The sequence below is a fragment of the Symphalangus syndactylus genome, chromosome 16 (assembly GCF_028878055.3).
Source record: "Symphalangus syndactylus isolate Jambi chromosome 16, NHGRI_mSymSyn1-v2.1_pri, whole genome shotgun sequence".
In the NCBI taxonomy this organism is placed as follows: domain Eukaryota; kingdom Metazoa; phylum Chordata; class Mammalia; order Primates; family Hylobatidae; genus Symphalangus; species Symphalangus syndactylus.
Genome location: NC_072438.2, coordinates 78,771,081 through 78,915,259, shown reverse-complemented (window position 1 = coordinate 78,915,259; position 144,179 = coordinate 78,771,081). Strand labels below are relative to the sequence as shown.

The 144,179-nt window shown below is 35.1% G+C and overlaps 2 long non-coding RNA genes across 2 annotated transcripts; one reads left to right on the top strand and one right to left on the bottom strand.

The window, feature by feature from the left end:
• Positions 1–28,368: 28,368 nt before the first annotated feature.
• LOC134732760 (uncharacterized) lies at positions 28,369–89,408 on the bottom strand. Its single transcript, XR_010116245.1, has 4 exons — positions 89,234–89,408; positions 49,371–49,454; positions 48,077–48,175; positions 28,369–28,496 (listed from the first exon to the last, which is right to left on the bottom strand). It is a non-coding gene; the product is annotated as an uncharacterized lncRNA (long non-coding RNA).
• LOC129464840 (uncharacterized) lies at positions 79,128–104,543 on the top strand. Its single transcript, XR_008651773.1, has 3 exons — positions 79,128–79,267; positions 80,805–80,925; positions 104,504–104,543. It is a non-coding gene; the product is annotated as an uncharacterized lncRNA (long non-coding RNA).
• The last annotated feature ends 39,636 nt before the right edge of the window (positions 104,544–144,179 follow it).

The window sequence follows — 144,179 nt, the reverse complement described above, 5'->3', positions numbered from 1 at the left end:
ACCGTGCCTGGCCTAGACATTCTTAATATAATATGCTGGATGAATTTCTTTTTGCAATGTATTTACCTGGGAAACATTGGACCTCCTGTATCTAGATGTGTGACTCTCTTGCTAGACTGGAAAGTTTTCAACAATTAATTCCCTAAGTAGGCTTTTTAAACATTTTTATCTCTGTTCCCCCTCAGGAACACCAATAATTCACAAATTTCGTCACTTTATGTAGTCCCAGATGTCTGAAATTCTTTGTTCATTCCTTTTCCCTTATTTTTGTCTGACTGGATTATTTCAAAAGACCTGTCTTCAAGTTCTGAGATTCTTTCTTCTGCTTGGTCTAGTCTGTTACTGAAACTTTCAAAAGTATTTTGCATTTCCTTCAAGGATTTTTTTCCTTCTAGAATTTATGCTTGGTTCTTATTTTAAGATATCTATCTTCTTGGTAAATTTCTTAGTATAGCCTGAATTGATATTTTTTTTCTTTGTATACATTTTCAGATTTCCCTTGCATCTCACTGAACTTCTTTAAAAATCAATATTTTCAATTTATGATCTGGCATTTTTAGAAATTTTATTTGATTTGGATTTCTAGCTGCACAATTGTGGTCCTTTGTTATATTTTTTTGCTTTTTCATGATTTGTGTGTCTTTACATTGAAATATATGCACCTGGTGTAGCAGTCACTTGTTTTGATTTTTTGAAATTGCCTTTGTAGGGGAGAATTTCTTCCTGAAGATGTATGTATGCTGTTGATTGAGTAGGGTACTTTGGCTTTGATTTCGGGTGCCTGCATTAGTGTGATCTCAGTATGACTTTTTCAGCAATACACAGGGTCAATAGCATCTGTGATTTCCTTGATGGCTTGGGGTAATTAGTTGAGGTGTGGTGAAGTTTTTGGAGGACTTGAATAACAACTGAGTGAGTCTTCATGCCCCAGTGGTGGTAGCAGTGGGGTGAACGTGCTTTAAGGGTCCAGAGCAGCTTACACTGGCTCTGGTATTCTTGGGTCCTAGAGGGCTGATTCTTGGACCTTCAGGTGGCTGCTTAGAAGCTAGTAGTGAAAGCAGTGGGCCAGATCTGTGGGCAGCATGGATTGTGTGGGTGATTGCAATAACAGTGGTGGAGCAACCCACTGGGACCCAAGCCATCCCAGATAGTGGTCCACGTAGCTTCAATGGATTGGACAGACTGCTCCAAGGTTTCACAGCCACCTATAGAAGCATGATGGTGGGTATTGTCCAAAATGTGCTTAGGGGAGCTTGATTTCCCTTATTCCTCTCCCAGCTGGGTGGTGGTTGCAGCTGTATCATCTTGAACTTGGTTTGAGAGTGGGGCACAGCCCAGTGTTAAACTATCAAAATGATGCCAGCTGTGGGCCTGTGACGAGAGAAATCAGCATGGGCTGCTTATGCATGCCCCTTAGGCAAACAGCATGGGCAGAAGCTGTAAGGATTGTGATCCACTCAATTTTCAGTCTCACAGAAGCCCATAGCAGGGCAGTGGGTATTGTCCAAGGTATGTATAGAAGAGCTTGGTTTCCTTGTCCCACATCAGCCAGATGGTGGCTGCAGCCATGTCAACTAAAACTCAGCCCAAGTGTAGGGCCCAGCCCAGCATTAAACTCCCCAAGTGGTGCCTTGGGCCTATGACCAGAGAGGGTGGAGTCCCTCCATGGCAAGGAGCATGGGCAAGAAGCTATGGGGAGTATGGTCCCCTCAAGCTTCAGTCTCAGAGCAACCCATTGCAAGGCAATGGGTATTGTCCTAAAAATACATAGGAGAGTCTGGTTCCCCGTCCTTTTTTGGCAGGGCAACAGTTGCTGCTGTTCTAAATTGAACTCAGCCTGAGGATGGGGCACAGCCCAACATTAAATTCTTAAAATGACACCTTGGGCCTGGGACCAGAGAAGACAGGGCCCCTCTTAGGGAAGACTTGTGGGAAAGAAGCTGGGTAGAGTATGATCCCCTTGTCTCGATCTCAGAAAAGCCCATAGCAGAACAGTAGTTACTGTCTTAGTGAGTGTAGAGAACTTGGTTTCCTTGTTCCCCTCACAGGGATGGCAGCTGCAGCCATGTCAACTCAAATTCAGCCTGTGAGGCACAACCCAGCATTAAACTCCCAAAAGTGGTACCTTGGGCCTATGACCAGGGATGGTGGGTTCCCTCCAAGGCAAGCAGCATGAGCAAGATGCTGCAGGGAGTGTGGTCCACTCATGTCTCAGTCTCAACAACAGCTCACAGCAAGGCAGTCAGGACTCTCCCAGGGGTGCATGGGAGCACCTCGTCTTTCCTTTTCCTCCTTGGAACAGTGCAGTGGCAGTGGCTATGTTTGTAGATCCTCGGTATCTAGGCTTTCAAAATGATGTCAAATTGCTCTAGGCTCAGATGCCTGTTAGATTCTGTATGGGTTCCCTTTCTGGAGCAACCTCTCTGCAATTTTTAGGCAGCTTCAAGACCCTAGTTGATCAAGGGTTTCTCTTGTAGTTAAGATGGTAAAAACCAAGCTCATGGGTTTCTTTCTGTTTTCTCATGTCCTGGAGCCTTTCCTGGCTCTCAGTCAGTTCCTCGCTAGGCAAGCTGCCTCAAACCCTCTCCTCTCCTCTTTTGTTTTTTGTCTTTTAAATGGGGTTCATTGTGATGGTATATAAAGACGCAAAACTAGAAATGCTTCTGAAGGCGAGGTTTGTTGTTGGAGAAGAGCTGAGCCACCAGTGCTCATTCCTGAGTACTCTGATCTTTAGGAGTAAGACAGCAATCATTTCCTCCTTGATGACTTTCTTTGCTTCAGACAGATAAAATGTGGTGCCTTAATCATACCTTTAGGAAAGGCATCCCATGGACATTCTTTATAGCGTTCTTAATAGAGAAAGATTGAAAACTGCAAAAGATCAAGGAACAAAGTCAGAGACGTGAGATTACATCAGGTTAAGTACATGGTAATGGGGTAAGTCCATCCCTCAACACTCACACTGGAAACATGAGGCTACTACTTGAGAGTTGCCTGCAGTAATAAAAATTCACACACACTGAGGACTACATGACAGCTACTGTTTTAAATGGTCTATTTATGCCCAAACTCTTTAATCCTTATAAAAATGCCTTGAAGTGGGAATTATTATTATTTTTGCATTACGGATGAGGAAATTGCAGTGCAGAGAGATTGAGTAATTGATCAATACCACAGAGCTATGTAAGTTTTGGAAATAAGAAATAAACCCATGTAGGAAGAGACCAACCCAGGCCATGAAGAATCTACTCAGATGGTCTGGCATCTTTGATTTTATTTTACTCTATTTTTTTTTAGTATGGGTTGGATTGTGTTCCTTAAAAAAGATATGTTGAAGTCCTAACCTCCAGGACCTCAAAATGTGATCCTGTTTGGAAATAGGGTTGTTGCAGATATGATTAACAAAGTTAAGATGGAATCATGGTAGAGTACAGTAGGCCCTTAATCTAATATGACCAGTGTCCTTATAAAAAAGAGAAAAGAGAGACCAAGGAGACTGTCACAGGATACAGAGACTCACAGGGAAAAGATTGACACGTGACAACAATGGGTGCAGAGATTGGAGTCATGCATCTACAAGCTAAGGAAAGCCAATGAGGACTGAAAACCATCAGAAGCTAGGATAGAAGGATGGCGCGGCCACTTCCCAGAGTCCTCTAGAAGGGACTGAACTCTACTAGCAGCTTGATTTTGGACGTACAGCATCAAGAATAAATTTGCTTTGAGCCCCCAGTTTGCAGTGTATGTTACAGCAGCCTGAGGACACGAGTGCTCTTTTTAAATATTCTCTTTTTCAGAATTTTGTTGTACTTGACATCCTGTTCTTATTTTAAATTATATCTTAATCCTTACCTTCATTCAATATAAATAGCTAACTGTATACTATACTCGAGGGAAACTATTGGAAAATTGAAGCCAATGGCATAACGTAAAAGACAAGAGTATTGCTAGGAAATAGCAAGTATTTCATCAGGATGTTAATTTTATGAACCATATGTTTGTGTCTCCCCCACACCAACATCCATATGTTAAGCTGGGATATTTAGGAGGTAATGAGTTTTAAGGAAGTCATGACAGTTCAGGCCCCACAATGAGAAGAGGGAAAGACTAGAGCTTGCTCTGTCTGCTGTATGAAAATACGGGGAAAAGATGACTTGCAAATCAGAAAGAATGCCCTCACCAGAGATTGATCTGCCAGTACTTCGATCTTAGACTTCCTAACCTTCAGAACTATGAGAAATGAACGCTTGTTGTTTAAATCACCCTGTCCAGGGTATTCTGATATAGCAGCCTGAACTGTGAGGGTGAGAAGACAGACATGAACGCTACTAGTATTTGAAGTAGGTTGGTATTGAGTAATAGAATAGAAAATTTGGGCTTTATTTTACCTTGGAGTGCCATTGAAAGTTTTTGGCTAAAGGTGTAATGTGGCAAGAAGTGTGTTTCAGGAGGATCAATCTAACTGCAAAGACTTACATCTTACAGAGTAGAAATAACCAGAAGCAGGATGAATAGTTTGAAGACTATAGTCTAGGAAAGACATCTGAAGACTTCGTCTAATGTTTGAGAAGAAGCTTTGAAAGGGATCCTGGGCCAGGGGAGGGAGGAAAATTAGAGGATATAATTCATAATGACATATTATAAAAATATAAAAAAACAGAGACAACTTCATGTTTCAAATGTGGGTGACTGGAACTGTAGTTGTGACATTATAGAGACCTTTGGTGATGAGAGGTGCATTTTATTTTATTTTGTAATTAATTTTGGCCTTATTAAGTGTTCATTATTGGTGATACAGCTAGATAAAGCTGCCTTAAAGGTGGCTAGAAAGGCACAGCATAGTTTTGAAAAGAAACAGAAATAAGAACAGCTAATATCAATAGACTTACTGTGCAGTGTTGGCCAGGTAATGCTAACAGACACTTTTTTATTAATCCTTGAATAATTTTCTGATCTGCATCTGCTATCATACACGTTTAACAGATGAGGATAAGTGAGGCAGAAGAGGCTAAAACAATTTATGAATGCTGCACTATTCGTAGGTGGGAAGCACAGATTGGAATCCAGCTTTCCACACTTCAGACTTTAGAGTCATTCACATTTAAAAAATGACGGTTAAATGAGATATTTAGATGAAATTTACAGAAGTTAAATTAGAGAGTCAGAAGGTCCAGAATCATAGTGTTCAGAATATATGAAGTGATATATTCCAAAGGGATTACTTTCCAGCTCTTAAAAGAGAATAAAATCTTCCCTACCTAGACCTGGGTGTTTTTCTTTTTAAACTAGAGATTATTATAGTTGAAATGACACTCAAATGGCTCTAGCATTCATTTTATGAACACTGGCTTTATATATACATATCTTGAACTATTATTTATATTAAGCCACTGCATAACAAATGTTTACATAATATTTAAAATTTTTTATATTACAGGACTAGTTATAAAAACTGAACTTCTCTGTAGCTCTATCCTAAATTTAATAAATGTACATATAAGGCACAAGTCATTTAAAAGTGGATTATTTTTTCCAGGATAGTTTATATAACAGCTTCAGTAAAAAATAAATGAAACAGTAAAAGTACTGTGCCCAAAGGGACATACTGTTACATGCATGTTATATTTCCCCAGAGGTTTGGGCTGGATAGATTACCTTTTCTATTTCCCCCCTTAACCAGCTTTGACATGAGTGTGGTAGACTCTTACATTTCTATATTTAGCCTAAAGCTGAGTGAATTTCACTGAAGTGTGAAGTAATTTTAAATATGTTTTGTATAAAAATGTGCTGAATTTTAAAGCTCTTTGACATCATGGGGAATGAAAATTGCTCAAAACACGAATCAGTATGGTTAAATGTACTGACCATGTGTGCTTTTTGAAATATGAAATTATGCTATTATTCTCGGCCCATGTTGGAAGCAACATTCTTTTTTATTATAATCACTGCTAAATAATTTGTATAAAAAAAGGAATGCGCATAGTAATGCATAATAGTTTTAAAAGGTTTCACCACTATAACATTAATACGTTATACAGAAGTGTAACCATATAATTGTTAAATAAATGCTTTTTGAGTTTCCAGGTTTTGCAGAAAGCTCTGGTGTTCTTTAGGGTTTACTCACAGTAAACTGACCTGATTGCTCTGCAAGCCTTAGTTTACCATAAATATTTGTAGCCAAGCCTATTCCTGTAAGAAATATATGATCATAATGTACTTTAGAATATTATTTGGTCATGATTATAACAGAAACATATATAGAGAAGAAAAAAATGTTACTGCTACAACTCCATAGCTATGGTAGTTATTTACCTTACTTTTTAGCTATCCACTGCACCAAAGAAATTAACCAGGCAGAGACCATCCTGCCTAACACGGTGTAACCACGTCTCTACTAAAAAATACAAAAAATTAGCCGGGCGTGATGGCGGGCGCCTGTAGTCCCAGGTAATCCGGAGGCTGAGGCAGGAGAATGGCATGAACCTAGGAGGTGGAGCTTGCAGTGAGCCGAGATCGCACCACTGCACTCCAGCCTGGGTGACAGAGTGAGACTCTGTCTCAAAAAAAAAAAAAAAAAAGAAAAAAATTAACCAGGCAGTACAAGTAAGACACATCCAAATAAATTAACCAGGCAATACAAGTAAGACACATCCAAAGAAATTAACCAGGCAATACAAGTAAGACATGTATGTTAGATAAAGGAAATTATATCTTGAAAAATAAAGATTTAATGAATAGAAATAATCTACTTCACTTGTGATTTGATTCTTCAGTAACAACCAATACACTGCAGGACAATATGGTAAAATCTTATTAAATATGTTCCTCTTGACAGTATTCATTATGTTCCTATTGACAGCAGCCATTTAGCCATTTAGTTGTTTTTATATTCCATAGAAATATTTTAATGTAGCATGTCTTTTTTTTTTTTTTTTTTTTGAGACTGAGTCTCGCTCTGTCACCCAGACTGGAGTGCAGTGGCGCGATTTCTGCTCACTGCAAACTCCGCCTCCCAGGTTCACACCATTCTCCTGCCTCAGCCTCCGAAGTAGCTGGGACTACAGGCTCCCGCCACCACGCCCGGCTAATTTTTTGTATATTTAGTAGAGACGGGGTTTCACCGTGTTAGCCAGGATGGTCTAGATTTCCTGACCTCGTGATCCACCCGCCTCCACCTCCCAAAGTGCTGGGATTACAGGCGTGAGCCACTGCGCCCAACTGCATATCTTCTTTTAATTCACTGTTAAATATATTACCAGACAATATGTTGAATGAATGAAAGTATGAGTGTGAAGTATTTCTTAAAGCATGCTTTCTATTTGTATTAACTCTAATATGGCCTTTATTTACTTTAAAATACAAAATTACTGAAAGAGTAAAATAATTCAAATAATTATTTGTATAATCTCTATGGTTCTTAAACCATGTCCTCTTTGTAGAACTAAACTCTTAGATTGAATATAACTTTCTTGATGTGTATATAAATGTTTGAATTTTACATATGTATCCCTTTTTACTCTTCTGCTTCTGTTTCTGTATCATTTAGAAAGGTGGATATGTGTTATGACCAATGACAGATGAGATTCTTCTTTCTAGTGTATATGTCATTTCTAAAAGATAAGTCATCAAGCTTCAAAAGTAGTGTGCTCAATATTTGCTTTTAAATTGAAGATAGGCCACACCTGTAATTCTAGCACTTTGGGAGGCTGAAGCAGGAGGATTGCTTGAGGCCATGAGTTGGAAACCAATGTGAGAAACACAGACAGACACTTTCTCTACAAAACAAAAATTATTTAAATAAATAAATAAATTAGTTAATTAATTTAATATTAACAAATACTACTCAGTGGTGTGGAAATGAAGCAGTTCCCAGCAGAGACCTCGAACTATGAAATTAAATGTAAAGGAAAATCACTGGATATTCTATCTAAAATATGGTTTAAAATTAGAAGTGGAATTTCATTTCTATACCTTTCTTTTATTAAAAGAGAAAATAAGGAGCAGAATGAAGAACACCGTTTGCATCTTAGAGGTCAAATCTGTAGCCAAACGAAGTTGCTTTTTTTTTTTTTTTTTTTTGAGATGGAGTTTTGCTCTGTCCCCCAGACTGGAGTGCAGTGGCATGATCTCTGCTCACTGCAACCTCCGCCTGCTGGGTTCTAGCAATTCTCCTGCCTCAGCCTCTCGAGTAGGTGGGACTACAGGCACGTGCCACCATGCCTGGCTAATTTTTTGTATTTTTAGTAGAGACGGGGTTTCATCATGCTAGCCAGGCTGGTCATGAACTCCTGACTTCATGATCTGCCCGCCTCAGCCTCCCAAAGTGCTGGGATTACAGGTATGAGCCACCACGCCTGGCCACGAAGTTGCTTTTTAATAAAGTAACATGAGCCTAATAAAATTTTTAAATGCTGGACCGTTGCTATATATTTGTCTGAGATAGCTATAGCTTCATATGGTATTGTGATAAAAGAATGTGCTTTAATAATCTGAAACTGATAAAACTAATTGCAACATTAATTCTCTGTTTTGAGAAATATATAAATATGAAAAATGTAATTATCTTGGATAGAACAAGTGGTGCATATAATCCTAGTTCTGACTTTTTGGATTCTTAACATATTTGAGAATTATGTGTTATACAATTGAAGAGAAAACAATCATATAACTGTATGTGAATATCAGTCCCTTTATAAAATTTTATAAAAATGGACTGATATTTATAAACATATAGTTACATGATGTGTGTGTATATATATATATATGCTTATATGTAAATTTCTTATTTATAAAAATGGACTGATACTTATAGTTATAAAACAATATGGCTATATGTATATAAATATTTTTGTAAAGGGACTGATATTCATATACATACAGTTATACTGAGTATCTTCACTTCAATAATCAGTTTATTGTTATCAGTGGAAGAGATCTGAGTTACCTTGAGTTGCTGGCAGCAAATACGTATGCATCTGCAGCAACTTCAGCCCTTGCCTCCTGCTTTCTCAGAAGAAAGAATTTGAATGAGGGGCATAAAGCAGAAAAAGAGACCTAGACAAGTTTCAGAGCGGAAGTGGAAGATTATTTAAAAGTCTTTAGAACAGGGGGAAAAAAAAAGGTGAGAACCCTTGGAAGAGATCCATGTGGGCACCTGAACGTGAACGAGAAAAAACAAGCACCTTTAACCTTGATCCTGGGACTTCCTAGGCTTGCCTCTTTCCCATGATTCTTCCCTTAGTGGGGGCTTTCCACATGTGTGGTGCCCTCCTTACCTTTGGGAATTGAGCACACTCAATGTGTTTAGGGAGTTATATGCATGTCCATCTGAGGCTGTCTTCGTTTTTCTGATGGAGTGTACCCAGAAGATCATTCTTTGCCATTTTTTGTCTCTTGATGTGCATGCCCAGGTAGTTGCTTCTCCCTGGGGTTTGCCTTTAATTAACACTTTAATGTTAACAGGTGCAAACTATCATGAAATGGCCTCTCCATGGCACTGGTTGCCAGTTTATCACTTTTAGAGAGAAAATGCTATAATTGCTGGACATCACTGGACATTTCTAGCGGGAGGGGGGAAGAGCCCTCTCCTGCCCCACTCATGTCTAACTACCTGTAACAGTTATGACCATAACTGCGTTGCACATAGATCCCTCAGGTTGCATTTTGGTATTCTTAAGATTTCTCTCCCCACAAGGTCTTCATTTTGCTTGCTACAGGTAAACACTTTTAAAATCTGAAATTAGAAAATTTGAGTTAATAGGAGTCTTTTGGATCATTTAATCCAAATAATAAAATTTCATAGGTGAGTAAAATAACAAAAAGAGAAAAGAGAAAATTTTTCTACGATTACTGAAAGAGTTAGAATTCAGGTTTCCTAGTTTCTTAACAAAAACACACCTACTCTTCTGCATTTTTTTTGCTCTATGTTGGTGTTTGATTGGCAAGTATTAAAAATATATCTGCTATTCTACTGTGTTAGGTAGGATACACTTATTAATAATATCAAGCAAGTAATTTCACAGTGTAGAAATGATAAATCATGTTGCACGTATCATTCCAACTCACTTTCATAAACAAAAGTAATTCAAGAAACTTTAACTAGGCAAAGCTACTAAGCAGCCAGCACAACTACTCAATATTGGAAATCTGGTATATACCAAGGTGTGGTTTATAGTGTTTGAGGTCCAGATCAAGATGAATATTAAACATTAAAAGATTAGAAATTTAAAATTCAACTTATTTTTTAAAATAAATTCCTTAGGTTGAGGTTGCAGGCTATTATTTATCTATTGAAGTATAAGCAAACTTGTATGCAAGATGAAAAGCACATTTTACAGGTATCTAAGTAGCAACAGAAGAACAGAACAGTGTGAGCATAGATGAAAGGCAAACATTTCCATTTCACTCATTAAATTCATTAGTAAATTTACAGTTAGCCCAGAATATTTCTGTTGTCTAAGAAAATTAAACCTCTTGTTCAATTTAAGTTGTCAGGCATTTAGAGGTTGACCCATTATTTAAATCACGAGATAGTAGAGTCACTTAGTTGAAACACAAATTTCATAGTGCCAAATAAAAACCAAGTCCAGACTTAGGTAAGAATATTTTATTTGAAAATATTATTGCAAGAGGAGAGAAGGGACAATTACAACAGGGGGAATGCTCTGAACCTAAGATCTATATGCATCTCAAAGTTTAAGCGGAAAGGGGCTTTTTATTTATGAGGAAGAGCAAATAAGCCTAGAAAGAACCAGATAAGAGGAAGTTCCAGAGGGAGAGCAGTGTGATTGTACAGTATAATCAGAAAATGTTTTACCCTGAGGCCAGCTTATTCTAGAGAGGGGCCATTAAGGAAGGGCTATATGCTGGCTCTGACTAAACATTTCAGAATCAAATTTCAGGAGCCAAGGGAAAGGAGAGAATTTTAACTATAGTTGGATCATGTCCAGAGAGCAGGTATTTTGTACAAATTGACTAGTGGATACCAGGAGTTCATCTAATCAGTTACCATCTACGGGACAAAGAACAGGGATTTGAAATGTCTTAATCTGGTCCTAACAAAGGTAAGTAAGAACGACATGGTTGAGTATTTTTTTAAGTCATATGGGAAGCATGGTTAGTTGCGGTAAGCTGTTTCCTGGAACACAGAATAATTAAGGGTTTCTTTTAAAAATTTGTGTTATTTTAATTTCTTAAATGAATTAATTTTTAATTAAAACATTGTTTATATTTATCATGTATAACATGTATATATGTATACATAGTGAAAAGTCTCAATTGAGCTAATTAACATATGCATCACCTCACATATGTATAATTTTTTGTGGTGAGAACACAAAGTTTACTCTCTAAGGGATTTTCAAAAATTCAATACATTGTTATTAACTATAGTCACCATGTTGTACAATAGATCACTTAACAGATTCCTCTTATTTAATCAAAATTTTATTTTCTCTGAACAACATCTCCACAATACTCCAGCCACTGGTAACTAGAGGATCTCTTAATCATCTCTATTTTCTAGGAGAACATTGTCAATCAAATTTACTTGTAAAAATTAATATCTCATACATTCATTTTAATTCAATGTATATATTGATTAATTCCTCTGTTCTAGCATCCAAAGGCATAATAAGTACTGGGAGAGAAGAAGTCATTTACTCACAAGTTTAGTGTGAAGGAGACAAAAAGTAATTTATAAATTTGATGACATTTAAAAAGTTAGAAAAAAATTATGGCAGAACATAACAAAGGAAACTTCGGAATGAGCACAGCTGAAGTTTGAGTTACATGGAGAAAACTGTAGGGAACAGGAGTGTATAGAGAATTTCAGACAGATAAAACAACATCCTTAAAGCTTGAGAGTTCAGAGGAAGTGTGAGCTAATCAAACATTGGAATGTGCAATGTCAGAGCAGGGTGGAAAAAAGAAAATAAATAATAGAAAATAGTGACCAGTGAAGTAAGAGAGATAGAAAAGTCAGATAATCAAAGGCTTTGAATCCTTCAACATGTAATTATTGAACAGATAAAACAGGGGCACATTAAGTTTCTGACCACATTAAGGCTACAGAGAAAAGAGTATATTAAAAAAATGATTGAGGGTAAAAAAAAAAAAAGAGTAAGATATTTCAGCAGTGCAGCTGTAGTGGTCAGGGTTCTCCAAAGAAACAAAACTAATACGATGTGTATACAGTTAAACATTTATTCCTTGGTGCCAATGAGGCAATGGTTCCAGGACCCCATGGATACTGAAATTTGAAGATGCTCAAGTCCCTGACGTAAAGTGTATTAGTATTTGCATATCATCTATGCACATCCTCTCGTATACTTTAAATTATCTTTAGATTACTTATAATACCTAATATAATTTAAATGCTATGTAATGCAATTTAAATGGTTTGTAAATAGTTGTTATAATGTATTGTTTAGGGAATTATGGCAAGGAAAAAAAGTCTGTACATGTTCAATTACAGATGCTTTTTTTTTAAATTAAAAATATTTTTGATACACAGTTGGTTGAATCCACAGATGTGGAACCCACTTTGAATATGGAGGCTGAGGAGTCTCAGGATGTGCAGTCAGTGCTGAAGCAGTGGCCAAAGAGAGCCAATGTGTAGTTCCAATCTGAGTCAGGAGGCCTGAGAACCAGGAGAGCTGGTGGTGTAAGTTTCACTCTAAAAGTCAGCAGTCTCAAGACTCAAGGAAAGCCAATGTTTTGGTCTGAGTCTGAAAATCATAAAAGACCAATATGTCAGCTCAAGCAGTCAGGCAGGAGGAGTTCCCTCTTATTCGGCCTTTTTGTTCCATTCAAGTTTTTAATTGATTGGATGAGGCTCACCCAAATTAAAGAGAACAATCTACGTTTCTTAGTCTATTGATTCAAATGTTAGTCTCATTCAGAAATACCTTCAAAGACACACACGAAATAAAATTTAACCAAATGTCTAGACACCTTGTGGCCCAGTCAAGTTTACATATAAAATTAACCATCGTACCAAGCAAACGATTACGGTGGTTTGAACTAGGTTGTCATTGGCTGTACAATTGGTGAAAGTGGACAAATGATATTGAAGTCATGGAGGTGGGGTAGAGGAAAGCATTTAAAAACAGTACAGAGTCAGCTACAAATAAATTCATGACAGAGATCTAAGAACTTTGAATACTAAACTGTTGAAAAGAGAAGGAGAAACCATAACAATGGTTGACATAGAAGAGAAAATCAAGGCAAGGGTCAGTTGTATAATCTCAAGTGAGATTGTTTAAAGGGTACAATGGTTAATGGTATCCAATGACGGTGATGGTCAGCAAAATAAGGACTAAAATGTATTCTATGAGTTAACAAGAAGGAATCATTGGAGATCTTTTTTTTTTTTTTTTAAGAAAATGACAGCATATTTTATTTATTTTAATTTTTAAAAAATTTCCCAAAAGTTATTGGAGTACAGGTGGTATTTGGTTACATGAGTAAGTTCTTTAGTGGTCATTTGTGGGATCCTGGTGCACCCATTAATTGAGTAGTATACACTGCACCATATATGTTGTCTTTTTTTTTTTTTTATTCTGTTTAAGTTTTATTTGGAAATTTAAACATGTTGCTTTAAATAATTTGATCTATTTACTATATCTTTGTATCTGCTTCATATTTATTTTATTTTTATTTTTTTTTATTATTATACTTTAGGTTTTAGGGTACATGTGCACAATGTGCAGGTTTGTTACATATGTATCCATGTGCCATGTTGTTTTGCTGCACCCATTAACTCATCATTTAACATTAGGTATATCTCCTAATGCTGTCTCTCCCCCGCTCCCCCCACCCCATAACAGTCCCCGGAGTGTGATGTTCCCCTTCCTGTGTCCATGAGTTCTCATTGTTCAGTTCCCACCTATGAGTGAGAACATGTGGTGTTTGGTTTTTTGTCCTTGCAATAGTTTACTGAGAATGATGGTTTCCAGCTTCATCCATGTCCCTACAAAGGACATGAACTCATCATTTTTTATGGCTGCATAGTATTCCATGGTGTATATGTGCCACATTTTCTTAATCCAGTCTATCATTGTTGGACATTTGGGTTGGTTCCAAGTCTTTGCTATTGTGAATAGTGCCGCAATAAACATACGTGTGCATGTGTCTTTATAGCAGCATGATTTATAGTCCTTTGGGTATATACCCAGTAATGGGATGGCTGGGTCAAATGGTATTTCTAGTTGTAGATCCCTGAGGAATTGCCACACTGACTTCCACAATGGTTGAACTAGTTTACAGTCCCACCAACAGTGTAAAAGTGTTCCTATTTCTCCACATCCTCTCCAGCACCTGTTGTTTCCTGACTTTTTAATGATGGCCATTCTAACTGGTGTGAGATGGTATCTCACTGTGGTTTTGATTTGCATTTCTCTGATGGCCAGTGATGATGAGCTTATTAAGAAGAATATTGGTGGAGTGATGCAGCCAGAAGCCAGATCGAAATATGTTGAACTGTGAATAAAATTTGATAAACAAACGAAAAACAAGCACCACCACCAACAAAACAGAGAGAGTATGAACTAAGTGTACATAAAGTTGAGCAGTGAAGTAACAATGGAAAAATGGGCTTTAACTTTGCAGGGCCATGGGACAAAAGGGACAGTGAAATGCAACGTTTAAGGAAAGGGATGCTGGTTTTGACTACCCTGAACTTTTCAAAGATATTCAGCTATCATTTACCGGCATTGAAAATGAAACCAGTAGAGTTGAAGTATATAAAAATATAAATGTTTCAAGAAAGTTAGTGTGCATAAATTGCTTATACAATTTTATATATTGGAATATTTCATTGCTAGGTTTTAAACACAATGTAAAGTTTACTCTGTAAGTAGAAAAAAATGTCATCATTCTGTCACGTCTCATCTTCTGTCATGTCATTGCTGGTTTTCTGTACTGCAGCCACATGACCTTCATTTAGTTTCTATAGCTTAGCAAACTCCTTCATGCTCTAGGTAATTTTATCAAGATGTTTCTTCTTTCTGAAATAGTTTCAAGAACTCCATCATGCCTCTATCATTCTCTCCCTTTCATCTACTCATTGCCTACTACTTTTCAGATCTCAGATCAATCATTTACTTCGAGAAGATTTTTCTGACCTCCTTACACAACTTCCTCTAATAAATGCTATTTCATCACTACCTTCCTTTTCTCTTGAAGATTTATTTGTATTTTAAAAAAATATTTACTTAGTGGTTCTTTAATTAAAGTCTGCCCAGCCCACTGAACATAACATTTATTAGAATATAGCCAAGGTTTTTTTTTTCTCCTTTCATTGTTTCATCACAACACCCACAGGCCCCTCACAAAAACACAAACAAATAAACAAACAGATGCTCAGTCAGTACCTATGAAATGAAGAAATATATAAAACCAAGCTGAATATGTTAAGCTGAAAATTTGAAATATATGTGGTAAGCAAACTAACATAATCCGTAACAGACTTGACATTTAGTAACAATCAATATTGCATTTGAAAAAGGAAGATTGTTTTTCTAGAATGAGACATAAACTGTTATATCTTTGTCGTTATATCAAATTAAATTTATAATTAATTTTTATTTGGAGAATAAAACCATACGAAACTTTCTTATGAGTTTTTCTAAAACATTTTAGAGCTATTGAAGCTTTGTTTTTGAGAAAAGTTGAAACAATCACAGAAGTTATATGACATATCACCTACAACACTTAATAATTTGTTTTTAAGAGCTTTTGAGTCATCTAACATAAATTGTAGCACTGAGAATTATATATTAAAAATATTTTACTCAATATGGTGGCTGTATGTTTTATAAAGAGCTAGCGAATAACATATTTGTATATTTTCCTGATCGCAAAGAGCAAATGTATAATTATAGAACCATAGACTAATACATTTTCATGAAACCTTATGCCATCGGTGAAATTAGAAAGCCAGAAACCCACCTACAGCATCTTAAGCAGACATTCATGTGTTGTCTTCTGCAATAATCTTTAATGCTTTGGACAGAAGCCAATTCTTTGGTAAAATCTCTAATTGTCTAAAATGTCTTCCTTACATTGATCCAGCATTTCTCTCTTTGTAATTCATAGAATTTTATTCCAAATCACCTTCCAGAGCAGCATAAAAAATTTATAACCTTTCTTTCATCATCTTTCAAATGTTTAAAGACCTCTGATTCCTCCTTTGGGGGTAAATATCCTTGTTCCATTGAAATCACTGTTTTCAAGTTGCTTATACCAAAAGCAGTCTTGTCATGCCTGTTTTACCTTGCACTTGATAATTTTAAGTATGGTAATTTTCTTTTTCCCATTTTTATCATTTTACTGTTTATTGTTTTTGTTTTTACCACGTTAGCTATCTCTCACAGCTTTATTTATTCTACAAATATTCTAGGTAAATCCTCTTCATTTATAGCAAAACATTAAGAAAGAATAAACCAACTAAGATAAAGAAAAGCGTTCTATGAATTGTTGATAGATACCTCTGCCATATTCATGAATTTGTCATGTAATATTATCTGAAACTATTCCTTTATAAAAAACTTAAACATGCTGAATAACATTTGACAAACATATGCACAGTTGAGATTTTCAGAAAAATATACAAAAGGAAGAGACAGCTGAAAAGTAGAATAAAAAGCAGAAGCTAACAACCATTTTGCTACTTTGAGAGGTGGCCAAATGTTCAGTTATCTCATCAGTCAAGTAGTATGTGTTTTAAAGGTAATGTACCAACGGAAGTCAAAGATAGAGTCTTGTATAAGGCAAGGAGTTTGTATCTTAAAAGGATCCCTAGCGGCCTGGCGGGGTGGCTCGCGCCTGTAATCCCAGAACTTTGGGAGGCCGAGGCTGGTGGATCACCTGATGTCGGGAGTTTGAGGCCAGGCTGACCAACATGGAGAAACCCTGTCTCTACTAAAAACACAAAATTAGCCAGGCATTTTGGCGCATGCCTGGAATCCCAGCTATTTGGGAGGCTGAAGCAGGAGAATTACTTGAACCTGGGAGGCGGAGGTTGCTGTGAGCAGACATCACACCATTGCACTCCAGCCTGGGCAACAAGAGCGAAACTCCGTCTCAATAAAAAAAAAAAAAAAATAAAAATAAAAAAATAAATAAATATAAAGGGAGCCCTAGAAAAATGCGGGCCACTTTAAGGAGCCAATACTAAGTGAAAATGTGTGCATTAGGGAAAATATACGCAGAGACAAAAGATGACAATCAAGAGTAAGTGTTTCCTTCTCGGTTGCAGGAGAAGAAAAAAAATGGTTTTACCTGATATTTGACAACCACAGGTTTTCTTTGATGCCCACTTGGGTTTGAATTCATATTATTTGCATGGTTTTGTAAACCAAGACAGATAAATCACCATTAAATAGCTCTAGACTGTTAACCAAACTTGTGTGCCTGATAAAATAAAATTCAAAATGTCTCTTTCTTGAGAAAAATAAATATGCTTAAAAAAGTTGGTTCTATCCTAATAACATTCCACCAAACAGGAGCTTACATTTCAGAATGACAAAAATACACTTTAAGAAAAATACATGCATCAATAGAAGTAAGAAACAGTTGAATTAGACCCGGCAAAATTGCCAGACAGTAGACAGAATCTAAAACGACAGCATTTCAAGAACATGAGAAAATTACAAGTTACTATATTAAAATGAGAATGTTTAAACCTGTAGATTTTAGAAATTAAGAAAAGTATTTATTAGAATAAAAAACTCAAGGGATGGGTGAAATAAAAGTGTATATGCACCTGAAAAGAGCACTTGTAACCTGATTATCGGCATTACTTAAATCATCTCAAATGAAGAACAAAAAGATAAAGAGATGGAAACTGTGAGAACAATCAGTAAATATGAATATTCTGAGAATATCTGACATGTATCTCACTGGACTTCTAATGAAAGAGGATATCAGAGAATGCTGAACAAAGGCAAAAAGAAGTTTTGGAAAAAAACCCAAAAATTAAGGAGAAAATTTACAAAGTTATGAAACAATTTTACAGACACAGATGCTCTGCAGCAATAATAGAAGCCAGCAGAAAACTAAATAATTTTTTCAAAGTGCTGAAAGAAATTCTGTCAACCTAGAATTCAAAAATCCACCAAACTATAATTTATAATGAAAGAAAACAAAGTTTTTAGACTTTTTTTAAAAAAAGAATATGTACTTCCAACCCACAACTCTAAGAGAAATGAATTTCTAATACTGAATTTTAGGAAGAATAAAATTAAACCGTGAGGGAGGAAATTGTTCCAAGAAGAAGTGAAGGTATAATGAAAATAAGTAAACATGTTTGGAAATAAAAGTTGTTGTCATATAAAAGAATAGTCGTGAGCCATTCAGGGAAGAGGTAAAATAAAAGAAAATGGTTCTAAAATACTAAACAATATTTACATGTAGAATGGGAGGGAGGGATCTGAGGAAAATTATTCCAAGGTGTATATCTTGTCTGGAAGGTGAGTAGAGATATTGGTGATTGGTTAACTCAGGTGAGCATACTTAAAACATCAAATACGAGAATAAAAACAGGTATTTAACTTCCAAACACCAGATTTTAGGGAAAAGTAATTTTTTAAAAGGATAGAGAAAAAAAAAAAGAAATTGCAGTAGTAAAACAGTATATTCCATGTGATGCTCTAGAAAAATGGAAGGTAATATGTGTGTGGCGTTATTGGTAGATTATGAACAACAATGTTTTTCTTGATTGTACTACAGTTTACAAAGCAACCTCATAGGTATTTTTCTCAATTAATTATGAAACTTTGATTTATGAAATAAGTAATTTGCTTTTTTTTTTAAAGCAAAGTCACTGAGTTATTTTTTTCCATTTTTAATTCATTTGTGTAATTGATTTCTAAAATCAAAGGAGCTAGAGAAAAACATTCAGATCCATGTCTTCTGCTTCCAGGTTAAGCATGTTTTCCACCGCAACTGAGTCTACTCTCAGTCACTCAAACAATTGTGACATGTGGAACATGATACAAACTACTTTATAAAATTAATATAAGATATGCTGTCAGATTTTATGCTGACATCAAGTTCCATTATGTTCTTGTCATTCTCCAGATAGTCTTTTAGAAGATGCAAATTTAAATGTAGACTTTAGCTGTTTCTGCAAGCGATGAGTCTTACTGTGATTAATGTCTCTTTATTAGGTAGTAGTGAAATTAATTTAATATTCTCTTCCAGAATTTGGACGAAAGTCTGCATCAAATTTACCATTCTATATTTTTAGAATCTGTACTCCTCTTCCATTTGAACAAGAAAACATTTCATTTCTCATATCTTCTTTTTTTTTCTTTTTTTTATTATACTTTAAGTTTTAGGGTACATGTGCACAATGCGCAGGTTTGTTACATATGTATACATGTGCCATGTTGGTGTGCTGCACTCATTAACTCATCATTTAACATTAGGTATATCTCCTAATGCTATCCCTCCCTGCTCCCCTGACCCCACAACAGGCCCCCGTGTGTGATGTTCCCCTTCCTGTGTCCATGTGTTCTCATTGTTCAATTCCCACGTATGAGTGAGAACATGTGGTGTTTGGTTTTTTGTCCTTGCAATAGATTGCTGAGAATGATGGTTTCCAGCTTCATCCATGTCCCTACAAAGGACATGAACTCATCATTTTTTATGGCTGCATAGTATTCCATGGTGTACATGTGCCACATTTTCTTAATCCAGTCTACCATTCAGGACGTAGGCATCGGCAAGGACTTCATTTCTCACATCTTCTACAATTCCTAAATTTTTTAAAAAATTCATAATTAATGGTGACTAAGAGTGTATAGTAAGATCTAGTGAAATTATGTAGAGACTTACAAAGTTACTGACAGTCATTAGGTGTTTTCTTGTATTTTATTCTTCAGTTTTCAATTTGCTGCTGATTCTCCTCTGAAGTTCAGAAGAAAAAAAAGGAAAATGTTATTTATCTTATCGTTTTTCGTCCTTGTGCCTTTGGCCCCAAACATTGGTATTATTCTTTTGGTCATATTTTTATTTGACTACATATTAAAACCAACAAACATTCCTAAGACAAAACAAAGCACAGTTATTGATTGCTCTTGGATTTTTTTCACTCTTCTTCTTTCAATTCTGGCTCTCTCTTCCTTTCCTCACTCTCTTAACTTTATTTCACACTTTAGTTTCTGCCTTGATTCTGTATACAATGGTCTGGCTTTTGTACATTTTATTTTAAGAAATCAATTTATTGTGAAGATTCCTTTCATCTACTAATAGAAAATATTTTGAAATTTGTTTGCAAATCATAGTTATAATAAAAGAAATGGTTATTTAATGCATTGTATGTAAAACAGAAAAATTTAATTTTTAAAATGTTCTAAGAGTTGGGCATATATCCAAAGACATGGTATAACATTCTCTGGTGTGATTCAGCTTAGGATTAACTTCAGCTTCTATTTATCTAGCTTTATGATTTTAAAATTCACTTAAATATTTTGCACATCTATTTTTACTGGTAAAATGGAAATAATAACTATCGTAAAATTGTGGTAAAATTTGAATCACTAAATGCTTTTTGAAATTGTGATAACTCTTTATATATATATGATAATTAAACATATGACTTAAAGATGCCCCATTAACATTTTTCTAACTTCTAAAATGATATAAATAATTAACAATGTATTAAGTAATTATCATATTCCAAGCAGGCAATGTAATTTGTGTTTTATGTGCATTAGGTAATTTTATCTTCACAAGGACCCTGTGATCTGGTATTTGTATTATTATTATATTTTATAGAGGAGGAAACTAGAAAAATACTAATGACATATAGTATAATAGGCTAAGTTTTGCTGTGTTAACAGATAACTCCTTGATTATATGTATCCTAATACTCAAAAATATTCTTTACCCCTCAAACCACCTGTCCCACATTGCCTACATGTGGTCACTAAGGGACCCTGGCTGATAGAAGCTCCACCATATGGAAGCTTCAGGTTCTGGAACATATGGCCACCTCAGACTCCATAGCACTAGAGAACATGCTGACATTTATATCATAGATCATCTTCTTACCGCCATTGGCCAGAACAAGACCATCTGTAACCTCATGGAGTCTGCAAAATACGGAGAAATTGCTGAAAGGTTAGATGAGCACCACTCTCTCTGCCCCAAGTAAGAAGAAGTAGAATTTGGACTCTAGATTACTGACTCAAGTCCCCTTAGCTAAGCTGTTGTATTCATTCCTAAGAAAATTTTGCCAATGTAATATGTGTGTGTGTGTACATGTGTACGTGTGTGTGTGTCTCAGAGGCAGCAAACTTTGCGAAAAAGTATATTCACCCTTCTTCCTGAGCACACAATTGGAATCTAAAATTTCAGCAATAAAATTAAAGAACTGACATGTGCCACTTCTGGGTCAAAGCATGTATTAGGCAGAGAGGCTCCTTCATGCTTTCTTTTCCCTTCTGGACCCCGGATGCACAACATGATGAAGTACTTGAGGAGGACAGAGGTACAGAAGCAACACATGGAGGACAGACACCTGGCCATTAGGAACATCCAATTTGGACTCTTGGTTTGAGGACTTCTATTAAACACTCATTTTTTTACTTGAGCCATTTTAAATTTGGATATATTTGACACAGATTATTTTGCATACTATTGTTGAACCATTTTAAATTATTGATATTTGAATACTTGTGACATAAAAAATAAAAATTATATATGGTTTAACATATGACTGTCAAAACTTTTAAATAAATGTATTTTTATGTTTTAATTAAGATGTGATTAAATATTCTGCATTTAGAGAACATATGCTCTGCTGAAGTCATGCTTATATTGACTATATAGGGTGCTTCCTCCTTTGTTAAACTCCAACAGTATGGTTCCTCATTCTTTAAAGATTTTCTGTATTTTTAAATCAATAGCTATTTCTTCCTTTCTCATGAGACTTTAGTTCAGAACAGCAGCTCCTCTCAGTGCTTTGCTCATCTATGAATTCTAACCAAGGCAGTATTAAACCATGGTTCCCTCCACACTTACCATCTAGCTTGTAGAGCTACAATCTTTTACCAGTTTGCTTCATTTCCTTTCCCAACATTTTTTTTTTACCCTCTGTCTATCTATCTTCAGGTCATGAATTATATTTCCATCCAAATAGATGTTTTCTTGATATACATAATTATGTGTTTTCTTATTATTGTTATCAGATATAGTTCTTTTGAGTAAGATTCATTTTAATACACTGTGTGGTCATGATTTCCACCCTATACAATTTTGATATTATCCATGTGATATTTATATCTTGTGTTAAAAATCTCATGCTAACTTTATTATTCCTGATCTTTCAGTCATTATTAACATCTAAAGGCACCTACTCAGCTATTATTTTCCTTGTGAATTATTAGTGAGTCTTTATTTTAACAAAATATCTTACAATGCCACATCTGTTGTCTTCGGTTAGAGCTAGTGTTAGAATTTTTCTGCGTATGTTCTTTCTCTCTCTCATCTTTCTTTTGAAGGTTGCATGATTAGAATATAGATTGCCATTTCATAAAAGTAAGATTATCTTTATTTCACAGAATCAGAATAATTGATGTAGGTCCACGTTTGTGAACTCGCTGTAGGACCAAGTTTGAAAAACTGTTATTTGGCATAATATGTACAGTGAGCTATTCATCTCCTTACTTCCCTCAAGTTTTCCAAATCAGACCATTAACTGAAAGAAAAGACGAAAACTCAAATTCAGCCTTTTGGTTTTTCAGTCTCATTTCTACATTAAATAAAGTAATTGTCTTTCCAAGTAAAAAATACAACCTCTTAGATAAAATTGTATTTGGTTCCTCTTAAACAAATACTTCTAAAAAATTTTGTTCAAAATACCATTGGCTATGACCTCTTCTATTACTTTTCATCATTGTTCTTCATAGGAATATGGTATAGGCATTAGCCAGTAGAAGGCATCTCTAATTCAATTCATTATGTGAAATTTTTTCCTTATTACGCTTCCATTAAATTACATAAAATGAAAATTCCCAGAATCTTGTTCCACAAACCCAGCTGGCCAGTGAGGGGATCTTACCAAAGAGAGGCATCTAGATGTTGTTTACACATTGCACACATAGCCATGATTACTCTTAATCAACCGTATCAGTGGGAGAACGTTCTCAATATAGCTGAAAAAAAATAGCTCCTGAAGTATATTTTCTGAAATTAACTTGCCAAACTAAACCATTTTTCCCTCTATGAAGCCAATTTTCTTGTCCATCCACAGCATCTGTTCCTTGTGAAAATGGAAAATTAGTTTCATGTTGACCTGGCACCAGTTAGCTCCATTATCTCCAACCGGTTCATTTAAAAAGTCTGGGGTTTTCTCTACCAGAATATATCATCAGTGTCTTATTTTTTAATCCAAAATAAATATAATCACTAAGTTATCCCTGTGCTTCGCCATGTCATTTATCTCTTGAACATTTTAGGAGATCAACTTACTCAATTTTAACTTCTTATTTAATACATGTTCTACTGGCGACATTACTTACCCTGTTCCCTACTGTCTAGGGACTATGGACTCAAGTTCTACCAAGGCAAATTGTGCAAATTGCACAATGCGTTTGGTTCCTATGTTGTGAAAACCCAACACCTGCTTTTTAGGTTGGAATTAAGTTACGATGTAGGTGTACAGCTTCATTTTAAAAACAATTTGTATTTGAAATAGCTTTTACTTTTTCTCATGAAGTTAATTTAGCAAAGCTAACCAAGGAATATAACAGATTGTAATAAAATACCTAATATTTGTGAATGAATTACATTAATTTAATTCTTTTTCAACTGCATCTGATCTCTTAGAGCTGAGTTTTTGAATAACCAGTCATACTCGAATGGGAATATTTGTAACTCAAATATGATATAAACGTGTATATTTCTATTAATATATAGAAAACACCTTGAGTGTACAGAATGAGTATTAGTACTTTAATAAGAATTCCCACTGGCTTTTAATGGTCTCTCATTAAAATGATTTATTTTAGAAGAAATATGCTTGCACTACTCATTAAATTCCCAGGAATGTTAAACACATAGGAATTTAAAAATAATTTCTAAATGGCATCAGAACAATGGTGAAACATATATGATCTATGTTAATATTGTAATATCTTGAAAGGTGAAATAATTATCACTTGCTTGTGCATCTGAGATTACATTCCAATCCAAGTTAAAAGTTTACCATCATAGAAACCAAAAATACTGTAACATGGCAGACTGAAGTTAATCCCTATAATTAAAAATAAGGTATATTTGTTTCCTATCGCTGCTATGATAAATTGCTACAACTGTGGCTTAAAACAAAAATGATCTATTCTCTTATCATTGTGAAAGTCAGAAGTCTAAAATCAAGGTGTTAGCAGGGCTCTGCTCCTTTTGAAAATTTCAGGGGAAAATCCATTTCCCTGTGTGTTCCATTTGCATTTCTGTGCAAATGTGCAAAGACCATTTGCATTTCTGGGCTCATGGTCCCTTTCTCCACCTGCAAAGTGTATTACTTCAGCTTCTGCATCATCATCACATCTCTTTGTAATCTCTGAATCTAACTCTACTACCTCTCTATAACAAGGACCTTGTAATTGCATTAGCCTCAAATGGATAATGCAGAATAATTTCCTTACCTGAAAATACTTAATCCTTAATCACATCTACAAAATCCCTTTTGGACATAAGGTCACATACTCACAGGTTTCACTGGTGGAGATGTGGAACTCTTGAAGGTATTTGTTTATCTTACCACAATGTGGAATATGCAAGTTTTATCACTAGGCCTTTTAAAAATACAAGTTAAATCTGTAAAATGGAATAAAACTAGAACAGAAAAATGCACAACCTTAACCTAAAGTAACATAAACAAAAGTCTTTACATTTCCAGCGTCCTGAATTATTCTATGCCTTTGATTGATCAACAAATATTTATAGGACAAATCAGAATATCTGAAGCAGTCTATATTACAAGCTAATTAAGTTCTGTTTTTGAAGATAAAATAATTTTTTAAAATTAAATCTTTGGAAGAAATAAGAATATAATAACATTAAAATTGTTCACCAAATGCAAAAAATGTTGAAAAAAATATTTTGGTTCGGGTCACTTGAATCAGAAAAATTTTATTATCTTTTCAATCATGGACAAAAGTAGTAATCATAGACAAAAGTAGTAATCATAAATTAGCTGAAAATCTGCCCTGATGACATTTCATAAAAAGGCATAAAAAGTGACTCAGAAGATATTTAAATGTTAGAATCAATAAAACTGATTGACCTACAGGAATGTTAGGGTATTTTAAATGTTAGAATAAATAAAATATGTTTATCTATAAGAATTTATAATACGGGAAAATAGGAATAAAGGAAAATTCCTGGATAGTGTGATTAACCAGGATGAAGCATTTAAGACGAGAAGCAGTTTAACAGACAAAAATTTCTGTATTCTGAGTTGACGTTGGTTGAATTACCTATTGACCCTCCAGGCTGGTATGTTCCCGTAGTAATTCTGAATGATTCCCATTCAGCATCCTGCCTTTCCTCCTTACAGCTATCAACCTTCAGAGGATGGAAAAACTAAAACAGCTTTTTAAAAATCTTAATTTCTACCATTTTGATGCAAAGTTGACACCTCTAACTAGATGCAGTTGTACAACATTTGAAATTTGGAAGTGGGTTGGAAGGGCAGACTGTCTCCTAATTGATTGGGTTCCCCTCCCCCTCCACCCACATCAAGCATAGTTGTAAGGACAAAGGGTTTTTCTTCAGCAACCCAGTCCCTGGCTTTCTCCTGTCATGACCTTGGGGTGTGTGAGGGAGCAGCAGCCACATATGTGGATCACAGCTGCAGCTGAGTGTTCTTAACAATTCCCGTTGTGGCTTCTAAGATCTCAGCCTTGAGCTGCCCCTCCAGTCCTTCTGAAAATTTTAAATAATCTGACCACTGTATTGAATCCCTTTCTGCTAAAAGTAGCTATAACGGTTTGCATTTCGTATAACTGAACCCTAACTGATAAAATTTGGATGGCAGTTAGCTCGTTAAGTCTGGATTTCAGATCAATATCTTCATTCTATTACCTTACTGGGTATATTCACTAATATTGCATACAACTTCATATAAAATTAAATAATTAAAAGTACAGCTATGAACAGAGTCATGATATGAATGAGAAGAATCACCATTATGCACCCTGGACTAATGTGGTATTTGTTTTTTTTTGTTCCGTGGGTCTCTCAACCCTACATTTTCATTGTAGACAGAATAAAGCTTTTCCTCTGAGTTCTCTCCCATCGCATGCCCAGTTACTGTGTCATCGGTTTGTGTTGACCCAGTGGTACTTCTCCACCTGGTGCATAGCAGGCCTGTAATACTGAGAGTGCTTCTTTGAGACGTGGTGTTTCCCAGTGGGCTGACACGGCCATCTGCCACATTCTTTATTCAGGGAATTTGGAACCAAGATTGAAAGGGCTGTTTCAAGTATTCAACCTGATAAATACCATTCGAATTGCTGACTTTAGAACTGAATATAGATATTTGGAAATCATTAACATATAGGATAGACATGACATTGAAGGTGGTCATCCAGGAAGTGTTGCATGAATAAAAACATTGAAGAGCATCAATCCCATAAGAAGGTACAGGAAGAGAAGCCAGGGAGAGAAGCTGGGAGTAAATGACAATGTAAAGTATCAAGTCTTAAAGAAGATTTTAAATCTTTGAAACATTTCCCTTTCCACTGTAATAAATTTCCTATTCATTGTCCTTGTGTGTTTTCCAAATTTTCATGATCTCTGACATTGTCAGCCCATTTCCAGCTTTTTTTCCTGTGGTGGGGTCAATGGTAAACCACTTCAAATAAACATATTCTAAAATCGTGCAATTATTCCTTTATTTATTGCTTGCAATCTTTTCTCGTTAAATACTAAAGATATTTCTCTTTTCTTGATTTTAGGCAGCAGAGCAATCATGGGGAAACATAAAATCAAACTTATCCAGTTCTCCACCAATTCATATTACTAACATCATCTGTCCACTGAGTAGTTCTTGATAACCCTTGTGCTAGGGTTATAATACAGACTATTTTCGATTATACAAACAGATGTACACACACACACACACACACACACACACGTCTTTATTCTTTCTTTACTGCTAAGGATAATCTATTCACTCTTTTCAAGGAAATATTTCTGTTATTTATCATGTCTCTTTACATTTTATTCTAGATTCATTTATTCTAAATTTTTATAAACACTATAAGCCAGGCAATGAGTCATGGACTAGAATATAATAATGAAATGAATATAAAGTCTCTGGTAGTTGGTTCCCTAGAACTTACAGACAGTAAATGATAATGAAAAGCCTGATTAGAGAGATTGTCAAAATGCTGGGATTCTTTTGGTGAGGTTGTCAGAGAAGACCTTTTTGATAAGAAATCATTTATGCAGATACCGGAAGGAAAACTCTCTTGTCTTTCTGCAGCTGTTCTTTTATGTTGGTTTGTATCAACTTTTAATATATTTAAGACTCGCATCTATTTCTCATCTGTGTTACAAATATTCTGCCCAGGTTCGCATCTCTTCCTTTTAACTTGACTTATAATATGCTGCCCATGTATTAATCCTCCAACTATATAGCCTAATTGTCAAATTTTCTCTTTTACTTTTAAGCTTTGGGTAATGGTTAAAATGTAACTTTCCAATCAATAATGAAAAAAATTAGTATTTTATTTAGAGCTTTTACTGTTTATTTTTATGCTTAGAGCTTGTATCCACTTGGGATTTATTTTGTCATAATGGGTGAAATCCTGACACAAATGTATATGATAGATAGATAGATGATAGATAGATAGATAGATGATGGATAGATAGATAGATAGATAGATGATAGATAGATCGATAGGTAGATGATGGATAGATAGATCTTCAATTGTTTCTATAGAATTCTTTGCATAATCAAACCTTCCCATACTAACTTGAGATATCATCTTACGTAAACCAAATCCTTGTATATGAGTCCATTCTGGCTTTCCTGATTTGTTCCATCATATCATAGGTTTATTATTACAAATTATCAATTTACATAACATTTTAATATGATATACTATTTTAGTATATTATCAATACAATGAAAATATAAAACAATGTAAGTATAAAAAATATATCTATGCAAGCCTTAAATTAGAGCAAGGTACTAAAAAGTTGCATTAATCTATAGGTATCAAAAGCTATGACTGATTATTGTTTTTGTAATTTCTAGTTCCTTGTCTTAGCAGAGTTCTCATGACCTTTAAAGGTATAATAAGGTCCAGTGAACACAGTGTGAACAATTTGCTGCGTATTTTTTGAAGTAACATTTATGCATAAAACTTTTGTTCTGTTTCAGGAAGACACTTTAGCATTTGCTGGTTAAGTTCCGTCTTCTTATTACAGCCCAAATCTGTTTTCATTCAGGTTGGTTGCTTTATGCCTGCAAGCTAAAAAAAGGATATTTAAAATCTTGAGAGAAATGATTCACACTCTCTTTGGCAGCCAAAGTTACAATCTTTGCCTTTTGCTCACTCCTTGGAATTTGATGAACTAAAAGATTAAGACAGCCATACCACATGTATAAACCAAATGCTTTCAGTTCTTATACTGACAACACAATTGCTTGTGACTTCTCAGAGAAAAGTCACCCATTATTGTTGTTAAAACTGTTTTCCTAGACTACAGCGATGGAAGCCAGTCTTAAGAATCCTTTATTTCTTTCTTTTAAGAGATGCAGAAGAGATTTTTTTCTATTGATGCAAATGAAAAAGGTCAATTCTAAGTAACTGATGTAAAACTCAAAGCATGCAAAACTTAACAACCTAAACATGTTAAAGTTTGGTCAAGGAAAGTCACTGTGAGTCAGGGAGACATTGTGACATATTTCTATAGCTCTAAGGTAAATCTTTCCAAAAAGGAGGTAAAATAGAGGTGCTTTGGTTTTCATTATATACAAATTACTTTTAAAATTTACTGAATACTCTCTTTGAAAATAATATTGTAAAAATCTCTGTGGAGAACACAGAAATTAGAAAGAAGGATGGGGCTACAATTTAGTACATTGATACTCTAACCTACAAAATGTAAGTGTGTTAGCTTATTGAATAATTATGGAATCTCTATCATGTGTTACCATGTTATCAAGTATAACAAGGAAATCCCTGGAAATTTACATCTGTTTCCAAAATTTGCTCCATGGAATGAGAGAAAAAGCTAGGGATATAAATCAGCATTTGTTGAATTCTGGACCTCTGCTTTGTCAAAATTGTGTTGTAAAATAATACAATTATCATCTCTGGCAACAGGGTTAGAATCGTAATGAAGTAACTGGCAGCCTGATTGAGCTTGGACAAGGTATTTAGCCACTTTGGGCCAATAGGATCTGCTTTATAGCGCTTTTATTTTATTGGGCAATATATACAAGAATAAATAAAATAACTTGGGGCATAAATATAAAGTTAAATTTAGCTGTTTTTACTATCGTTATGACATTCTCGTTCTCCATAGTGTTACTGTTCTTTCAAAGAAGACACCATTCATATCTTTAGAAATCTCACAATTTAGGATCTAAATAAATTCTCTAATAACCACATACAAGGAAAGATAAAACGCAGTGATAAAATCAAAGATGAGTCATAAAGATAGGAGAAGAAGAGATTCTACAGAGACCAGGAAAGACCAGTTCTAATCTGACAATGGGTCAGAAAACCCTTTAAGAAAGGAAAGACTTTGGGTTGAACATTCTAAGATGGAATAAAAAAGAAAAAATCAGCAGCTCATGTTGAGGATGTGATGGAGGAAAACTCTAGGTGCAGAGGAGAACCACGATATTTAAATAACATTTCTAAAAATGTTAAAGAAATGTGTTTTGAGTAGAATGTATAAAAATTTCCCTGGTATTTGTAAAATAATTAGCAAAACAAAAGCTTGGAAATATTAACTGGGGAAGTCTAAGAAAAACCTATCTGCCCATCTAGGCTGTGGTAGACTGGAGGTATTATCATTACTATTACATGCTAGATGAAGTACAATTTGGCATGAAGAATTGTTTCCAAAGTTGATTGCTTTGAGACTTATATTTTGTGATTTTAATGCTTGTTTGTTGCCAAATATATGACAGTAGCTAATATTAACATGCAAAACAGTACCCCTTAATTTAACAATATTGTCCTAGACATATGCCACATATTATGTGTCTATTAGCACAAATTATCTTCTTTCTGTGCCTATGAATGCTGTTGACAAGCATTTTGTAAAAAGCATTTTTGTCAAATTAATTCACATTTTTGGTAAAATTATGCAGCCAAAAAACCTGTACTATGGAACACTTTTAAAAATTCACTATATTACCTTCAGTAATTCAATGGTTCTTTATTCTAGCCCAACTATCCCTCTTACTAGCTACACAACCTTGCATCTGTTATGCAGGCTCCAGAAGCTTTTGTTTCAATATTTTTAAACCAATTCTTGACTAACTGACAATCTACGGTTGTTCGTGGCTAATTCCTTATATATTTGCAGTTACACAAAATAAACTGACCAGAAAGAGTCTCAGAAATTAGTTGATACAAATAAGGGAAATTGAGGGAGGGAAAATACACAGGAATTAAAAATTTTTTTTTTAATTGATGAATCCACATCTTAACTTTTTGGAATATGTCTGTCAGATTGTAGTCTTAATTTTTCTGCATAGAACGGCTAATCACAATTTTCAATAACTTTCTTCCAGTTTAAAGACAATCTACAACTCACAAATGCTTCCACTATTTATGAGTTAATTTTTTAAAAAAGATTAGATATTTTTGCCAACTACATGCTTACTTCTTGTTCTCTCGTCTAATGTATTATCACAGCAGATTTCCCCAAAGAAATTATCTGGATTTCCCCTAGAAATTATCTAGGGCCCTTGCGAGTATGGAGATTCTGATTTAGTAGGTAGGGCAGGGGACTGAGATTTTATCTTTCTAACAAGCTTTTAGGGGATGCTATTGTGGCTGTCTGAGGACCACATGCCAGGTGAGAAGGTGCTGAAAGCCTTCTCAAGATTTCCCTCTTTAAATCCTTTTCCTTCAGCCGGCTTTGTAGCCTTCTTAATGTGTTTTTTTTTTTTTTTTTGCCAGTCAACTCTTCTGAAACCATAATCAAGATCCATGTGGTCCCATTGCTTGGGGCCAAAAGCCTGGAGCCATGCCATCTCTTACATCCCATGTCCTATCCTGTTACAACCACCTTGAAAAATTTTCAGAATGTGACCATTTCTACCTTTCTGCAAACAGTACGTCCACCACCATATGGTACCATACTGGTGTAAGTCTTATTAATTTCCTCCTAGGTTATTATAATAGCTTCCTTATTACTTCAGTGAACATATCCTTGCCCCCCGCAAAGTCTTTCTATTGTTAATATGAGATTTTAGGTGATACTTTTAAAACTTAAGTCAGATCATGCCACTCTCTTGTTCAAAATCATCACAGAACCCATTACACTTAGAATGAAGGTCATTTGCTTTACAATATTCTACAAGGTCGTACATAATCTTGGTTTCCATACCTCTGTCAAATTATCTTCAGCTGTGCTCTCCCTTTCTCTAGCCACTCTGACCTATTTGGGGGCTTCTTGAACATGCCTGACCTGCATGCCTTCTTATTCACATAGCTATATTCTTCATTTTTCTTAAATCTTTGTTCAGATAGCACTTTATAAATGAGGTCAGTTATGACCATTCACTTTAAAATTGTAACTCGTCTTCTGGGCCAAGTTCTGATTCCCTCTTCTGCTCGTCTTCTTTTTACATATTATTAAGTATGTCACTTGCCAACTTCTAAAACATTAATTTACCTATTGAGCATGTTTGTTCATTTTTTAAAAATTCTATCTAGTCCCAGTAAAATGTAAACTTCTTGAGGGAAGAGATTTTGTCTGTTTTCTTTATTGTTACCCTCGCTGATTTAATCCAAACAATTCAATGGTGCCTGCTATATTGCAGATACTCCCAAAATATATGATAAATAAAATGATCAAAATATGAACTGGGAACCTGGGCAGGAGAAATTTCCTTGACATCATTGAGGAAGATGTTAGATAATGGTAAGTTCTAAAAGAAATGGGTGGTAAGAAATTGAGATAGTTTATAATTAGAAACAGTATGCATGGAAGAGAAATAATATATAGAAATCAAAGTAAAATATTTATCTTTATTATTTTTTAAAAAGAAATGAGATCTATGAGCATATTTATGGATTGAGGGAAACAACCATGAGATATGAAATGGCAGTTGTTGAAGCCAATGTTTCAGAGGATATTTGAGAAAACCACAAGCTCTAGTCAAAAGACCACTCTCAAAGAGGAGCAAAATGTGGGTTTTTCTTCGGGAATAAAATGGGTAGGAATAAATGAATTATTTATAAATTAAAATCAGCACTTGGAAAAAATCTACTTCATCAACATTATTAATTAATGAAGATTTTATGATAGGGATTATGAGAAGACAAGTGAAAGAGAAAAACAATTGAGTATGTCAAAGGGTTGCTGATTAGCATGGAGATACAAGTTTAGGAATGGTGAGTGTTTAAACTATGACTGCTGTACAGCTAGGTGACCACTTAGCAGTATGTGGAGATTTGCATCACTGGAATGATGCTGAGTTGGAGCTTTGCTGAACAAGTGTAACTGAACAACAAAAAAGGTGCAGAAAAATATTAGTCTCTATTAGGTTAGGAGTTTCTAAAACCAATGTTAAATTTATCAACTATCTCCAGTATTGAAATTAAAAACTGAAAAACTAGTGTATTGCATTTGGACCCAGGGATATTATAGTTTAAAATAGCTAGTGTGTATTAGTTAAGAAAAATGGTATTGTCTGGGTTATGGCCATCCATGTAAGAGGCTAAAGTCGTTTTGGAAATGAAGAGGATTAAAAAGTTAAGGAGATTAAGAAAGCAATAACAGGATGGTGTTGGTTTACTATTTACAAGAAGGTAGGGTGACGGTACATCCTGACCTTCCAGAGAAGTTCTGCTCTGTGACTGTTTCTCCAGCTTAAAGAGAAATGAAGCTTCCATTTTACTCAAATGTGTTCCAGTTTGAAGGATAATTTGTTAAACCTATATATAGGATGTGTCGTTTTGTGAGATAGATGTCACATTTCTTAACAATTTTAAAGTGTATCAGTGAGTCAATAAACAATGGTAAGGAGGAGTAAGAAGATAATTAAATAGTGCAAGGAATAGGGACTCAAACATTTCAAGTTAGCATGATTCTTCTGTAGATCAATCTTCCTAGTTGTGCAGTGAATAATGTCTCCCTATATTTGATATACATGCTTTTTACCATGGATCAAACGGCTGAACTCGGTAATAATAGTAATGGAAACTAGTGGCTGCTGGAGAGTAATTATATTTAACATACATATTTATATTCTCTTATTTGTATGATCATTCTCAAATGTTTAACTTTGCCAAACTCATTTAATTACATCTTTTTCTTTTATATTTTACCTATGAAATTAGATTCATCTTATTTATTTCATGACACAAATAACAACTTGTAGAGGGATATTTTTGCTAGTGCCATTTTCTATGTAAACTCTGTAATATTGGATAATGACTTTTATTTCTACCACTGGGTATCTTGAAATATTTTTTAAGTCTTTAATCTCTTTTGCTTGCTCCCTTTATTCTCTTTGTGTGTGTTCTCTTCTTTTGTTAGAAATTAGAAAAATAACTTCTCACTTTGATGACAATTTTTTTTAATTTATTTTTTTATTTTATTTTATTATTTATTTATTTATTTATTTTAGACAGAGTCTCGCTGGTGCGATCTTGGCTCACTGCGGCCTCTGCCTCCCGGGTTCAAATGATTCTTCTGCCTCAGCCTCCAGGTTAGCTGGATTATGAAGCCCACCACCTCTCCTGGCTAGTTTTTGTATTTTTATTAGAGACAGGGTTTTGTCATGTTGACCAGGGTGGTCTGGAACTCCTGACCTCAGGTTATCTGCTCACCTCAACCTCCCAAAGTGCTGGGATTACAGGCATGAGCCACCCCACCCAGCCCCATTAATTTATTTACATTTAATCTGGCATCTTTGCTCCCTCGTATCATCTTTCCTAAAATTAATTAGTTATTGTAGGAAACTCAGTATATAGATTTGAAAGTTTAAAACTTTTCCTTCCTTCCTTCCTTCCTTCCTTCCTTCCTTCCTTCCTTCCTTCCTTCCTTCCTTCCTTCTTTCCTTCCTTCCCTCCTTCCCTCCTTCCCTCCTGCCTTCCTTCCTTTATAGTCTATCTATCCTGTCTATACCATTAATATAAACTGCCACTATGCCAGGTTTCCTAAACTATAGTTAAGGCCAAAATTTTTTTAAATGACTGAAATTATAGTTTCTCACCAGAAATATTTCAGAGGAGACACTAAACATATGTAGGGAGTTTTGACCAATATCAATTTTACTAAGGAATTTGTACAGACCTAATGGATGAAAAAATATATATCGGGTTCAATTTGACTTTTCTTATTTTGAAACGGGGTCTTGCTCTGTTGCCCAGGGTGGAGTACAGTGGTCTCATGTAGGCTCATTGCAACCTCTGCCCACCTAGGTTCAAGAGATTCTCATGTCTCAGCCTTCCAAGTAGCTGGGATTACAGGTGTATACCACCACACACGGTTAATTTTTGTACTTCAGTAGAGAGGGGATTTTTCCATGTTGACCAGGCTAGTTTGGAACTCCTGACCTCAAGTGATCTGCCCGCCTCAGCCTCCCAAAATGCTGGGATTACAGGCGTGAGCCACTGCACCCAGCCAAATTGGACTTGTTCTTTTAGTGTGCTTTGTATTATATCTTTGGTATTCAATGGAGTTTGCTTACTCTGCATTTTGGGGCCATTATTCCTAAATTCCGTTTTTTGATTCTATACAAATTCAGGAAAGCATATAGCACAGTGGCTTAGAAGATACACTTTAATATCAACCAAGACATGATTTGACTCTTGAATCTGGTATTCACAAAGTACCGAAACGTTATTAATGTCTCTAAATGTCTCCTATGAATGCGTATAATAATAATTCTCTAAAGTTCTCCTATGAACGCGTATAATAATTCTCTTTATCACTGAGAATTCTTGCAAGATTTAAATGAGATAATATGTGATAAATCTTAGGCTACCCCATAATAGTCTCCATGCATGGTGGTTACCATCATTATTATTCCGATTACAGGTTTTCCTTTCTGAGTAATTACTTTTCTCCCTGTTGTTCCCCCAAATTTTATTATAAAATATTTCAAACATCAAAAATTTGAAAGATGTTCCCAATGAACATTTAAGTACTGGCAGCCTCATTTCTTTTTTCTTTTTTTTTTTTTTGAGACGGGGTCTTGCTCTTTCGCCCAGCCCAGAGTGCAGTGGCGCAATCTCGGCTCACTGCAAGCTCCACCTCCCGGGTTCACGCCATTCTCCTGCCTCAGCCCCCCGAGTAGCTGGGACTACAGGCGCCCGCCACCGCTCCCGGCTAATTTTTTTGTATTTTTAGTAGAGATGGGATTTCACCGTGTTAACCAGGATGGTCTCGATCTCCTGACCTCGTGATCCACCTACCTCGGCCTCCCAAAGTGCTGGGATTACAGGTGTGAGCCACCGCGCCCGACCAAACATCCGGGACCTCATTTCTACTATTAACAATTTACTATCCATCTAAGCACATCTATATTCATTCATTGATTTATCTCATATTTTGATTTATTCCAAAGTAAATTACAGATATTAGTACACTTCCCAGAAACACTTCCGTGTACATTTCATTAACTAGGTCTCACTATTTCTTTTTACATTTTTTGTTGTGGTATAATTTATGTACAACAAATTACACAGATCTTAAGTGTACCACTCGACGACTTTTTGCAAATGCACACACCTGTGTAACTCAAACCCTTCTCAAGATGTAAAATGCCACCATCATTCCAAAAGGTGTCGTCATGTCCATTCTCAGTCTGTTCTGGCCACTAATCTTGCCCCTAGAGAAAAACACTATTTTGATTTTTTTTTACTATAATAGAGAATTTCATAATAATGAAAGCATATAGAATACATATTTTTGTACGTGCTGTGTCAAGAAGATATTAGCCATTGTGTCCTAAAACATATGTAGTTTTTTATGTTTAAGTCTATTACCTCAATTTAGTTTCTGGGTGTGATAAATTTTTTTCCTATATGAATTTCCAGTTGTTACAATGTCACTTGTTGAAAAGACTTTTCTTTCTTAATTGGGATTTCTCTTACACCTTTGTTGAAAATCAAAAGACAAAATCAGTTTGGTCTATTTCTGGGTTTTGTATTACACTGAATTGGTATATTTGTAAATTCTTAGGCTGGTACCATGTTGTATTGCTTTTGTGTCTTTATAATATTTCTTGAAGTATAGAAAGTGTAAGTCCTTAAATATGGTTCTTTTTATAACAATTGTTTTAGACAGTCTAGATTATTTTTATGTCCACATGCATTTTAGAAACAGCTTTTCAATTTCTACCACAAAACATGTGGGAAATCTTTCAATAGGTTGCATGGAATTTATGGAGTCTCTTAGGAAAAAGCAGTCTTCTGAATAACACTGAGTCTTTCAATGCATGGGTATTTTTCAGATCTCCATTCAATTTTTTCTCAATATTAAAAAAATATAGAACAGGTTTGCAGTACGTCTGTTGCTAAGTTTATTCTTTGGTATTTTTTTGTTATTTTTAAATTTCATATTTTAATTACATATGCCAAAGTATAAAAATAAAATTTATTTGTGTATATTGACTTTATATCCAGGATTACTAAATTTACTCAATAGTTCTAGTGGAGGATTTATCTTATCCTTAGGATTTCTGTTAAAATTTCTGTAATCTGCAAATAGAGACATCTTCCTTTCTTCCTCCATCCTTCCCTCCCTTCCTTCTTTAGCCTTTACCCCCACTTCTCCCTCTCTTTCTTTTCTCCTCCTTTCTTCCTCTCTCTCTCTAATATTAATGATTTTACTCATATTGCTTGTTTTATTACAATGGATGGAATCTACAATGCATTGTGGAATAAAAAGATTCCAGATCTTAAGGGGATAGTGTTCAATGTCTCAAATTAAGTGCAATGTTGATTGTAAATATATTGTACCATATCAGACTGAGAAAGTTCCTTTTTTTTTCTATTTGCTAAGAGACCTAATCAAGATTGAGTGTTGAGAATTCTCAAAGACTTTTACTGTACATATCGAAATTTTCAGACGGTTTTTCTCCTTTATTCTTGACTGATACTTAATCTTGATTTGTTGACAAGTGGTAAACCAAACTTAGAAATCTTATTAGGTTATAATGTATTATTTATTTTATGTATTGCTTGAGTTCATTTGATAATTATTAAAGATTTAAAAATCTATGAGGTAAATTTGTATTTTAAAAATTTTCTAATATCTTTATGAGATTTGTGGTTATGATGACTTCTTATGAAACCCTTTTTCTCTCTTCAGTAGTAGTTTTTGTAAGTTTGATGTTGTTTCTCTCTTAAATAATTGACCAAATTCACCATTAAAACCTCTGGGCTAAAGTTTTCTTTATTTATGTTGATAATAAGTTCAACTCTTAAATACATATTGAACTACTGAAATTTTCTATTTTATCATGTGTCAGATTTGCTAAAAACATTTTTAAAAGAAATGTGTTCATTTTATATATAAGATTTTGAATTTTTATTGTAAAATATTGATACTATTATTTTATAATCCTTTTTATTTCTATTAGGAATTTTAATGATTTACCTCTTTCATTCCTGATAGAGTTTAGTTCATATTATTTCCCACCCCTCTCTTCTCTTCTTTCTCTCTCTCTTTTCTTAACCAGTAGAGTTAGGGCTTGTTTATTTTGTCAATTTTTTAAGTAGCTAGTTTTCTTAATTTTCTCTATATTTGTTGTTGTGTTTAGTTAGTGATTTTTACATTATTATTATTTCCTTCTTATATTTAACAATAACCTTTTTTGGTTCTTTTTTTGTCTTCTTAAAGAGAAAGATCATCTTCCTTCTTTTGTAATGTGATAAAATAGGGCTATAAATTTCTAAGTGCTCATTCAACTACAAGCCACGCATTTTATGTTGTATTTCATTTTCATTAAACACAAAATACATTTTAATTTTATCTTAATTTCTTCTTCGGCCTAGAAATTATTTAAAATTGTGTTGCTTAATTTTCAAGTGGTTTGTCTTTTTAAATATATTATTATTGCTTTCTAAATTACTCTTATCATCAACAGATAATATACTCTATATAATTTCAATCTTTCTAAATTTATTTACACTTTATTTCCTAGTGTATGTTCTATCTTGATAAGTGTACAATGAACACTTGAAAATAACACTTATCCTACTGTCACCATTGTAGAGTTCCATAAATATCAATTCATGGTATTTGTGTTATTCTGCTTTGCAACATCTTTTCTGATTTGCTTCTAGATTTCTTTTCCACAATTTATGTGAGGGTGATGTTAAATTATCCAGCAATAAATGAGGAATTATGTACCTCTTTCTTACTGTCAATTTTTGCTTTGTGAATTGAAGCTCTTGTAATAGGTAAATACATTTACAATATATTATCTTCCTGATGCATGAAACATTTTATCATTATACAATGTTCCTTTTTGCCACTGGACATTCTCTTTCATAATCTTGTGCCTAGTATTAATATAGTCATAGATATTTGTGACTATCATTTATATGATAAATACTTTTTTACCCGTTTTTTTCACTCAAACTGTTTCTTTATATTTAAGGTGCATCATTCTAAAAGCACATAGTTGAGATTTATTTTTCACTTACCTGGGCAATCTAGGCTTTTTATTGGTCTTTTTATTCATTAATGTTTAAAGTAAATGTTTATGTTTTTAATTTGTTTATTTTGTTTCATATTTTCCATTTTTCGTACATTTTTCTTCTGCTTTTGTTTAGAGTATTTGAAATATATGATTCTATTTAACACTTCATTTTTTTTAGTAGTTACTTTAGAGATTACTATATGCAGTTTATAATTTTCTTGATCTATTGAGAATTAAAATTTTAGCATTATACATATAATATGAAAGCTTGGTAATATTGTAAGTCCTATGCTTTTTATTTTATAGTGTTATGGTTTTTATCCTCATATGATATATAGCTGACTTCAATAGCTTTGTTCCTTCCTGAACACATTAATTTCCACCTGCTCTCATGTCATTTCAATCTAAAGAACTTCCTTTAAGATGTCTTGTAATGTAAGTCTGCTGCCAACAAATTTTATTGTTTTTTATCTATGAGTATCTTGATTTCATTTTTATTTTTGAAAACTATTGGCCGGGCGCGGTGGCTCACGCTTGTAATCCCAGCACTTTGGGAGGCCGAGGCGGGTGGATCACGAGATCAGGAGATCGAGACCACGGTGAAACCCCGTCTCCACTAAAAATACAAAAAAATTAGCCGGGCGTGGTGGCGGGCGCCTGTAGTCCCAGCTACTCGGAGAGGCTGAGGCAGGAGAATGGCATGAACCCGGGAGGCAGAGCTTGCAGTGAGCCGAGATTGCGCCACTGCACTCCAGCCTGGGCGACAGAGCGAGACTCCGTCTCAGAAAAAAAAAAAAAAAAAAGAAAACTATTTTCCCTTGGTATAGAATTCTGCCTTGATTGTGTGTGTGTGTGTGTGTGTTTGTGTGTGTTTGTATTCTGCACTTCAGTGGTGGTGTTTCGCTGTCTACTGGTCTCAATTGTTATTGATGAGAAGTTGATTGTCGTTTAAAACATTGTTTCTCTGCATGCTATGGGATTTCACAAGCAAATGTCTTGGCATTTTTTGTTTTCTCTGGTATTTGTTATTGTTGTTGTTAGTAGCGGCAGTGCTGATGCTGCTACTACTGCTTCTTTTTCTTCTCTTTCTCCTTCTTTTTCTTCTTGTCCTTCTCCTATTTCCCTGCTACTCCTTCTTTCTTCCTCCTTAGCCTTCACTCTTCCTCATCTTCATGTTTGAGCTCTCTTTTTCAACCCATGTGATTGTTTTATCATCAAGCTCACTATTTCATCTTTAATATTTCATCTTTACTAAGCTGGCCAGCCCATTGCATTAGTTTTACATTGATTATCTTACAGTATGTAGTTTAGAAGCCTATCAGGGATCTTTCTGTGCTAATATCAAGGTGTCTTCAGGGTTATATTTCTTTCTGGAGCTTCTGGGGAGAAATCTGTTTAATTCTGTCTTCCAGCTTCTAGAAATCACTTACATTCTTTGGTTTATGATGTCCTTCTTTCATCTTCAAAGTCAGCAATAGTGGGTAGAGTCATCTGTCTGACCTCCTCCTTAGCAACATTTTCCTCTCTAATCTTATCATTTATTTCCTTCTTCCACTTTGAAATACTCTTCTGATTACAATAGGGCCACCCAGATGATCCAGAACAATCTCCACATTTCAGAATCTGTCCTCTTAATCATATTTGCAATCTTCCTTTTGCCATGTAAAATAGCATATTCTCTGGTCCTGGAGACTGGGATGTGGGGATCTTTGGGGGATATCTGACACCTCCAATCAGTGAAACTTTTTACATCATATACTTAATCTCTGTTTTAAAATTTCCATTTGGATTTTTAACATAGTTCATTATTTTCTACTGGAATTTCTATATTTTCACTCATTAGCATATGCCCTTTTCTTCAAAAGCCATAGTTACAACAACTGCCTTTAAATTCTTATCTACTAATTCCAATGCCTGTGGTTTATTGCTACATATTGCCATTTCCTTTGTGATTGAGTCATATTTTCTTATTTCCTTATATGGTAAGTAATTTTAGGAAGTGTGAATGTTTGTTTTTTAGGTGTCAAGATGACTGGATTAAAGGACACTCAGATACCCAGTAAAGCATTGTTTCTGGGTATTTCTGTGAGGATATTTCCAGAAGAGATTGGCACTTGAATCGGTGGATTGAGTAAGGAAGATCTGCCCGAAACCCAATGTGAGTGGCACCATCCAACTGGCTGAGGGCCTGGATAGAACAAGAAGACAGAAAAATACAAATTCTTGCTCTTGTTTTTTGAAATAACATTCCTTTTTTGACCCTTGACCATCATAACTCCAGGTTCCCCAGCCTTGGGACTCCGGGACTTATGTCGGTGGTCTTAAAGTTACCTATGATCAGTTGATCGAGAAAAAGAAGATTTGAAGCTGGTTTGCTGATGATTCTGCATGATATGTAGGTGCCATCTGAAAGTGCACAGCTGTAACCCCCATTTATAAGACACCTCTGAAGGGCAGTGGTGAAGGAAAATATTTTCAGTGGGCAGAACTTCCAGAAGTGCACCTAGTTGTGTACTTTGCTTGAATGAAGAATTGGGCATTTGTGCAATTATACACCAATTCATGCACTGCAGTCAACAGCTTGGCTTGAGGTTAAAGACTTGGAAGGACCGTGATTAGAAAATTGGTGACAAAGAAATTTGGGAAAGAAATATATGTATAAACTTCTATGAATATTCAAAGCATACAGATATTTGTTTCCCATGTAAGTGTTCACCAAATGGAGGCCTCAGGAGAATATTTTAATAATCAAGTGGACAGGCTGACTCATTCTGTGGAGACCACTCAGCCACTTATTCCTGACTCCCTTGTCATTGCCTAAAAATCTTATGGAAAAAGTTGTCATAGTGGCAGAAATGGAGGTTATACATGGGCTCAGAAACATGAACTTTTCACCAAGGCTGACCTGGCTATGACAATTTTGGGTGCCCAAACTGCCAGCAGCAGAATCCAACATTGAGCCTCTGATAATCATTCCTTGGAGTGATCAGCCAGCTAATTGATGGCAGATCAATACATTGAACCCCTTCCCTCATGGAATGGGCATTATTTTGTCATTACTGAAATAGACACTTACTGTGGATATGGATTTGGCTTCCATACATGCAATGCTTATGCCAAAATTACCATTCATAGACTCACAGGATCCCTTATCCACTGTCCTAGTATTACACACACAATTGCTTCTAACCAAGGAACTCATCTCACAAACAAGGAAGTAAAACAATGGCTTCATACTCATGGAATTCACTGGTCTTACTGTGTTCTTGTTCATCCTAGAGCAGCCGACTTGAGAGAGCCATGGAACGGCCTCTTGAAGATGCAGTTACAGGGCCAGCTAGGTGTCAAGCCCTTTCAGGGGTGGGGCAAGGTTCTCAGAAGGCCATATATGCTCTGAATCAGTGTCCAATTTATCGTATTGTTTCTTCCATAGCCAGAATTCACAGGTTAGAAATCAAGGGGTGAAAATAACAGTGGCACTATTCACCATTACACTTAGTGACTCACCAGCAAAATTCTTCTTGCTGTTCCTGGAACTTATGCTCTGCTAGCCTAGAGGTCTTAGTTCCGGAAGGAGAAATGCTTCTAGCAGGAGACACAAAAATATGCCAAAACACTCAATCATAAGAACGCCACTCAGCTACGTTGGGCTCCTCATGCTTCTGAGTAAAAGGGCTAAGAACGGAGTTACAGTATTGGAGGGGCTGATTAATTCAGACTATCAAGGGAAATTGGTCTATTACTGCACAATGGAGGTAAGGAGGAGAATATCTGAAATACAGGAGACCATTTAAGGTGTCTCTCAATATTATCATGCCCTATGATTAAGTTCAGTTGGAAAATACAACAAACCAATTTGGTCCAGACCTTTCAGAAATGAAAATTTGGGTCCCCCTGTCACATAAAGAACCACAACCAGCTGAGGTGCTTATTAAAGGCAAGGGGAATACAGAAGGGATATTAGAAGAAGGCAGTTAGAAATACAAACTACAACCATGTGGCCAGTTATAGACACAAGGACTGTAATTGCCATGAGTGTTTTCTCCCTTTTTTGTCAGTAATACATTTATGTGTGTGTGTATATATATATGTGTGTGTGTCTATATAGACATTTATTAAATGGATATCTTTTTTTCTTTTCTCTCTTGTTCCTTTATTATGTAACATAAAATATATGGAGTTTATATCAATATTTAAGTAATGTTAATTTTACATCATAGTATTTAAGTTATGGAATATCAGGAAAAGCATAAATATCACACAAGGACTTTACCTCCTTTTATAGGGAGGGGATTGGTGCATTTATGGGTGTACACAGAATAGTTACATCATTATAGGCAGAACTATGACTTTGTTACTCTATTTGGAGATTAAGTATGATCTAAGCAGACGGATATGGGAGCCAAGTTGACAAAAGTTGGACTTGTTATCATTAATTTTAGATGTCAACTTGACTGAATTAAGTAATACCCAGATAGCTGGTACGGCATTATTTCTGGATAATATAAGGGTATTTTTTAGAGAAGATTGGCATTTGAATCAGCACACTGGCTAAGAAATATACCTTCACCCAATGTGGGCAGGCACCATCCAACCAACTAAACAAAAAGGCAGAAGGTGAATTGTGCACTTTCTTCTAGACCTAAGAAATCCTTTTTATTCTTCCTTTGGACATTAGAATTCCAGTTGTCCAGCTTTTGGGCTCAAAGACTTTCACCAGCAGGCCCTGCTCCCATGTTCTCAAGCCTTTAGCCTAAGACTGAGAGTTATACCACTGGGCTCCCTGGTTTAGAGGCTTTTGGACTTTAAATGATCCATGCTTCCAGCTCCCTGTGTCTTCATCTTATAGTTGGTCTATTGTGGGACTCTTCAGCCTCCATAATTGCATTTGCCAATTTCCCTAATAAATCCTCTCTCATCTATTTATCTGTCTAATCTCCTATTGGTTCTATTTCTCTGGAGAACCCTGATTCATATAGGGTGTTTCTTGGACATTTTAAATGCTGTGTTTTGAAGAATCTGAATTCTGTCATATTTCTCCAGTGTTGATTTTTGTGTGTTGGTTTGCTTCATCAGACAACTAATTTGGTTGAAATTAAAGTTCAATCTTTGTCTCTTAGAGAGAAGTTTAAAACTTAATACAGTGATACTAGCTTTTGTTCTGCTGCTTATAGTATGCCTGTGCATGTGGGTCATGGGCCAGGCTGCGATTTGAAAATATATTACACACATAATTTTTAATTACTTTCCTTTTATTTGTCTTTTTAGGGATTCATCCATCACTTTAAAGCCGAGGTTGTTTTGTCTCAAATCCTGTTATCTGGTTCTCCAAGGTAAAAATGCTGCAGAATTTTATCAGAATTTTATTTGCCTTTCAGTCATGAAGCCATAATATATAGGTAACTCATCCAGAGTCACCCCCTTCTTCAAAGGGCTGCTCCCTTCTACCAAGTGTTAACTCCCAATCAAAAATTTTATTTTTTTGACTATCTTTTTTTGCCTTTTTTCATTATATCTTGCACAGAATAAATAGTTCTTATCTGCACAAAGGTTGGTACAATAGGAACATACTTTTCAGAATAAGAATGTGAGAGGAATGCTGAGACTATAAATTTTATGCTCAAAGTTTTCATTTTTCTTACAAATTTATTCTCATTGAATCACAAAAGTTTAGATAGAAAGCATCATTGTCTGCTCAAAGCCTAACTGAAAATAAATTTTTATTTTTACAAAACCCTGAAATAATTTTAAAGACATTATTAAACAGAAACATTGATGTGGCTCAACTCAAGTCTGATTTTTTTTGTTAGACTTTGAAGCCAGGCGTGAATAAAATGTACTCCATTCATTAACTTATTCATTTAACTAATATTTATTTAGTTCTACCTATGTGCAATATCTTTAAGTGATAATAATACAAAGACTACTAAAAATGGCATGGCCTCTAGAGTTTAACAGAGTAGAAAATGTTCTATAACACAAACAGAAAACTACAAATGTCATAAAAAATATAAAGGAGAGGGGCATGCTGATAAGTGCATATATTAGATAAAAATTATTTAGGAATGAAGGCTAGTGTAGGCTTTCCTGAAGAAATAACTATTGAACTAAGATCCAACAGAAAGTAAGATTCAACTAGACGAGGATTAGGTACAATGGATGAACAATAGGAGAAAATTTCAGACAAGATAAATAGCCTGGGATGTTCAAGATGGATCTGAAAAGAGGGCAGAATAGCTGGAGCACAGAGCAGGAGGTGCAAGCATAATGCGAAATGAGGCTTGCAAGGTAGATAGAGACCAGATAATTCAGGGCCTTGCGGGTCAGGCTAGGAATTTCAGTCTTTGTCCTTTGATAAATGGATAACAACAAAGTCCTTGTTTCATATTCTCACAAGTGGCTTTCATGACATTCACAGGTGACAGTATGAGTTTTCTGTGCTTTTATATAATTAAGAATACACATTTTCCTTATATAAGTCATGTCTGTATTCTAACTAACAGGAATTTTAGTATCATGCATAACAAAATGGAAAAATGAACATAAAATTCTGCATGGAACACAAAACAAAAGGAAATAGCCGGGCGTTTGTTTCATTTAACAAAGTGTATAGATTGAATGCTGTTGGAAGTGTGGCTAATTGTTTGATGCAAGACGTTAAAAAATGAGGCCTTATTTCATTTGGATAATATTTAAAACAAAATTGATAAAGTACATGTCTGAACACAAGTGTGGTATATCTAGAAGTTCTTAGTGACTGCAACGTTTCTCAAAATCACAGTTCATGAATTCCCTGAGACAGGGTCATGTCTTTACCTTATAAGAAATATTATAAATTATGCTTGTCCTTTTGGTGGGGTCTCAGAGGAGCAGTCATCAAATAGTTATACATTGGCAAGCTTGAATTTATTGCAAAGAGTATTTAGCAATATAGCTCTTATTTTGAAATGCCAGCATAAATACATGAAAATTGCCAATACCTGTATTTAAGGACAAACAACAGAATTTATGATTGATAAATAGCTTAGCACTTTAAGCTCATCCAGAGATTTAAGTCTGAGGGAAATGTGTACTGTTGAGATGTACCAGATGAAATCCAGCTGTATTCTAATCCCATTTCAATCTATCATCATGAAAAATATTGACTATTTTTTTCCTTAGACATGCAGCTGTCAACTATTCAACTATGGGTCTAGATTTACATTATAGTTTTATTTCCTACCTATTCATTTTAATCTAAAACACTTGTTCCATGAAACAGCTTTTGCTGTCTGAAAAAGGAAAACAGGATGTGCGGTCTCATCAAACCTGTCAATGGATGTGGATGGGCACAGCAAATAATATTTGCTAAATTCAGGGGGATATATTTCTACTTTGAAGAAATGGTAGAATCACTATACATCTACATGCATTATTAATATCATATTTATCACTTCAGTAAAAAGATTGCCACTACGTGCCAACAGTTACAAAAATTCACCACCCTGCCTCCACTCCAAGAGCCTATTACACATTCAAGTATTTGCAAAGTGTGTATGTGTCACTCAGAAAGCAAGCAAAGTAACAAAATCCCCTGGGTGGCTCTATAGACTTCAAGATCTTTGAAAAATTTAAAGAGGTTTTATAAACAGTAGCAGATAATATTAGTAAAGATAGGCAAGACTGAAGTGATAATTAAATCCAAAATGTAATGGCTCAGGAGAATAGACGTTTATTTCTTTTTCCTAAAACAGTCCTTAGTGAATGATCAGAGTACTGGAAGCACTCTCTTCTGTGTGGTTTTGCAAGCATCCAGGCTCCTTCTATCACATAGCTAAATTATCCCTTAGGATATCATTTTCAATTAGATCCAGTCAGTATTTGGGGAAAAAGAAAACACGGAAAAGACTTCTTAAAAGCTGTGGTCCAGAAGCAGCATACGCCACTTCCATTTATCCCTTATTGAGAAGAACTAATGATATGATCACCCATAACTGAAAGGAAACTGAGGAATTTAGCCCTTGCCTAACTATTCAACTTCAAGCTACAATTCTATATTATGCAGAGGGAGAAAGGATTTTGGTAGATAGCTTTTTGTCTGAAACAGAAAAGTGTTTCTATTCAATTGCTATGGATGTAAGAGCGTATTCTGTTTGTTGTATCCTGTTTTGGTTTTTTGCTTGTTGATTTTTCTGGCCAACTAGTTACGTATGATGATCACTAAGGCTAAGCAACTTATACTAACAGCAGTTACTAGGATTAAATCTACAAAATACAAATTGAGCAAGCAGAGCTTAGAGAGCTAAACTGAAGAAGCCATTGTAACTCAATATTTCATCTAAAGCTACAACAAAATAAAGGAGGAATTTCCATGAGTAAGAAGAAGGGGTCTTGGAGTTTGAGGATAATCTGGCATTCTTAGTGATGATATAATAAAGCAACTTTTAATCATTTGATTGCATGTTTATAAAGCCCATTAATATTAGCACGTACTATAAGTGCTATTCCGCTTTCTGAATATTCCAGGAATTTCCAGGAAAAAGGAATATACCTTAGGAAGTCATGCATGTAATGAATTATCTTTACAAAGTCTGTGAAAAATTTCATTTCACCTGGCTGCAACAGTGTATGTCTAACTAAAGTGGTTTTAAAATTAGAAATGTTTGCTGATGCCCGCCTGCCCTACTCTTCTAATCTTTGCCTGCCAGCAGAAATACTCAGTAAATTTGCAGTAGATTATTTTTAAACAATAAACATCTTTATTGCATGAGCTAAAATGAGAGGAGAGAGGGTTCATTTTGTCTCTGGACCTTGATTTTCCTCAGACAGAACTCTAAGCCATCTGCTCAGCCACACAAGCCAGTCTTTGACACGAGAAGATTTTTCTGCTGGTCCTAGTCCCCTAGAAGGCTGTAGATTTTGGTTGTCTTTTTTCTTTTACTATTTTTTTCCTGTATTTTATTTGACTTTGTTCTACTTAAAATCTCAGTCTCCTCAAATATCAGTTCGGTCCCTTTCTGAAGGCTTCAGGGCAATGGCCAGAGAGACTTATCAATCTTCAGTCACAGTGTTCTATTGATGAGCACATTACAGATCTTTATTGAATGTCTTGTAGATTACATCCACGGTTCTAGTTCCCAGAATGTGTGTTCAAGGAATAGGCTCAGAGATGGCATTTCTTAATACCATAGACCATATATATGTGGAAAGGACTCCACTTACATTTTCTGGAAGGCATCCCAGTATATACTTCAGGTTCTTGTGGTAGAGTTTTCTCTTGCCTTTATCTTGTGGTACTTGGAAGGTGATCATTACACAGTGCTGGATGAAAAGAGCAAGTTGTTTAATAATTTGTGATGTTTTTATTGACCTATGTCTATATACTTGGACATACTTAAACCTAAAAATTCATTAAGACATTTATTTTTACTGCAATTTTTTTTTCAGATCAGTATAGTCTACTAGCATCTTCCAGATAGTTTACAGAATGAGGGTTGTTTTTAGGAATAAATGAGAAATGTGTAAATCATAAAGTACTGCATCTGCATTAATTGTTACTACTATTGAAATATATAGAACATTGATTGAGACTTAAATTTTTTTTTTTTTTTTTTTAATTTGAGACAGAGTCGCCCTCTGTCACCCAGGCTGGAGTGCAGTGGTGTGATCTCAGCTAACTGCAACCTCCGTCTCCCACGTTCAAGCAATTCTCCTGCCTCAGCCTCCTGAGTGGCTGGGACTACAGGCACGCACCATCATGCCCAGCTAATTTTTTGTATTTTTAGTAGCAACAGGGCTTCACCATGTTGGCCAGGATGGTCTTGATCTCCTGATCGTGTGATCCGCCCACCTCCATCTCCCACAGTGCTGGGATTACAGGCATGAGCCACGGCACCTGGCCAAATTTAGTTTTTGCTTATGATATTTTATTCCTCTATATAAACCAAAATAGGCTGTGGCTGTTATTTCTTCTTTGAAGTACAGCAGAACTTAGTGGTGTAAAGTGTTGTCATAACCCAAGTTCAAACCCAAATTCTGCTGCTTACTGGCTATAAGATCTTGTACAAATTACTTGACTTCTCTTTTTTCTCACTTTTCTTATTCGCAAAATTCAGGTATAATAATAATAATACCACAAGACTCCTGAATTAAATGTAGGTTAAATATGTTAATACATATAAGGAACTCAGAACTATGCCAGGAACATACTAAATTTTATATATTATCATTCTTTGTTTCCTTGACTAAAGTAACTATTCTGTTAAAGCTATGAACCCTATACAGAAGTGTCACATTTGCAGAAGTGTCACATTTGCAGAAGTGTCACAGCATGTAAAACCAGTGAACATTTATAAGAACAGATATTAATTTTTTATGATGAAATCAAACTAACTCACCGTTACTGACACAGTGAAAACATGTGAACCCCTGAGAAGAGATAGGAGTGGACATATACTATGGATAAGGGACCTCTCACCCACAGCTTGGTTTTTGCCCAAATATTGTTACCACTAACCTTCTTGTTGGTTCCAAGGTCCAGCAGTTTGTCTGGAGCTCAGGAATGATTTGAGGAAACTATAAGCCATGTTTCTGTTCAACTCTGCAAAAAGAAAAGTCTAGCTGTTCAAGTTACCCTATGATCATTTTAGTCATTCTAATGATGCTGCTTTTAAAAAATATATTAATCCTATTTAGCCATAAACAATGGTCCATCAAATGACTGGATATAACTTTAATGCATCCTTTCAAAACAAAACATTACTGGTGAAAATATAAAAATCCATCACTTTCCATCTTCATGGTATTAGAAAAGTATTACACTTATAGATGTATGTGGAATTTGGAGCAATTAAGCCAGGTGAAGTTGATGAAAAGTTCTCTTTATATAAAATCTAAAATATTTTATAGATAATAACAGTTGAGCCAGATATAATGATAATATAGCCTATGACCCAGGCTTCAAGATTTTCTATAAAAATAAGATACGCTTTTATCTTTCGTACTCTAACACTCAACACTACTAGATTTCGCTTATAAGTACTTTTTATGAAAGAAACTTCCATTCATACATGGTTTTCCTTAACGAAGTAGACATTTCTATGAACTTTTTCTTGTTTCGTTGCTGGCTATGTACGTGAGTCCCAGGATCATTAGATCTCTAAGGACATTTACCATAAAAGCCAGTGAGCAAAACAAAGAGAAGCAAAGGGACTCTGATGAAATAGACAAAGTGCAAAACAAAAAAAGCAACTAGTTAAAAAAAAATCTTCTGAGAATGGAACCAAATATAAGATGCTATAAAAATAAAAATCAGCAAATTAAAAACTCTTAGATATTGAAAAAACAGGTAAATTTAAAAACGGAAACTTCAGTGTAAGGTGGAAAAGTAAAAGGAATTAAAAAAAAATTCCTTCAAGTGAAAGCCAACAAAGAAAAAGAAAACAATAGGAGAGAAAACATAGGAAATGACAAAATCAATGTAGATACTCAAACATCCAACTTTACTATAATTTTATAAAAAAGAAAAGCAAATGATGAAAAAGTTACTACAGAAAAATGTAATGATTATCCTCGGCATTAAATTGCACAAATTTCTAGACATATAAATGCTCAGTATAATTAATATAAAAAACCTCATCATGGCATATAATTATTAAAATGAGAGAAAGATATCTAAAAAGCTTGAATAATGAGAAAAAAGTAGAGGAGTCAAACATATAAATTTTGCACATAAGAATCATTGCAAGATGAAAATTTCATTCCATCTATCACAGAGCTTAGGAGTTGAAGGTGATTTTTTTTTTTTTTTTTGAGACAGAGTCTCGCTCTGTTGCCCAGGCTGGAGTGCAGTGGCGCTATCTCTGCTCACTGCAAGCTCCACCTCCCGGGTTCACGCCATTCTCCTGCCTCAGCCTCCCGAGTAGCTGGGACTACAGGCGCCCGCCACCACACCCCGCTAATGTTCTGTATTTTTAGTAGAGACGGGGTTTCACCATGTTAGCCAGGATGGTCTCCACCTCCTGACCTTGTGATCTGTCCGTCTCGGCTTCCCGAAGTGCTGGGATTACAGGCGTGAGCCACCACGCCCGCCCCGAAAGTGGTTTTAAAAGTGCCTTTACTAGGACTTAAGCAGAAATCACAAATACTTAGTGTGCATTGTTTTATTTTCAATTCCTGTTTCACATGGTAAAAAGGAGTGAATGAATTCTCTGATGAAGTATGAACACGAAAATTGTGGTTGTAAGCTTTTATTCATTCATTCAACCCAACATACCTACCCCATGTCAGGTATTGAGTTGAATGCAGAGAGAGAAACAACGTATATAAGACATATCCTGCACCTTAAAGATCATAAAACATCATCAGAAATTCAGATTGTAAAATGAGGTGCCATGAAAGGGGATCTGTATACAGAATAAAATGTAGCCTCTTTTGGGTGGTAATGGTGGGAATAGGGACTGGGGATTTACATCTACTGTATGTTTTCATGAGAAGAGACAACAGTAAAGGTGACATTTTTTCTCTATTTCCTTAATTACTCTCTGCTCCCTGAATTCCCTGGGAAAAATAAATGAGTTATCTGATTAAGTTCAACAGCTAAAACTGAGGTTGCCTTGCCAAGCCTGTCTTCTTTTTCTCTTTCGAGTGTTTCTACTTGCACAGAATGTACTTAGTGCTGCTACTGCATGCTGTAAACTTTACATGGGACAGACTGAACGTTTGTGCTAAGGGCAGATCAGTGGAGCACGGAGGCTTGGTGGTTGAGTAAGCCTCATTCTAGGAATGGGTGAGTAAGACTAATTCTGGGGCTTAGATTTAGAAACCCCATTAGGCTGTGTACCTAAGCCATGTTTTCCCACAACTCTGTCATTTGACCTACATCAGTGTTTCAGTTGCTTATTGCTGAATAACAAACCCATACAATATTTAGTGGCTTAAAACAAAACAAATTCATTTTTTTTTCTCATTAATTCTGTGGGTTGACTGGACTCAGTAGTTCTTTTGATCCATGTGGTTTAGCTAAGGTCACTCACGTAAGCTGTATTAAAAGCAAGTTAAAAGCCAGTTACTTGACCCGTTGTTCATGGGAGATTATCATAAAGAGTCTAGGCCAGGCGAGGTGGCTCACGCCTGTAATCTCAGCACTTTGGGAGGCCGAGGTGGGTGGATCACAAGGTCAGGAGATTGAGACCATCCTGGCTAACATGGTGAAACCCCGTCTCTACTAAAAACACAAAAAATTAGCTGGGCTTGGTGGTGGGCGCCTGTAGTCCCAGCTACTTGGGAGGCTGAGGCAGGACAATGGTGTGAACCCGGGAGGCGGAGCGTGCAGTGAGCAGAGATCGTGCCACTGCACTCCACCCTGGGTGACAGAGCAAGACTCAGTCTCAAAAAAAAAAAAAAAAAAAGAGTCTACTGTGATCTACTTAACCGATTTGTCTACCTCTCAGTTGGTTCTGAGTTTGGATGAGAAAGAGGGTTACCATACATTAGAGTCCTGAAATAACAGCATTCTTTCCAACCTTCTTTCATTGATGCTATTTTTTCTTATAAATTTTTATTTCTCAGCAATACTTTCATCCAAATTGTATTGATTACTTAAACCTTATCTTCTGCATTTCTTCTATATATGTTTCTAATTTAAACACATCTCGCCTACTTCAGAATTTAGTTGCTATCTTTGTTTTTAGCAAATTATATGCGAATTGTAGATGATTATTTTTACTTTTATGGTGGCTGTCTTTTCCACAATAAGCAAACATTCTCTCTCATTAAGAAATCATTTTCCCACCTAATATTTATGATTTCCTTATTATTTCTGTAGTTTTTATGTTTTAAACCTGTTAATACCATGTTGTGATTATATGTGAAAAAAATTAACGAAGCTCTTTGTAATTTACCCAGGTGTGGTATATCACGTTTCAAGTTAGTATAATGCCTCTGGTACACTGCTTTTCCTCCAAATCACTTAGAAAAACATATGTAATACAATGCTGATGAGTATGATTTTGTTTGAATTGAGGATAATAGCTTGAAATGCAGAAAAAAAGAATGCTCAGAAGATGAGGAAGCTAGGAGAAAGTGGATAAAAATCTCAAAAACTTTGAGTAGCAATTAACTTCATTCTCAAGTTATATACCTCGATGAAATTAATAATCCGTTAATTTTGGGAGTATTTTAGAGAAAAATTCTCATAATTTTTTAAATAAATAAGTCTCCAAAAAATTCACTCCTGTGATCTCTGTCTTAGAATGGTGAGATCCACAAAAATTAGTGCTTACACCTGGAAAAAGAAAAATACGGGATCTTGAAAACAGAGCAATTGACAAAGGAAAATAATAATGAGAATTTTCAGAGTAAGAGTAAAAGAAATAGAAGAACTGAAACATCCTTGGATGCATTCTTAGTCCAGAGTTGACCAAGGAAAGGGAAGACTTGGTAGGAGGAAGACAGATGCATGCAGCAGGAAGACAAATGGGTGGTATTTTCTTGTTTAGAATACTTTATTGAGAGGTTGTTTCAGGCTATTGGACAGTGTGAAGAATTGGCAATAGGTACATAGAGAAATGAGCATATAAATAAGAGTCAATTGATTCTGGGGAAATGAAAAATTTGCAGAACTAAATAAATGTAAATGTAAACATAATGCATTACTTGACTCAAAGAAAATAATACTTATATTAACATTGTAATAGCTAAAAATTGATTTAACCAAAAATTGTAATGTAACTACATTATACAGAAGCAGTGAAAGAGACAAGGCGGGATCTGCTAGTGGTAGTGTATGTGAGCTGATTTAAACATAATAGTAAGTCAGGAGATTATGCTTACCAATGTTAAATAAAATGGCAAGATAAGCACTACTATTAAAAAATGAAAGTAAATACCACATGAAATAAATGACATAATAAACAGGATTTGAGTTTAGTTGGATATTTCACTACTATTCTATTAGAATTTTTCTTAACTTTTAAAACTTGATCATGTTTTAGCTGAAAAAATACTTTAACATTTTTGAAAGTCATGTACTTTCTCCTTCATAATTAGTTTAAAAGAAAATCAACCTCCCATTCAGGACATTGTGAAACTTGCTTCCTATTTTGAATTTTAGTTAATTATTCCCTCTATGAGAATAAGTGAACATTAGTGGATTCTCCAAATGTGGTTAAGAAACCATGCAGAGAGACATTGCCTTGACAGGAGGGATAAAGAATGAAGGCAAATCACTTCCAAGTTGTCAGAGACCTGAATTAGAACTGGAACAGATTTTTGAAGTATGAGCCAAGGAGCTTCGTGGTTTTCTAGCCTGGAGTTGACAGATCAGAGTGAGCGGCCAGTTCCCACTTAGTTCCATCAGCAGATTTTGCTTATGGTCGGGGCAGAAAAAAGGGATACTTAGATATGAATATTTTCTTTGATAGATAGATGATAGATAGATAGATAGATAGATAGATAGATAGAAATTGTATATACTTAAGGTGTAAAAAAATGATGTTTTATTATACATATACATAGTGAAACAGTTATTACAGTCAAGCAAATTGACGTATATCATTATATTACATAGTTACCCTTTTTGATATATTTTGAAGTTAATATATTCAACATATAGGTCAGCAAACTATAGCCTGTTAGCCATATCTGGCCTACTGTCTATTTATGTATGACTATTTATATTTTCAAGTGGTTGAAAAAAATCAGAAGAAGAATAGTTTATAATACATGATAATAATATGAAATTCAAATTCCAGTATCCACAGATAAAGTTTTATTGGAAGACGAACATGTCCACTGATTTACGATTTACATATTGTCTTCGGCTGTTTTTGTGCTTAATAGCACACTTCAGCAGTTGCAAAGAGACTGAAAGGCTCACAAAGTCTAAAAGATGACTATATGACCCTACACACACACACACACACACACAAATGTGCTGAGTCCCCTGCACTATAGGAAAATATAAGTCATTGAAATATTTAACTTTTTGATCTCTTCCATACATATTCCAAGAGAGGAATCCAGCCATTGTGATGAACATGGAAAGCACTGAACAGGATGTAGAAGTTAGTTACAACAAGCATTAAATCTTAGCCACTTTAAGCTGTTTATTATCGTTTGATAAGTCTAATTAGTATGTGCAGACAGAGCTTGTCCCACCCAGATATTGAGTTAGATTTTGGAGATCATGAAAGCTTCATTCTTTTTGGGCCAACTCAGCTGCCCAGGATCTGGGGTTATTTGTGAACTGGCAGGCTTGAAGTGCTTCTGTAGACTGCAAAAAAATTTATTTAGGTAAAGAGGAGGAAGAACTTGAGAAGTAAGCTTATAAACTGCCACTTTATTGGAATGAATATCTTCTGCAGCTGGTCACTGTGCAACTAGTTTTTATTTGTTTCTTCCAAATAGAGAAAGTAACTATTCAGCTGGGGACTCAAACTATGCAAACAGGAATTTAAGTGAGGAATGGTCTCATGAAATAGTAAAAATCATGATGTGAGCCTTAGATACTCTGAATATGTCTGGCCAAAGGGTGAGATAATACAAACTGAAGCAACACTGGCACAAAATTGCTCTTCCCAAGGAGAAAGGCTCATGATGAAAGTTGCAAATGGGTAGTTTTCATGGGTTCAAACATTTTGAATGGTTCCTGATAAGAATCCTTTCAGATTATCATAACCTTTCATATGACATACTTTTTAAAAAAAATTGGTCATTTCTAACTCTAGCTGGCTTCCTGTTCTTCTTCACAGCCCTGAAAGAAAACCGAGAGACAACCTACTAGGATATCTTCTCTGTCCTGCAGAAAATGTACGTAAACCAAATTAGAAATAAACGTTAGAGGATCGCTGATTAAGAATTGTTGCCAGAAGCCTGAATACACACTTTCTAATCTGCCTCCTATGAACGTCTGTTGGATATTTCAAAACTAACTCGTTTCTCAGTAAACCACAGGTAGTGCCTAGTAGAGGGTGTCTCACATGAAATAATCACACAGCTAGCATTGCCTTCAGCAATATAGCACACAGATTTTGTGCCCCTTCCCCCACCAGCAAGTTCAGTAGTCATAAATCTGGAGATTATGACACTTAGAGAACAAAACTTAATAAGGAAACCACAAGATGTTTGACAGAAAAGCAAACACACACACACACACACACACACACACATTGGTTTGTTCATTTATTCAACAAATTTTTTTTTTTTTTTTTTTTTTTTTTTTTTTTTTTTGAGACAGAGTCTCGCTCTGTCGCCCAGGCTGGAGTGCAGTGGCGCAATCTCGGCTCACTGCAAGCTCCACCTCCCGGGTTCACGCCATTCTCCTGCCTCAGCCTCCGAGTAGCTGGGACTACAGGCGCCCGCCACCGCGCCCGGCTAATTTTTTGTATTTTTTTAGTAGAGACGGGGTTTCACCGTGGTCTCGATCTCCTGACCTCGTGATCCGCCCGCCTCGGCCTCCCAAAGTGCTGGGATTACAAGCGTGAGCCACCGCGCCCGGCCAACAAATGTTTTTTGAGCATTTACTATGTTCAAGGTCACGTAACAATTTAAAGGTGGAGGCACATCTCTTGGGTGCCATTATAATTAAAAAGTGCTATTGGTACATGTGAGGAAGAAAGTCTTTTGACTTCTCGTCTTGTGGACCTGATTGTCTCCAGGCTTGTCAATTCTGCAACCACTTTTCCTGACAGTAATTATGAAGACAAATTATGTAGTAAGAGAAAATGAAATTTAAGGAAAGATGTACAATAATATGTAAAGAATTAAATTTCAAAATTCTAAAGGTAACAAACAAAGATCTCATTTCACATTACAAGCTGTGAATATAAATTTATCAGGAAGAGTTTTTGAAAATATTTCATAACATGAAAAATGAAGATGTATATAGACAATCTCCAAATTAAAATGGTTCCACTTAAAAATGTATCAACTTTATGATGGTTTGAAAGCAATACTCATTCTGTAGAGACTGTACTTTGAGTACTCATACAACCATTCTGTTTTTCACTTTCAGCACAGTCTTCAATGAATTACCTAAACTGTCCAACACTTTCATATAAAATAGACTTTGTGCTAGATTGTTTTGCCCACTATAGGCTAATGTAAGTGTTCTGAGTATCTTTAAGGTAGGTTAGGCTAAGGTATGATGTTTGGTAGGTTAGGTGTATTCAATACATTTTCAACTTTTATCAGGATGTAACCCCATTATAAGGCAAGAAGCACCACTATTATACTTGTGGGATAAATAAAATTAATATGTTCATAAAAATTACAATGATTATACTTTTCATATTTTTCTTATCCTTTCAAAAATCCCTTTGAAATCTAAATGACGGAGATTATTGTGTGTAACTTCGTATTATATTCCTATCAATAGCTCCGTGAATTTCAAATATTTTTATGTGTCTGTGTATCTATTTTCCCATCAATACAATTTTAATTTCATTGCAGTTTGCTCCTTTAATCGTTTTAATGAAAGCTCAAATGTTCTTTTCAATGTTAATTTTAATTTAAATTTGTTTAACATAAATACTGTGCTACCTAATTTTTAAGGTTTGCATTTGTCAAAATTACGTTGATTTTCTTAATTTTAAATTTTGGAATCCCTTAGTTTTTGATGTGAAAGCTATAGTAAAATTTATGTATGCTTCTAAAGTGAGTCTTTTTTATTTAATAAATAGATTTATCATACACAATGTAAAATATACTTGTTTAGTATTTTATTTTCTTTTTTTCCCCTCAACTTTTATTTTAGATTCGGTGGTATATGTGCAGGTTTGTTTCCTAGGTATATTGTGTGATGCTGAGATTTGTGGTATTAATTATCCTATCATCTAGATACTGACTACTCTGGCCGAGTAGTCCCCCATTTCTTTTGCTGCCATTTTTGTGTCCATGAGTACCCAATGTTTAAGTCCCACTTATAATTAAAACATGCAGTATTTGGTTTTCTCTTTCTCCATTAATTAACTTAGAATCATGTTCTTCAGCTGAATCCACGGTGCTGTAATAGATGTAATATCATTCCTGTTTATGGCTGCATAGTATATCACGGTGTATATGTACCACATTTTTATCCAGTCCACCACTGACGGGGACCAAGGTTGATTTTATGTCTCTGTTATTGTGAGTAGTGATACAATGAATGTGTTAGTGCATGTTTATTTTTGGTAGAATGATTTGTTCTCTTTTGGATATATGCCCAGTAATGGGATTGCTGGGTTGAATGGTAGTTTGTTTCATGTTCTTTGAGAAATCTCCAAACAGCTTTCCACAGTGGCTGAATTATTTACATTCAGACCAACAGTGTATACGCTTTCCCACTTCTCTGCAGTCTTGCTAGCATCTGTTGGGTTTTTTTTTTTTTTTTTGAATTTTTAATAATAGCCATTCTGACCTGTGTGAAATGATATCTCATTGTAATTCTGATTTGCATCAAAACCACTGACTTAAAGTAAGGGGATGGAAAATGATCAACCATGCAAACAGAAAACAAACAAACAAAAAGAGCAGAAGTCATTGTTTTTGTATCAGATAAAACAGACTTTAAACCAACAACAATCAGGAAGACAAAGAGTGGCATTATATAATGATAAAGGGTTCAATTCAACAAGAACACTTAATAATCATAAATAAATATGCATCCAACACTATAAAGCACCCAGATTCATAAAATAAGCTCTTCTTGACATACAAAAAGACTTAGACAGCTACACAATAATAGTGGTGAGCTTCATTATCCTGTTGAAAGCATTAGACAAATTGTTGAGGCAAAAAACTAACAAGGTAATTCTGAAATTAAATTCAACATTTGACCAATTGAACCTAATAGAGATCTACACAATACTCCACCCAACAAAAAACCACAGCATATTTATTCTTCTCATCCACACACACAACATATTCTATGATCACCACATACTTGATCATAAAGAAATTCTCAATAATTTTTTTAAAGCAAATCAAACCAATCACACTATAGGACCACAGTGCTATAAAAATAGAAATCAATACTAAGAAAATCTCTCAAAACTACACAAAAGCATAAATAAAACAAACTGCTCCTGAATAACTCTTAGGCAAACAAAAAAAATAAGGCCAGAAATTAAAAAAAAAGAAATTGATGAAAATAGAGACACAATTTACCAAATCTTTGGGTTGCAAATAAAGCAGTGTTAAGAGGAAAGTTTATAGTCCTTAATGCCTTCATCAAGAGGTTAGAAAGATCTCAAATTAGTAATCTAACATCACATCTAGAGGAACTAGAAAGAAAAAAATACAATCCAAAAGCTAGCAGAAGAAAAGAAGTAACTAAAATCAGAGAAGAACTGAATGAAATTTTGCTCATTTTTAAATTGGTTTCTTGCTTGTTAAGTTGTGTAAATTCTTTATAGATTCTGGGTATTAGATGTTTGTCTGTTTATTATTTATTTTGGTGTACAGAAGCTCTTGAGTTCAATTAGATCTACTTGTCCTTTTTTTGTTGTTGCAATTGCTTTTGAGAACTTAATCATAAGTTATTTCCAAAGGTTGATGTCCAGAATGGTGATTCCTCGATTTTCTTCTAGAATTCTTATATTTTGAGATCTTACTTTTAAATATTTAATTTATATTGAGTTAATTTTTGTATATCGTGAGAGTCCAGTTTCATTTTTCTGTATGTAGCTAGCCAGTTATCCCAGTGCCATGTATTAAATAGGGGGTCTTTCCCCATTACTTATTTTTGTCACCTTTGTCAAAGATCAGGTGGCTGTTGTATGGCTTTGTTTCTGTGTTCCCTAACTTGTTCCATCAGTCCATGCATCTGTTTTCATTTTGTTTGTTTTTTTTTGTTTTAACCAGTACCATTATGTTTTGGTTACTATAGCCTTACAGTATAGTTTGAAGTTGGGTAATGTGATGCCTCCAACTTCATACTTTTGTTTAACATTGCTTTGGCTACTTATTGATTTGTGTACATTGAACCAACCCTGCATCTCAGGAATAAAGTCTACTTGATTGTGGTGAATTAACTTTTTGATATGCTGTTGGATTCAGTTTGTGAGTATTCTGTTGAGGATTTTTGCATCTGTGTTCTTTAAGGATAATAGCCTTTAGTGTTCTTTTTCGTTTGTGTCTGCCAAACATCAGTGTCAGACTGATGCTGGCTTTGTAGAATGAGTTAGAGAGAAATTCCTCCTCCTTGACGTTTTAGAAAAGTTTCAGTAGAATTGGTACCAGCTCTTCTTTGTACATCTGGTAGAATTTGGCTGTGAATCCATCTGGTCTGGGACTGTTTTTGGCTGATGGGTATTTATATTATGGATTCAATTTCAGTGCTCAATATTGGCCTATTCAGAGTTTCAATTTCTTCTTGATTCAATCTTGGGGGATTGTGTGTTTCCAGAAGTTCATTTCCTCTAGATTTTATAGTTTGTGTGCATCGAGTCATTCATAATAGTCTTAGAGGATCTTTTGTATTTCTGTGCGATTGGTTGCAGTGTCATCATTGTCATATCTGATCGTGCTTATTTGGATTCTCTCTTTTTTAATCTGTTAATTTAGCTGGTGGTCCATTGATCTTGCTTATCTTTTCAGAGAATCAATTTTTGGTTTCATTGATTCTTTGTATAGATTTTGGTGTCTCCATTCCATTCAGTTCCACTCTGAATATAGTTATTTCTTTTCTTCTGCTAGCTGTGGGGTTAGTTTGTTCTTGTTTATCTAGTTCCTCTAGGTGTGATATTACATTGTTACTTTGAGATCTCTCTAACTTTTTAAGGTAGCCGTTTTTAGCACTATAACCTTTCCTGTTAACACTGCCTTTACTGTATCCCAGAGAATCTAGTATGCAGTGTCTCTGATTTTTACCTTTTTAAAGATTTGAAAAATTTCTTTCTGAATGCCATTGTTTCTCAAAAGTCATCAATGGGTAAGTTGTTTAATTTTCATGAAATTGCGTGGTTTTGAGAAATCTTTCTGGTATTTATTTTTCTTTTTATTCCACTGTAGTCCAAAGGTATGATTGGTATGATTTTGATTTTTTAAACATTTATTGAGGTTTTCTTTCTTTTTGCTTTTCTTTTCTTTTCTTTTTTTTTTTTTTGAGATGCAGTTTCACTCTTGTCACCCAGGCTGGAGTGCAGTGACGCAATCTTGGCTCACCGCAACCTCTGCCTCCCAGGTTCAAGCAATTCTCCTGCTTCAGCCTCCCTAGTAGCTGGGATTACAGGCATGCGCCACCATGCCTGGCTAATTTTTTATTTTTAGTAGAGACGGGGTTTCTCCATGTTGGTCAGGCTGGTCTCAAACTCCCAACCTCAGGTGATCTGCCTACCTTGGCCTCCCAAAATGCTGGGATTACAGGAGTGAGCCACCATGCCCAGCCTACCTTAGAAGTTTATTTGTGGTGATTTAGAACCTTGTCTTGTATCTCTTTGAGCTTCCCTGCAATCCATGCTTTGGATTTTTTATGTGCCATTTCTGAGTTTCCATTTTGGCTGGGGACTATTGCTGGAGAGCTACCGTGACCCTTCAGTGATGTCACTATAGTCAAGTTTTTCATGGTGCCAGAATTCTTGCATTGGTTCCTTTCTAATTTGGCAACACTAGGATTTGTAATTGATCTAATTATTTTTTGAAGTAGAATTTTTTCTTTTCCTTTCTTTCCCTATAATATTTTTGTATTTTTTTTCCCTTTCTCTTCCCCCTCCCACTGGGATGTGTGTTTGACTGTAGAGAATGCTGGGTAGGGTCTTTTGGCTTTGCTTCTATAGCCCTATGCACTTCTGTCAGCAGATTTTATATTGGGGTGTACAGTTCAAGTTACAAGCTGGTAGACTAATCTTATAGGTAAAAGCCAGCTGTAGCCAATGCATCTCAGTATATACTTGATCTTTGTTTACTGGAGGAAGCTCTCTGTTGCCTCAGGCAATGGGCTGCTGACACATGCAACGCACAGTGTTCTGTTCTCCCCACTCAGCCCCAGGGAGGCAGGGGCCACAATGCTTAGGGCTGGACTAGGCAAGTCTGCCTACAAGTCCCCTGATGGCAGGCACAAGCACCAGCACCAAGAGAGCATCCAGTGGGTAGCCATCAAGCACACAAAGGTGTACCTAGCTATGGAGGTAGGGGACCTCATTGGCCCCAAGTTATCTGCTTGGGAATGGCAGGCAGCATAAACTGCTAATCCAGTAGAGTGGATGCTCCAGATGACTGGAGATCTGCCTGGGTGTACAGCAGAAACAGCCCCCCTGCACCAAGTTCTTTGCACAGGAGGATGGGCCTTCTCAGGCTGACGAATCAAGTGAGAGGGTGCCCTGAATGACTGGAGACTTCCCTAGGCATGGAGCAGAGAGAGCCTGGCTATACCATGATCTATGTCCAGGAAGGGTGGGGCAGGTTGGGCTTCTGCTACAGGCAAGCAGATTCTCCAGTTGCCTGGATTACTGCCTGGGAGTGGAACAGAGAGGGTCCTGCTGTACCTTGACTTCAGGGGAGCAAGGTAGGGCACCCAGTAATGCCACACACAGACCAGTTCCAGATTGCCACACTGGCCCTGGGTGCAAGTCTCATCATCCAGGAGAAACTGTAGCTATAGCAGCTCTCCTCCTGCCCCAAGATTGTGATGGGAAAGAGCACAATTCCAGCATCTACTGCTGAGGCACCTTCCACAGTTGGAGCTGTGGAAGTCCCTCCCCTACTCCAGAGCAAGCACTCCAATATCTGGCCCAAGGCTAAAGTACTCGTGTGGCTACACTGCGAGGTTGCCAATGAATAGTTGATTTTGTATGTGCCCTGATTAAAAATGGCATTCTGATCTTGGTCTCAGGTCTGAAAAAATGACTTCGACTTTTCCAGGGGTCTTTCAATCTCAGCATATTCAAGACTCTCCCCAAGATAGCCCAGGGACTTGGGAGAAACAAAGTGCTGTCCCTCGACCTGGGTTGCTCAGATCTCCAGTGGAAAGGTTAAGTCATACAGGGGAATTCTCTGCCTCTTTCATACACTGGGGCTTCACTCTGTCTTACTGGCTGGACACCACTATGGGGCTGTTTGCTGGCTATGTTTCTCCCTTGGATCTGGGACATCCTTCATAGTTTCGGTGGATTCTCATTTTCCTTCTTGAATTAATGCTGAAATAGTTTATCTTTATGCACTATCTTGCTATTTCCAAATGGTTGATGCAAACCAAAAGCATCTAATCTGCCATCTTGGGGAAAAATGATATTTGATTCTCCACATTTCTTGTTTCCTGAATTTTTTCATATATATATATATATATATATATGTATGTGTGTGTATGTATATGTGTGTATATATATATTGTATATGTTTCATGTTACTAGAGTTCATTTTTTTCTTTGCAGCTTAAGAAGTATAAAGCCTGTTTTCTAGTAAAAGGGTGGACATACATGTACAACATTATAATTATTTTTAAACTTTACATGTCCAGAAAAAAATTATTATTAATTGACATTCTTAAATGAAACAGGAAAACATATTCCATACTCTTCTTATCTCTCTTTCTTCTCCAGCCTCATCCACCCAAAATATATATATATATATATTTTGGCATAGTCTTGGTCTTACCATTTAGGCTATGAATGTTAATTCAATTTTTATTCTTATAAAAATTATTCTGCTTGAACATATAACATTGTAAATTATTTAAATTGGTTCTATCCCTAAATTTATTTTTTGTGTATCATTTCACCATTTATGTTTTTATTTTTGAGATATACCTATTTGTTGACTGGCTTAACTTTTTAAATTAGCTTTTTAGGAATCAAAACTTTTCCTTGAATCACAGCGATTCAAATTTTTGCTTCCATTTTCTGCAGTCAGGAATAATAACTTGCACCAGTATAAAATTAACTGATGACAATCTTTACTTCCTCAAAAATCTGCAGATTCTGTTCCTTTGGCCTCTGTATCTAACACTTCTAAGGAAAAGGCTGAGGGAAGCCTTGTCTTTATGTTTTGCTTTGTAAGTTACCAGATTTTTGTGAAATTATCTATTGAATCTGTATAAGTTTTTTTAAACTTTAAGTTCAATAACGTTACCAAGTAAAATCAATCTATCCATCTATCATCTATCCAATTATCATTTTCATTTAAATATTTTCTCTTTACTTTTTGCTTTTTTCAGAACAAATTGAGTCCTTATTGGCTCATTAAATTTAGAAAAGATTACTTAAAGTTTGGATTTATTGTTATTTCTCTTGGTTAGGAACACCAGTAATCTCTATGTTGGATTTGCATCGGTTATATTGCAAAATTGTAATGTTGCTTTTATGTCATTAATTATATGTGTTTTTCTCAAAATTTTCTGAGATTTTTCTTAAATAGGTTCTAAATGTGAATTTTTTTGGTGTTTTAATTCTGCCCTTGTTGTTCGTGATCATATTTGCAAATTGTACATTGGCATTCCCTTAATTTTTTTCATAAATTCTATTTTCATCACATTCTATTACTTTATCATTCTTTGTTTTAAAGAGTACTTTTTTTTAGAATTCCTGAGAGAAGGTGTAGTGTTAGCCAGCAATTTTATTTCACGTCTGTTGTAATGCATCCAACACGCTATTCATCTCTATGCTGTCTGACATTTTCCTTTTCCCCTCTTTCTCTGCTACACTTGGAAAGGAATTATGTAAGGTTTATTTTGTTTCTGTTTTTCTATCAGTTTGTTCATCTTTGAAGAGATACAACCCTATCTGTGTCTAACCTTTAACAAAAAAAAGTGACTGGAATTGCCTTTATTCTTCTCTCTATTTTTGTGAACAATTTTTGATATTTCTCATGGAAAGTATAAGTGGGTAATCTCAGGGTTGATATTTTACATTTTGTATTAAATACTTGGATTGTTTTGAGTTTGGGGGAGAAAAGGAAATTGGATTGAAAAGAAAACTAGCACACTTGAAAACTGCATTCTAAAATAATCATCTCTATCTTTATCTCAATTTTATGAAAATCTCTTACTGTTATGCCTGCAAGTTGTGAGAAACTTTAGCAGACTTAAACTTTTTCTTTTTTGTTTTTTTAATTATACTTTAAGTTCTGAGATACATATGCAGAACATGCAGGTTTGTTACATAGGTATACACGTGCCATGGTGGTTTGCTGCCCCCATTAACCCATCATCTACATTAGGTATTTCTCCTAATGCTATCCCTCCCCTATCAGCCCACCGCCAAATAGGCCCCAGTGTGTGATGTTCCCCTCCCTGTGTCCACGTGTTCTCATGTTCAACTCCCACTCATGAGTGAGAAAATGTGGTGTTTGGCTTTCTGTTCCTGTGTCAGTTTGCTAAAAATTATGGTTTCCAGCTTCACCCATCTTCCTGGAAAGGACGTGAACTCATCTTTTTTATGGCTACATAGTATTCCATGGTGTATATATGCCACATTTTCTTTATCCAATCTATCATTGATGGGCATTTGGGTTGGCTCCAAGTCTTTGCTATTGTACTGCTGCAATAAACATACGTGTGCATGTGTCTTTATAGTAGAATGATTTATAATCCTTTGGGCATATACCCAGTAATGGGATTGCCAGGTCAAATGGTATTTCTGGTTCTGGATCCTTGAGGAATCACTACACTATCTTCCACAATGGTTGAGCTAATTTACACTCCCATCAACATTGTAAAAGCATTCCTAATTATCCACATCCTCTCCAGCATCTGTTGTTTCCTGACTTTTTAATGATCATCATTCTAACTGGTGTGAGATGGTATCTCACTGTGATTTTGATTTGCATTGGTCTAATGACCAGTGATGATGAGCTTTTTTATATATGTTTGTTGGCCGCATAAATGTCTTATTTTGAGAAGTGTCTGTTCATATCCTTTGCCTACTTTTTGATGATTTTTTTTCTTGCAAATTTGTTTAAGTTCTTTGTAGATTTTGGATATTAGCCCTTTGTCAGATGGATACATTGCAAAAATTTTCTCCCATTCTGTAGGTTGCCTGTTCACCCTGATGATAGTTTCTTTTGCTGTGCAGGAGCTCTTTAGTTTAGTTAGATCTTATTTGTCAAGTTTGGCTTTTGTTGCCATTGCTTTTGGTGTTTTAGACGAATGAATAAATTCCTAGACACATACACCCTCCCAAGACAAAACCAGGAAAAATTCACAGACCAATAACAAGTTCTGAAATTGAGGCAGTAATAAATAGCCTACCAACCAAAAAAAGCCCAGGACCAGAAAGATTCACAGCCGAATTCTACTGGAGGTACAAAGAGGAGCTGCTACCATTCCATCTGAAACTATTCCAAAGTATAGAAAAAGATAATCTCCTCCCTAACTCATTTTATGAGTCCAGCATCATCCTGATACCAAAACCTGCAGAGACACAACCAAACAAGAAAATTTCAGGCCAATATCCCTGATGAACATCCATGCGAAAATCCCCAATAAAATACTGGCAAACTGAATCCAGCAGCACATCAAAATTCTTATTCACCGTGATCAAGTTGCCTTCATCCCTGGGATGCAAAGCTAGTTCAACATACTAAAACCAGTAAACGTAATCAATCGCATAAAGGACATGGATGAAACTGGAAAACATCATTCTCAGTAAACTATCGCAAGGACAAAAAACCAAACACCGCATGTTCTCACTCATAGGTGGGAATTGAACAGTTAGAACTCATGGACACAGGAAGGGGAACATCACGCTCCAGGGACTGTTGTGGGTTGAGGGGAGGGGGGAGGGACAGCATTAGGAGATATACCTAATGGTAAATGACAAGTTAATGGGTGCAGCAAACCAACACGGCACATGGATACATATGTAACAAACCTGCACATTGTGCACATGTACCCTAAAACCTAAAGTATAATAAAAAAAAAAGAAGAGAAAAAAAAAAGAAAAGAAAAACTACTGTCACCATCTGCTGTATAATCCACCTCTAAAAAAAAAAAAAAAAAAAAAAAACAATGACAAAAACCATTTGATTATTTCAATGGATACAGAAAAGGCCTTTGATAAAACTCAACACCCCTTCATGCTAAAAACTCTCAATAAACTAGGTATTGATGGAACATATCTCAAAGTAATAAGAGCTATTTATGACAAATCCACAGCCATATCATACTGAATGGGCAAAAGCTGGAATCATTCCCTTTGAAAACCAGCACAAGACAAGGATGCCCTCTCTCACCATTCCTATTCGACATAGTATTGGAAGTTCTGGCCAAGGAAATCAGGCAAGAGAAAGAAATAAAGGGTATTCAAATAGGGAGAGAGGAAGTCAAATCATCTCTGGCAATGACATGATTATATATTTAGAAAACCCCATTGTCTCAGCCCCAAATCTCCTTAAGCTGATAAGCAACTTCAGCAAAGTCTTAGGATACAAAATCAATGTGCAAAAATCACAAGTATTCTTATACACCAATAATAGACAAACACAGAGCCAAATCATGAGTGAACTTTGATTCACAATTGCTACAAAGAGAATAAAATACATTGGAATCCAACTTACAAGGGATATGAAGGACCTCTTCAAGGAGAATTACAAACCACTGCTCAAGGAAATAAGAGAGGACACAAACAAATTGAAAAACATTCCATGCTCACGGATAGGAAGAATCAATATCATGAAAATGGCCATACTGCCCAAAATAATTTATAGATTCAATGCTATCCCATCAAGCTACCATTGACTTTCTTCACAGAATTAGAGAAAAGTACTTTAAATTTCATATGGAACCAAAAAAAGAGCCCGTATAGCCAAGGTAATCCTAAGCAAAAAGAACAAAACTGGAGGCATCATGCTACCTGACTTCAAACTATACTACAAGGCTACAGTGACGCAAACAGCATGGTACTGGTACCAAAACATGTATATAGACCTCTGGAACAGAACAGAGGCCTTAGAAATAACGCCACACATCTACATCCATCTGATCTTTGACAAACCTGATAAAAACAAGCAATGGCAAAAGGATTCCCTATTTAATAAATGATGTTGGCAAAACTGGCTAACCATATGCAGAAAACTGAAACTGGACCACTTCCTTACACCTTATACAAAAATTAATTCAAGATGGATTAAAGGCTTAAATGTAACATGTAAAACCATAAAAACCCTAGAAGAAACCCTGGGCAATACCATTCAGGATGTGGGCATGGGCAAAGACTTAACCTTTTTCAGCACTTTTTCTATGGTATTTATTTTCTCACAAGGCCTGTGTCCTTGGTAAGAAGTTCTTTTCTTGATGCTATCTTATAAATATCATTTTACAGATGATATGAACATCAATGGTACTCTAACCTTTCCTTTTGTTCCTTAAAAGCAAACAAAAAAAGCTAGTTAACGTATCTATCACCTCAAATACTATAATTTATTTTTCCTGTCTAACTGAAACATTGTACTCTTTGAGAAGATCTCATTTGCCCCAGCCCTTAGCCTCCTTATTCAGTCATTCCACATTGTATACATAAATTATAGCATCACTTTGTATCCCATAAATATAGGCAATTATAATTTGTCAGTATTTAAGAAAAATAAAAAGAAAATTTATAATAGTACTATCATTTAAAAAGCAAATAAATAAAACAAGTGGAATAAATTTCAAGACACTAAGACAACTGAATATCCATCATGACCTATTTATTTGCCCATTTATTCTGTTTTTAATAGAATATCACACAATGTTCAGACCAACATTGTCAAAATGTTTTTATCCTTTTGTTTAAGAGATATACTATCTTCCTACATAGGTACATTATGATATGAACCAACAATATGAAATGAAAGCAGAGTAGAAAGCTATTTTTTCTAAATAGGCACACCCTTCAAAGGAGGAGAAGTGTTCTTACCCTTTCATAATGCTATCTGATTTTAAAATAATTGAGCATGGAGACTCAATCATATGTAGATTTTTTATGTTATCTGAAGTAATTACAATACTCAGTTGCCTTTTTGTTATATAGTACTTATAAAAGAGCAAATTTAAATATTAATTTTTAAAAAGGTTATTCCAAGAAATTAGAAATCATGTAATTGTATTAATTTTCTAAATAAAATAGAATTTATCTTTCTCAAAACGAAAAGATCTTTCACAATCACATTTGTTTATTTTTAATTCCTGAGAAAGAAAAGAAATAACTATTGCCAGTATGGAAAATAAAAGGATTTTTGGATTTTACATGTGACTGGATGAAATATACTTTGGAACAGGGATGGGGCAAGCAATGAAAAATTAGCAAAGTACAATTTTTGATAGAGAAGTGTGCTCTGAAAAATAGTACCATACTGATTAAGAAGTGAGTGGAGTAAGAAAATCTCTGAAGAGATCACATTTTCTTTAAGTTTTTGTTAGTAAATGTTTGGGTTTGCATTTTTGGTGCATGGGTATCTGAGCAATGGAGTCTTTATTATGCAGACTGCAGATCATTAAATTATCACAGTTGAGAGAATTAAAAATGTGCACATCAAACTTAATAGTCTTAAGTTTCATAGCCATTTGCATTAAGCCTTACAAAGGAAAATGAAACTTGAGTGCTAAACTGAACTATAAAAGGAGATATTTAAAATCAACCAATCACAGTGTAATTGTTTATTTTTGCTAATGGCCATTATAAGAAAATCCACAAACACAGACATTTTGTGAAAATAAAGTAAGAGAAAGTTTATTTTCACGGACAAAAACAATAGGATTTTTCTCTGGAATGGTGAGCAGAAAAAATGATTTTTCAAAGATATTCAAATCCTGATTCCCAGAACCTATGAATATGTTACCCCAGATAGCAAAAAGGACTTTGCATATTTGATTAAGTTAAGGACTTTGAGATGAGGACATCACGTTACATTTCCCAAGTAAGAACAATCTAAACTTGTGGGTCCTTGAAATTGAAGAAACTTCCCTGGATATGATAAGAAGGAGACGAGGCCATGAAAAAAATCATCTGAGATGCAAACATGCTGGCTTTGAAGATGGAGGAAGATGGCTAAGAGTCAATGAATGTGGGTGGCCTCCAGAAGGTTGAAAAGGCAAGGAGATTGATTCTCCCTACAACCTCAGGAAAGAATGCAGCTGTGCAGATGCCTTGATTGGACTCCTATGAGACCTGTGACAGACTTGTGACCTAGAAAACTGTAAAATAAAAGTTTATGACATTATGAGCTAGTAAATGTGTTGTTTTTTTTTACAGTTGTAATAGAAAACTAATACACTGGGCAAAGCTTTCAAAGGAAGGAACAAATGCTCAAACACAAGCAGTACTAAAAAAACACAGAACATTTTCCTATAGGCATTGCAGATCTCTGTCCATTCCTAGCTCCTGCTGTGTCCTCCGCTACTTTCTTCAGGAAGATTTGAGGTCAGTAATTCAATACTGGGGAGGGAGGGGAAATAAGAAATTCAATATCCATACTTGTTGGGGAGAGGAAAATGGCAGGCCCAGACTCCATGCAGATGACTTGGGTAGAAGGGGCATCTAACTGGGGAGAATCAGATGGCACAAATATTTCAGGCATAGGGCTATTCTTGGATGTGTCAGCAGGAGCAGGTGTATGTTAGAAGAGACACACCCATGCAGTGACATTGTGAACATTTGGCAATGTGTATCAGCACAGCTCTTCCCTTTAGCAAGATTTGTTTTGTGGTTCCAGATAGGTCATTTTCAGGCCTCGTTCCTCCAAGGTAGTAAGCTAGATATGAGATATGTTTTCAGGGTGTAATTTGGCAATATGTTGTTTTCTTTTTTTTTCTGGCTATTTTATCACTGCTAATATCAGTAGAGTTTCCAGCCCACATGTTGGCCTTGCTTCAGCCTTTACCCCACCAAACCATGGAATGAAAGTCAGTAGTATATTTTAAATTCTGGGCCATACTTGACAACATTGCTTTTTGTTTGTTTTTTTGTTTGTTTTTTTTTGTGTGTGTGTTTTTGACAGAGTCTCACTCTTTTGCCCAGGCTGGAGTACAGTGGCATGATCTCGGCTCACTGCAGCCTCTCCTCCCAGGCTCAAGCAATTCTCCTGCCTCAGCCTCCCAAGAAGCTGGAACTACAAGGGCATGCCACCACACCCAGCTAATTTTTGTATTTTTAGTAGAGACGGGATTTCACCATGTTGGGCAGACTGGTCTCCAGCTCCTAACCTCAGTTGATCTGCCCACGTCAGCCTTTCAAAGTGCTGGGATTACAGGCAGGAGCCACCATGGCCAGCCAACACTGCCCTTTGATTAGTAATATAAAAATTTCTGTGTTGATTTTAATAGCCATTTTATTTCATTTTTCTTATACTGCAAATAGCAGAGACTACTTAATGTCTATAATAAAATACATTTCTGGATTTCCTTGTAAATAATATTTTCTTATTTTTAGTTCATATTTCTAAGTGAGTTGAAGGCAAGAGAATTGCTTTTAAAGTGAATTTTAAAACCACTGTCTTTTCCAGAAACCCAAGCAGGCTTGTCAAATTGTGCCTGTGACAGAAGAAAGCAGCTACTTCTGTACTGACAGTCGTGATTTTCCAAATTGTTCAAACCTCCCACCATTTTCATGGGGAAAGGCTGAAATATCTGGACTAATGAATATTCAGAAATTATTAAGGAATAAGTAAGTGGGTCGGCGTAATACCTTAGGTGAATGAAAGTGTAGATAGAATAATAAAATTTGAAGAGGGATGACATGATAAAAATGCGACATCTTCTTTTATGGTATATCTAATGGCTGATAAAGATTCAGATATATTGTACATGTATACTTAAACACATAATAAGTGATGGAATTTGGAATTTGGGGTATTTTTATGCTTTCTACCATTTTATTTTTAGCCACATTGAGCATACAATGTAATATACTTTATAAAATATTCCCTAAATGTAAAAAAAAAAACTCTAAAACACTGTAAAACACTGCCGATTCCACAGATCAGATCATGTTACATGTGATTATAGATAAATACGATGCATCTCATATATTATTCCTTGTAAAATTTCTGACACAGATGTTATTATTGCCCTGGACAAAAACAATTTAATTAAATTTCAATATAAATTCTTGTAAAATGAACATAATACCATTTTTTAAGTCTAAAACAATAGCAGCATTTCTAAAAACAGAGAGACTATTTTCATCAGGTTTCACTGGTGATTAACACTGAACATGTTGCGGGAAGCATGTCTGTTTCAAATCCCACCCTCGTGTATAGAATTTGACACCAGATGGTTTCAAACTAACAAGGAATTAACAATTTGTGTGTTGTTAATTGTTCCATTATAAAAGTACTCTTGTAAAGTAAATAAGAAATACATTTCCATGGCATACAGCTGAAGATACAATTGTAAAGTAAAACAAAATGTGAACAAAAGTTTCGGTAATTGCTAAAACGTGTCAGAAAAGGCACAGTATCATTTTTTTTTTTTAAATATTGCTTTTTTCGCGATTCTTTTTTCTTTTGATTATTTGAAATTAAAATCACCACCACCATAATTTAAATATGTACAAAATATTAATGAATGGAATACACTCTGTGATGTGTAATTGTATGTGTCAACTTGACTCTGAGTTAAGGAATACCCAGATAGCTGGAAAAATTATATTTTTGTTATGTCTTTGAATGAGTTTCCAGAAAAGATTATCATTTGAATCAATAGACTGAGTAAAAGTCTTGCTCCTGAATGTGGGTGGGTATCTCCCGATTTGTCATGAACCTGAATAGAACAAAAAGGCAGAGGAAGGAAAAATTCACTGTCTCTCTTCTTGAGCTAGAACAATCATCTTCTCTTGTCCTGGAACATTGGTGCTCCTGGTTCTCATACCTTCAGTATCAAACTCAATTATACCACAGGTTTTCCTAGTTCTCCAGCCTGCAGATGGCAGACTGTGGAACTTCTCGGCATCCATAATTTCATGAGCCAATTCCCATAATAAATGTCCATCTACCTACCTACCTACCTACTACCATCTAAGTATCAATTTTCTATCTATCTATCTATATATCTACCTACCTACCTACCTACCTACCATCTAAGCATCTATTTCCTATCACCTATCTGTCTATCTATCTATCTATCTATCTATCTATCTATCTATCTATCTATCTATCTATCTATCTACCTATCTGTCTGTCTATGTATGTATGTATGTATGTATCTATCTATCTATCTATCTATCTATCTATCTATCTATCTATCTATCATCTATCTATCTATCTAATCTATCTATCTGGCATCTGTTTATCTAATCATATGTCTTATTGGTTCTGTTTCTCTGGAACACATTGACTAATGCACACTATAAATCTATCCAGTTGCACATTTCAAGTGTTACCAATTTTGCTTTTTAACATGTAGCTATCATGTGTTGTTCCTATTTGACATACTGTGAACAGTACGCATTGTATTGACAAGTGCACGATGGGGACAAAAGTCTGAATTCAAGGACTTTTAAAATGTGTTGAGTATTTTTATCATAATTACTATATATAAGAAATCTCATATATTTATGGGAATTAGAACTCATAATGAAAGGCTAGGAAAGAAACTCTCAAGGTTTTTGTTTCAGGACAACTCTGCACCCTTAAAATATTGAAGACCCCAAATAATTTTATTTTGTGGCTTATATCTTTTAATATTTACTACAGTTGAAATTAAAACCGAGATTTAAAAATGTTTATTGAATAACTTAAAATAGCAAGATTAACCCATTACATGTTAACCTAAATAATATATCTTTCTAAAAATACATTTCTAAACCAAAAAATAATTGGTGAGAAGAGTAGCATTTTTCCACATTATTGCAGATTTAAAAACTATCTGGCTTATTAGAAAATAGTTGAATTCTCAAAACTCTTTTGCATTCAACCTATTATAATATGTTGTTTTGATCAAAGTATAAAAAATCAGGCTTACACAGAAATATAGTAGGAAAAGGAATAATTATTTTAATAATGTCAAAGATAAAATTAAATTTGAGACAAAATTAGTAACTGCTGCTTATTCCTGATCATGCAGCCTTAAAGAAAACTATCTGTGGCCATGCTCTTTTCAGCAGGATTCAAAGATATTTGAAGGAAGTTTTGGTTTTATAGAGGAAAAGGAGTAAGTCCTGAGATAGACAGACTCTGATTAGCAAGTTTTCTTAACATTCTTATGGGATTTTTGAAAGTAATGGAGACTTTCTAATTGCTCTTCAGGTACATTTTTGTGTCCTTGTGTTGTAGGACTTTTTCCTTAGTTCAGCTAAGAGCCAGTTTCTTGTCACATGGCCATGAGATATTAGACTTGCAGACACTTTGAAGGTTGAAAAAAAATGGAATTTTTGAGCAAAAATGGACAGAAAAGGAAACAGGACTCTCTGCAAAGCCAGCGTCCTGCAAGTGTGCATCCTGCCTCACAGATTGAATTCCAGGTTCCACCCAGGAAGAGGAGGGGCCAAGCTCCTCCCCACTGCAAATGCACAAGCTTCCCGAGGCTCCATCCCAGTGTGCACTCATCCCAGGGACAGGTGGGTTGGGGGTTCTCTGGTGACCCTTTTATACTCAGCTATCTCACTTGGTTGGCTGCAAGTGGGTAGATAAGCGATTTGGGGAGGGTTGCTTAATCTTCAGAGTGACAGAGTCTCTGTGGCTAGCCATTTTGGGGAACAAGAGGAGGTTGATGGAATTACTTTTCTCACTCAAACTCATGCCATTTTATGGCAGGCAATCTCTCAATAATATATTTAGGTAATATTGCACATTCTTCTTTTATATTGCATCAAAACTCCACAAGGGGTAGTCTATTAAAAGTTAGTTGCAATGTGTTAACTGAAACCGTATCAGTAAACTTTTCATCATCTGGTACATTAAAATCCATTGGTGTATTTTGAATTTGACTGGATCTTTTCCCAGCATATGATTTTATAACCCTGTATATTTTTCAATTGGAAAATATTGTTTTACTGATTTATGCAAATCTCTCAAATGTTGGCACATTTAATTATAAAATATTTTTAAATAGCATCCATTTATATAATCACTGACCTTGTCAGAAAAGACTCTAAGAGTTGGAAGGCTGTCAAGCTCAGTCATTGACATACATTTTCTAAAATTTCACTTTTCACAAAAAGCTCAACTTTTATCAATCCCAACAAATACTTTTAGTTATTTCTTTGGAGTGACATGCTTACTTTGTTGATTTTTCTAGAAAATGTCTGCTAAATGCCCAAGCCTGAATGACAAGAGTAAGACTGTAAGCCAGTCTTTGAAATAAAACTTCTGTTGAATGGAAAAAAATCAACTGGCTCAGCTTGCCACTCAATCACAGATGTACTTTTCTTCAAGACAACCATCAACCACCATACTTTAGTAGACAGCAGAAGTTCTTCATGAGAATTTTACATTTTATCACGCAGAATATCAAAAGTACATATACTCAAAGGCCATTGTTTACAAAAATTAATCGTATTTTACTGCTTTGGCAATAAGTTGCCGCTGCTGTGGTTTTTCTCTCTGAGTGTGTGGAGGGAAGTTATAAAAAGTTTAGTAGTACGGTCTGCTTTCGCTTGTCTTGATTGGTGTGAAAGCATCAATGGTTTTATCCACCACTCGTTTTGTACCATGAGTTTAAATTTCAACACAGTAAAAAAGGCAAATATATCAGTTTACTATCATTGTGGAAATAGTTTTGATCTCCAGGGCTCCCTGAAACTGCAAACATCTTGAGTACCTCATGGTATATGGCTCAGCTCTGGAAAACTGCTGTGGTAGCGGAAATGAAATCTGAGCTCTATCCTTGATTCCAAGTTTTATCTCCCAGGGTTGTGGTGGGGAAAAAAAAGAAGAGAAAGGAAGAAAAGAAAATTAGTGTAAATAATATTAATTGCAAAGAAAACAAATGCAATTATTATTAGCAATAGTAGTAGTAGCAGTGGTAGCAATAGTAGTAGTATTAACTTAGTTATTATGGATGATTATATTGACCTGACACATACAACTTGAAATTAAAACTAATTAGTTGGGCAAATGTAACAGTCTTCCATTACACTTTTTATTTATTCCAATAAATTTGGAATTCCTCTATTACATTTGGGAGTTATACACCATGTAAGTACTTTCTCCCTAAAGTAGACCCCCAGCAACTGCTGCCAAACGTTATTCCATTGGCACCTTTATATCCTGGCCACAGGCATGTTGCCTAGGTTTTGCCAATCAGATTCAGCCCAGTGAAAATTCTGTTCAAACTTGAGCACCTTAGGGAAGGTACATCCATGTAAATCAACTTTATTCATAAAGGTGACTGTAGAAGCTTGTGGATTACAAAGAAAAAATGGCTGCATCAATGGGTTCTCAGTGATGTGGCTGCAGTTAACATCATGGATTGCAGGGCAAGTCAACAGCCTGGTAGCAGTGCACATGGCGGATTTGTGGTGGCCATGGCAGTTGTGGCGCTTTCTTTTTAAGCAGATCTGCTTGTTGTTCTTAGCACTGTTTCTGAATGATTATATTTGAGCCATCCGGCAGTCATCCCAAAGGTATCTTGAGCTCCCCAATATTTTTTAAATTACTTTTATACTTAATCATCTAAAATCAAACCCCTTTGCAAAAAAGTATCCTGTCTAAAGCAGGTAATGCTTTACGTTGGGCCATTCTTTTTTTTTTTTTTTTTTTTTAACATTTGGTATACTCTGAGATACATTTCACTTGACATGTCTCATTAGTGATAATAAAAATGTATTGCGTTAATCAGGGTTCTCTAGAGAAACAGAACCATTAGGATATGTGTGTGTGTATATGTGTATGTATAAAAGGTGATTTATTATGAGGAACTGGCTCATGTGATTATAGAGACTGAGAAGTTTCACAATCTCCCATCTGCAGTCTGGAGACCCAGGAAAGCTGGTGGTGTAAATCAGTCCAATTCTGAAGGCCTGAGAACCAGAGGAGATGGTATAATACCAGTCTGATAACTGGAGAAAATGAGATGAAGTGTCCCACCTGAAGTGGGCAGAGGGGAAGCAAAAAGGGGATGAATTTTTCCATCTTCCTTGTGTTCTATTCAGGCTCTCAACCAAGTGGTTGATGCTCACTCATCCTGGTGGCATCCACACACGGGGGAGGGAAATCTACATTACTGACTCCACTGATTCATTGCTAATCTCATCAGGAAACACCCTCACAGACATACCCAGAAATAATCCTGATCCAGATACCTGAACATCTCCTATTCCAGTTGACAAAATACAATTAGCTATCACATTTACAATCAATATAAAGAAATGTTCAGATGTTCACATCTTTTTTCTATGGCCATGTTTCATCAGTCCAGGTTACATAAAACCAAAATTACTTTCAAGGTATATATGTGCATTTTTACCATGTTGTTTAATACAGCATACTGCTTAATTTGAAACTTTGGTCTGTCAAGAAAATCTCCTATGCATTAGTATAGGAGTTAAGTGTTCATTTGATAAAATGTATTTAACAATTTAGGCTTGACTAACCTTCATCAGAGGAGATTTGCCTAAAGTAAAAGGCTTATAGAAACTCCATGAAAGCTCCAAGAACACTTGTGGTTTATTTGTTTGCTGTTTCAGCAGCTGTCAATAGATGAAAATATATAATTGAGAAATAATATTTTGTGCCAAACATTGGCTTGCTGTGCACACAGGGTATTATTGGACAGAGACTGACAACTGTTTCATTAAAAAAAGAATTGCCTCAGTACTCAGAAATTATGATTCAATAGGCATGAGCCCACAGTTTTGATGGAGTAGAAGCTTATTCTTTGAAATTTTCCTTCTGCATAGCATATTTATTAATTCATTTTTATTATCTAAAAATCATGTTAGAGCACTCTCTCTGTATCTAGAATCAGAATTCTTATTATCCTGAAAGCTGTGGGAATAGGGGATTTCTACCAATGCTAAACCTTTGCCCCTTCCCTTCTATGTTTCATTTTTAGGAAAAAGTGGAGGACACTTTGAAGTATAATTTTAAACTACTTTCAAGTTTTGTTAAGAGAATCTTTCATCTAATAAGATGCTGTCTGGGGCTAATAAATAGTTTGGCATTATAAAGGGTGGGTGTAAACCTTACATACAATTCATTGATAGTTTTTTGATCTGATAAGATTGTTACTATATCTATAAAATTATATCATAAGAGGCAGTGTTAAATAAAAAATGATTGAATAAATCCTGATAGCTGAAATTGTATAATAATAGTAATTATTGTTATTATTAATAAGTTCCTTTGAGGAATTATTACTTAAATAATACAGCAAACATGTAATGATACATTCTGAATACATCGATAATGAAGTTTTTTAGACTACATGCTTTATAGAAACTTTGAACAAGATTTTCAACCTCAATTTGCTTCATATAGGAGATAAAACTCTGTAACTCCTTAAAAGTACATCTAAAAAAGGGATTTTCTCCACTTTCCTCACACGTGCACGCATGTGTGTGTGTGTCTGTCACCTGTGTGAAAGATGACAGAAGCAGATAGAGCTAAAAGAATTTTCTAAAAATAAAATGCACTGCAGAAAAGCTCTGAGATCTTACAGAGAGTGCCAAAATATCAGTGCATTGGTAGCCAAGGGGATAAAAAGGGTATAAAAATTCCATTTCCTTAAACTCCACACTTTCCTGAAACAATGTAAAGAAGACAGCAGTGCTGCCAAGGAAGACCTTAACTTGAAATGCCAAAGTCTCTCAAAAGCAGTTTCTCAAAGATGGTATTTTAGGGCAAATGATCAGCAAGTCTTTGGTTTCTAGTGTTTCATTTTCTTATTCGTGTGGCTTCTAAAGCTGAAAATAATAAACTTGTAAATTGGATTGAAACATTAAAGTATTAGATATTATAAATGTCAATATCAGACACATACTACCTTTGTTGCATTTTTTCCCTATATTGTTTTTAAATGTCTATCAGTTTGTACGTCTTCATTCAAATCTACTCTTCTATGAAGCCAGCCTCAGCTTGCAGAAAAAATGCCCTCTTTATCATGAAAACTCCAGGAGAATTTACTTGTTGCAACTCTCATAGGGCTACTTTAAAAAAAACTCTGAATAACTAGAGTAATGATGAGAAGTCTAGGCCTGTCTTCATCTAGAGATGAATTAGAGGATTGATGATCAGGTTTTTATAAAATTCAATCTGAGCTAAAGAATGTGACCAAAATTAGATTTTAAACTCTTCCCAACGTGTTGTCATTTGTGACATCACATTTAACTCAAACATCATCTTCCGTGAGTTCTCTAATCTCACTACTTAAATCCAATCCCACTATTATGCCCTCCTTTTCAATGTCTCCTGGTCAGTTTCATTAGGAGTCAAAAGATTATGTGCCTTTCATTGAAATATATTCAATACAGATAGCTTTTCATTGAAGCGAGATTTGATCTATGTCAGTGGCAACTTCCAACAGCTATGACACAGGTGTCAAGCAAAACTTGAATTTTATATGTCAGCATGATCGTCAGATTGAAGGTTTGACTAAAGCGTGTGAGTGTGTGTAGGGTATGTGTGTACACTTATACTCCTCCTCGGATAAATTTTCATTTAATGGGTCTAGGACACACAAAAATCATGTGTCTAAAGTTTCAGTAATTTCCAAATAATTACAAATGGCTATCATATGTCTAATAGTAACTATTCACTACCCCCACATCCCTCAGGTTCAACAGTTAGGCAATCCTTCCGTTTGTTATCACATATTTTGAGCAAAATTTTTCCATAGTATTTGCACTGTCCTGCTGTGCTGTAATCTTTGGTTTATTGTCCACTTTCCCACGGAACAGAGTTTTTTGTGGTCAGAGCCTATATTATTTATTTCTATAGTTTTGAAACTACAATTTAATCTGACATATATATGTTAAACAAAGTTTAATAGACGTATTTAGTTTGCTCTATATTTGTTTAGGTATTAGTTTGCTAATTATGGTATGAAGAGAGAGAGGAGAGTAACATTTAGAGATTTATTTTGGAATCAAATTTTAATCTGTAAAGATCTTAGTATCTGTCCTTTATTTATAGTATCGTGAATTTTGTTGTTGTTGTTAAAAAGAGAGAAACCATGATGTGCATTTACCCTGTACAACATTTAGTAGAGCCATCAGGAATCAGGCATTGGGGATTTCACACTGAAACTGTGTTATTTTCTTTTCTTACTCAGGAGGGAGCTCAAATATGGCATGCTACCTCTGTGGATATTTAATCACCAGTTATGCTTTCTTTACATCTTCAGAGTAAAACTTCTTTCCTTAAACATTTTAGCCCAATTATAAAACTTAACTGACACTTCTCAACATAGATGAGTAGTATTACTAAACCATGAAAATATCCTAAAATATGTCCATCATTGTCTTCTTTTTCTACCTCAAATTTCGCTGCCTCAGATTGCTTGCTGAACATCTCTCAGTTTATCTATCTCACCAACTAATTGCAAACATATAAAAAGAAAAAAAAAAAACAGTACTTTTCCACCCAGATCAGGTGTGTTTCTTCTCTCTTAGCAATGTCTCTGATGTCTCTTATTGTCAATCTTGACCCCCTCTCAGGCCAAACACACCCACCCCCACACGTCAATTATTCTGGCTTGAAGCCACCTCTTGAGTGACCTTTACATCTCCCAATCCTTGGTCATCCCTCTTCTTTCCAAATAGTTGCCAAGCACCTCCTCTACGGATGAAAATTGTTATAATCACTTTTTACTTCATTGCCCTTGACAGTGTTCTTGCTCACAACCTACACAACCTAGTTATTTCATTAAAATATTGAATTAATAGATGTTAATTCTGAAGAAATTAGGCAATTTACTTGAAAATTCAATGCAGCAAAAGGCTTTCCTTTTCTATTATATAGTTGTAATTACTTAGCATCTAGGATTTTACTGTAAGACACTTTTCAAGTTCTCTACATTTAAAATAATAACAGTAACTATATTAATAATTCAAATATCATCATCGTTGACTGTAAAATGCCTTAGTATCTGTGATTTCCTTTTCCTTTTCTGTTTTGTTGGCAGAAATCACATTAATAAGAACCAACATGGAATCTCAACACGTAATACAGATGAACACAAAGAAACACGGATAGATTGAGGCAGAAAATGCAGAGACTATGAATCTTCTTGGATCCACATGAAGGTACCTCCTGAGAGCTCACTGAAAACATTAGGGCCCTGCAGAGTGTGCTTCAGATAATATTGTTGTAAATAAATGACATTTTCCTGAAACACTTGTGAGCAAGCTATAAAGTGCTAAGACAACATATAGAAACTATTTAGAAAACTAGGTCCAAAACAGTTGATTCTTATTATTTGTGGTAGTTATGTTCTATAAATTACCCACGAACACTGAATTAGCAAATACCAAACCTTTGCTCCTGGGAGAAACATGGGGCTAGGTTCCTGAGAGCATCTGGTCACATTTTCATCAACCAGTCAATATGTAATGTTGTTTTATGTGTATGCCTGTTTAAAGATGCCTTATTTAATCTATGTTGTTGACTAACTAACATTGAACTCACAACCAACAGCACTATAACTCATGACCAAATGAAGCTTATCTAACACACATATTTTCTTTGGAAGACACATCACAGGCTTCTTGCACTTAGGAAATCTAGACAGCACTTCAGTACTGTTTAGGGGCCATTTTAAACTGTGAAATTGCCAACAAAAATGAAAAAAAAAAAAGAGCATGGCACTAAGGAGACTAAGACACTTGTTTACAGCATGAGAGGTGAGATAAAAACACAGAGCATGGCCTTATTAGATCTCAGCTAAAAACATGTGCATCGGATGACTCAAAATTTTCACTGATTTGCACATGTCCTCGGATGATGGAGAAGGCATCATGAGTATTGATTTGGGGTTCTAAATATATTTCACTGTGAGCCAAATTTGCAAACAAGCAGTCTATGAATAACGAGAATAGACTGTAATCACTTTAATGTGTCAGGAACGAAAGACAGCATGTTTGATGCGGATGTATCTTCAATGTTGATTACACCTTAATGCAATATTATTCAGCTCCTTAAAAGAATGCAAAGAGAGACATTTGCAGCAGAAGTACAAATGACTTCATGCATGCTCACCTAGAAACTTTTTTCTCTAAGTAATATTGTTTAATTATATAGAATTAAATATATTCTTTTGAAAATATGAGAAATACAAAAAAACGTGATAACCTGCAATTTCAGCAATTAGAAAATCAGTGATAAAAAGTTTATTCTACTTGCTCATTTCAGGATATTACAAAAATTGGATACTTTTTTCACTAAATTTTATGGGCTGAACATTTTTCTGAAACTTAAGAACTTAAAGACAGAATTTTTGGTAACTAAATAATGGTTACCTAATAAGAATGAACTATACGTTTAACCAGTAAACTATCTTTAGGTATTTAAATGCTTCCTCCATTTTGGTATTTCATAGAACCATGATGAGCAATCTTGAACTCAGATGTTTACTGTAGTATGTCTTTGGGATACACAGGAGGATTTACACTCATATCAATCAAAGTCCCATCAGTAAAACAAAGCATATTCCAGGTGGTGCAACAGAGAGCATTTAAAAAGATAAACAACTTACAAATCTACTCTCAAGAACAGGTTTGAAAGACAAATGGGGTAATGAGGCAACTCCGAAATTAGCAAAAGCTTGAAGCTGATATGCTCAACTCAGGTTTAAAGGACAAAATAGGAGATAGCCATATTATCAGCCAAGAATTAGAGCTGGCTTCTGGGTGGCAGCTGGGATCACAGCCTGGGCAAAATGATGATTTGAAACTACAGAGACTTCTGGCCAGAGATAGAAGTAGAAACACTCTCACTACTTTCTTTGTCTGTCTGAAATCTCCCATCAGTGTTTCTCCTTGGTTCAACCTATTCTGAGTCAAGCGGGGATAATTACAGAGGAATAGATCTGCAAGAAAACAGGTGAGTGACTTCACACCCCTTCAAAGGGTGTGGACTATCTGGAGGATTTTGGTGCTGTTATGGAGTTGTTTAAAAGAGATGTTATAGGAAATGAAATTCCTTAAGTAGGGCATAAGAAAGCTCATTTCTCCATACACTTACAATACTTGTATTATAAATATTATTTTGCAATTTAGTTTTCAAATTGGTGGGCAGAACAATCTCATATCTATTTTCATATTTTTTGGTAATTACTAATATGGTTTAATGCTTTCTCTACTTTTCTCAGACTATTATATCTCCCAGAAAAGTCTTTTTAGGTCTCTTTATATAAGTCCTAAAAATTTCTTATTAAATCTGTTCTTAGATTGCTGTTGTGAGTAGGAAATTGTCTTTCTCTATTTTCTAGAGAGTATTATTTTTTAATTATACATTTATTTTGAAATAAAAATCAGATCTTTATAAAAATTATAAAATATTTAAAATAACTTATAATTTCTGTACTTAAATTCACATATTTTTCTGTATTTTGCTAATACTTTGTCTGTTTATTAATCTTTTCTGAAAAAGATGGTAAGTTGTAGATATCATGCACTACCATCTTAAATACTTGTGCATACATTTCCTAAAAAAAGGACATTATCTTACATAACCACAAAGCAATGATCAAGTTTAGAAAACTTATCGTTGTTAAAAGTTATTATCCATATTAAAATCATGCTCACTTTTTGCAGTGCTTTCCTTTATGGCATCCCCTGCTTTGCTTTCCTAGTCAGGCTCATGCATTTGTATTATTGTCATGTTTTTCAGGACATTAATGTTTATGAAGTAAAGAGGCCCACTGTTGTAGAATGTTCCTCAATTTGAATTTATTTCATTGTTTTTCATGATTAGAATTTTGTTTTATTTTATTTTGTTTTAATTTTGAAAAACTCTCACACTTAACATAAATATCCAAATATTATACAAATAACATTTTTCCTGAATAGAGGATAAGTTGTCAACATGATGTCCCTTCACCACTGAAGTACTTAAGGTATAATTTCTATAACAAAAACATTCCCCTATAGAACAACACTGTAAACATCAAAATTAAGAAATTAACATGACTACATCTCTACCAATGTTATAGAGTGAACTACGTTCACCCAAAATTTATAATGTAAAGCCCTAACCCTCAATGTGACTGTATTTAGAAATAGAGCCTTTAGGGAGATAATTAAGCTTCAATGAATGAAAAGGGTGTGGAACTAATCAAATAGAATTGGTGTTTTTAACAGAGGAAGGGACACCAGGAGTGCCTGTTGATAGAGGAAAGGCCCTTTGAGGCACAGGGAGAAAGTGTCTGTCAACAAGCCAGGAAAAGGGATCTTACCGGAAACTAACATCGTGGCAGCTTGGTCTTCTAGCCTCCGAAACTGTGAGAAAATAAATTTCTGTGTTTAAGCCACTCAGGTATTCTGTTTTGGCAGTCCAGGCAGAGTAATGCAACCACTTAATCTTCAGATCTATTTAAGCATTGGTACTTGTAATTTGTAATTACAGAAGATGGATTCAAATCAGAATCACCTATTACATATTTTTAGGTTTCTGTCTGGAATAATTCCTCAATCTCTCCTCGACTTTCAGGATCTTGACTCTTTTGAGGGTTAGTGACCAGACGTTTTGTAGACATTCCCTTATTTGGGCTTGTCTAATTTCCATACAATCAAATTCAAGAAAAATGAAGCTATGATTTCAGTGTATTCTACGAAGTAACACATTCAAATATGTCCTCTTTTTGGTGATGTGCACTTCACTTGATTAGAGATGTATTTGTAAGGCTTCAAGCTTTTACTTTATTTATTTATTTATGTAAGTGGTCTTATCAATTTACTCAATTGATTGTAATTGGTAACTATCATTAGTTATTTTGCTGCTCATATTGTCCCAGATTTGGCAGACAGTGGGAACACCTTTGAGCCGGGTTTTGTGTCTTTTGGTATGTCCCCATCATTCTTTGAGCACTTAATTACCTTATGGCTCAAGATGATGTTCTGTTCTCATCTTATACTTTCTGTATCTGTTAGGGCTCTTCAGAGAAATAGGCATAGCTGAATGACCAGGATACATTCTGAGAAATACATTATTAGGCAAATTTGTTGTTGTGCAAACATCACAGAATGTGCTTACACAAACCAAATGGTATAGCCTATCACTCACTAGGATATATGGTATAGTCTATTGCTCTTAGGCTACAAACTGGTACAGCATGTTACCATACTGAATACTGTAGGCAACTGGAACACAGTGATATTTGTATATCTAAACACAGAAATGGTGCAATAAAAATATGGTATTATAATCTTATGGGACCACCATGATATATGCAATTCATTATTGACCAAAACATATTTGTCATATGATAATAAATAGAAAACAGAAGAAAAACTATACACAGTTACCCCTCTGTATATGAAGGGGATTGGTTACAGATATCCCACTCAGATGTATACTGAAATCCATGCATACTCAAGTCCTGCAGTCAGCCCATTGGATCCACATATGTGAAAATTTCTTTCTCCATATAGATGGGTTTTGCATCCTAAGAATACAGTCTACATACAATTGGAAAAAAAAATCTGCTTATAAGTGGAGGCTTACAGTTCAAGCCTGTCTTTTTCAAAGGTCACCTATATATATGTTCACTTGACCCTTGAACAATGTGGGGGTTAGGGGTGCACAGATAAAAATTTGCACATAACTTTTGATTCTCCGAAAACTTAACTACTGACAGCCTACTGTTGACCAGAAGTCTTAATGATAACATAATTAGTTGATTAACATATAGTTCCTATGTTATATTTATTATATACTGCATTATTACAATAAATTAAGAAAATTGTAAGGAAGTGAATATATATATTTACTGTTTTTTTTTTTTTTTTTGAGACAGAGTCTTGCTCTGTTGCCCAGGCTGGAGTGCAGTGGCACAATCTTGGTTCACTGCAAGCTCTGCCTCCTGGGTTCATGCTATTCTCCTGCCTCAGCCTCCCCAGTAGCTGGGACTATAGGCGCCCGCCACCATGCCCAGCTAATTTTTTGTATTTTTAGTAGAGAACGGGTTTCACCATGTTAGCCAGGATGGTCTAGATCTCCTGACCTCATGATCCACCCGCCTTGGCCTCCCAAAGTGCTGGGATTACAGGCGTGAGCCACCACGCCTGGCTATATTTACTATTTTTAAGTGGAAGTGGATCATCATAAAATTCTTCATCCTGATCATTAAGTTCAGTAAGCTTATGTAGAAGAGGAGGGTGAGGAGGGCTGCGCCTTACTGTCTCAGGAGTGGTAGTGGTGGAAGAGGTGGAAACGGAGGAGAGGCAGGAGAAGCAGGAACATTTTTTGAAAATACTTCATAATTTCTGTCTGAGATTTTGGCTTTTTTATTTCTCTAAAAATACTTCTATACAGTTCTGTACAGTACCAATTATTCTTCCACCATTTCCTTTAGTTTCAGTGACTGTATCATAGAAGGATCCATGACATAAAAGAAGTCAAAAGCAGTTTTGAATAGTCAGAAACCTTACGTTAGATTGTCTAATGTGAATTTGTTTTCTGGCATTGCTTCTCTTATGTCCCCTTTCTCATCCTCTGGCACTGGCTTAGAAGCAATCACCTCCATCAAATTGCCTTCTGTCAATTATTTTGCTGTGATGTCTATTAACTCTTTAGTTTCTCTAAGATTCATATCTTGAAACCCTTCATTACCAACCTTTTTTGCCTTACCTACAGTCTATTTCATGATTTTCTTGATTGTCTCTGTTATAAGTCCTGTGAATTCATGCACAATATCTGAACATAGTTTTCTTCAGCAGGAATTTATTGTTTCAGCCCTGATGGATTTCACGGCTTTTTCTATAAAACCAAATTATATGTTCAATTATGTAATCTTTCCAGAATTGTATGGTGTTCTGTCTCTCAGGGTTCTCTTCCACAGTATTGACAATATTTTCCATAGAATTCTGTATTTAGTGAGTCTGAGAGGTCCTTACGACCTCCTGATCGAGAGGCTAGATTGGAGACTTTGTGTTTGGGGGCATGTAGACCACTTTGATTCTTTGGTGTTGAACTCATGGAGTTCTGGGTAACCAGAAGCATAGTCAAATACCAAAGTAACTTTAAAAGATCATCCCTTACTGGCAAGGTACTTCAGTTCAGAAAAAGGATTCTGATTGTGCAGGCCTTCTTGTTATACGACCAAAAATCTGGCAGCTGGTGTTGATCTTTTCCCTTCAAGACTTGAGGATTAGCACATTTGTAGACGAGGGCAGTCCTAATCATGAACCTGACTGCATTTGCAAAAAACAGTGCAGTTAGCCTATCCCTTCCTGCCTTAAATTCTGGTGTTTGCATCTCTTTATTAATATATGTCCTTGTTGGAATTTTTTTTTCCTAATAGGGCACTTTTGTTTGCATTTAAAATTGGTTCAGGTAGATATCCTGACAGTTTTTCAGCCAAACCTCTTGACATCTATATTGACATACCAAAACTCTTTCTAAAATTATCAAACCATCCTTTGCTGGCATTAAATTCTCTAGCTTTAGATCCTTTACTTTCCTGTTGCTTTAAGTTGTCATTTATTGACTGCTTTTCCTTGAATTATATGAGAGTCTATAGGTTTGCCTTTCTTACAGCAATCTTTTACTTACATAAAAGCTGCATTTTCAATAAGAGATAAAAAGGTATTTCACAAAAAGTGCATGATTTTTGTGCCTGCTGGCATAGCTGCAGCACCTCTTCATATATTTTTTTTTCTTTTCATAAATAATGGTCCTTATGCTGGATTCATTTATCATGAAATGATGGGCAACCACAGATGCAAACCTCTGTCTATGATACACATCATGCAATTTGACTTTTTCTTGTAACTTTGTGACTTTTCTCTGCTTCTTGAGAGCACTTCCAGCATCAGTAATGGCACTTCGTATGAGTCCCATGGTGTTAGTCAAGGTTTATTGAATTGCATGAAACATGATGAAAAGTATGGAAGAACCATGAGAAATCACTTTTTTTTTTTCTGTGAAGCACAGTTTATTGGAGAGAGGAACTGCTCATGCAGAGATAATTAACATCTTCTAGAACTTTATGCAAGACTATAGAGGGTTGGGGAGGGGGTTCAGATTGTCAGATCTACATTGAGCTCAACTTAATAGCAATAGGAGGTGGCTACAAAATTATTAAAACAGTACAGTATGTACTACAATTAATTTTATGCAGTTACAATTTAATACTGCATCTTTACTTTGGTTTACATTCCTCTTGACCTCAAAAGGCACCATGTATGTTCTGTTTGTGTATGTAACTTTTGATACACTTTAAGTTTTTATAATTAGTTTTTTAAATAATCACTTTATAATTATTTTTTATAATACACTTTGTTTTTATAATCAATTTATATATATTTTATAGTAGTAAATAATAAAATAGACTATTGTCTACATATATTTTATGGATTCATGGCATACCTAACATTTAAATTGTTTTTATATATTTCTAGGGTATGCCACTTACAAGTTTTAAAAAATTGTTGCAAATTCCAAGCATATATATATATAGAACCTGAAGTTAAACCTGTGTTGTTCAAGGGTCAACTGTATATATTAGCTTGTGCTATTCTGGGGGTTGGCAAGTCTGAAATTGATAGGGCAAGCCAGCAGGCTGTAAACTCAGGTAGGATTTTTATGTTATAATCTTGAGGCAGAACTCCTTCTTTGGGAAATCTCAGTTTTTGCTCTTAAGGCTCTTAAACTTATTTTAAAAGTTAGCCACATCTATAAAATGCCTTCACAGCAACATTCAAATTAGTATTTTTTCTAATTGGTCCTCATTGCCTAGCCAAGTTGACATAAAATTAACTATCACATTTTCTTTGTTTCTTCTGCAACATTGAGAAACCTGGCTGCATTTTCTTTGATATAATCATTTCTTTGATCACTTCCTTGTTGTATGTTTTCATCTTCCATTGCTGCCACTCCCCCTCTGCATGCAAATGCCTTTATCACTCTACCTGGCTTCTGATACCCCATGCAGGGTTTCCCTCCATCACAGAAAGACTCCTCACACTACTCAAGCACTGACACCTTCTTCCAGACTGCCCTACAATGCTAACACCTTCCTAACCCTGTTAAGTTTCCGTTATAATGCACAAGACTACCTCTCCATGTTGCCCAGATTCACCAGTGTGGAGTACCATTGGAGAGACTGAATATATACACGGACAGGGACCAGGCTATATGATAATAGAACTCTCACCTATAATCTCTGTAGCAACCAACCCAGGAAGTCAAGCCACAGTCTCTGCAGCAACCGGTTCAGAATGGTTAGTACTTGGTCAGTGACCACCAGTTTTCTTATGTTTTTCCCCCTGCTTCCACCTCATGATCAACTAGGGCAAACCAAATCTTCTCCACAAACCAATCCCATAAGGCACCTTGCTTCTAGTTAGCCCACCTCCAACTTCCCCATGCCAACAACTTCCAATCAGAACATACCTGGAGGTTTTTAACTGTTCACTCTAAAGCTTTCCCACTCCCTTCCTCTGAGTCTGTATCAAATGAAGATGATGATAGCCAACTTCCTTTCTCTAGCAAGTTTCAAATAAATAGCGTCTGTTTGTTCTGATTTGCATTGCCTTTGTTCATTTCCCCAGCTTCCCCAAAAGTTCCACTGTGACAGAACTCCAGCCTTCTCCCAGGGTGAGTAGCCATGGAGACCCATCATGCGTCATGGTTTGTTGAATCTGCACTGACATGGTACGATAGCAACAGGTTTGAAGTCCATGCTTTTCATTGTGGTTCTTGGCTCAATTTGGTGCTCTGGTTTTGTTATTCGTCCTTTCATTTTTTTTTTTTTTTGGCATGACTTTTCATCCTTTTGTTACCCTTTCTTGTGCTTCTGTTTGTGTGGCGCTGTCTGAAAATGATGTGTGTTAGAATAAGGGAATCACAGCATAGAACACAGGCATGGGCCCTAAAGACCTGTTGTTGAAGCTTCACGGTGGGCTTACCACCCAGAGTTTGTTTTTCTCCCCAGACTTGGGTCAGTTTGAACACAACACCACCATAGGGCACTGTGTAAATTCCTTTTGCTGCTTTAACAAGTCATAACAAATTTGGTGGCTTAAATTCTTTTACAGTTCTGGTGGCCAGAAATCCAAACTGAGTTTCACTGTGCCAAAATTAAGATTTCAGCAGGACTGTGTTCTTTCTGGGAGCTGTAGAGGAAGGTACATTTCTTTGTCTTTTCCAGCTTCTAAAAGCTAGCTGCATTCCCTGGCTTGTGGCCCATTCCACCATTTTTAAAGGTAGCAATGTACCACTTCAAATCTCACTCTAATTCTGATGCTTCTGACTCTCTTTCCCTTTTTAGGGACTACTCTGATTGCATTTAGGCATCCTGGATAATATCAAACAATCTCTTCATCTCAAGATCATTGACATAATCACATCTGTAAAGTCCCTATTGCCATGTAAGGTAATATAGTCACAGGTTCCAGACACTAGGATGTGGATGTCTTTGGTGAGCCATTATTCTGACTGGCAGTCAGTAATAAAACTGAATGAGTTTCTTCTTCTTATTTGATCTCTTTTTAAAAATCTTATTATTTTTATACTTTAAGTTTTAGAGTACATATGCACAACGTGCAGGTTTGTTACCTATGTATACATGTGCCATGTTGGTGTGCTGCACCCATTAACTCCTCATTTAGCATTAGGTATATCTCCTAATGCTATCCCTCCCACCTCCCCTAACCCCACAACAGGCCCCGGCGTGTGATGTTCCCCTTCCTGTGTCCATGTTTTCTCATTGTTCAATTCCCACCTATAAGTGAGAACATGCGGTGTTTGGTTTTTTGTCTTTGCGATAGTTTGCTGAGAATGATGGTTTCCAGCTTCATTCATGTCCCTACAAAGGACATGAACTCATCATTTTTTATGGCTTTGATGCTGAGTTCCTTCTGGTTTTCTTCTTGTTGAGGAGATAGAGGGTGGGGGAGGGGATTTGGATTGTCAGATCTGCTTTGAGAGGTGGCCAGTTGTCAGACTGGAGGCCCAAGATGAAAAGTGTACAAGCATCACTTTGATTGACCGTTGTTAATTCTCATGGAATCATATAATTCTAAATCTAAATCTAATTCTAAATCACCTCCTTCAGGGAAAAACTCCTTGAGTGCACTCTTTTTGCAATACTAATTCTTACACTCATCTCTCTAAATGGCACAACTTCACCAAGGATGATTTTGGGCTTCAATAGCCAACTCTAGGATCATTGGACTGGAATCAAATTATTCGTTTAAAATTATCATAGAAAAGAAAGGAAGACAAATTTCTAGGACTCAATGGTGAGCATTTATTTTATTGGTATGCTATGACCACCAAACACAATTCTGATTAAAACTTTGCCACCAAAAAATATTTATTGGCCAAAAATTAGTGGGCAAATTGACAGACTTCCACAACTAAAAAGAGACTTATATGTTTTTAGTAAATCCTTCCCTTTGTTGTCCTCCAGTTAACACCCCTATATTCAGCTCTCCTCTACCTGTTTGGCTTCCGAGCTCTCCCCACACCACCTCTCTTGACTCCTCCCTCCTCTTCTCCTTGTTCAAATATGCCTGCTTGTCCCCAACAACTCTCCTAAGACTTCCAAAATGTCAATTGTCCCCAAAGATCCATCTATCCCAAAATAAGATGTGCAAGTAACTGTTAAACTTAAATTTTGGATTCAAGCTGAGTTCTGATGTAATATAAGGATAACCTCTTACTTTGTTTAGAGAGGAGGCAAATGGTGCAGAATGATTTCATTTTCTTTCGCTGAGCCTTAGGAGAAACTTTCAAAGCATTAATCACAATTTTGCTAAAATGCAGTTTATTATTTAGAACACAACTTTTCTGAGGAGGGAAAATAACTCTCCTGTGAAAACTAGATACTATCTAAACTTATCAGAGACTCCTCACAAAATTGAATATTTCAGAAAATAGATGCCATTTTTTTTCTTGGTCTTTGATACTTTTTTGTCAGTTGGCAAAACATTGCAGGTGACTTATATTCTGTTCTCAGACATCTATTCTGTTCCCAAGCCACCAAAAAGTTGCCTTCCCATAACATCTTCCTAAATGATATGATTTGGTTCTGTGTCCCCACCCAAATCTCATGTTCAATTGCAATCCTCAGTGTTGGTGGTGGGGCCTGGTAGGAGATGATTAGATCATGGGGATGGGTCTTTCATGAATGATTTAACACCATCCCTTTGGTGCTGTTCTCGTGATAGAATTCTCACAAGATCTGATTATTTAAAAGTGTGTAGCACCTCTCCCATCTCTTTCTCTTCCTCCTACTCTGGCCATGTAAGACGTGTCTGCTTCTCTTTTGCCTTCTACCAAGATTGTAAGTTTCCTGAGACCTCTCCAGAAGCAGAAGCCACTATGCTTTCTGTACAGCCTGCAGAACCATGAGCCAATTAAACCTCTTTTCTTTATAAATTACACAGTCTCAGGTATTTCTTTGTAGCATTGCAAGGATGGACTAATACATTAAATAAGCTAATTATGATCTTCAGTGAGAAGGTTTTATCTGTTGGAAGAGGCATTAGAAGAAAACTATTTTTGAATCTTAGTGGAAGAGACTTTATCAGGTATTGTTGATGGATATGGCAGTGAACCTTTGAGGAACTTTTCATATTTCACAACTAAACTAGAATTCAGAATTCCACACAATTAGGATATCAATCCAAAAGTTGACCTCAGTTGAGGATTCACAGGGATCATGTAGAAGCCACCAATCTTTGGTGGTAGATAGCTGACCAGAGACCATTGGAGTAAGCTGAAAACCTTCAGTAGTGAGCAGGTTCCAATCCAGACATCATAACAAGATCCCTGTCCAATTCCTGTTTTGTTTTTCATTGCTTGCTTATAACCACTCTTCTTTTGTTTTTAAAAAATTCTGTACACTCTGGTCCATTTGTCCATTCAAAAAGGCCACTTTTCTGTTTTCTTTTCTCTTTGTTGTTATCATTAGGTCAGAAAATACTCATTCTAAAGCCATTCTTAGGTTATACCAAAGACCAGTCATTGCCCTTAATCTTATTGACTTCTGGACATGCCGTGCATACGTATAACTTCATAATAGAAACTTCTGGGCAATTCCAATTGCATCAAACAAAACCATAGGGAATTACAGCCAATGGTGTTTCCACTTGCACCTCCGTGAACAAATGACCTAAAACAAATTAACCCCTGACATTTCTAGTGTCTTGTCTCTTAGAAAAAATATAAATCATTGCAATCTATTGATCAGGCACCAATAAATTCTACACTTGAACTCAACAATCTTCCGAGGATGAGGGACAAATTACTTACCACCTGGAAAAAATTAATAAAATATTTAATCTTCCTAATGCAAGGCCTTGGAGCCAACCTTGTGTACAGAACAACTCCTTTTGTTCCTGGATCTCCATGCTCATACCAGATACTACTTCCTTGGCAAGCAGGATGCATCATTCTGCTTATAACAGGACCTCATACACCTCAGGCACTTTAGGAATAACACCTCATGCAGTTTAGAAGTTTTAGAGTTTTCTGTACACAGAGACACGTATTCTATAAATCAGCAAGACTGGAAATTCTGACTCAGATATGAGCTCAAAAACAAGCCTACTCTTGATTAATCAGACATTCTACCTGGAGGAGTTATTGATTCATTGTTTATACATACTAATAATCAGAGCCATGTCCCAAGGACAGAAGACTGCAAGAAACTTGTCACTAACTCTGGAAGAAATTATTAATGACACTACCTCTGCCTTAAATGGAATACAAATCAGTCTCAAGTCATGGGCACAGTAATGATGGACAATGCATTCCTCTAGACACTTTTTGGTAGTGATGGTAGTATCTATGCAGTTGCTAATAATTCTTGCTGTACTTGCATCAATGAAAAAGACATAGGAGAACAGCCTATATATACATACATTGCCTTAAGAAGAAAGCAACTTGATTCTCTCAGTTTTATCCTCAGGGATTATGCAATATAATGTTTTGGCCTGGATTGAGCAACTGGGTTTCTCATTTCAAAGTATTTGAAGGATTCCTACCCAGATGTCTCCCTTTTCTACGTCAGTCTCTGATTTACCTCACTGAACTGATCACCACAGCCTGCCTCAGCCTCTAGCACCTATTCCAGGGAATCACTTCTACATGGGCATTCTTATCAACATCCTTGGGCCTCAACATCTAGCTCTGGGCTGCTGTGGCCTTTCTTCACACTTGACTTAGTCCTATCTACTAGCTTTAGAATGGAGTTGTTTAGGACGGGAAGGAAAGAGAAGATACTAAAGAAGAGAAAAGAGGCTGGACGCGATGGCTCACGCCTGTAATCCCAGCACTTTGGGAGGCCGAGGCGGGCAGATCACGAGGTTAGGAGATCGAGACCATCCTGGCTAACACGGTGAAACCCCATCTCTACTAAAAATACAAAAAATTAGCCTGGCAAGGTGGCGGGCGCCTGTAGTCCCAGCTACTCGGGAGGCTGAGGCAGGAGAATGGCGTGAACCCGGGAGGCGGAGCTTGCAGTGAGCCGAGATCGCGCCACTGCACTCCAGCCTGGGCGACAGCGAGATTCTGTCTCAAAAAAAAAAAAAAAAGAGAAGAGGAAAGAAAAGAGCCAAATTATTCCTTTATACAGAGAACACATATATGTGTGATATGGTGACTTTCTCATTGCAACCCAACCGATACATTTTTGAAACTGAAGTGAGTTCTTTTTACTCTAGTCTTGTCATCAGCTTTCCTAAGAGCCTTAGAAAATGTCTCTGAACCCTATTGCCCTGCCCCTAATTTTTCAAGATTATGCGTGAGTACCCAGTATCTCTGTGAGTACCCAGAATGTCTCAGAGGAATTTCTGGAAGCTTTCCTACTCTCTCTCTCTTGCCTTAGAGAGCAGAAAGCCTGGAATGCGTAGAAGGCACTTCTCTCAGCTCTCCGTTCTTCAGCCTTTGGTTACTAAAAACCCGAAGTGCCTTGAATAGTTACCTCTCAAGTGTCCTGATGTGCTCCACCCCCGCCACCCACTCACTGGCCTATATCCTATGTTGTTAGTGAAGTTGCATAGGAAAGAGTAGATGGGTAAGTGAATATTCACTACACTGATAAAGCGTCTCAGAAATTTCATCTATCCCACCAGTTCATATGCAGCCAGCACACATGTCATCATTGCATGTTCGTAAATGGTGTGACTAGTTTTTTTGTATCACCAAATATAGTTGATAACTCCCCCTCCCGCAACTCTACCAGGAAAGAAGGCTCCTTTTTCCTATGAAGAATTTGTCACTGGCTAGAGTTTAGTTTATTTGTGGTTTTTCACACCTTTCTTTCTTTGACACATTTAACAAAAACATCATTTCATAATTTACTACAATTGGATTGGTGATTAGAATTAGAGCAACAATCTCTTATATTGTCTATCACCTACATAGAAAAGGAAGCCCTGATTCTTTTTTCTTATTTGCTTGTTCTTAACTAGTAAATGGATTTGTAATCATTTGTCAAATTTAGATATGTTTGACAGATTCCCATCCCTAATGTCCAGCACAGCATTACAAAGATACTGGCATTTTTTTGCACAGTAACCAAGTTGATTCTCTACTGCCCTGTGAGGAAATGTATTCACCACAGCCTTGGGCTTTTGTCCTTTATGGTCAAACACCATTTATCTTACACACTATTCTTCAAGCATTTTCTATTCAAACTACATTTCTTTATGTCCTATAAAAGCATTTACACCATTGTCTAAAATGTTCTTTATCCTAATATTACATGCTTAAAATCTTTCATTCAGGAACCAATTTATATATAACCTTGTGTGTGTGTGTGTGTGTGTGTGTGTGTGTGTATACGTTCTGGAAGCAAGATATGTTTATACAGTTACATATACAAATATTTATATATAACATATTTTTATATAACTATATATAAATGCACATATATAAACATATTTGTATATATGTTTATATATGTGCATATATTTATATACACGTAACTTGCTTTTCAAAAAGTATTACATTTATGTTTATCAGCTTTTTCTTTTTCTTACTAGACTTTATATTTATTAGTGGGAAACCATATCCATTTCTTTTTTTTAAGACAGAGTCTCGCTCTTGTCACCCACGCTGGAGTGCAGTGGCACGATCTCAGCTCACCACAACCTCCATCTCCCGGGTTCAAACTATTCTCCTGCCTCAGGCTCCTGAGTATCTGGGATTACAGGCACCCACCACCACGCCTGGCTAATTTTTGTACTTTTAGTAGAGACAGGGTTTCGCCATGTTGCCCAGGCTGTTCTCAAACTCCTGACCTCAGGCGATCTGCCTGCTTCAGCCTCCACAAAGTGCTGGGATTACAGGCATGAGCCACCACACCTGGCCATCATTTCTATTTTTCTATCTTCAACTGTATTATTTATACTGTATTGTTAAAACAATTCTGAATACCATGAAATAAAGGATATATGGATAAACCTTTTTATTGTTCTGTTATCAACAGTCCACTCTCTGTCACTTATTTAATATCTGTTTACTACATATATATGTGTGTATACATATGATTACACATATATATATTTGTTTCCTGTCCACTTTTTATTATATTTCCATCAAGAATGAATGATGCTTTATTTCATTTATATGTGTTCAGAATGTGAATTATAGCTAATATTTTATATACAGCAGAAGGTAAAATAATAGTCATTATTCACTAGTAAATGGATTTGTAATGGATTTAAATGGATTTTGGTGTATAACTTAAGCAAAAATTTGTGAAGCTGTTCATTATATTTATCTATCTAAAGTTATAAGGAACGTAAAGAATATTACCTAAAAATTAATTATTTTTAACACAAGCATACAGATTTTTATTAATTTTGAAGCTTAATAGATCCAAATTATTTACATGTCCTTTATATTTTATGTGTACATAAATATGCTACATCTACTGAAAATCTATTTGTAAAATAAGAAATAGCACCACATGTTGTTGGAGAATCAATGCCTTGGCCAGTAAAGAATGCTTTCCAGCTGGCTGTGGTGGCTCAAGCCTTTAATCACAGCACGTTGGGAGGCCGAGGTGGGCAGATCACCTGAAGTCAGGAGTTTGAGACCAGCTTTGCCAACATAGTGAAACCCCGTCTCTACTAAATAACAGAAATTAGCCGGGTGTGGTGGTGAGTGCCTGTAATCCCAGCTACTCTGGAGGCTGAGACAGGAGAATCGCTTGAACCTGGAAAGTGGAGATTGAAGTCAGCCGAGATTGAGATCGCGCCACTGCACTCCAGCTTGGGTGACAGAGCGATACTCTGTATCCAAACAAAACAACAACCACAAAAAAATACTTTCCTTACGTAATAGAAAATATTTACTATGAATATAATGATAAATAGACAAATCATAAGGGCAAATTTGACGTAACATTATTAAAGTAAATTATTCGTGTTTTCTAAACTGTATTTTGGGGTTACAATTTGCATATTACTTCAACTTTTCGTTTCATTTCAACATTTCATAGACAACCATATCTATAGCTAACTCTCAACTGCGTGCACCAATAAACATAAAAGAAAGCAGTTACAGGCAACAATGTTCATTTCAAGAAATTCTATATAGTTTTGCGACACAAATCTAAAAATACAACATTTTATAAACAAACACCAAAACAGAACCAACGTCTGTCTTTACCTGTTGATATCTCTTCAAATGTCAAGTCCCATTTGAAATATTCATGTAGTAGAGATTACTACATTTATGGCTTCAAGAGATGACTGGACGTTTTATTTCTGCAAAGTAAAGCCTTTCTAATATGTGAGATTATTACATCTCATTAAGATGTATGTTAGTGAGATATTTCTTTTAGTTCAATTTGGCTAGTGTACATAACTTTGTAATGAATATTCTTCATATAAATTGTTGTCTACATTTTGTATTGCAGATTATATCCAAAGAATATATACCTAGAAGTGAAATTATATTTTTAAAACTTGAAGCTCCTTTAAATATTCTTGATAAATTTTTCAAAATTTCTCTGGAGAAAAGATGCATTGATTCATACTTCTAACAATATCTGTAGAAGTATTAAAGTTCTCTAGGAATAGTCATTTTTTATCATTAGTAATTATCAATTATTATTGTAGATTTGCTAAAAATTAGTCTCATAATATATTTGGAAAATTAAAAATTTTAGATGATATCATGACTATTTTTTAAATTTACAGAACTTTTGCACATCTAGCTTTATAAATTAGATATTTCTGTTTTTCAATTTTTCTAACAGATTTTCTTATTTTACTTAACACCCCTTCAGGAGGAACAGAAAATATGCTGGTTTAAATAATTAAAATTTTTTTTGCTACAATGGAATTTCAATATTTTGACTAAAATAACTTCCTGTCACCTCCCCAGTCTAGCCTCTTGCACACTGCATGCTCTAAAAGAGATAACGAGACAAGTCAGCAGAAGCAAGCTTTTATCTGTGCTTTATAGTTTGCAAATTACATATCATATAGCTTAATGCCTTTTGTCAGAAATACTTTCATACTCAGAGAGTTGCTGATGATGTTGATTTTGCTGCTATTTCTTGAGAGAAACAGCAAAGAAAGCCTTAACCTTAAGTACTTACAATAAGTTTTCTTACTCTTGAACAGACCCCAAACCAGGCGCCTTTTTCTTTAGAGGTGCTTTTACATTAAGTGATGAATACTTATCTTTTTTAGATCCTCTCAAACTGACTTCCTCTCAGCATGAATTTGCTCAATTCTTTGTTGTTTGTTGGTATTATACAGTAGCCTTAGTTGACTTGATTTGAAACAGTTATCTTATTGTAATCTTATAGTTCCAGGTACACTAAGAATTGCCCGATTACTTTGATACCCAGTTTGGTCTCTAATATTTCATGAAAAAATAAAATGATTGACTAGTTTATAAATTATCATTAAGTAAAAAATAAGGCCGGGCGCGGTGGCTCACGCTTGTAATCCCAGCACTTTGGGAGGCCGAGGCGGGCGGATCACGAGGTCAGGAGATCGAGACCACAGTGAAACCCCGTCTCTACTAAAAAATACAAAAAAAAATTAGCCGGGTGTGGTGGCGGGCGCCTGTAGTCCCAGCTACTCGGAGAGGCTGAGGCAGGAGAATGGCGTTAACCCGGGAGGCGGAGCTTGCAGTGAGCCGAGATTGCGCCACTGCACTCCAGCCTGGGCGAAAGAGCGAGACTCCGTCTCAAAAAAAAAAAAAATAAATAAAAATAAATAAATAAATAAATAAATAAATAAAATAAAATGAAGATACATAAATTAGAACAACTAGGATGATACATAACATAACCTTGGTCTTTTCAGTTAAAAATTAAAACATACACTGGTTTTCTATTTGAACACACCATCTCAACCCAACCAGTCCTACATTTAACCATTTAGTAGCATAAAAATTTTCCTCTTACCTGTTGTATAGTCTGTAAGCCAAGAATGCTTTTTATGTTTTAAGCCATTTTGGGGGAAAAAGAAGAATATGTGATGTAGCGTGTATATGACCTGTAAAGCCGAAAACCTTTACTAATCTGACCTTTTATGGAAAAAGTTTTCAACCTTGTTATAGAAGTTCTGTGTGGCTTCTAATCTATTCATAACGGTATTGTAACTTCATGATTCAAGTCCCTCCATCTCTGCACCGAATATGAACCTGTAATAAATAAAATATTAGCAAAGACATTTAAAGAGACTTTCTTAAATTTAAATCATACACTAATATAGTCCTGAAACAATGACAAAACAATCTGAAGAGAGACTGTCTAAGCAAAGGCAGTCAAAGTCTTAGCTTCTGCAGGTTGTAAGGAAACTACTGTAAGTGAGCCTTTGGACTACAAGCAGAAGAATGGTTTGATATCAAAGGAGAGCACAATGTGGCCAGGCGCAGTGGCTCATGCCTGTAAACCCATCACAGCACTTTGGGAGGCCGAGGTGGGTGGATCACCCGAGGTCAGGACTTCGAGACCAGCCTGGTCAACATGGTGAACCCCCATCTCTACTAAAAATACAAAAATTAGTCGGGCATGGTGGCAGATGCCTGTAATCCCAGCTACTGGGGAGGTTGAGGCAGGAGAATCATTTGAACCCCTGAGAAGGGGTTGCAGTGAGCTGAAGTCGGGGCATTGCACTCCAGCCTGGGTGACAAGAGCAAAACTCAGCCTCAAAAAAAAAAAAAAAAAAAGGACAGTGTACCCTAAAATGCAGCTCAAAAAAATATATCCTCTGTCTACTGCCTACAACTGTGGATGGGTAAATCTCCATAACTAGGTAGATGAGAGAAAATGGGCAGAAACTCATTGCAAAAGTGGGCTAGGGTGCCATCTTATTCAGTGCCTAAGAGTTAAATAGGAAATATCTTAATAATTTGCTGGGATAAAAAGGCAGAGCCAAAAATATAATGCCAACTTGTAATTTCATAGTCTTAGATAGAAAAACACTAGACAGTCAGAATTAATATAAAGGCAGAGATTAAAAATAAATAAATAAAAATTCTAATGAAGATGAATAGAATGAAAAATTTCAACACATTTTAAAACAATGCATGCTAAAAGAGCACTTAAAAGAATACAAATGATTAAGTCTTAATGAAATAAAAATAAAGCATTCTAAAAGACTTTTAAATAAGTCCATTGAAGACCTTCAAACTCATAACACTGTGAATACTGAGAACAATTAAGGATTATGAACCAAAAGGAAGAAATGATATGATAAAATCAATTTTAAAAGGAAAACAACTAAAATAATCTGGAATCAAAAGTAAATATATAGAAAAATAAGCTCAATATATGAGATGCAATCTAATTTGAAAACAGTAGGGAGGTGAATTAATTTATTGAAAGATGGTTTTGAGAAATTATATCATAATGTTGTCCAAAGCAACAAAGATAAATATTTGAAGAAACTAGTAGTAACAGGCATAACAGGCATGGAGAAGAAATGACAAAGTCACATCATAGGAAATTGAGATGAATCTATCAATAGATGGAATATTTGAAAGAAATGTTTTATGAAATGATGACTGAAAAATATTTCAGAACTGAATAAATATTTGACACGTAACAACTGAAGAAGGCATCAAATACAAAATATTGTAAATGCATGAGTTACTGAATCCATAAATTAAAAAAACAAGAAATCTATCAAACAATGAGACTCTCATTGAGAGTCTATTGTAGGCGTTAGAATATACATCATATGGAAGCCCGTTAAGAAATGTATGCAATTCATGCTTTTGCATATAGTTTGGGCCTATTGCTATAGACCAGCTAGGACAGGGGTCAAGAAAAGAATCTGGAACTCAATTGTGAAAAAGCAAGAAAAAAACTGGATAAACAATGTCCTATGAAGATAAGCCATATTCCATATCTGCCTTTTACTATCTCCAGCCATAATGATGCAGCTGACCATAGGAAAGTCTGGCATTCTTTCCCATGGAACTTCACATACATGAACACTTGACCCAAACCATGGGGAGATTCAGGAGCTACTCAGGACCTGGGTGCTGCTCAGGCCAAACAGGTGAACTGGCAGATATGTAACTACACAGAGCCTAGTGCCCTAACATAACTTTAATACAAAAAGAATTGAAGGAAAAGGAAAAAAGAAAAGAAAAGATTCTTTCCTTACTGCCTTCCAAATCCCATGGAAATTTATCTTGTAACTAATCTAACTTGGTACAACAAAGGTAAGGGGGTTCTGGAAAATGTAGTTCCAGCTTATCTGGGTTGACATAGTAAAACTTACTATCTTGTATACGTAGAAAGTTTAAAGTTAAACTGCAGGATGTCAGATATCTTAAGATTTTGCAAAGATATGTGATAAATAATCTAACAATGTATGAATATTATACTGGTAGCAAAGTCATCATTATAAACAAATGATGTCAGTAGGTAATGGAATTACATCTTCATGATGGTGAAAATTTATTCAACTGGAATCTCATACTCAGTAAAACTATAAGGAGTAAATCAATCATGAAATAAAAGTGTTTCTAGGTACTAAAATCCAAAGAGTTTACCACTTATGTACCTTTTCTGAAAGAATGAATCGCCACGTATATTTAATGTGCACAATTTGATGAATTTGGACATATGCAAATACTTATTATACCATTACCACAATCAAGGTAATAGACATATCCAACACCTCCAAAACTTTCCTTCTGTCTCACTGTTTTGTTTTTGTTTGTTTGTTTGTTTTTAATGTGTGGTAAGAGTACTTAAAGTGAGACTTATCTTCTAATACATTTTGGAATGCACAATTCAGTGTTGTTTACTACAGACATTATGTTGTGGAGAAGATCTCTAGAACATCTTCATCTAGCATCACTGAAACTTTAAGAAGAAAGGAACTTGAAACAGTCCAGAATGGGGAGTTAGTATAGAAAAAAGCAAATGCAGCTTGGAAATAGATAATTGCGGCCAGGTGTGGTGGCTCATGCCTGTAATCCCATCACCTTGGGAGGCCGAGGCAGGCGGATCATGAGGTCAGGAGTTTGAGACCAGCCTGGCCAACACAGTGAAAACCCGTCTCTACTAAAAATACAAAAAATTAATTGAGTGTGGTGGCAGGCGCCTTTAACCCCAGCTAATTGGGAGGCTGAGGCAGGAGAATAGTTTGAGCACGGGCGGTGGAGACTGCAGTAAGCCGAGATCTTGCCACTGCACTCCAGCCCAGGCAACAGTGCAAGACTCCATCTCAAAAAAAAAAAAAAAAGAAATATATAATAATTGCTATTGTATCAGCTTGATAGAGGCAGGAGAAGTACTGACCTAGGACACAGGGAACATATTAGTTTTGGGTTTGAATTTCTGTTCTAAAAAACATATATATATATATATATATATATATATATATATATATATGACACTTATTAAAAAAAGTACAAGTAGAAATAAGTTGGAATAGAAGAGTAATTAATAACCTTGCTGTTAATTCACTTTATACATATATGTTTTTATTTATATTATCCAACAAAATTTAGCTATATTTGTTGTCTCTTTTAAGCACAATTTTTGCAATAAATATACTAAAGTCAGCAGAAAATTCTCTGTATATTTGATAAATACAGTTGTTTATAAAATTGTCTGGAATATATTTTGATGAACTGTTAAATGTGTGAAGGAAGTATTAAAGGAGAACAAGGAAAGGTATAATCAATTATATTCTAATAAGCAATCTTGCACAGAAATTAAAAATTGCTGTTGAGGTTCAGAGAAGAACTGATAATAGGAATTGTTGCATTAGAAATGAGGCTTGAAGAATGGTTGTTTTTATTTCCGATAAAGACCAAAGGAGAAGGTCTGGTAGCGTGTCATCTGGGAAACTATTGTAAACCCAAATGTATCTGAGACAAGTCTCAATCAATATAGACATTTATTTTTTAATGACATGCCAATGACACAGCCTCAGGAGGTCCTGAGAACATGTGCCCAAGTTGGTTGGGTTATAGCTTGATTTTATGCATTTTAGGAGGACAGAAGTTATACACAGACATCAATCAATACATGTAAACTGTACAATGGTTTGGTCCAGGAAGTGGCGGATTGGTGGGAGGGGCTTCCAGGTAATAGGTGGATTCAAAGATTTTCTGATTGGCAATTGTTGAAAGAGTTAAGTTATTATCTGAAGACCTGGAATCAATAGAAATAAATGTCTGGTTTGAGATAAAAAGTTGTGGAGACCAAGGCTCTTATTATGCAGATGAAGCTTCCAGGTAGCAAGCTTCAGAGAGAATACGTGGTAAATATTTCTTATGGGACTTAAAAAGGTGCAAGACTCTTGGTTAGCCTCTCCTGATTCAGAAAAAGACCTGGAAATGGAAGGGGATTCTCTACAGAATGTAGATTTCCACCACAAGAGACAGTGTTGCAGGGGCATTTAAAAATACATCAAAGAAGTTAGTTTCAGGATAAAATAGTTCAATTTCTTTCAGAGCCTGCAATCTGTCATTTTGTGACATATTTTATTGCTATTAGGTTGGTGCAAACGTAATTGCGGTTTTTGCAATTACTTTCAATGGCAAAAATTGAAATTACTTTTGCACCAACCTATTGCCCCAAGAGTCAGTTTGGTCAGTCTTAGGATCTCTGTTTTAATGTCGATGACTGTCATATTTGCCTGAATTCCAAAGGAAGGACAGTATAATGAGACATGTTCAACCCCTACTTCCCATCATGGCCTGAACCAGTGTTTCAGCTTTAGTTTGGAATGACCTTGGCCTGGGGGCGGGGTGTCCAATCAATCAGTTGGGGTCTTAGAATCTTATTTTTGGTTTACACTATATTTAATAGAATTCCTTTCTTTGCCTCTTTCAGGCTAGCCAACAATACAAAACAATTTTGTAATCTCTTGGTAGGGTGCATATTTTTCTCCACTGTGAAGGACCTGGTTTCTCCAGGACATCCACACCACCCAGGTATAGCCCATGTGTAGGCAAGAGTCCATCCTTGTGGGTTCTGGCTCATGCTGATGTGTCCCAGCTTCACTTTGTTGTCTCCCACTTTACATCTTATCTCTGCTTACTAACAGCCTGTCCTGTGGACTCTGTCAAAGCAAAAATTACACTGGACAGTTAAACGGGAAAGGAAGGTTTCATTCAAGGCAAGAGCTGGAGGAAAGAGGAGACTGTGGGCCATCTGTGCTTGTTAACAGGCTTTATCCAGTGGAAAAGTGAACTTTCTTCTCTTTTCAGTACAGGAGGTAATATTACAACGTGGGACAAGGCACCGAGCAAAGGTAGGTTTCCACCCTCCCAGAGAACCTGGGTGACAGGGGCACTATTTTCCTTGATAATTAACTTTCAAAGAGATGGTTCACAGATTCCTGTGAAAGCCCTCACTGGTTTGTAAGTCTAGAAAGAGGCTCTTTAACAATTTACACTTTGGCTAGGCATGGTGGCTCATGCCTGTAATCCTAGCACTTTGGGAGGCCAAGGTAGGCGGATCACCTGAGGTCAGGAGTTTGAGACCAGCCTGGCCAACACGGTGAAACCGTGTCTCTACTAAAAATACAAAAATTAGCCTGGCGTGGCGGCAGGTGCCTGCAATCCCAGCTATTCGGGAGGCCGAGGCAGGCAATTGCTTGAATCCGGGAGGCGGAGGTTGTAGTGAGCTGAGATCGCACCATTGCACTCTAGCCTGGGTGACAGAGGGAGACTCTGTCTCAAAAAAAAAAAAAAAAAAAATTACACTTTCAGAGGCAGAGAAAGCGTTCAGGACTACAATTTTACTAAAGTAAATGTTCAAATAAGGGGGGACAGGGTATTCTTACTACGAATAAATAAAAAGGAAATGGTAACTGAGGTGATGAATGTCTTAGTTGATTATGATAATTATCTCACAATGTTTCCTATATCCAAACATTTAGTACTTCTTAAATATACTTAACTTGTATTAGTCAATTATACCTCAATAAAGGGGGAAAAAGAAAGTTTGGGGCCTAGAGTCAGTAAGAAGCCTGTCTAAAGATTAGTCAGACTGAGGAAGACGTTAAAACCCTCTCGGTCAACTTCATGGGGCAGAATCAGAGGCAAAGACACCAGTCATAGAGTGACTACTGATTTAAATAGGGTATCACACTTCTCCAAGCAGGGTCTAACTTCCAGGCATACGTCCAGTAAATCAGGTCATAAGATAAAGCACTAGGGTACAAAAAGGCACAATCAATGGACAGGGATTCTGGAAGTGAGCGGGAATAAAAACACATTACTGAGCCTAACATGGTAGAAAAAATTGCAGAGAATTTGAAAGAAGCTCAAGGAAGGTAAGGAGTCTAGCAAAAAAAGAAAAAAAAGAAAAAGGCTCACCTTTAAAGACAACTATACTGATGGCTAGAGAAAGTGAACAGAAGTGTAAAACACAGTTTTTCACAAAAATTTCAAACCACACATATTATCAAAAAAATCTGTCTTATTCTGGGTTTTTGTGTTAGTAATGAAATTAAATCTTCTTATTAATTCATATTAGTAAAAGTGTTCAGCAGCCACTGCTTTGACTATTTGTTAAATTATTTAAAAATAGTTTAGAAAATCAAGGTTCTGTTTATTCAGATCCTTTTACGCTAACCTTTTGTACAAATACTGGGGAAACTGATAAACAAAACATTTGAGTGGAGTTTTGGAGAGCAAAAATTGCCATGGAGGGGTTTTTGTTGTTCCACGTTGTGTATTATGGGGGCCTAGACTTTAGTGTATCCAGAAATTCTTTTGATCTTGGAGTTAGCAAACACTTGTGGTGGTTCAGCTTTTAAGAAATTATTTTAAAATCAGGTTTATTGATGTATAACTTATATACAGTAAAATTCATTTTTAAATCGAGAGTTTCTTGAACCCTTTAAAATCTGCAATTTCCTAGGTGCAAATTTAATCAAGATGTATAACATTTCCATCACCCTAAATAGTCCTCTCGTGTCCCTTTATAGTTAATTCTTTTCTCCAGGTCTCAGTCTCTAGAAACCATTGATCTGCCTTCTGTTCCTATACATTTCTCCTTGTTTGCTTTGCTACATCGTTTAAAAAAATTAAGATGATATTTACATAAAATAAAACTTACTTTTTTAAGTGTACAATTTGATGAATCTGGGTTTAGTTTTTAATGTCTGTGGACTGTGAATGAGGTTTTAAGCCACGCATAGGCTATTTTGACTTTGAAGGGCTGCAGCTGATGGTGGCTCTGTCCATAAAATAATGACTTTTTCTTCAGAAATATCTTAGTCCATTTGGACTGCCATAACACAATACCTTAAACTGCGAACTTATAAACAACAGAAATTTATTGTTCACAGTTCTGGAGGCTGAGAAGTCCAAGATCAAGGCGCCAGTGGATTTAGTGTCTACTACGGGCTGCTCTCTGCTTCAGAGATGGCCTGCCTTTTCATGTTGTCTTCTCATGTGGTAGAAAAAACAGGACAGGTTCTTTCAAGTTCTTTTATAAAGGCACTAATCCCACAATCACCTCCCAAAAGCCTCAACTCTTAATAAAACCACAATGGGAATTAGGCTTCAAAATGAATTTTAGAAAAATACATTCAAAGTACAGCAAGAGGGTAAGGATCTAAGACAAGACATAGGCAGCCTGGACCTCTGCAAAGGCCACAAGAGAGCACATAAGCAGCAACACAAGAACATAAGCAACCTCAATTGACAGTAGCAAGCTGGTGAGATTATAATTGTCAGGCTAATTTATGGAAAGAATTAGATCTCAGGGTTCATATTGGTGGCCTCACCCGTTTCTGGTTCATAGTAGATAAGGTCAAGCAAAGTCTTGGATCTGGAGAAGTTGCTGGGTTTTTTGGTTTTGTTTGGTTTTCTTTTGTTTGGGTTTTTATAGGTGTGACCAGCTTCAAAATGTAGGTTGCTGCAGCTCAGCAAGAAAGCATAACTTTTCTGAAGCATGCATGCCATAGACAGGCTTGTAATTCTAAAGGAAAGAGAGCCTTATGTGCATTAGAAGCGGGGTCAGGAGGCCGAAAAATATGAACTGCTTTTCAAGTGCAAGTCAGCAGAGTTCTGCGTGTAACCATGGATGCTGCTGAAGTTTCAGCTGTTAATCTTAGTGTTAGGCTAGCTAAGAAGATCTAGTCATGAGCTGTGTTCTCCATTCAGGGACTCTCCATGCAGGAAAATAAAGGCACTGACTGACCTTGAATCCTCTGGTGGTTTTGACATGTGCTGAAATGTCATCTCCCATGGTCTGAAGGTAATTCTTTAATGGTTAGCTGCAAATGGCAGAGGGGATTTTCCTAGGAGACAGGTTTCTTAGTCCTGAAAATTTTGGTTGCAGCACAGGACTAAATCCTACTCAAAAATAGAAGGGATGATATGTCACTTCATAGAATTCACAACCAGTTCAGCACTGACATGTTAAAAATAGGGCTGAAAGAGGAATGGCAATTATTAAGGATAGGTGAAATGATTTCCAGAGGTAGTGTGTATGAATGTATCATACAAATGTTAATTTTGTCCTAGGAATTTCTCCTAACTGAATTTAAAATCCACAGAATGTGGATATAGGACAATGTGTTTCCATAGACTGCTAATTTCATAAACCAAAACCAAGATTTTCTTGTTTTTCCCTTATCCCCTCAGATTCAGGTTATTTTATTCTGAAGCCTAAGGCAATATAAAGTGCCACCTTCTGGCAACATAATTATGACTGTGATCATCGGATTAGGTACTATATATTCAGTGGTTTGCTAGATGTGAAGGGTAGTAATGCTCGTTTTGTGACCGACTGATTTTTTTGGTGCATTAAAAGTGAGGTACATCTGAGACTGACATAGAAAGAAAATACTTTCTGAGGCCCTGAAGGAAATATTCACAATTCTGTGAAAGCCCCATGCACTGATGTTGAAGCAGCCAAATTCTGTCCATGTATTGGAGAACTCCTAGACCTGAAAACCAGCAAAACATGAAGGTGGGAAGGATGGATTGTGGATTTTCGCTTGGAATGGTGACTCACATGTGCAAAAGAAATTAATTTTGGACTTCTATGTGTTTTGGGATTTAATTTTAAAAAGGATTTAACATTTAGAATTTAATTTCTTCATGGCATGTGATATTAGGGCAGGATATATACTCAAATAAAGCATGTTGACTTACTGGCATTTCTACCATTTGGATTTGCTGTTTCTTACTCATTGGACCATATGGTTTTTAGAGTATCATGCTATTTTTGTTATTGTAGAACCTCTGCTGTGCCTTCTTGGAAAATACGGCTGGAGGTAGTCTGGAAAGAAAAGTGAATAGCAAGTGAATGTTCAGCTTTGGAAAGACAGTAGTTTGGAATTCCTTTGATCACTGTACTGTTCTTGCAGATTTCACAGACTTTTAGGTACAGATACCTATGCTTTTCCACACTGTCCCACGAAAGTGTACAGAAGTACAGTGGCTGAGTATAGGAGAAAGGTTCTCACAAATATTGATCCAGATCTCCCCTTCTGCTGGCCAACTCCATTCCTAAGCAGGTTACCCACAGGCCTATTTAATGATAAGATTAATTCAGAAGCTCAGTGGTCTAAGTGAATTAGGAGTCAGGGTATGCTAATTGATGAACATCCATAAGGAGGAGTGCTGTTTTCTAAATACACAACGCTCCTCTCTCAGACAATGTATTCACTCCAAACAGAGGGAGTAGGAGTGATAGTGATTGACATCTTTGAGAATACCACACTCAGCTCCTTTGCCCACTCCTTTTGATATAGGGAGAAAGAAGTTGGGATAATTCTGACTTGAGAGAAAGCATTTTCCCGTTACTCATTCACTAAGCACATTCTTTGCTGTGTACAGTGCTCCATTCTGGAGGTGAATATTATAAAATGAACTTGCCCAAATATAAAAGTCATAAACACCCTCTTAGAAATAATTGGTGATTCATGTGAAATATACTTTCTTACTCCTTTGTTCTATTTTCTCAACAAGGAAGACAGTACTATTTTTTGAGCCCTTTTGTAGAGCTGAACAAGAATCAGTCTGCTCTAACTTGTAACATAAATATTACTCCCATCTTTATGGAAAAAAAATTACATGGGGGAGAAAGAAAATCATGACAGTGAGAGAATAAATGTATGACATTATAAAAGTTTACCTCGAGAAAGAAATATCTTTGCCTAAAATAGGTATTTTTAAACTAGAATACTGAAACTTATTTGCAATGAGATATTAAACAAAGCCATTTTCCATTTCTCAGTTTTGCTAAATGCTATGAGCAATAAGCAAGAAAAAAATACGAAACGCTTTGAAAATGGGAAGTATTATACATGCCTGATTTTAATAAAGCCTAAAAATGGATTCCCAAGGAAAAGCTTCTATAAAGTTAAGGAAAGCACTTACAAAGATAAATAGGATACTTGAGGACAACCAGCGAATAAAGTATAATTGGAAAGACTATAAAACGTCAACATAATGAATCGCTCTGACATTAGATGTTCTGTGAACAACTATACTTTTTTATGTATGTTGTGGGTTGCTAAATGAAAAAAAGGCCAACACTGAACAAATGAAAAGGCACAATGAAGAAACTAGGGCCTAGAGAATTAAACAAATAAGTAAGAGAACAAACAGCTTTGGAGTCAAATGAATAAACAAATGAAAACTATTGAATAACTTGTAAACTCGTCAATGTTAATGAGCTCTTTAGGAAGAGCATAAAACCATTTTTATGAGATTCAAACATTTAGTCTTCGTATGTCTGATTCAAAGTTTAAAAAATGTACATAAGCAAAAAATTTTCAGAGCATTTAAGGATGCAAAGAAAAAGTGTATGGATTCAATAAGATTAAGATTAGAAAAAAACAAATGAGAAGTAAATTAATTCAATAATTAATTCTGGGTTTTATATCCCTTGCATGCAAAAAAGAACAAGAATATAAAAAATAAAATTTGAATTTAAGTAATGACCAATCATTTTAGAACACTATTCAAATTCATAAGGTTCGTATTCATTCTTAATGCCAAATTAATTCACTCCTAGAAATTGTGTGTGGGAATTTAATTTGAATGTAACAAAAATTTGTAAGCAACACTTCCACCACACTACTAAAAAACAAAAATGAAACTTTAGAAATCAACATGAATGTACAATTGAGAAAAAATGTTATAAATTTTAAACTCAGATATGAATTAGTGAAATAGTAAATACAGTTTTGTTAACCTTTTGCCCATCTTTACAAACTAAATCTAGGAAAAAAAAGTTTTTAGATTGAAATATGATTATGTGGATTATGGTTATTAATATGGTATCAAATTTCTGAGAAAATAAGATAACAACACATGAATGTTGGGTAGACACCTTACTTCTCCCTGACCCAGTTTGAAGATTTCTATTTTTATGCTTTAAAAAGAAAAATAAAATTTTACCTTATCCAATTTAGTATTTAAGGAATCTATCCACACCTTAATATACCACCACCACAGAAAGAGCATGTTTATGATGTACCAACAAAAATTTGAGGACTTCTTAGGCTATACATTATATGATGTGAAAATTTGATATATAGGAAAAAACTTAATTTGCTGTCCCAAATTAATCACAGCCAATTTTTAGAGTAATTCATAGTTAAGTACTATTTTTTTCTACTTCAGTTTTCATTAGGTATTCACAGGTACTTTTATTCTTATGCGATAACATAGATGGCTGCTTTCATTTTTAATGGAGGCCTAGGCACAGCACTAGGCATAGTCACAAAGTCTCAGTGTTAAGCACGATATTAACAGATCATTTGCTAAAGTATAATGTGGAAAAGCCTTCGAATATCAACTATGCAAGGAGACCTATAGGATTCAACAACTTCTCAAAGTATTTATGTACCATTCTGTTTTTCAAAATTTTGGGTAACCATTTCAAGAAAAAAACAAAAATTGTGAAAATATTGCACTTAAAACTGGTACTTATCCACTGCAGAATTAGTCATTTATTTCATGAACATAGAAAAATCTGATAGTTAATTTTAGGTATCAGTTTGACTGGATTACGGGATACCTAGGGAGCTGGCTAAGCATTAAATCTGAGTGTGTCTGTGAGGGTGTTTTTGGAGGCAATTGGTGCGAGTTGGTAGACTGAGCGAGAAAGAGTTTCCTTCAATGTGGGCAGGCACCATTCAGTTTGTTGGGGGCCTGATAGAATAAAAAAGGGAGAGAAAAGTGGAATTTGTTCTCTCTCTCCTGGAGCTGGGCCACCCTTTTTTTCTGCCCTTGGACACCAGAACTCAAGATTTTATGACTTAGGACTCTGGGACCTGCACCAACTACCTTCCCTCTCAACACCTTCTGCCCCCCACCAGCCTGCACCCACAACACACACACACACCCCAATAGGTTTTTGGGCCTTTGGCCTCAGACTGAGTGTTACACAATCAGTTTTGCTGGTTCTGAGGCCTTTAAAATGGACTGAGCCATGCAAAAGGCTTCCTTGGTTCTCTAGCTTGCAAATGGCCCATCAAGCTACTTCTCAGCCTCAACTATTGCATGAGCCACATACCCTAATAAATTCCCTTTCATCATCTACCTTTTACTGTCTGTCTATCTATCTATCTATCTATCTATCTATCTATCTATCTAACCATCCATCCATCTATCCATCCATCCATCTATCTCTTATGTGTTCTGTCTCTCTGGAGAATCCTGAATAATATATATGATAATACTCTCTGGTAATACTTAATGTGATTTTTTTTCTATTATTTGATTTTAAAAAGGTTCATTTTAATATTATGTATTCATTGTTCTAGTGAATAATTCTAAGTACATTTATGTTTAATAAAATTTTAGTTAAAAACAATTTTGTGTGAATTATGTGCTAGAATATTAGGCTAAGATTATGGAATAACATGAATATTAATAAGGAAATATTCAATGACAAATAATTTTACAATAAAAATGTTAAAACCACTGATACATCTAATTGATTTGCAAGATAGTTTGCAGAAATTTTACAATACAAATAGGTACTGTAGAGAATTAATCAGGAGAAAAATGAATGTATATAGCCATTTATCATATGTAATTCAAAGCAAGCAGAAAAAGACTGATGTTTTTTAACAATTGAAGAAAAGAAAGGAGAAAAAAGGTTACATAAAAGAGAATAATTGATTTGGAAGAAACATGTCTCAATATAACAGCAAATGTAATTAGAAAATTAATCAAGTTTATTAATAAAGGTCAGATCCTAAGATAGAATTTTAATATTAATATATTCTGTGTAAGAGACATAACTAAAAACTAAGATAAAGAAATGCTGAAATGAAAAAAAGAAAACCTACAAAGGACAACTATAAGACAAAAGTATCCCAGTGGTAGCATTTTCTGTTAATCAAACTCAAATGTAAGGTGAAAAACAGTATAAGCCACAGAGAGCTAATATAAATGCTTAAATGAAACTTAAAACTGTGGTAACAGTGTAATAGTACATACAAAACTAAACAATAGAAACTTAAATATTTATAACAACTGACAGAACATGTAACTTATAAAACAAGGGAATATAGGTAAAAGGATATAGTTGGAGATTTTACCACATGTATTTCAAAATCCAATAAAATAAGCTTTTTAATGCATGAATGATTGAATCTGAATTTTACAAGGAAAAATTTTACGCAGAAGAAAAATAATTTCCTGAGACCTAATGTAATTTGCTGAAAAGTGACATATGAAAAAGACCACAGATCAGGCCTCAGTAAATTTCAATGTTATAGTGCCATTTTTATTATTTTCTGACAAAATGAAACATTAAAAATCAACAAGAGGAGATGTAAAAATGAATATGACTGTAAAATAAGCCATGTTATTAAATAAGAATTGAGTTAAAACTTAAAAGCATAAAACAATGCTGTATTCATTAAAAACACAGCATTTCAAAATTTCTGAGACAAGCAATAGCAGTATTTCAAAGCAAAATAAAGTTTTCTTTATTTAAATTTTTACTGTAATGTATATTTAATGCCCCAATTAACTTTCAAGCTTGCAGAGACAACTGCACAACTTTGGTTTCTAATACAAAATGATAAATTTAATAGGTCCAAGGATATCAGATTTGTAGCATAAATGAAGTCATAAAATCATCTCTAAAAAGAGTTGAACATTGCCAGTTTTGCTCCTTTTAAATGAATCACGTGTTTTTCCTTGTTAAAAAATATGTTATCAAAGTTATGAAAATAACTGAAATTATTTTAAGAAAGCAATATTGAAATAAAAAAGATGCTGAACTTCCTGAAATGGTAGTCAAATCATAAATCTAATTCTACATGTAAATCCTCTGACATTATCTCTTAAAACATCCTTTAAAATTAAAGCATTAAGTGCAGCTTTTAAAGTTTTGACTCGTTTGAATTATGAACTTTAGCAGAGGTCTTTGAATTATAAAATTTTGGGCCGGGCGCGGTGGCTCACGCCTGTAATCCCAGCACTTTGGGAGGCCGAGGCAGGCGGATCACGAGGTCAGGAGATCGAGACCACGGTGAAAACCCGTCTCTACTAAAAATACAAAAAATTAGCCGGGCTGGTGGCGGGCGCCTGTAGTCCCAGCTACTCAGAGAGGCTGAGGCAGGAGAATGGTGGGAACCCGGGAGGCGGAGCTTGCAGTGAGCCGAGATCGCGCCACTGCACTCCAGCCTGGGTGACAGAGCAAGACTCCGCCTCAAAAAAAAAAAAAAATTTTGAATATGCTGTTATATGCAGTAAACAGTATTAAATTTCAATTAACTTTTTTGTTGATGAAAATAATATGTTTCAGACAAAAATTAAGTTACTAATTTTCTTTTCCAATATTTTTCTAAACAGAATCAGATAACTTTGTATATCTTTTATTTTAGTTAAAATTTCTATACATTGAAATGCATATGTGTTAAATTTAAAATTCAATGAGTTTAGGTAAGTACAATAAAACCTAGTTAAAATATACAAAATTTTCTTCAACCCAGGTTGTTCCCTTATATGACTTTTCACTAGATTCTCACCACCATAAGCAATCTTTGGTCTGATTTTTTTTACACCATGATATAATTTTTTATCTTCTTCATCTTCAAAAGACTGCAATCATAGAGTGTACATGATTTTGTTTCTTACTTTTTTCACCTAATGTAATTACATGCTCCGTAATGCACTTTATTTTATTGCTGAATAATATTCTGTTGTACACTTAAATCATAATTTATTTTACCAACTTGATTTTAATAAATATTTGATGTATTTTAGAGTTTTGTCTTATGAGTAAAACTAATATAAATAATTGTGTTTCTGGTGTTTTCACTCAATATAATTTGAATTTCCATTTTTCTTTTGCTGGGCATGTAATTTGTTTCCCATTTTTGATTACAGGAATAACTCTACAAGAATCATTCCTGTATAAGTTGTTTTGTTGACTCGTTTTTAATTCTGGGCTAAGTACCTTGAAATGGAATTACTGGAATACAGAATAGATGTATCTATAATATTATGTATTTTTAAAAACCTGCCAAACTATTTTCTAAAGTGTTTCTACTATTTTATATTCCTAACAAAATAATAAAAAGTTTTAGTTGTTCTTCAGCATTTCCAACTTATTGTGTCTGTATTTTTTATTTTAGCAACTTAGTAGGTAAGTTTGTGGTTAGATCTCATTGTGAGTGCATTTCCTTCATGACTAATTATGCTGTGTGCATTTAATTTGCTTATTGACCATTTTTTAATCTTCCTTTTTTAAGTGTCCATGAACACATTTTGGTCGTATTCTTAATTACTGATTTCTTAGAGTTGATTTTAAATTTTATATCACGGTCCTTGCTTGGATGCATATATTGTGGGTATTTGCTCTGACTTCATGGCTGGTACTTTATTTTGCTAATGGTGTCTTTGGATGTCAGGAATTTTAATATTAAGTCAATTTAGCAAATTTTCTTGACAGTTAATGATTTAAGTGATCTCATTAAAAATCTTTCTTTACCATGAATATATTCTTTGATGAGTTTATGAATTTTCATATTTCAGCATTTAGGGTGAGGTACATGATTCATTTTTAAATGTGTTAGAGTCCAGCATTTGATAGAATTCAAGTTTTATTTATTTTCTCTACCCACTAACCAAAACTGAACTTCCTTGGAACCTTTGTAGAAAATAAACATAGAATACCTCTGGTTTCTCTCTTCTGTTTCATTGATCTATTCGATTTTCTTACACAAATACCACACTCTTGTGGTTATTGTAAGACTGTAGTAATTATTGGAATAAAGTTCATTCATCATTTTTAAGATTATTTAGCTATTCTAGAGCCTTTAAGTTTTCACGAAAATAATTTAATAAAGTTGTTCATTTTTTCCAAAAAGACTGTTACATTTTTTATTGTGAATGCATTAAATCTATAGATCAATGTGTTGACAATTGAATCTATAAATATAAAATATTCTAATTTATTAGCTCGTTCTGTCTCTACATTTATTTATGGCTTCTTACGTATCTCCTTTCAGTAACTTAAAGTGTCTTGGTAATGTTTTGCATGTGTTTTGCTTAATATATTCTTAAGCATTTTATACTTTTCGATGATTTTAAAAGTAATGGTTGTCTGAAATTAATTTTTAAGTTTTGCTTCTAGTGTCTGAAATGTAATTTTAAAAAACATTGCCCTTGTATCCTACAAATTTGCTAATGTCACTTACGGGTACTGGTAGTTTTTGCAGATTCCATAGGGATTCCTGTGTAAATAATCACCTGATCTGCCAGAAGGTCAGTTATGCATATTTCTTTCTGATGGTTTCAACTGATTTGTTCTTGCCTGATGGAAATAGCTAAGACCTTTAGTGTAATAATCTATGGAACCAGTGATAGTGGACACCCTTGCCTCATTTCTTACTTTAGTACTAAAAAGCTCAAGATTTGCACAATAAGTATGATGATAATTGTAGGTGTCATATAGATAACTTTATTCAGATTAAGGCATTTGTTTTTAGTTTGTTCAGTTTTGTCAACAATATTGTTGAATTTTGTTAAATAACTTTTCTGTACCTACTGTGGTAATATAAAATGTGTTAATGTGGGCATATACTTGATTACTTTTACAGTAAACTGACTTTGCATTAATTGGTTAGAATATAGTTAGTCATGATATTTTATCAACTTGTTATTTTACTATATATGATTTGCTAATATTTAAGGTTTTTTCTATTTTTATGAGACACCAAATTTCCTTTCTTTCTTTCTTTCTTTCTTTCTTTTCTTTTCTTTTCTTTTCTTTTTTCTTTCTTCTTCTTCTTTCTTTCTTTTCTCTCTCTCTCTTTCTTTCCCTTTCTTTCTTTCTTTACTTTCTTTCTTTCTCTTTCTCTCTCTCTTTCTTTCTTTCTTTTCTTTTCTTTTTTCTTTCTTCTTCTTCTTTCTTTCTTTTCTCTCTCTTTCTTTCCCTTTCTTTCCTTTCTTTCTTTCTTTCTTTCTTTCTTTCTTTCTTTCTTTCTTTCTTTCTTTCTTTCTTTCAATATAACTCTCAGAATTAGTAGTAGGGCTGTATTACCCCACAAAAAAATCAAAGGATATTCTATCTTTGCTATTTTCTAAACAGTTTGAATGAGATTACTCCTAATTTTTTCCTAAATGTATGACAAAATCCACGAATGAAGCCATCTGGGCTGAAGTTGTGGGTTATTGTGTCATTATAGATTTAAATTATTATCAAACAGAGGAATCATTGGTTTCTGCATTCCTCTTGTATCAATTTTATTAGATTCAATCTTTCAAAAAATTATCCCTTTATTAAATTTGTCAAATTTGTGTCACATATTTTATTATTATATTCCTTTTTTACTTTGCAGTGACTCTAGCATCTGTATCTCCCTTTTAGTTCTTAATATTGGAAATTTCCATTCTGACTCCATTTACTGAGCCTTAGGATTATCAGTTTTATTAAACTTTTCAAAGAATAAATTTCTGTCTTGGTTAATTTTCTTTATTTTTAATTATATTTTATTTGTATCCACTCATATATATTTCTTGCTTATTCTACTTACTAGGGTTAAATTTTTATGTCTTTCCTAATTTTTTAAAGTGAAGACTTAAGACACTGATTTTTAAACCTTTCTTCTTTTCTAATTTCTTCTAATTTGTCCAATATTTCAGTGCCTATTGGAGGACGACAAACTCAAGTAAGAGTTCATTTGTCATTGTCAGCTGTGAAATAATTTTTGTCTCCCTTTTTAAAATTTTTAAATCTAGCATACAATACTTTTGCAGCTATAACAAATTATTTATCAAATGGCAAAAATTCTACTAAATATTGGAATAACTAGTTTCATTGTAAAATATTTCAGTAGTCCAAATATTTGATTTCAATATATTTACTTACAAAACTGAGATATTATTCTATTAACATATAATTTTCACGTGTAGATTGAGCCGAATATTATTAATTCAATAAGAAAAAGGTTCATTTTAATGTTCTCTTTTTATAAGACATTTAGTGATATATTTGCTGGTTAAGTAATCTAAGCTAAGGGATGTTCTAAATTAAAAGTGCAAATCAGAAATCATAATGTTTATAATTCTTTATGCTGGTAAAAATTTTATTGCTAGCTAGATAAATCGGCCCATGAGCTAAAGCTGTATTAGTAATAAAACCATGTCATAATTATAGAGTATCAAATAATAATAACATTTCCCAGCTAGAATCTTGAAATATTTAAATGACTTTTTAAAGTAATCTAGATTTCTCTAAGGAAAGGATATTTTAAGTGGAACACGAAATATGACTAATCTGGACATACTCAACACTAATTAAGAACATTTGTCACTGGTAACCTGATTCCTTTTCTTATAATTGCCATTGCATAAAAATGTCTGATCAACATAAATGTTTGATTAGTAAAACATTTTATTACTTATAATAATGCATATCATAATTGGCTCTGTATGCAGAAGATGGTATTTTTAGTGAGTACTGTAGTTATATAGTGAAATGTTAATTAAAACGGAAGTAGTAAACTGTTTGTTCCAAGTCCAATTACTTAATTATGGAATTAAACCAATATAAAGCTAAATAATTTGCCACTTCCACTCTCACTGGTATTATAAAACAATATCCGAATGATTTCCAAAATGATCAGCATGACTCTGCCATGAACTGCAGGTTGCCAGGATATTGAATTCTTGAAACAGCTCATAACTGTTTTTTTTTTTTAAAATTCCCCTGGTGGCAGTCAGTGTAGCAGTGCAACTTAGTAATATAAGAAAGCATATATTTTGGAAACATGAGAATGAAAAACGTTATTGTCTTTCTTTCTTTAAAAATTGCTAGTGTAATGGTACACATTTTGGAGATGTATTTACTTTGGTTTGTTTTAGAACTGACCTTATCGGTTCATAAAGGTTACACTATAGAGCGTACTTTTAAACAATGCTTTGAAAGGCAAATGCTTTGAAAATCGGTTAAGAAAAATTCCAGTTCAGAATTTACCGCTTTCAAACATCACATTGAACGGTGCTTATAAAAGTTGATATTTAAAACAAACATATCTTTTTCTACCCAAAGTAATGTGATTTTCTTCTGATGAATTACTACTAGGTTGGAAAAAAATTAAATGGTATGCATTTCAATAGTAAAATAATTATATGGTTGACTATATTCAGAAATTAGATCCATTCAATTACATAAATTTTTATGCTTGCCTAATGCATAATTCATAACTTTTCAGCTTGTAATTCATAACTTTTCAGCTTGTCTAATGCAATGAAACAACAATAAAGTTTAAATAATCTAAAAATGCTTGTCTTATATCTCTGTTTACCTTTCAATGTAATATTAGACTATCTTTCAATAGAGACTATTTTACACAAATTTTCATTAGAATAGATAAAATAGGTTGTTAAAGACTTTAGAATTGGGGTCAGATAAATAATTTTTTCTCTTGATGTTGTCATAACGTCAAGCTTTGGAATTATAGAATGGTTCCTGTTGTTGTCTATTACTTTGTATGCATTGAGGATACAATAGCCCTCTTCAATGTGGGGTGGTTATGATACCCTTTCCCAAAGAACTGTAAACTCTTAGAAGAGCATGAGTTGTTGCAGTATCCAGCCTTCAAGATGGCCTCCAATGATACTCATTTCCATATATTTATAACTGTGTACTTTTCTTCTACATGGTACCTGGGTTGATATGTGTTACACATAGAATATGGTAAAAGTGATGGTATGCCACTTTTGAGATTACATTATAAAAGAGTGAATTCCATCTTGGGCCCTCTTGCTCACCTGCTGTTTCTCTCACCTCACTCGCTTTGGGAGAAACCCTGTCATGAACAATCCTAAGGAGAGACCAACATGGCAAAGAAGAAAAGCCTCCTGCCAACAATCATACAAGTGAACTTGGAAGTTGATTCTGCCACCACAGTTGAACATTGAGATGAGTGCAGCCTCAGGCAATGGATGTGACTGCAACCTTGGGACAGACCCTGAACCAAACCATTCAGGTAAACTACTCTCAAATTCCTGCCCCTCAGAGAATGTCTGGGATCTTAAATGCAGGCATGCCTTGTTTTATTGTGCTACATTTTATTGTTCTTTGCAGATACTGTGTTTATTTGGAATTGGAGGTTTCTGACAACCCTACATGAGGAATTCTGTTGACACCATGTTTCCAACAGGATGTGATCACTTTGTATCTTTGTCACATTTTGGTAATTCTTGTACAATTTAAAAATCTTTTTATTATTATAATATCCGTTATGGTGATCTGTGATCAGTGATCTTAGAGATTACTATTATAATTGTTTTGGGGTACCACAAATCACTCCCATATAAGATGTCAAATTTAATCCAGATGTTTTGTGTATTCTGACTGCTCCACCAACAAGTCATTCCCCCATCTCTCTCCCTCTCCTTGAGCCTTTCTAACCAACAATATTTATGGACGCCATAGGCTCTGAAAATGAAACATCTGCTATTGCTAAAATATTTGTGCTCCTTCTTTCCTCATTTGTTTCATGGTTACTTATGAGGATATTGAATTTTTAGTGTACAGGCTACATGAGTATTAGATTATTCCTATTACCCCCTTTAGTGTAGTACTAGTCTGATAGCTTTTAGTATTAGCTTGAGTTAAAATTATTTACTCATTCATCTCACAAGTTTTTAAATTATGTGGAAGCAATGCATATCTACTTAAGTTATGAGTATTGAATGTGGACTTGGGGAAAATGCACATATTAATATGGAGAGAAGAAAATAAATATTCTATATTTCTTTTCTTGCTTTTGACTTATTCACATTAGTTTCCTGCTTTTAGCATGGTCTTATTTCTGACTATCCTGTTAAGTGCTATAATTACTGTAGAAAATATTAAGATATAAGTGCTAATATTTCTGTAGAAAATTTTGAGACATCTATGTTCTGAAGCAATATTACAAATGTTCATTGCTTAAAACTTGAGATCACTAGATTATTCTGTATTATGTTGAGTTAAAAATTGTCAATTAATTTAACAACTAATTTACTTTAACAACTAGTTTAACTAATTTGTTAATTCATTTAACTTGCCATAAAATGATAAAGAAAAGTATTCCCCACAAATGAAGTACAGTATCCTCACTTAACATTGTCAGTAGGTTTTTGGCAATTGCAACTTTAAGTAAAAAGACATATAGCAGATCCTGAATAACATCATTTCCTTCAAAGTAGTTTGATAATATGATGTTGATGAGAAAAATAAATCAGGTCTGTTATATGTACGTATGTGTGTATGTATATATGTATTTTGGAGACAGGGTCTCACTTTGTCACCAAGGCATGAATATGGCTTACTCTAGCTTCCACCTTCTGGGTTCAAGTGATCTTCCCATCTCAGCCTCTCAAGTAGCTGTGACTACAGACATGCACCACCGAGCTGGCTAACTTTTTTTTGTTGTTTCTTTGTAGAGACAGTGTTTTGCCATGTTGTCCAGGCTGGTCTTGAACCCCTGAGCTCAAGCCATCTGCCCACCTTGGCTCCCCAAAATACTGGTATTCCAGGTGTGAGCCACTGGCCCAGCCCAGGTTTGTTATGTGTTGTGTGCTTAAACTAGAAGTTTCTAAAAACCTATAGACAATGTTTAGTAAGAACTTATTGTACCTTAAATATTGCAAAGATACCAAGGACATATGAAGAATTAGTTTGGTGATTACAATTTTACTGTACTGTCTTCAATAAAATGTCAATTTAAAGAACCTTTGTAGTATATTTGTCACTGTGAAAGAACCAATTTAAGTACATAACTGTTAACTAAAGTCCAGAGTTTATTTGTACTTCATTAGTTTTTCCCTACTTCCGTTTTTCTATTCCAGGATCCCATCCAGGTGGCTACCTAACATTTAGTTGTCTTATCTTCTTGGGCTCCTCTGGATTATGACAGTTTCTTTTTTTCCTTTACTTGATGACCTTGACAGTTTTGAGCAGCAGTGGTCACACATTTTGTAGAATGTTCTTCAATTTGGATTTTTGATGTTTCTTTGCAGTTAGATGGGGTTATGCATTTCTGAGGGAAAATATTGAAATTTTGAATGAAATTAACTACCTATATATATATATACACTACATGAATTCCAAATACTTATGGAATATAAGCAGTTTTGATATTTATTAATAGTCACATACTATGCTGAAGCCATTCGTTTATTCACTCATTCATTTACATTTTATAAAATGCTGTTTTTATAAAGAATATGATGATACATACACATTATTAATACATATAGCTATGAACAGAGTGTGATATCCATACTAACATTTAATCCAAGACTGTTCATTTTAATGCAATGGGTTTTGCTGGTAATTGGTAATACAAAAGCATCATTAACCAGTACATTAGAACATTCTGATTCACTCCTCTAGATTTCAGGCTTAAGAGGCCATTACACTCTTAATGACCCTAACCAATGAAGGCAGTAGTTTTCCTCTCAAAGGAAAGTCCCAGAGTAGAGTTGTTTTCCTTGATTTATATACTAACTGTATGTAGTTAATTACAAAGTTCCAATGATAAGTACAGAAAAACAGTGTAGATACTGCTTTTACTTTGGCGATTATTTCTGAGGAAAAGTCCATTATAATTTCAATTGTCAATCTCTATGAGAAACATTTACCTGTTACAATTTTCTATATTTCAAAAAACCTTATAATGTTCTTATGGTTCTAAGAGATAAAAATTGAATATCCAAAAGGTTCTCTATGTCTGAGGACAGAGATATCTATAAATTTAGAGGTGAGATATCCACAAATTTAGAGGGAGATTATTTATTGTATGGATTTGCCAGAACTTCTGTTCTTATGCTCTTGGATCAGCCAAAGACTTTGGACTCCAGAGGAAGTTTGATTTTCCAAATCTGTGCACTCCACAAACTTCATCTGATTGCCCTCAAATGCCAAGTTATTTGATTATTTATTTATATGGTGTGAACTCATTCCTGCTCGATTCAATCAGCAAGAACAGAACTGAATAGACTGTACCTTACCGTTGGAAATTTGGAACTACAAACTAGGGAACTTTAAATTTCAGTTACACTGTTTTGCTCAACTGCCTTGGTTTATTTGCTGTTTCTCTGTTTTATTTCATAACAACTTTTTATTTTGTTTTCTATTTGTCCTTAACGGTTTTTATAAATCTACTTTATTGAAAATACTTAAAAGCTGCATTATCAGAACTCTTGAAAGGCTAAAGATACTCTCTCCACTCTGCACTATTATAAACCAGGAACAAAGCAATTTCAAGACTCTCATTAAAAATTATAGAAAGGTAAAAGTTTGTTTGTCTTCATTTATTTAATACATGGGGGTTATGTTGTTTCCAGCTGCATATAAACTTTTTTGAATGTCTTATTTTGGATAATTCATAAATATACTGCTCAGTTCTTAAAAAAGGAATGAGAACAAAATACTCATGTAAAATTAATGATTTTTCCAATTACAAAACTACTGATATATTTCTAAGACCATTTTTAGATTTTTATAGAAAAACAGTAAGATATATGTCTAGGAAAATACTAAACAATAAAGACAGTACAACTATTATAATTATGTTAATAACATCTCAAACATTGCTATTACTTAGATGAAGAAAGATTATGTCTTCACCAACTTATCTTTTTTCTTTTATTATTCAAAGTCTTCTATTGCAGCTATCAAATCTTGCACTTTTTTCGAAGTTTTGCAGTTTGATTATCCTTAATTCAATAAATTGCACACCATGTTTAACATGGCAGGAATATTGCATTTAGATTTCTCTTGACGTGTAATTAGTGTCTTTTTTCTGTAACATAAATTTCTATTAAATGCATGCATTTTACAATTGAATCACTGTTCATTATGAATACTACGATAAAGAGACACCTAAAATATTTGCGTTATTTTGCAGTATAACTTCAAGTTGCTAAATGTCTCTGGTTCTGCACAATCTGATTTATCCTTTGCCTCTCTATTCTTGTCTAAGGTGCTGTTCCTCATCAAGGTTCCTTTAATGCCAAAATGATTTCTTCTGTGAAAATGCATATCTCCTCAACTTTTGCAATTTCCTCAGCATGTCTCTTTCTTGATTCTCCCCTTTTTTGTTTACTAAGTTCTATTTCTTCCCTTAAAGCCTAGTTTAAGTTTTATCTCATTTATTATTCTTTAGCTAAGTAACTAGTCTACGGGAATCATTGCTTCACCTATATTTTTTAGTACCCACAGGCTGTGTGCAACTAATTTACAAATTAATTGATATGCTAAGAGTTGTATATTATAGAAACATTTATTTTTAGGTGTTGTCTTCAGAATAAATGACTGTAAGCAGCTTTCAAGTTATTGAAATTATATATATATATGCATACACATCTACAACTATATAGAGAGAGGGAGTGGGAGAGAGAGAGCGAGAGAGCAGTTTTTACCTCTTAGTATAGTTTTTGTCCTATGAGAGTCTGGTGATAAATTGGTAATGTCTCATCAAATTCCTCAACTGATCCCACATGGGATCTTCCTGGGAAGAACAAAAACGTTAATAAATGATATAGGAAACTGAAAAACCTTTCAGAATATTGGCATTTTTATTCGTTCTTCTATCTGAATACAGTAGAGAGGGGGAAAAAGATATACAAATATAACACCTACTCATAACAGGAAAAAGCAAGTTTGGATTGTGTGGACAATGGTTCCTGTTATTAGAACTATGAAACCCAGAAAGAAATCAAAGTGTATATCTGATCATTTGAAGGCGCATATACATGTTGCTAGAATTCATCAAATATAATAATAATTTTAAAATTAAATTACGAAATATAAGCATATAAAAATAAAAATGTAATCAATGAAGCTCATAATGGGAAAGAAATCATTCTCATCAGAAACAGTATGTAAGAGCTGAGATGTTCACTTGCCAATTTACTTTAAACCAATAGTAAAAATAGAAATGCACATACAACTTTATGTATGTTGATCATCTTCATATTAGATGAAATGAGACTGGTTCTTCAATTCTGATCTTGTGATAATTTCCTTTTCCACAGAAATTTATTGATACCTAGTTGTATGTTTATTAATGCAGGTGATACGTAAAGGTAAAATTATGATGAGTCAAGCTGTGCTGAAGATAAAACTAGAGAGAAAAAAGTTGCATTGTTTTGGAGTTTATTTTTCACACTACTAAAATAGGAAACTACATGGTGCATTTTGAATAAAATGTAAAAAGTGGTTTGGAACACAGCATAATAGCTCTAGTCATCCTGAACTATCTAGACATCTAATATCTTGAAAAAAAAATAAAACAGCAGAATGATCAAGCAGAATGAAAATTGTTCCCCCGGATACCTAGCTCAACAGTCTAAAGACAACACTCAGATGAGCTGACAAACCCACAGCCAATATCATACTAAATGGGCAAAAACTGGAAGAATTCCCTTTGAAAACTGGCACAAGGCAAGGATACCCTCTCGTACCAGTCCTATTCAATACAGTATTAGAAGTTCTGGCCGGGGCAATCAGGCAAGATAAAGAAATAAAGCGTATTCAATGAGGAAATGAAGAAGTCAAATTTTCTCTGTTTGCAGATGACATGATTGTATATTTAGAAAATCCCACCATCTCAGCCCAAAATCTCCCTAAGCTGATAAGCAACTTCAGCCAAGTCTTAGGATACAAAATAAATGTGCAAAAATCACAAGCATTCCTATACACCAGTAACAGACAACCAGAGAGGCAAATCATGAGTAAACTCCCATTCACAATTGCTACAAAAAGAATAAAATACCTAGATATAAAACTTGCAAGGGATGTGAAGGACTGCTTCAGGGTGAACTACAAACGACCGCCAAAAGGAAATAAGAGAGGACACAAACAAATGAAAAATATTCCATGCTCATGAATAGTAATAATCAATGTCGTGAAAATGGCCATACTGCCCAAAGTAATTTATAGATTCAATGCCATTCCCATCAAGCTACCATTGACTTTCTTCACAGAGTTGGAAAAAAACTACATTAAATTTCATATGGAACCAAAAAAGAGTCCATATAGCCAAGACAATCCTAAGCAAAAAGAACAAAGCTGGAGGCATCACACTACCTCACTTCAAACTATTTACAAGGCTACAGTAATCAAATCAGCATTGCTGGTACCAAAACAGATATACAGACCAATGGAACAGAACAGAGGCCTCAGAAATAATGCCACACATCTACAACCATCTGATTTTTGACAAAACTGACAAAAACAAGTAATGGGGAAGGCGTTCCCTATTTAATAAATGTTGTTGGGAAAAATGGCTGGCCATATGCAGAAAGCTGAAACTGGATCCATTCCTTACACCTTATACAAAAATTAACTTAAGATGGATTAAAGACTTAAACATATGACCTGAAACCATAAAACCTCTAGAAGAAAACCTAGGCAATATCATTCAGGACATAAGAGTGGGCAAAGACTTCATGACTAAAACACCAAAAGCAATGGCAACAAAAGCCAAAATTGACAAATGGGATCTAATTAAACTAAAGAGCTTCTGCACAGCCAAAGGAACTATCATCAGAGTGAACAGGCAACCTAGAGAATGGGAGAAAATTTTTGCAATCTATCCATCTGACAAAGGGCTAATATCCAGAATCTACAAAGAATTTAAACAAATTTACAAGAAAAAGAAAAAACCCCATCAAAAAGTGGGCAAAGGATATGCACAGACACTTCTCAAAAGAAGACGTTTATGCAGCCAACAAACATACGAAAAAAAGCTCATTATCACTGGTCATTAGAGAAATGCAAATCAAAACCACAGTGAGATACCTTCTCACGCCAGTTAGAATGGTGATCATTAAAAAGTCAGGAAACAACAGATGCTGGAGAGGATGTGGAGAAATAGGAATGCTTTTACACTGTTGATGGGAGTGTAAATTAGTTCAACCATTGTGGAAGACAGTGTGGTGATTCCTCAAGGATCTAGAACTAGAAATGTCATTTGACCCAGCAATCCCATTACTGAGTATACACTGAAAGGATTATAAATTATTCTACTATAAAGACACGCGCACAGGTACGTTTATTGCAACACTGTTCACAATAGCAAAGACTTGGAACCAACCTAAATGTCCATCAATGATAGACTGGATAAAGAAAATGTGGCACATATCTACCATGGAATACTATGCAGCCATAAACAGAATGAGTTAATGTCCTTTGCAGGGACATGGATGAAGCTGGAAACCATCATTCTCAGCAAACTAACCCAAGAACAGGAAACTAAACACCACATTTTTTCACTCGTAAGTGGGAGTTGAACAACGAGAACACATGTACACAGGGAAGAGAACATCACACACCAGGGCTTGTTGGCAGGTGGGGGGCTGGGGGAGGGATAGCATTAGGAGAAATACCTAATGTAGACGACAGGTTGATGGGTGCAGCAAACCACCATGGCATGTGTATACCTATGTAACAAACTTGCATGTTCTGCACATGTACCCCATAACTTAAAATATAATAATAAAAAAAGGCAACATTCTGCTGTTGTTTCAAATTAACCCTTTCTGACATTCAACTTCACACATATCTTCTTTTTATCTAACTTTTTAGTAATTACATTGTTACCTAATTAATTACTTACAATTAATTAATTATACTGTGCACTCGTTGAAGGAAGAGCATTTTAAAGTATTTTTTTTTTTGCAGATGATATGATAGAAAACCTCATAGTCTCTGCCAAAAGTCTTCTAGAAGTGATAAAAACTTCAGTAAAGTTTTAGGATACAAAATCATTTCTATACACCAATAACGTTCAAGCTGATGGCCAAATTAAGAATATAATCTCATTTAGAATAGCCACAAAAAGAATAAAATACCCAGGAATACAGCTAACTGTGGAAGTGAAAGATCTCCATAATAAGACTTACAAAACACTGCTGAAAGAAATCAGAGAAAACACAAACAAATAGAAAAATATTTAATTCTCATGGATAGAAAGAATTAATATAGTTAAATGGCCATACTGGCCAAAGCAATTTACAGATTTAATGCTATTCCTCTCAAATTACCAACATTATATTTTGCAAAATTAGAAAAAAAACTTCTGCAATTTATATGGAAAGAACAAAAAAAGCCAGAATTGCCAAAATAATCCTAGGCAAAATAAATAAATAAATAAAAATGACAAAAAATAAGACAAAAACTGGAAGCATCATACTACTTAACTTTAAACTATACTAGAAGACTATAGTAGTCAAAACATAATGGCACAGGTGCAAAACCAGACCAAAAGACCAATGGAACAGGTTCAAGAATATGGAGATAAAGCTGCATACCTGCAACCATCTGATTTTCAAAAAAGTTGGAAGTAATAAGCAATGGGAAAAGGAATCCTTAATCAATAAATGTTATTGGGACAACCATCGAGTCAAGTGGAGAAGACTGAAACCAGACCCCTTCCTTTAGCCATATAAAAAAATCAACTCAAGATGGATTCAAGACTCTAATATAAAACCTATAACTATAAGACCCTAGAAGAACACAGGGGAACTACCATTCTGGACATAGTCTCTGGCAAATATTTTATGAGGAAGTATCCAAAAGCAATTGCAACAAAAACAAAAATAGATAAGTGTAACCTAATTAAACTAAAGAGTTTCTGCACAGCAAAAGAAACTCAAGAGAATAAACAGACAACCTACAAAATGGGAGAAAATATTTGCAAATTATGCATTTGACAAAACTCTAATATCTAGAATTTAAGAGGAGCATAAATCAACAAGCAAAAAACAACCCCGTTAATAAATGGGCAAAGGACATGAAGAAACACTACTCAAAAGAAGACATATAAGCAGTAATATGATTTGGCTTTGTCCCCACCCAAATCTCATCTTGAGTTGTAATCCCCTAATCCCCATGTGCCCAGAGAGGGACTAGGTAGGAGGTGATTGGATCATGGGGGCAGTTTAGGCCATGCTTGCTGTTCTCATCATAACAAGTGAGTTCTCACAAGATTTGATGGTTTCTTAAGCATCTAGCATTTCCCCTGCTTGCACTTCTCTTTCCTGCCACCATGTGAAGAAGGTCCTTTCTCCCCCTTTACCTTCTTCCATAATTGTAACTTTTGTGAGGCCTCCAAGTGGATCTGTGAGTCAATTAAACCTCTTTCTTTTGTAAAGTACCCAGTCTCAGGTAGTATTTTTATAGCAGTGTGAAAATAAAGTAATACAAGCAACCAACAAATCTATGAAAAAATGCTCAATATCACTCACTAATCATTAAAGAAATGTGAATGATGAGATACCATCTCATATCAGTCAGAATGGCTATAATTAGAACGTCAAACATATGGCAAGGTTGTGGAGAAAAGGGATTGCTTATACACTGTTGTTGGGAAGGTAGATTAGTTCAGCCACTGTGGAAAGCAGTTTGGAGGTTTCTCCAAGAACTTAAAACAGAAATACTGTTTAACCTAGCAATTCCATTAGTTGGTGTATACTCAAAAGAATATAAACTCTTCTACCAAAAAGACACATTCACTTGTATGTTGATTGCAACACTATTCACAGTAACAAAGGCATGGAATCAACCTAGATGCCCATCAACAGTAGACTGGATAATGAAAATGTGGTACATAGGTGTCATGGAATACTCCACAGCCATAAAAAAGAATGAAATCATGTCATCTGCAGCAACATGGATGCAGTTTGAAGCCATCAACCTAAGCAAATTAATGCAGAAACAACCAAACACCGCATGTTCAAACTTATAAGTGGAAGCTAAACATTGAGTACACATGGACACAAAGATGAGAACAATGGACAGTGAGGCCTACTTGAGGCAGGAGGTTAGGAGGAGGGTGAAGTTCAAAAAACTACCTGTCAGATATTATACTTACTACTTGGGTGACAAAATCCTTTGTACACAAAACCCCAGTGAAACACAATTTATCCATGTAATATACCTGCATGTGTACTTCCTGAGCTTAAAACGTTGAAAAAAAAGAAGTAAAATAAAAAGATTCTAATGACTCTATTTTTCATAATAAAGAGAGTGCTGATAGTCCATAGTGTAATCTAGTGATAGAATTATACAAAATATGTCCATTAAATAATCCTAGTTAGCCACTTATAAGAAGCAAGGAGCTAAGTGGCTCTGTATATTGTATTTTCAAATATTTTTGAAAAACTAATGAATACAATGGGAATGGCTTTTTGCCTCTAATAGCTCTGGATGAAGTGCCAAAAGAAAAGGATAAGTTCAGGGATTTAAATTCTAAACTCAAGCACTGCATAAATGACCTGAAGGCATCTAAATATGCCCTGAAGGAGCTTCTTATTTCCTGTAGCCACAAAGCTGAAACAGCTGAAAATGAAACACAGAATCTCATCTGCCGATTGGCAAAATTACAATGCAGGTTGAACTCCCAGCTTCATAGGGTGTCTACGGTTAAAGTGAGGGCATTGATTGAGAAAGAATGAGATGCCGTAACTTTTCATATGAACATGTGTGAACCCCAGATTAAATTGGAACATTGAACTCCTAAATTCTAATAACGTTTTCTTTATCAATAAAGAAAGGCTCCTCACTTCAAGTAGAAATGGTCTCCCCATCCCTAGTGAAATGGCCTCCCCCAACCCTAATACAAGTTACTACCCCAACCCCAGTGGTAGTGACTGCTCCATCCATAACTGAGCAGAGTAAACCTACAATGCCTGGGAAAACTGTAGTGGCTTCCCTAAGGCAGCTGTCATGCAAGACAATGCTAATTTTCTCAGGACTTACCCTTACGACCCCATTTTGCTTCTGCTTCTATAACTAAAATGAAGTTCCAGCAGCCCTTTAAAGGTGAGGTATAAAATGTGACCCATGAAGAAGTATGCTAGACTTCAAAAAACCATGTGAGCTTTATAATTTATAGACAAATCTAAGGTACATGTGTGGGAATAGATATTGAGAACGTGGGATAATAGTGAAAGGAACATAAAGTTGGATCAGTTTAAGTTTATTGATATGAGTTCACTAAGCAGAGATACTGTATTTACTGTTGCAGCTTGAGAAATCTGAAAGAGCTCTAAAGTTTGGTTGGTTGGTTGGTAGGTTAAAATATGAGCCAAAAAGTTGCCCACAGTAATCAAACAGGAAATTCCAAATATGCCTCGGTATAATGCAGATGAAGGGATAAAAAGGCTTAGGGAAATTGAACTGTTAGAGTGAATTTGCCATTGAAGATGACTGGGAGGGTCCAGAAGACACACCATTTACAATACTGTGAGAACAATTTGTGAGGGGACCCCTGGCTTCCTTGAAAAGCTCTGTCACTGCTAGTCTGTAAACCAGACCTCTCAGTGGGAATTGCAGTCACTGATCTGGGAAACCTAAATGCGGTAGTGGTAATTGGATCCTGGAGTGGCAGTGATCAAGTGGCAGCATTCAACGATGAAAGGAAAGGTGAGTGTGGTAACCATAATGAATAGCATTGTCAAAGCCACAATCAGAATAGTCTCACTTGCACAGACCTATGGCATGGGCTAGTTGATCATGAAATTTCTAGAAGTGAAGTAGACAAACAGCCTGCTAAGTTCTTATTTGATCTGTCTAAATACAAAAGTTCTAGGTCAAGTCAACAAAAGGCTAATTTTAATCACAAAAAGTCATGACCCCACAATCAATTCCCAGAACTAGGTTCTACAGACCTAGAACCCCTTGAATGAAGAAAGCTATGGTCTTTATCCAAATAACTGTGCATTGAATAAAGGAAAATAATCAGGCCTTTTGGGAACTACTGGACACTGGTCCTGAACTGACATTAATTCCGGGAGACCCAAAACATCACTGTTTTAGTCTATTTTCACACTGCTATAAAGGACTACCTGTGGCTGGGTAATTTATGACAAAAAGAGATTTAATTGGCTCACCTTTCTGTAGGCCTAACAGAACAAAACTTTTTTCTTCACTGGTTCTTAGTGCAGTTCATCTGACTATTAACTTCACTGAACATAAATATCAATCTATCATTAAAGTTTATTTTAAGATCTGGGCATGGTGACTCACACCTGTAATTCTAGCATTTTTGGAAACCCAGGCAAAGGATCACATCGGCGGATCACCTGAGGCAAGTAGTTCAAGATCAGCTTGGGAAATATAGAAAGACCTGGTCTCTTAAAAAATAAACAAAAAAATTTAGCCGGGTGTAATGGCATGTGGCTGTAGTCCCAGATACTCAGGAGGCTGAAGTGGGAGAATTTCTCGAGCCTAGGAGGTTGAAGCTGCAGTGGGCCATTTTTGTGACACTGCACTCCAGCCTGGGGAAGAGAGAGAAACCCTGTCTCTCTCTCTCTCTCACACACACACACACACACACAAAGAGAGACTTTTATGGGTCTATTTCTTGTTATTTGAGCTTGTTAAATATTGATAATACTAAACAAAGTAACAATAGTGAAATTAATAACAGTAACATGAAAGTAAAAAGAGTTATTACTGGGTTCTGCACTACTTCAAGCAGAGCATTTTATGATGATTCCTTGTTCCATTATTATCTTCTGAGTTGAGAGTACAAAACTGACATATGGTGAGACCCTTCTTTTCAGCTTCTGTCAATTTGAAAGTCTTGGAATCCATGCTTTCTGGTTGGCCTTGGTGGCTCTCTTATCCAGACAGACACTTCTGGTGATTAGGGGAGCTACCACTGTTTAATAATCTGCCAAGAACAACAGATTATTTTAGTGCATAAAGTCTTATGCACCCAAATGTAGGCGCTTTCTCCTAGATCACACACCCATGTGCATGCTTCTCAATGGGCTGCAAAGAGCTTGGAAGACCCCATGAATTATGTGACTCTACAATTCTTAAGTAAACCTGTGTGCTCCTTGGGGTAATCATATTTGTCATCTTGCTTCAAATGTGCATAGACATGATGCATAGTTTCAAGCTTCACAAAATTATGCAAACATACTTATACCATCTTTTTGTTCTTTTCAGAAATGCAGAATTCTAAAATTTTGACCTTTTTCCCCTAGTTTCTACTAGTTCAAATGTTATATAGTTCAGTTACAATTTATGAGCTTACCGTTTCTTACATCTAAAATAAAAGCTTAGAGTAAAAATAAAGGCATTCACAGTTTACAAAGCAATTTTGCATAAGTTACATCACAGGTGTTATTGTTACCCTGAAATATAAAATTAATAAATATGTTTAATAACTATGAAGTTTCTGTTAAAATGCTAACAATAGAATTAATAATATATTATTAATCTATAATAATAATATAGATAATAATAGTCTTTTATCTTTCACATGTTTTTGACCTTAGGGGAAAAAGGATGTCTCATAACTTTTGAATCTATAAAACAATTCTTTACACGGCATATATTTATTAAGCTTCTTCATGTTTAACTTATATTTAGTCATGCATTAATAAATCACAATATATATGCATTTTAAGAAAACAATATGTTCAAAATAGTTAGATTATATTTGTATATATTTAGATTTGTTTAATAAACTTATTACCAAATGAATTGTGTTCATCTCAACAATGATAAAAAATATTTATAATATAAAATTCCTAATTGTATGGCTAAAAAACTGAATTAGACAAGTTACACATTTCAGGGACCCAGAAAATCTAATTGAATGTGAGTAAACTCATCTTACAAGGTGTCTACACAGCATTTAGTCTTCTTCTGTTAAATATATTTTAATTATTTTGAAGTTGAGCTTTTTAAGACTTAAACTTATTATTTCTATTTTAATTTTATTTTGTTACATCTAGCTAAAAGTTTCTCAAACACATAGCTTTTTAAAACATCACTTATTTGATGGAGTTTCAGATACATTGTACTCTTTTTGGTTTGTTTGTTTTATAATACCCTCATATAAAAAGCCAAATAAATGCTAAAATTTGGCAGCATTTTTTTTTCCTGCAAAGCAGCAGATAGCAAATACTTTCAGCTTTGTGGGCCATATGGTCTCTGTTGCTCCTACTCAACTCTGTCATGCAAATATCACTAAATATAATATCTCTCTCTCTCTATAGTATAGAAACTAATGTGACTTTTCTTTCAATAAAACTTTATTTGCAAAACAGGTGTAGGACTAGGTTTGGCCTGCAGGCTGCAGTTTGCTTACTCCTGTACTAGCTCATTCAAGAGTGTCTTGCCTCTGAGCCTCAAATCAGGAACTTCAAAGATTACTTCTTTTCAGAGCCACAAACTCCAATATGAAAATTGCATGTTTGATTTTCTGCAACACAGGTATAGGTTGACACCTTACACTACGTAACCCTCACACTATAAAGTGTTCCTTTCAAATTTTCTTAATTTCTAAAGTGTATGCCTTATTTTGGAGTTAACCATGTTAAAAGTGCTGCAGCATCCTGGAGTGGCTGGAACTGAAGGGACACATTACAGGAGTAATTTTTCACATAATGCCCTAGGGTTATCCATGGGAAGGTGGTAATGACTGAATTTCCAAATATCGGTGGGAGACAGCACATCACAGGAGAAGTAAATTGTTCTTGGCACCTGGGCTGTTTACCTCCCTGACTGGGAGAATCATTGCACTAGTAATGCTTTTCCAGCAGGCAGGTTGAAACTTCATGGAGGGCTGCAGCAGCTGGTGATTACACTCAGCTGTGAGAAACTAAAAACTTGTTCATCACTGGCTTAAACAATTATGGGCTTATTTTTCTTTAGACAATTAGAAGACTAAAATTATTTCAAGGACTCATATTAGGGCTGAGATTTCTGCCATTTTTTGGCCTTCCCCTTAGCTTCCTACTGCTCAAGTTGCTTCTGCACCAGCCATCAAGTTTACATTCTAAGCTGGAAGAAAGTGTGACTGTCAGGGAGCAAGAATATGCTTACATTGAGAAGGAAGCTTTTACCATATTTTTACATTGCCAAATCTGTGTCACATATCCTTGCATAAGACATTGCGAAATGTGTCGCTAGGCCTGTTGCATGGGCTCTGCTATAAAGAAAGATGATCCAATCAACCAGTAATTGGTAAGGCACCCAGCAAGGTCTGCTGAAAGTGTAAGAATACATGGAGAGTGCGACTTCCTCTCCACAAGCAACATAGAGACCTATCCAGGTTGAAGGACAAGTTTCTTTTCTATCACTTCTTTTCTTTTTCATTCTTCTTCTTCTCCTCCTTCTTCTTTCACATCTCTAGATGAGGAAATATTTTCAAGCTTAAAGGCAAAGACATTAACCATAGTAAGAAAGCTCTGCAGAACTGATTATATCGAATAGTACTATATGCGTGTGTGACATAAACATTCAAAAATTTGTAAATTAAATTGAAAGTAAAATGACCTCAGTAATATTCAGATTATTTAGCAAGAAAAAAATCAAATTCATGTCCATCATGGCAATATATATTATAATGTTCTTAGAAAAATAACAAAAACAACAAAGTAAATACAATGGAAAAATTATCATGCAATTAGAGAAAAAAATCACAATAAAGTTATTCATGAAACTTGATGTAGTTATTATGTCATCTGTGGACTGGGCTTGGTAGCTCACACCTGTAATCCCAGTGCTTTGGGAGGCCAAAGCGAGAAGATTGCTTGAGTTCAAGAGTTGGAGACCAGCCTGGACAAGACAGTGAGTCTCCTTCTCTACAAAAAAATACAATTAAAAAATTCTTATTGTAACAGCTATTATATTGACGGTCACATAATTAACATTGAATAAATGCATACAGGTATGTCCCCTACATTGTTTTTATTCAACGTTTTGTTGCAGAATTTGTAGCCTATGAAACTATCCAAGAAAAGCAAATAAAAGGAAGGAAAAAAATCCAAGAGAATAAAATGAATACCAACATTTTGTCAGGCAACTAAATAAGCAGAGTTTTTTTTCTTAGGTCAATACTGCAGCTGCTATGACTTTTTAACAGTCATAAATTTGCATATGTAAACTTAGTTATCTTTACTCTACTTTTTTCTTTGGTGAAAATTTCTGAACCAAGCCAATCTCCGAAGTATCAGACATTTAATCTAGATATTCTGTGACTTTTCTCTGTTCCAGTTTATAATATCATTTCATCAGTCACATTTATAATGGACATGTGTGTTTGGTCTATTCTGTGGCCCTTCAATGTCAGTTCTAAATATGGAGAAACTGTGAGGACAAATTCATATTGGTGATAAGAAAAAAGAATCCCACTTTTTGTCAACTCTCTGCTTGTTTGTATGTCCCTGATTTCTGCTGGTGTCCATTAACAATTGTCACACTTCTAGTTTGCTTCTTTTTCCATATATTTACTACTGTTTCCACACTCAACAGAATAACTCTAAGACCTATGTTGATTCCATTTTACTGAAGGTTTAGTTGAAATTTTTCTCATGGTGACAATGCTTATCACTTCTGCATAATATTACAAGGAATTCTCATAATTTTGGTGACTGCTCTTTGTCTTTACTTTTTTTTTCTGGTTCACACATTCATACTTTTTGTTTATTTACTTGCTCTGATATTCAGTGAATCGCATCCTATGTTGTTTTGCTATAAATTGCACATGTATTTATTGAGAGCATATAATACCGCAAAAATGTGTATTCTACCTGCAAATTGATGTTTTCTTTCTGCATACTGAAGTCTGGGCAGAAAATCATTTTTCTTTAGAAATTTACATGTATTTATATCAGCCATCTATATTTTACCGGTACTGTTTAATCTAATGGCTGCACAATGCTTGCTGTCTGAAAGATTTTGTTGCGCACTGTGAAATTTCATGATGATGATAGGGTTGGGTACTGGTCTCTTTGTAGTGGTTGATTCTGAGAAACACTGGCAGTTCTGGGATACTTTCTTATGTTGCTTCTTTAATATTTTCCTCCATTTCATACTCTGTGTCTCTCCTTTGGCACTCCCCTGAGCTTTAAATTGCATCTCTTGATTGAACCTTTAATTTTAGGTTTACTTTCACACTGTTAAAGCCTTTGTTCGTTTATTCTCCATTTCCTGAAAGATTGTCTTGTTCCTTATTTCCAAAATTTAATGGAAATTTTAATGTGACCATATTATATATATTTGTAGCTTCTTTCTTTTTTCTCATTTCATTTTAAATACTTTTGTTTTTATTTCTTAGTTTCAACATCCCTCATTTCTCTAAAAGAGAGTAGCACTAATATATTTAAGGTTTCATTTAGCTTCTAGGATTCCCTCTTCTTTTTAACCATAGTATTTTTTCTTTGGTCTTCATCTGACTTTCACAACACCAGCTTTGCCAGATATTGGGGACTCTTTGCTATCCACCTGATATTAAGGAGGACATACTAATGTGACAATGGGACAATTTTTGTTATTGAGAATTCTCATATTTCAATGTTAGTAGCTCTTGGTTGTGAAACATTTAGCTTTTTCAGGGAGAAATCTGTCTGTATTCTCCATGGTAAGTGTAGGGCTGGCTGTGATTGCCCTAAAAATTGAGTGGTGGAAGGAAGCTTGAGTCATTACAGTTTAATATTTACATTTTCATTTAATGTGCTTGCTTACTATAAGAATTTACCACCTTGCCAAACATCAATCACTGACATATTGGAAACTTGAACTTGTCCTGTCAAATTATTCTGGAGAGGAAACCGCCCATTTCTTATGTAGGTGGAGAAAAGGTAATTAACTGTCTCTATGGAAAGAGTGGAACTGCAGAATTTAAATTCTCGGGATGTATGTTTTCAGACAGACTCCTTGTTTTTATTTCCACATTTTAACCTTGTGATCAACAGTAAAGGGTCCTGCCAATTCCTCATCTTTTGGGGCATTTGAATATCTAAATTAGCTTTCTGCTCATTTACACTTCCTCTGCAGACACATATAGAAAGCTATCTATTCTTCATTAAGTCAATTAAAAGGCTTCCTTCTATTCATTTTCAATATTTTACAGATAAATCATTATAACATTTTATCATCAAATATCTTTTGCTTGCTTGAGAGTGTTTTGTAAAAACTTTAATGACATTTTACAGAAATTTAGATAAATTAGTCAGATATAATGTATTAGTCCGCTTCCAAATGCTGCTAATAAAAACATACCTGAGACTGGGTAATTTATGAAGGAAAGAGATTTAATTGACTCACAGTTCAGCATGGCTTGGGGACCTCAGGAAACTTACAATCATGGCAAAAGGAGAAGCAAACACATCCTTCTTCACACGGCAGCAGGAAGGAGAAGCGCCAGGTCAAAGGAGGAAAAGCCTCTTATTAAACCATAAGATCTTGTGAGAACTCACTCACTATCACGAGAACAGCATGAGAGTAACCGCCCCCGTGATTGAATCATCTCCCAACCAGTCCCTCCCAGGACACATGAAGATAATGTGAACCACAATTCAGGATGAGATTTTGGTGGGGACATAGTCAAATAATATCAGATAAATTCATCTGTTAGATCAGCCATATTTAACTAGATATCTCCCAAATCAATTTAATACATCTTTTGCCTATGAGTAAGAAATGCCATTTTTTAGTATATTACATGGCCATGGAAATTTTGGTCTTTAATATAAAATTTTGCCTCCATTTCTTTCACCTTCTATTAGTACCATATATTTTAGTGCCATAATTTTATGTCACTTTTAATATATGAAAATATAGTTTCACTGTAAATAAGTGTTCTTAAATGCCTTTCTAACTCATCTGCTGCATCATTTATTGATTTAAGAAGAAATATTATCTTATTCCATTAGGACTGCTAGAACAACAATACAACAAACTACATAGGTTATAAACAACGTAAATGTATTTCTTATTCTTCTGGAAGCTGGGAAGTTCAAGAGCAAGGCACTGGCAGAAGCAATGCCTGGTAAGGACTCACTTTCTCCTAGACGGCTCCTTTCCCTGCGTCCTCATGTGGTAAAATGGGCAAACAAACAAGCTTCTTTGGGCTTCTTTTATAAGGATCTTACTCCCATGCCTGAGGGCTTCATTCTCAGGGTTCAGGTTAGGATCAGACTTGGGTTACTCAAATTCTACACATTCCAAAAAGACCTGTCTGTCTTCAGAACTGTGGTCCTTGGGCAGCTCCTAAAAGATAACCTTTAAACTATTATAATGTATGTTCTATACCAAAGGCCTTGTGCGATGCTATAATTATATTGAACAGCCTGTTCTTTTATGTCTGAGGACTTGATCCATGCTATATGTGTTTGACCAGATAATTCTACACAAACAGTGTGATTTATGGTGAACAATTGTTTTTCCCTTTGCCTGTGGGAGGTTCTGAAACATGGGTACCTGTGTTTCAGGTGCTGCATGCCTATGTGATTGAATAAAAACTCTGTAGACCAAAGCTTGGTTGAGCTTCCCTTGCATGTGTTGTCTGTCACACGTTGTTGGTGGGAGAATTAAATGCATCCCGATATGACTCCACTGGGAGAGGACACTTGTGTCTTTGTCCTTTCTGTTGTTATAACAAAATCCCTTAGATTGGGTAATTTATAAACAACAAAATTGTATTGCTCACAGTTATAGAGGTTAGGAAGTTCAAGATCCATGTGCCAGAAAATTTAGTGTTTCATGCAGGCCCATTTCTCATAGATATTCCTTCTATGTATCCTCACATAGTGGGAAAAATAAACAAAGAAGTTCTCTAGAACTTTTTTTATAAGGACATGAAATCTGATTTATAAGGGCAGAGCCCTATAACCTAATTATCTCCCAAAGACCCCACTGCTTAACATTGTCTTGGCAGTTAGGTTTTGATATACAAATTTTTGGGGGGCACAAACATTCAGACTGTAAAAACCAAACCCTTGTACCTGGTTTCTCCTTGGCTTTACCCTATAAATCTTTTCCCTTTGCAGATTTTAATCTGAATCCTTTCACTGCAACAAACATCAATGAGTATAACAATTTTTTCTGAGTTCTTTGCATCCTTCCAGTGAATTATTGAATCTAATTGTGGTCTTAGCAACCACCAATGCACACAAACACATACACATAGTGATATATAGTTATATATATATTAGGTTGGTGCAAAGGTAATTACAGTTTTTGCTATTAAAAGTAATGGCAAATCCTGCAATTACATTTGCACCAATCCAATACTTACATGCAGCAATATATAGTCATATATATTTTTATACACACATTTATAGTTGCATCAATTCTTATGTCAGAAATGTGTATCATTTGGCAATTTTTCTCAGTCTTTGAAATATATTTTCATCTTAATACGAGTTAGTCTGAGTGCAGCGGTGTTTACAATTAATTGATCACAACCCGTTACATATTTATTTGTTCCTTTTCTGTTCCCACTGTTTCATTCTACTAGCCTTTGAAAAAATAATAAAGGTAAGTCAATAAATAAAAATGAAATGATATGGCTTGATAAGAATCTCTAATTTTAATAGAGTAAAATATATAAATGTTTATTATTAGTTTACCTGTGTTTTTGACAAATATTCTTTACCAATTTCAGACACTGAAGATACCACTTATGGAATCTTCTAAAACCTATACATTTTACTTTTAAATTTAGACCTATTAAACACATGAAATTAATTTTTTGCCTGATGAGAGAAAGAAGTTAGGCAAAACTTTTGTTTTTGTGTGTTCATCCAATCGCTCCAGCAACATTTGTTGAGGATACATTTTTTTCTCCTTTGCTTGGATTGATGCCTTTATTGAAAAATAATTGATGATATCTGTGTGTTTCTATTTCTGGATTACTCATTCTGCTTGACTGATCAACTTATTATATATCAATACCAAACCATTTTGATGAATATAACTTCGTAGCAAGCCTGGTAAGTAAGTGATGCATATGCTCATATTTTGTATTTGATTTTGCTTTAAAAAATTACTAAAGCCCTTCTAGATTACTTGGATTTTCTTTTTTCTTTTTTCTTTTTTGAGACGGAGTCTCACTCTGTTGCCCAGTCTGGAGTGCAGTGGCGCGATCTCGGCTCACTGCAAGCTCCACCTCCCAGGTTCATGCCATTCTCCTGTCTCAGCCTCCTGAGTAGCTGGGACTACAGGCATCCACTACCACGCCCGGCTAATTTTTTTATAGTTTTAGTAGAGACGGGGTTTCACCGTGTTAGCCAGGATGGTCTCGATCTCCAGACCTCATGATCCGCCCATCTCGGCCTCCCAAAGTGCTGAGATTACAGGCATGAGCCGCCACGCCTGGCCAGATTTTCTTATAAATTCTACTATGCATTAGTTGAATATTTGTGTATTTTCTTCATCAATGTTTTGTAATTTTTATAGTATGTATTTTGTTGATGTTTTACCAAATTTATATGTAAGCATTTTATTCTTTAATGCTATCAGAGATTTTTTTCTGATCCTAATATGTGTATATATATATTTTTGTTTTTGAGATGGAATCTTGCTCTGTTACCAAGGCAGGAGAGCAGTGGCGCAATCTTGGCTCACTGCAACCTCCCCCCACTGGGCTCAAGCAATTCTCCTGCCTCAGCCTCCTGAGTAGCTGGGATTACAGGCGCATGCCACCATGCTCAGCTAATTTTTGTATTTATTTTTATTTTTATTTTTTAAGTAGAGACAGGATTTCCCCATATTGGTCAGGCTGGTATCAAACTCCTGACCTCAGGTGATCCACCCATCTCAGCCTCCCAAAGTGCTGGGATTACAGGTGTAAGCCACTGCACCCAGCCAATATATATTTTTTAAATTAAACTTTTATTTTGTAATAATTGTAAATCCATTGCAGTTGTGATAAATAATATACGGAGATCTTAAATATACTTTACCAGTTATCCTAATAGTAGCATCTTGAAAACTATAGTACAATATTTAGAATATAGCACATAATTAGGACATTGGCTTGATACAATCAAGATACAGAGCATTTCCATCACAACAATGGTCCTCATGCTGCTCTTTTTCAAGTGTTTGGATATTTTAATTTTAACTTTTTTTTTATTGATTTCTAGTTTAGTTCCATTGTGGTTAGACAATACACTTTGCATAATTCCAATACTTCTATATCTGTTAAGTTTTGTTTTATAGCCCAAGATATTGCATGTCTTGGCATACAGTGGTTGGCACTTGAAAAAAATATTTATGCTGTTGTTGCCTGGGGTGTTTGATAAATGTCAATTAGATCCTGTTTGTTGGTGAAGTCATGGAGTTCTAAATTATTACTGATTTTTATTTAGTTGCTCCATTAATTGTTTAGAGAGGAAGATATTTAAGCCTTCAACTGTAATTGTGAGTTTGTTTTTATTTCTGTCAGTTCTATAGGCTTGGAATCAAATATTTTGTACCTTGCTTTCTTATTGCATATACATTTAGGTCATCTTGGTGGATTGACCTATTTATCATTATTTAATGTTCCTTTATGTCTCTCTATATATACATACAGACATATATTGATGGTTGCTCTAGATAACGATGGTTGCTCTAGATAAACATATATTGATAATTGCTGTATATATATATATATATATGCACACACACATATATAATCAGATAAAGTAGACTTCATATATATATATATATATATATAGCCACACTTTTTCCTTTAACATTTATATAATGTCTTTTTGATAGTTTTACTTCCATCCTTCTGCTTATATCATATTTGAAGTGAGTTTTCAGTAGACAGCATATAGTTGAGTCATACTTTTTCTTGGTCAAACTCTGACTTTTGTTTGCTTCATTTTCCATTTACACATAGTGTAATTATTAATGTTAGAACTTGTATCTGCCTTTTTGTTTTCATTGTCATTCTCTTTAAAAAATTTCAGTTTCCTTTTTCTTTATACTGGCTACACGGATTTTTACTAGGGAATTTATTTAATCTATGGAGTCTATTAACCCAAAATATGTAAATAATGCTTATAAAATTAATTATTTGGACTTACAGAACATTTTATACAAGGATATCTCAATAATATAAAAATATCTTACCGACATAGCATAATAGGCACAAATCTTGCTAGTTTTCTATTTTAGATGGCTATTCAATTAATTATTGTATTCTACAATGATAATAGTTGATATTTGCATAATTTGCATGCTTTTCTTCATCAGCTCTGCAAATACTATACATTTTTATTCCTTTATGTCAACTTTAAGTAAAATATAACAACATAAGAAAATAAGTAGAAATGTGACCTCCCAAACCTCTCAAAGTGACTCAGAATCTGGACATAAGACAGAAATCCTGTCTCCTAGACTAGTCAATACCACACCGCATTGTACTCAGAGGAATTATATAATGTTGTTTGGCAAAAACACATTTAAAACTTAGCTCTTAAATTATTTCAATAACTTTTTAAACAAATTAAACATTTAACAAACTTTGAATTAGAGTGTTTTAAAATCTCATTTGCAATCATGAGTTCTTCCATATATTTTTTTAAAGAACACATTGATAAATTATTAAAGGGAAAAACAGATTGAAGTTAGTAAAATGTTTGTTGTTGCTATTGCTGTTCTAAGTAATTGAAGTGAATCTCTTCTTTAATTCCTCATTTCATGCTCTTCTTTAATGCTCATTTCAGCATTTCTCATTTGGAACAATTAAATTTCTAACAGGGAAATATATGTAATAGGTGAAAGGTGAATTATTTATTTTATATTATCTTTTCTACTACTGGATACATTTTCTATCAGAAAAGAAGAAGATAAAGATGAGGACGAAGAAGATGAAGATGAGGAAGAAGAAGAGGAAGAAGAAGAAGAAAAGAAGAAGAAAGAAAGAAGAAGAAGAAGAAGAAGGGAAACCATCATTCAAAATATCTTTAAGTCAGGCAATCATTTTTTTCCCTGTTCCTTCCAGGAAGTAAAGGAAAAATTGCAAACTCCATATTTGCTCAATTACCAGGCTTATATATAGCTTTTTTATTCCTTTAAAAAAATCTAAATTGCCTTTTCTATGAGTAGTTTATTGTATTGAAATAAGCTATTTGAACATTAATTTTATTTCTATTCTTTTTACATTCTCAGTTGTACAGTGCACAGAGGGATCCCTTGGACTTTGTGGCCAATTCAACAAGGCAAGTCCGGTTTATGGTACTGTGTGATGTGAAGTCAATGTGTGTACTCACAATAAAAGTGTGTACACGTTCAAAGTGTGTATATGTGTGTGCTCATTGTGTGTATGTATGTGTTGAGTGCTCCTTACTATGAGTATAACTAAATTTTTTAAAATAATTTTAAAAAGCACATGTCTGTATGAGAATCATTTTCTTTGATTTATCTAAAAAACATGTCCCAAATTTCTCTACCAGACTTATAAGAAAAGCTTAGTTGCATTGGGTTTGTCCGGATGATAAGAACTTAAATAAGTGACAAGGTGGTTATGAGGTTTTCAACTAAAGGCTCAATACCTAAGACCTACATTTTCCATAATCAAAGATCAAATCATTTGAAATTTATATACAGGAATTCCCAGTATCTACCCAGAGAGTAGGTCTTACTTCTGCTACTAATCCTTTGATAGCTATGGCTGACAGATTACAGAAATCAAAGATT